The 144,179-nt window shown below is 41.1% G+C and overlaps 3 protein-coding genes and 1 non-coding gene across 8 annotated transcripts; 3 read left to right on the forward strand and 1 right to left on the reverse strand.

The window, feature by feature from the left end:
- The first annotated feature begins 5,767 nt into the window (after nucleotides 1-5,767).
- Nucleotides 5,768-36,118, forward strand: LOC146631853 (tensin-2-like). 3 transcript variants are annotated; one of them, XM_085353154.1, is made up of 27 exons: nucleotides 5,768-6,080; nucleotides 13,839-13,944; nucleotides 14,039-14,076; nucleotides 23,532-23,564; nucleotides 23,666-23,715; nucleotides 23,878-24,061; nucleotides 24,181-24,231; nucleotides 24,404-24,526; nucleotides 24,626-24,690; nucleotides 24,934-25,017; nucleotides 25,137-25,249; nucleotides 25,411-25,471; nucleotides 25,729-25,804; nucleotides 26,249-26,378; nucleotides 28,334-28,399; nucleotides 28,682-28,798; nucleotides 29,476-30,864; nucleotides 30,978-31,128; nucleotides 31,226-32,088; nucleotides 32,225-32,356; nucleotides 33,618-33,710; nucleotides 33,901-33,978; nucleotides 34,091-34,168; nucleotides 34,260-34,428; nucleotides 34,591-34,659; nucleotides 34,931-34,960; nucleotides 35,149-36,118. In XM_085353154.1, exons 1-27 carry the CDS (start codon nucleotides 5,958-5,960, stop codon nucleotides 35,291-35,293), a joined length of 4,617 nt encoding a protein of 1,538 aa, XP_085209280.1. In that variant the 5' UTR covers nucleotides 5,768-5,957; the 3' UTR covers nucleotides 35,294-36,118. The 3 variants fall into 3 exon arrangements, with proteins under 3 accessions (XP_085209280.1, XP_085209281.1, XP_085209282.1); XM_085353155.1 differs by lacking the exon at nucleotides 34,931-34,960; XM_085353156.1 differs by lacking the exons at nucleotides 5,768-6,080; nucleotides 13,839-13,944; nucleotides 14,039-14,076 and adding an exon at nucleotides 16,211-16,299.
- Nucleotides 36,119-36,662: 544 nt separating this feature from the next.
- trnaq-uug (transfer RNA glutamine (anticodon UUG)) lies at nucleotides 36,663-36,734 on the reverse strand. Its single transcript has one exon. It is a non-coding gene; the product is annotated as a tRNA-Gln (tRNA).
- A 5,554-nt stretch (nucleotides 36,735-42,288) lies between these two features.
- LOC146631855 (vitamin D3 receptor B) lies at nucleotides 42,289-74,996 on the forward strand. 2 transcript variants are annotated; one of them, XM_085353158.1, is made up of 10 exons: nucleotides 42,289-42,783; nucleotides 43,073-43,146; nucleotides 58,774-58,921; nucleotides 62,812-62,942; nucleotides 64,422-64,618; nucleotides 64,843-64,942; nucleotides 65,613-65,793; nucleotides 68,226-68,377; nucleotides 68,748-68,864; nucleotides 69,181-74,996. In XM_085353158.1, exons 3-10 carry the CDS (start codon nucleotides 58,776-58,778, stop codon nucleotides 69,432-69,434), a joined length of 1,278 nt encoding a protein of 425 aa, XP_085209284.1. In that variant the 5' UTR covers nucleotides 42,289-42,783; nucleotides 43,073-43,146; nucleotides 58,774-58,775; the 3' UTR covers nucleotides 69,435-74,996. The 2 variants fall into 2 exon arrangements, with proteins under 2 accessions (XP_085209284.1, XP_085209285.1); XM_085353159.1 differs by lacking the exons at nucleotides 42,289-42,783; nucleotides 43,073-43,146 and adding an exon at nucleotides 44,163-44,271.
- A 22,886-nt stretch (nucleotides 74,997-97,882) lies between these two features.
- On the forward strand, nucleotides 97,883-140,822 carry LOC146631856 (histone deacetylase 7-like). 2 transcript variants are annotated; one of them, XM_085353160.1, is made up of 25 exons: nucleotides 97,883-98,054; nucleotides 117,717-117,901; nucleotides 118,485-118,572; nucleotides 119,017-119,131; nucleotides 119,260-119,330; nucleotides 120,235-120,348; nucleotides 120,559-120,656; nucleotides 121,106-121,204; nucleotides 121,671-121,824; nucleotides 123,092-123,318; nucleotides 123,526-123,732; nucleotides 124,248-124,446; nucleotides 124,594-124,727; nucleotides 124,818-124,938; nucleotides 125,038-125,087; nucleotides 127,646-127,753; nucleotides 127,960-128,015; nucleotides 129,131-129,218; nucleotides 130,070-130,189; nucleotides 132,599-132,696; nucleotides 135,515-135,633; nucleotides 136,772-136,905; nucleotides 136,999-137,083; nucleotides 138,501-138,648; nucleotides 138,746-140,822. In XM_085353160.1, the coding sequence occupies exons 1-25, from the start codon at nucleotides 98,036-98,038 to the stop codon at nucleotides 138,762-138,764; spliced, it is 2,856 nt and encodes a 951-aa protein (XP_085209286.1). In that variant the 5' UTR covers nucleotides 97,883-98,035; the 3' UTR covers nucleotides 138,765-140,822. The 2 variants fall into 2 exon arrangements, with proteins under 2 accessions (XP_085209286.1, XP_085209287.1); XM_085353161.1 differs by lacking the exon at nucleotides 97,883-98,054 and adding an exon at nucleotides 108,107-108,563.
- The last annotated feature ends 3,357 nt before the right edge of the window (nucleotides 140,823-144,179 follow it).

Raw genomic sequence — 144,179 nt, forward strand, 5'->3', positions numbered from 1 at the left:
TGTGCATGAACACACTCCACATTACTTCAATCATTATAAAGCCTAGATAAGAAAGAATTACAGAGAAAAAATCCCGAGTTCGAATCGGGATGTCCTCCCTGTGACTGTGGGTTCTCTCCAGGTACTCCGGCTTTCTCCCACAGTCCCAAGAGATGCTTATCAGATTAAACAGTGATTCTAAATTGGCCATAGATGTGAACATTTGTGTAAAAGCCATGTGACCGATCAACAGCCTATTCAGGGTGTACATCCCACCCCCCACCAATAACAGCTGGGATAGGCTTACAGCATTGGACAGTATGATTTCAGTGTTTTACATTTGAAAACTATAAGGAGAAGCGTCATTATCCTCTTTAAAGGTCATCCATGGATTCAGGTTTCACATACAAAATGCGACTTTTAAAATATTAAACATTGATTTCAATCAATAATCATTCACATTTATAAAGCGCTTAATAGTGCACCAGCTGCAACATGAGATTAATGCTTAAGCGTGCATCCTTCAGAGCAAGGGTCTCAAACTATATAGATGTGAAGAAATATGATGCAATTTGGCCCTTGAAGTTAGTTCTTTTGTTTGTTGTTGAAGGCAATTTTAAAATAAATTGTTTAAAAAGCAAAAAAATGATTTAATATGAGGGCAATATGAGCAGAGAGCACAAACATGTTGAGGGATTGTCTGTGTTAGTTCAGTGAGATAGTTACTTGTAAAGAAAACATTTTTCACTAGCAGTCAAAAACTAATGTGTGCACTTAGTCTGCATTTTTATTTAGATACGAACAAAATGATAGCAGAAGTGCCGCCACATGTCTGGCCAGAAAGAGAGGACTAATGTGTCTATTTGGTAGCTCAATGAAAGGCTTCAGTTAGTTAAGAGTGAGGAAAAAAACTGCCTTCACGTTTGTAGTTGTGTCCTGTTGTACAATATTTGTAATTTTAAAGAAACAAACAAAACTCTACATTTTCAGAAATATTTGCGGGTGTTTTCTTGTTTGTTTGTTTTGTACTACTTGAACACTAAAGTGGCCCTCCACTGAAATGAGAGTGCAGTTAATTTAAGTTTGAGACCCCTGATTTAGATCAAACACTTTTTGTAATAGTGTTATTTTAATTGTCTCTCAGCCATAAAAGGCTGATGGGGTATTGTCGCCACCCCACCGGGACATCCAAATTTGTGAATGTGACAACTTCAGAACAAGGCGACGTAGGATTTTGAAACTTATACAATATGTGCGTCTACTAAAGATCTCTGTCGAGTTTGAATATCAGTGTCCTCGACCTCAAGGTCAAAGGTCACGTTTTCTGAAAATCTTGTGAACACATCAAGAAAGATACCATAGGTGCATCAACTGGGAGAGTGAGGGGTAGCATATTATTTATATGAACTGCAGTGCTGTTCCTTTTACTTGGGTAAAGATCTGAGTGCCCTTTCATTGTGGTACTCTGTTTCAGTGAAAACAGTTTTAACATGAGGATTGGGGAAAACAGTGTTTTTTACAATAACCTGTCCTGTTGAGCAGTTTTAGCGAGCAGAATCATGGTCTGAGTGCTTTGTTGTGCTGAGATGGGGAAGACAGAATATCAACCAAAAGTTAAAATGTTTTAAATTTATTTACATGTCACTGAGTGAAATATATGTGAGTGAAATTTAAATGACCATCAGACACCCTTGATCTGGAGCTCTGTGCAAGATCTTAGCTCATGGAGCTAATGGTGGATCAGTCCAAAACTTGGAACTTGATCTGAAGGCAGATGGAACCACAGTCACATCTGGTAAAACTCTACATCGTAATCAGTGTTGGGACTAACGCGTTAACTACGTTATTATTGTGGTAACGAGCACGGTAACTAGTTATTATGCCGAAACCGGGAACGCGTTACTCGTTACTGGGATTTAGATAGGCTCGTTATTCGTTACTTCGTGTGGTGGCTATCGCGGAGCTTCCACAGATTCAGTAACATTAGCAAGTGGTGGATGCCAGCAGGTGGATGAAGGAAAAGGGAGGCAAGGGGAGAGACCCGAAGCGGCCGCTGGTCCGAGAGTGTCAGGTGAACTGAACTTCAGGTAAGAAGTTATAACCTGCAGTCCATCTGGGTCAGATATGAACCAAGTTTAGGTGGAGTTTATTTTCGTTATGCTGACTTTTTCGTACTGCGTGCTAGCTAGCATGACGGAGTTTCTATAGGGTTGATCTGATATCCTCGTGTTGGTGTTGTTCCCAGATCATCATACTAAATGTTGTTGCAGGATCAACATTGCATGTGACCAATCAGAATGTTGTGACGTCATACTTTTGCGACTTCGGGAAAAACCGGCTTAAAACAAAAAACTGTACTTAAGCTGCGTGAAACCGCCTCTGTCCGCCGATCAACGGACCCTGACCCTAACCGTAACCCTTTAATAAACAGTAAGCAGAATTAATATTGTCCTTGCAACATTGGAATTTCATAAATGCACGAATGGCTTGGCGCGCAAAGGAATAACGTCACAACAATGTGATTGGTCACTTTCAATGTTGAACCTGGAACAACATTTTCATGATGGTCTGGGAACAACACCAACACGAGGATATCAGATCATCCGTTTCTATACAGCTGGGTGGGTGCTATGTTACTGATGTTGAACTTTATTTTGTTCATAAGGTTAATTATTAGAGTTGCCAACCGTCCCGTAAAAAACGGAATCGTCTGGTATTCAGAGAAAATATCATGCGTTTCGTATTGAGGTGAAAAGGAACACAGTTTATGTTTCAGCTACAATGAAAAAGACACAAAGCTGGAGTTATTCTGTGTTTACGCTGCACAGCTGCCTCTTCTTCTCTCATCCTCTCACCCTCCCTCTCCTGTTTCTACTTCAATCATGAAACCGATCAATGATCAGCTGATCGGCTTTTCTCTCTTGTTTATTTATCGCCCACTTTGCGCCAGAAAGAGGAAACCAGCAGATGTCGCGCTAAACAACAGCAGCACGTTTAAGCTTGATCAGCTGTTGTTAGAATTTATTTAATATTAGTTTCTAGTATCAGCTGATGTTGGCTGGAGCCACAGCTGTAAACCTGCTGGTCATGATATCGGTTTGGTTATGTGATGAGAGGGAAACATGAAGATGAAACCAGGAGATGTCCTTACTGAATCATCAGAGCTGTGATGAAGAAACAGGTTTACCTTTTAGGTGACATGAATGAGTTGAAGGGAAGTTATGAACTGTTTCTGAGAGACAAATAACACCAGGATCCTTTTCTAAGTAGCTGACAGCTGGTAACTGTGCAGGGGCGGGTCTAGCAAAGTGTTGCCAGGGGTCCATGTAGGGCATTAAAAGGGAAAGGGGGGCACAAAGAAATACTTTCTTATTCTCTAAAATGTCTCACTTTTAAAAAAATAATTATCTGAGTCTTACAACAAACAATTGATAGATTGATGCATATATACCATCAGAACAGTGTACATCACTGTCACAACAGCGTTTGTTTTCATTCAAAGGCTTTATGATTTTTCCTATAATGGTGGGCCGGTCTCTAGTCAAAATGCCCGGGACGATTTTTTGTCCCAGTCCAGCCCTGTATGCAGCTCATCTTCAGTCTGGTGTTACCTACATCTTCCTATTCAGAAGGCAGAATTTCCGAGTTCTGAGTACAATCGAAAGCACCACGACTGCAGTTTTTGTGTTGGATGTAAAAAGCAGGCTAGGATAGAATCAGGCGTGGGATTTCTCTCGTGGAAATGTGCACATTATTTTTTCCTTTCTATTGGTAGGTGGCACAGTGCACTTGTGGCAAGTAAGCAAGCTAGAAGACCGGCAAAGTTATGGAAGAAACACATTAACAAGAGAATTCTGAGTAAAACCAAAGTTACTTTCCCTAGTAACTAGTTACTCTGAAAGTAACGATTAACTTGAAGTAACTGAGTTACTTTTGATAGAAGTAACTAGTAATGTAACTAAGTTACTAATTTAAAGTAACTTACCCAACACTGATTGTAATAGACTGAAATCGTGGTACGGTCCCCCTTCTCAAGAAGGCAGTTGTACAGGTTCATCTTAAGTTTGCTAATGAGCATCTAAATCATTCAGGAAAGATTTGGGAGAAAGCAAAATGTGTAAAATCCTCCTTCCTTCAGTCAGAACACTGAAGATGGCATCAAAGGAGTGGCTAAAGAGGAAGCACATTAAGGTCATGGAGTGGCCTAGCCAGTCTCCAGACTTCAGTTCGATAGAAAATCTGTGGCAGAAACTGAAGCTTCGAGCTGCCAAGTTTCTGTAAAGAGGACTGGACCAAAATCCCTCCTGAGATGTGTGCAAACCTGGTGACCAACTACAAGAAAGATCACACCAACAAGGATTTCTCCACCAAGTACTAAATGATCAAATACTTATTTCACTCGTTGACATGCATCTATTTATAACTTTTGTGTAATGTGTTTTTTTCTGGGTTATTGGTTGATATTCAGTATCTCCCTTTTAACATGAAACTACCATAGAAGTCAAAGCATGTTCATTTCTTTGAAAGCGAGCAAACTTACAAATAGGTCAAGTAGGCGATCAAATACTTGTATCCCCCACTGTATCCACACATAACCAGCCCCCACACCTGTCGCCATGACAGTTAAGAGGATGGCACACACAGGAGGGTCCTCCATACCCTTTTCCACTTCACACCACAAAATGACAGAGGTTCATGTCCACACGTTAAGTTTTCAAAGAAAGCTGCCTTGATTTTATCTGAATTTATAGCATACAGCTTTTAATCTCTCACTATCACTGATTTCTTCTCACTGCTGCTGTAGATGCTGATGATTTGATGCCCAATTTAGCTCCCGGCCACAGATTTGTCTCACATTTAAACCAAAGACTGCTTTGTACAGCCTAACCAAGCCCTAAAAATGTGGCTTTAAAAAGAGTTTATTGTTGAAGCTTTTCCCCTCCCAACTGCAAAACCCCCCAGATTGAAGCAGTATTTTGTCTGGGGAGCCCAGTTTGAGGATTACAGTTGTGTGTGTGTGTGTAACAGAAAGAGAGAGCTGTAGTCTGAAGGAATGAACACAGATCTAAAATTTAAGCACAGAATGTGTCATTGTTTTAATTTCAGTGGAGAGAGAGAGCTGCATCCAAGTGAGGAAATAAAGCGAGGTCGGTGATGATGTCATTTGTCCTGTCAAACAAGGAGGTGAAGCTGATTACGTTTTAGGCTACATAAACGTCCATGGGACACGCCGAGATAGAAGACTTTTTCTCGAAACAATGCGGAGAGGGAGAAGAGTGATCAGTGCTATCAAGCCAGCAGTTAAGTTCTCATGAGCAAAGCCACAGAGACCAGAAGGATGACATGTGTGAAAGAGGTTCAAACTAATCACTCTCCCATGAGGAAGAGGAGCGTGAGAGGAGCTGCAGTAAAGCCAAAGCACAAGGGAAGGGTTTGACATCAACAAGCCAAAACAGCTGCCCCCTTCTCCCGCACAGCAAGGGAGGGAGAGAGAGAGAGACAGGGAAGACTGGAGGGTCTGTAAGTGTAGAGCACAAGACATTTGAGGGTCTGTAAGCTGGAGAGAAGGAGTTATTAGCAAGTGGAAACGGTGGAGGGGGGCGGGAGGGAAGAGAGAGGCGGTGAGTGTATGCTTGTATGTTTTCAGAGTGAAGATAGTCAGAGAGCAAGGGGCGCAGGGGGAGTGTAAGGGGATGTGGGTTGAAGGGTAGGTTCTTGGTGACAGGGAGAAAGAGCGGTTGTAAGAAGAGAAGTCAGGGGGTGGAAAGTTATCTGGGGTGGGTTTCGAGGCAGGGTAAGCCGTCAGAGGCGAAGAACAGAGGTGTGAGGAGTCGCTGAGAAGGACGGAGGAACATGCTGGAGAACAAGAAGAGAGAAAACATGAAGTGCTGAAAGGGGTGGAAGAGAAGAGGAAATCACTCGCGAGGAGCTGAGGAAATTTAAAGATTAGAGGTGCAAGAGGCGTGTTTGCTGCAAGAATGGGGTGCATTCACAGTACGAGCACTGTGGGGATACAAAAGCACGCACATGACACAGAAACTGGAGGAATCCCTGTGAAGGCAGACCCTGAGGTACCTCCTGAAATCCTTCAGCTTGCTGAGGTAAGTGAGTAACCATCAACACGCTGGTTGTGCACAGTTCCATCCTCAAACGTGTGCAGTTTGAAGATAAACACAAAGTAAAATCACAGGTCATTAGAGATCAGCTGTTAAAGTCAGTTTGAAACACTCTAGCTCTCACTTTACATCCACAGCACCCGCTCGATCTGCTTTGCCATTTGACTCAGCAGCAGAGGCTGAACTTATACACTCATCACATGCTTGATAACAACCAAAGGAATCCAAAGAATTGCCACTGTGTTTCCAAATTAGACGAGGCCTGGACTCCAGAGCTGCTCTGTCTCTCTTATGAAATATTCCAGCAGCACATCATAAACAGAAGTGTGCATACCGAAGGGATCAAAGTGTTTGGCATGTTCCTTTTAGACCTCTCTCAGAAGCTTGTGAGCTAAGAAAGCTAATAAACTGTAAACTAAAACCACAGTCATCAACAGTGAACCAAGAAAAAAGGGGGGTATGCAGAGCAGCGGAAGGGAGGATTCATGCGATCGCTGTTAAATGATGTTCCTCGGGTATCAAAGGTTCAGGAGGAAGTGGTATAAGTTACTGTCTGGTTTTGACCCACCGCCTGCCTGTCTGCAGCCTCTATTTAGGAACATCTATGGATTTAGGTGCAAGCTACACTTCCACATGCATGAAGCCTCCTGGTATGCGCACTGGAATATGTGTGTTCTCACATGTTAGAGTAAATCATATTGTGGCATGCTCTGTGTCAGTGTTAGAAGAGAGCAAAAGAACAAAAAAGGTAAATAGGAAATGAAAAAAGTTGTGCATCTTTAATAAAACACACAGTGAAATGAAGCTGAAAGCTCAGACATCTGTGTGACGAGTGTGTAGTTTCTCTCTGATATTGGAGATATTGCTGGAACAAAAACATTAGATCATTTGCGGCTTCATATCCCTTGCTTGTGTTTTCCTGTGTGTGTGTGTGTGTGTGTGTGTGTGTGTGTGTGTGTGTGTGTGTGTGTGTGTGTGTGTGTGTGTGTGTGTCAGAGCATGCCAAATTATGATGACATAGTCCCAGCTGAATGGGCGGACTCGTATGAAGTGGAGAAGAATGAACTGTGTGAATCTGTACATGCAACCAACAGTGCAGGAGTTTGGGGTTTTTTTGGTTTTGGTGGGGTGGGGGGGGGAAGAGTTTTTTCCTCTCTTTCACACAAATGAAAATCTGAACTAATTCTTGTTCCTATTTTGAGCATTTTCATAGCTTTTAGAGGCGACAGCCCCCTACTCCTGCAGGTTATAAATACCCAGCCAGAACTTGAGCACACTCCTGGCTCGCCACCTGCTCCCGTCCCTTCCTGGGCAGATTGTATGTCTGTGTGTGAGTGCGTGTGAGAGTTTTGTGACTCCTGGTCTCCAGCATGTCATCACTTGTGAGGTGCCGCTGAAAAAAGAAATGAGGCATTTAGTGCCAAGGAGGTGCGCGTGCGTGTGTCACTGTACTCTGTATTTATTTACAGTGTGCGTGCGTGCGTGCGTGCGTGCATGCATGCAGGCGTGTGTGCGTATGTGGTTGCAGCTGTATATTTTTGCCAATGTGAGGCAGTGGTACAGTGTATATTTCAGATAACTAAAGCTTTGTATTGAGGCACATGACAGAAAACTCTCACGACACAAAGCGGCATTACAGCTTCATTTTAAAAAGCCAGGGTAAAAAAAACAAAGCCCTAATAAATGCAGTTCAGTCCCTTTCTTCATCCACACGTTAGATGTGGAAGTCCTTCGGGCTCTTTGGTCAGTGGAGATGCCTGGAGAATGACACAGACTTTGGCTGCGAAAAACAAATGGGGTGGGGTTCTAATGCTGCAATGCAATACTGCAACACTGCTGATAGCCACAGGAGCCTCTGGAGACTGAATGTCCGTGCAAACAGAGATCCTTCTTACTGGTATCACTGCATATAAAGGGGGTTGGGCATAATCTAACAAACACCTGTGCAGCACAGCGTAGCATATATTCAGTCCTAGTGTTGAAAAAACTCAGTAAAATTCATTAGAAAGCTCAAATTATTCAAACTTTTAAAGCATTCAAAGCATTTAGCAAATCGTGCCAAAAAGTTTGTGTTTACTGTCTGAGTCAAATTAAAATGACAAAGCATTTGTCAGCATCACCTCAGCTTTGAACTGTACTGCTTTTATGACAAATGCCTCGACAGTTGTTTGTGCAGTTCCAGTTTAAACTAAACTTTGGCTTTCTTGTTGTGCTCCAGTTATTTGACAGCGTTGTCCTTCTTGTCGCCCTGATCTTTTGAGCGTGGTGTTAAAAATGCTTTCCCGATGGTGTAATTTTCTGTCCCTCTGTATGGAACAAAATCCTTTTGTATAGTTATATTCAGAAACACTCTGAACCAGACCCATAGTGATGGGCTGCTTGAACAAAATCCAAACAATGTGCAGCAAGAGTTAAGCAGAAGCGAGCTTTGCCATCATGGGAAAAATTTAAAGATCGAATGACTTTTAGACGAGCAAACAACAACGACGGTGTTGTTGTAACAACTGAACTTCAAAGTTGAAAAGACATGTTCAGTTCACATGAAAATGTTGTTTTTAGTACAAGTTTAAATCCGTACATTTCAGTTTCATGATGATAGCATCTCTCCAAAGCTGTTTAACTTGGCTCACCTTACTTAATGTTGTTAAGTAAGCTGGAATAGGTGGAAAGGACTGTTCTTTATCCTGAGTTAATTGACAGATAACTACCACTAAATGTGCTCTCTGCTCACATACCAAAAGTACTTTATAAAGGTTATTATTTAACTAGACTGTTCCCTAAGATTCTGATTAAAATGTCAGATGAATAATGAATGGCTTAAAACGTGTGTGTCAGCTGATTGAGGGATCATTCAGATATTTTAGGAATCGGTGTCTCAGGAAAGCCGTGAGGACCCCACACACCCATGCCCTCACCTCTGTGAACTACTGCCATCTGTCGCACCCACACAACCAGGCTGAACAATAGCTTCCCCCCAGAGCTGTGGCTGCTCGGAACCAGGCCAAGAACGAATAAAGACTGGAAATATCCTTCCAATGTAACACACTGTATTGCTGATCCATCAACTATTTAATTTCACACTAGATGTTGTGGCACATGCCACTTTACTCATCCTGCTGAACTGGTGCACAGTATTATTGTGCTACCGTGTAGTTATTGGATACTTTTATAGCTTTAACTTAATCTTCTAAACTTTTGTAAGAGCTTCAAACCAAATTTCACTGCACTGCATAATATAAGTACAGCAGTAACAAGAATGTGTTCGCTGGAACAAAAGCAGTACATCCAAACTAATTACATCACCATGATGAAAAAAAATATACAGCTGTCTATGCTTTTCAAATAAGTTTAACAGTGAAAACGTCCTCAGTTGGAAAATGTGCTGCACTGCCACAGTGTGTCCACTGGGTAGCAGCCTTGACCCATTCTGATATTTCAGGTTCAACTTTCTGACTTACTGGCAACAACAGATGGAAAGTGCCACGGTTATAGCGTGGAACTGATATGCTGCTTTAATGCCATATCTCTATAATAAAAATGTAAAAAGCTACATTTGAGTGATTTTTCTTCAGTGGCAAAGATTTGCAACATTAAAAATCTTTGTCATTTATTTGACCCGCGGCAAAAACAAAGGAAAAATTGATGCAGTGTTTGTTAGTCACGTGCCATCTAACTGTGACTTCATTGCAAGTGTTGTTTACTTCACTGCTATTAGAGTTTGTACTGTCCCCATATGTCATACAAAATAATTCCAAGGTATGTATTACACATATTACATTGCTTTTATGCCGCTGAATGATTTTTGTCTTTATCCTTTCCTGTAATTTATTTCCATAATTATTCAGTTTGCTTTACGTTGAGTGATGATTGCAGCTTTTTTTGCAGTGTCGTAGCCGAGGGAACATTTCTGCAGGCGATCTCAGACCTGTGAAGTGACACATGCATTTGTGTGTACCGCATCTCTTTGGATTGCATTAGTCCAATTGATTCAATCTCCAATATTCACGGGTTACATAAGAACATTCAGAGTGTAAACGGCTGAGATGAGATGATGGTGATCCTCTCCCCTCATATGCCCTCAGCCCTCCCCCCCATATACTCCACACTACCACACACACAGACCCAGATGCATCACATTCACTGGATGTTACCGTTTATATGAGCACGTGTCGATAGTCAGATGACTCGGTACTCTGTTCTTTTGTTTATGAGATCAATGCGTACAGCATGATGGTAACGCGGTCCATCAGAGGCAACAGCCAAATTCATCTCAGAGGGCTTGGTGGCTAGATGGGTTACAAATATTAGGCAGCCTGAGAAAATGAGTGCAACAGTGATTTCATTATGGAAATCCTTTCTTTGGTGGATCTGTGTTAATCTACACTCCATACTGTATGAACAGTATGACTGGACAAAGTCAGTGGTTAGTTCTGGGGCCTCACAGCAAGAGGATCCTAGACTCAAGGACGGTTTGTTTGGAGTTTGCATGTTCTCGCAGTGTCGTATGGGATTCCTCTTGCAGTCCAAAGACATGCTTGGGGATTAGGTTGATTGAGGGATGACCCCCACAAAACCTGTATTGCATAAGTGGAAGAAAATTGACCACTGGATTTGAGATTCTAGCAACTTTTTTTTCTATAGTCATATATGCCCACTCTAATCCACCTACCCACCATCAAATAGCATGCTTAGCTCCCTCTGCTCACATTCATACTGTCAAGCAGGCAAGTAAAACTTTAGCACCTTTCAAAAGAAATATCACAAACTGCTTCACAACAAAAATGCTAAAACGTCAAAACAAAAGGTTACCCAATTAATGAGTTTTAATCAATAATCAATTTTTATCGATCAATTTTAGCTGCCTTTTAGAAGAGATCACTGGGTCCACAGCTCTCAGGCTCTCTCAGAAGGGTCAAGTTGTATGTTTGGAGGCCACAGTAGCCAATGCCCCTTCAGTTCTCAGCCTTGTATCCTGCACAGCCAGCAGGCCCAGCTTGCATGACCTCGGGGACAGGTTGGGCATGTATGGATGTAAAAGTTCACTGATGTATGCTGGTTTGTGTCAATGCAGAGCTCTAAAAGTCTAATCCACAATCATATAGTGGACCCAAAAGTTAATGGGGAGCCAGTGTAACTGAATTAGTAACAGTGTGACATGTGAGTACTTAAAAGACTTAGACAGAAGCCTCTGAACAACCTGCAGACGCTCCAAAGAAGCTTCCTTCAGACTAGTGAACAAAGTGAATTAATTACAATAATCGAGACGTGATAAAGGCATAAAAAACAATTATAACAGTAATATTCTAACCACCTCTTGGATGTAATCCCATGTTTAGCGAACAAACAGGAGAAGCCTTCGTCTAACGCTTAGTAAGACAGCAAATAAGTGTATTTTCAAGAAAAAAGTATTATTCTAAAGCTCCTGATTATTAACCGTGAGGTCATTTAAAATGAGATTAAAATAAATTGCAGTGCTTTAATTTGAGACTTAAACATTATTGCTTGGTAAACCTTTATTTTCAACTGAAATTGGATTCGAAACACTTGAGTTCAGTAAGCAAGTAAACGTCAAATTAAAGAGCATTTGGAATTTTTAATGAAGCAAGTCAGAAACTTTGCAGCTGTTATATGGTGTGCTGCAAAGCGCGGTGTCTGCAAATCAGCTGCGTTTACGTTCGCATTATAAGCAGCCGCACAAAAGCTGAAGGTGAGGCCGCATAAAACATTCAGTTGACATTTCTTGTCATTAAGGATTTAAACGGTGTACACTCCACTTGAGAGGCAAGGCTCCTTTATAAAACATTCCAGTTTAGCAACACTCACCGTTTAAGGCGGTGAGGGAAGCGAGGCCAGTCAATAATCATTTGTGAGAGGGACCAAACCGGCGTTCAACTTCCCGAGTTAAAGTCAAACCAAGGCGTCCAAAAAAATGTCTCAGCTGAGATGTGTTTATTTTAATTAGATACAGGCATTTAACATGAAGGGAAATTTCAGCATGTAGTGGTACTATGGGATGTTTGTTGTCCTCCACCTCTCCTACACATACCGCACTCTCACACCATCTCCTTCCTGATGTTTCCAGGCCCCTCCTCATCCTCTGCTCTAGGAAAAAAGTAATGGTTTAATTTGCTTCACATGCCGTCAAAAGGTTTTGCTTTGGGAGGGCGTTGCCATAACTCTGTATAAACATTGTCCCGCTTCTCGCTGGGACAGTTGAGTATGAGTTTATAAAAAGAAAAATCCATGGATTATGAGTCAGGGAGGTGAAATTATTAGAGTGCATATCTTCACCACAGCTGTGTGTGGATGTGCCTTAAAGACATTCAAATTAATCGTTGCTTTCAAATGATCATTTTTTTTATTAGTGCTTACATGAAGAATAATGCAGCCAATCATCATTCCCACCATATTAAGCAAAATAATGTTTGTTTGTTTTCTGAGAGAGAGTGAACAGTCATACTAAGCCTGTTTATGTCAGATTTACTGTACCTTTGGCTTTGCGTAAAGAAGCTCAAACCCTGGGTTTACACAGCTGCCAGGACTGCCCAGTGTGGTACCACCTTGAAATGTTGACAGGAAACTGAGCCTGTCTTCAAAGAGGAGAAGCCCCAGCTACTTAAGCCAGACTAACAGGGAGACTAAATGTAAGTTAAATATTAGTCTTTTGTTTAGCTGAAAAAGATTTATCTTCAAAGTCAGTATGTATGCAGGCAACACAGTTCTTTGAGATGATGACAATGCATGTGTGTATTCATAATATTGGTCATAAATTAGTCAGGGAAATGGCCAATAGGAAAAAAGGTTAACCTGACAATGACGCTAGAGGTCAAACCAGGGGAACATGAGGATTCAGTTTTTAGTTGGTGAAAAGTTGGAGTAGAGGAGTTTACGGGACATCTCAGTGTTTTTGGTACTTTTTCCATGTTCCTGAACTGCCGGGGGAGGCCACTGCTTTTGGGAATTCCATCACCAAAAGAGGAGTAAGGCAGACTTTGGATACACTTGGGGATACGATGTGTAAAAGTAACATGCACAGGAATGCGAGAACCCATGTGAATGTTTTACTAGCAGGACTTTAATGTGACAATCATTGTTATTTGCTTCACCTGACAGTTGTGAAGTTGTGGTTGATGAGTATGGAGACACAGAGAAGCTTAAAACAGTGACCACGGTAAAATAATAAAAAGATTAAAACACGTTTATCCCCTGACAGAATCTGTTAGGTTCAATTCGTCTTGCCTGTGACCATACTGCACAGTCGACTGGGAACAGCAGCATGTAAAGCTTTTCATTTTTCAGTCTTAGCCCCCAGACTGAGACAGAATAAGGACAAGTTAAAAGACAAGACAACAGGATGCCTTCAAAGACAACATGATACGACAGCTGATATTAGTGGAGGAAGCTGAACGTACAGCAGGTAGGACACCAGTGCTCATGCTCGTGTATCACTAAACCAGCGCATATCTGTACTGACAGCAGCCACGCAGGGGATAGTGAACATCTAGTGCTTCAGATGGAAGAATGCTAAACTCAAATTGAGAAACTTGGTAAACCTAAGCAGGCCCACAATCTACTATTCATGTTATCACGAGGGGATCGATGGTTTCAAGCTGCTTTCATGCACACAGTTACCGCCTCACTAAATGAATGATTTCCACTGAGGAGGAGCCTTTATTTCGTCCTTTGTAACATTTCTATGTCTCGTGTGTGGTGATCAGATTTGATTGTCCTGTGTATCCGCAGCTCTCCAAGTCAGGGAACCATGCCTTCACACTGAAAACACTAAAGAGGAGACGAATGTGTGATGTGTGCAAGCACAACATTGACACCCCTGCGGCTTTCTGCAAGGGTGAGTCCACATCTCAGGGTGGTAGCAGATCTAGATGCAGGTCAGAGCAGCTCGCTGACTCTCGGAGTAAATTATTGCTTCTTTTTGCTTACAGAGTGCAAGGTTACAGTTCACAAGACATGTGAAGCCAAGGTAAGCTATACATTTTCTACCTGCATACCTTACCTCCTCCTGCCCAGAGCAAACTGTGCACCTTTTTCAAAGGTTTGTCAGGTACCGACGTTAATGTGATGTTAGTCTTAAGTGGAATAAGCCATGTGCATTGACCTAGATGTCTGGTTAAAGAAGGCCTGCCTCCAGAACTGCACTCATCCATGCAGTAACATGGATGAGAGGGTGAGCTCTCAAGCACCCGGAAAGTCTCCGTTGTTTTTCAAAGTGACTCTTAATAAAGTCTGTGGCTTTAGAGGTCATATATGATACATCATTACTCATCATTAGCACTGTGAAAATAGCTCTCGGGGTGATCAATTAGGGGCAACAGGGATCTGTGAGCTGTCAGTGGTCTGAATGCACAGTGAGGGATCAGTGAGGAGGAGCCTAGACGAGAAGTCTCAGGGGATAATGCACGTTGCAAACAAATGCCGTCTGTGTGTCCGTCTACAGATAAGTTGCTGTTTGTTATAAGAAAGCCAAATACGATTCTCAACTGGAAAACTGGAAGGCCCTTGTTTGCAAGCAGTCACTTTGTAGTGCTCTCTGAACAAACGCACTCACAAAGCTCAGTGAAGCTAGTGCTCACAGCTTCAAACCACATGCTCTGCCGTAAGACAATCTGCATTTGTCTGTTGGTGATTAGAAAGGAAATTGCCCAGTAAACACTTTAAGCTCAGCTGAGCTTCACCACAGCGGCATATGTGCATTAGTAAGTCCTGGTTTTAAAAAAGCTGCTTATACACTTTGAGTAAGATGTCCCGACCTTTGCTTATAGAGTCCCCCAAAGAGTGGCCTGTTTCATTTAAACTGTGTGAGAGAAGCACTCTCTCCATCCACAGCTCATGTCAAGCCATTGGCAGCAGCAGCTTCTACTCTCATGTGACCCCACTCACATCACCTCAGTGTCACACGCCACTGAGTGAGTTCATGACCTTGCTGGAGCGGGACTGTTTTGTCTCACTCAGTATCCAGCAGCACAAGTCGTATACATGCACTCAAAAGCAGCACACCTGCCCTCTCTCAGCGCCACACAGAAGGACCTGTCATATATATTTCTCTGCTCTTCTCTTCACCAAGGTAACTCGCACACTCTAATGGTGTATGACACGCCTCTACCAGCTGTTGTGACTTAGTTGCGCGTATTAAAAGAGGATTATTATTTTTGTCATATGCATCCACCCTCCACCGGTCACCGGGGCAACAGCCAAAAACAATTCTCGGAGGCTGCAGGAGAGCGGGTGCCACGGTGAGTGGATATCGTCACGCAGGATGATGATCAGTCTGGATAGGAGAAGTCTGAGCGGGTAAATATAGAAAATAACGCGAGTGCCGCAGATGCCTGCGAGTGAGTGATCACAGGGGACGCAAATAAGTGAGAGGCAGCTGGGGAGGCAGTTTTTGTCTGTGTGAGAGTGCGTGTGATCAGTCCCATTTGGGGCTATTCATAAATAAAAAGGAACACTGGGTCAAGGCTTCAGACTGGTGTGCTTCATATACCAATACCCCCCCACCCCTCGTAGGTTTCTGCTGTTTGTCTTCTTGCTATAGAACATGTCATAGCACCACCTTCTTTTTCACTTCTTTCATTTCTTGCGTCTCACTGTCATCATCTCTTCTAACCTTTAATCTCTGTTAGATTGCTCCTTTTTCTGATGTTTTGCCGTCACAGTTAAAGCATCTCCCACCTTCTCTGTGTCATTTTTTTCTTATCTCCTTTTCAAATGTTTGATCCTTTCATCAGTGTGATACGGCAGTCACCACTACAGTTATAGTATGTTTTTTCCCCCCTATTTTTTATCCTTTGCGCATCGTCTTGTCTTTTCCCATCTCATCAAGTGTATGTCCCCGCTGCTATTTGTCCTCCTGCCTCTTGTCATCACTCTCCCTCGGGGCACCGGAGAGGTCACTGTACATCAGCACCCACTGTCTGCATGTGGCGTATTGATGTACGCGTGCGAGGGGAAGTGCTTGCATGGCTGATGTGCGTCGCTGCCTTCTGTGCATAAGGCACAGGCAAATCGGGAGGGGAAACGCTATGTTGCATGTGCTGCTGGCACTCTGCAAGTGTATGCAAGAGAGGGAGGGGGGGGGCAAACTTAGTTGGTGAAGGAGAGTGAGCCGAGAGGGAGGTAGTGTATGACACTCTACACACAACGCTGCTCAGAGGCAGAGGGAAAGACTGAAGCTGCTTGTTGTGAGGTAAAAACACGCTCCGCTCTATATTGACTGACTACAGCTTTTTGCTTTAGTTCGCCTTCAGCTGCAGCATCAGTTTCAGCTTGTCTAGGTTTTTATTTTCTACCGAGTAACAGCCTTACCATCTTTCTACGGTGTTAGCTCAAACTGTGCGGCATGTGATTGTGCATATTATTCCATTAAAGCCGTAGCCAGAGAGCTCTTGCTTTGCCCAGAAAGAGGATTTTGTTTACTGTGATTAAGGAAAGTGCAGAAATTTAAGCAGAGATTCCTGCTGTGACCTACAAAAATACGCTGATTTTAATTATTTAAACTGGAGAATGGATTCATAAGACTTACTTTTTCATGAGACAGTCGAGCAGGTTAGTAGTTTATGGGAACTGGGCCTAATCTGTGTTTCATTCGTTTATATATAATACATTTTGTGCAAGACTTGTTAAGGGTTTGATTGGATGTATTTGTGTGCATGTGTCTGCTACTGTGTCTGTGTATTTTTATTTGCTTGTACTTTATTACTTTTAACTGTATCAATATTAATCCTGTAGATATGATGATGCAGGTTCCAGATTACCGTCTACTGCCTCAGTGCTGTGCTGTTTGTTATTGTGTGTATGCAAAGTCACCATTTAGGACCAAAGGACACCAGAGACAAAGGGACCCAGTCACCTGTCCTGACACCATCTGATGGATCCTAATGTCATGCAGTGAAATACAGATGGTTTTACACTGTCTGCTCATGCACACCAGCTGTTCTCCTAATGTTTTGTGCTGATATATGAAGTGACATAGGGTCATGAGTTTGAAATGATGTGAATTCAGATCAGTTTGCAAATGCTCAACAGATTATAGGCTGGATTTCCTTTTTTTCTTCTTCTTCGAGCAGATGCTGATTATTAGTCTAGTTCTTGACCAGCTGTCCTGGTTTTCTGAGTCTCTTCTCCTTTCCGTTGTCTTAAGCCGCCCACTTTCTCCTGCACGTCTCACAGCTGGGGCACAAGGTAGACGAGAAGTCAACAGATGTTTAAAGTGGATGCCGTTTATTACAAAATCCCAACAGATTGTTTATCTTTGTAACTCGATTAGGGTGGTGGCTTATCACTGTCACTGTGCTGCTGCTGCTTTTTATAACCATGATGTACTTGTCCACAAATAATTATCAAGGTTAATTTAATTTTACTGCTTTACTCACCTTAGCAACAATAAAGCATCGGCGGGCACAAGGGTGCACACAGATGCACGCTCAAAGCGTTTATATTTTTTAATTTCCTGAGAGGCTAAGCCACACCGTAATGCTTTGTTTAATATTCCAGGAATTATACAGCTCCCATTTTCTTAACAGGGTCATAACAATGTTTTAAAAAAAATGGTGTCTGCTTAGATGATGTCACTGTATTGCGCAGGGGATGCAGATAGAAAGTTTTGATTCAGTTGCTGCTATTTTTCCAGTTGCTGAATGTCAAAAGGCATGCGGTGACAATGGGACCAGCTCCAAATGTATGTTAGTTATGAGGCAGCCACGTGACACATTCCTCAAAATCGACTGCCAGATCTCTTGAAAAAGAGACTTTGTGGGATGATTGACAGACAAATAGACAAAATGAGCCTGTAAGTGTTCTGGGGGACATTTAGTCTAAAATAAGGAGCTCTATTAAAATAGCTCTGAGAAATCTCTCTGCTCTGTGTCAGTGGTCAGGAGGCATGTTCAGCTGTTGACATCTCTCTCCTGGCCAGCGGTCAGTCTCTTTTACTGTCCCTGTTTGCCTCTCCTCTTTCCTCTTCCTGTCTTCCTTTTTTCCTATGTCTACTTTGTGTTCCCTCGACATTTGGTTTTTCACTTTGAGCCCTTATTGCTTTATCCCATGGGTCAGTTTTGTTAGTTAGTTGGTGCTGTGCTTTTGATGCGCGTGATGCTTATCGAGGTGCTCTTTGTCATTTGACGTTGTTTATTCAGGAGGAGTGCATGCCTGCATTTCATGGCAGGGATGATTGTGGTCATCCTGCCCCACGGCTTTTTAAGTAGTGAGGCAGAGAGGGGGGATTAGAAGGGGGCGACAGACTCCAGGAGGTAGGAAATAGAGAAACGAGGGATCAAAGATGACAGGAGGATGAAAGGCAGACTGCTAACAAGACGAGAAAGAGGGCGTGTTGCGCTTTCAGGTAAAGCCTCATGAATCTCTCCAGCCGCTAAAAATAAAAGCCCACAGATTTTATTTTAGCTTTCAGCAACTTTGGGCATGAGTGACTTTTTTGTGAGAGTACAGAACATGGAATAAACCTGGTAATTTAGATTTTTCCACTTTCTGGTTTGAAGGCTTACTCACTTCTCCCTCTCTGGGGCGTGATGTCAGCTCTGAGTTGACTGTCAGATTGAAGCTCGTTCCCTCTACATGGCACGCTGACGCCTGTGTCTCAGACACTCACATTTATCTTCTGCCTTCCCTGCTGTGACAGATCTCTCTGTGTTGGATTTCCTCTCCCAGGAATAATTCAGGATGTGGCAGTGGTCAGATCAGATTCATATTCCAGCTGCAGTTGCTGTGCTGTGGATGGGATTAAAAGGAGGGAAAGTTTAATCAGAATCAGAAAGGGTTTTATTGCCAAATGTTGAGCAGGTTTACAACATTAGGAAATTGCTGCGGTACTTAGTGCAAAACATACTGTCAGATAACGCTTAAATAAACATAAAAATAAGAATTTTTGGTGCTAAGTAGATAGATATATACATGAGTGCAGGTGGGGATCAGTGCAAACATGGAATGATGCAGTGAACACAGCGTAGGGTCATGTGTTAGTGGTGGGAACAGTCATACAGTTATTGTTCATGTGTCCAACAGCAGAGGGGAAGAAACTGTTCTTATGGCGAGAGGTTCTGGTGCGAATGGACCGGAGCCTCCTGCCTGAGGGGAGCAGGTCAAACAGACTGTGTCCAGGGTGAGAAGGGTCAGCTGTGATCCGAGCTGCACGCCGCAGTGTCCTGGAGGTGTACAGGTCCTGCAGAGATGGGAGGCTGCAGCCAATCACCTTCTCAGCAGAGCGCACAACACGCTGCAGTCTCTGTTTGTCCCTGATAGTGGCTCCAGCGTACCACACGGTGATGGAGGAGGTGAGGATGGACTCGATGATTGCAGTGTAGAATTGCATCATCGTCCGTGTTGGCAGGTTGAATTTCTTCAGCTGCCTCAGGAAGTACATCCTCTGCTGGGCTTTCTTAATGACGGAGGTGATGGTGGGCTCCCACTTCAGGTCCTGGGTGATGGTGGTACCCAGGAAGCGGAATGAGTCCACAGAGGTGATGGGGGTGTCAGTCAGGATGATGGGGGGGAGTGGGGCTGTGTGCTTCCTGAAGTCCACAATAATCTCCACTGTCTTCTGGGCATTCAGCACCAGGTTGTTGTGGCTGCACCAGGACACCAGACGTTCAACCTCCCTCCTGTAGGCAGACTCATCCCCGTCCGAGATGAGTCCAGTAACGGTGGTGTCATCTGCAAACCAGCTTGACAGACTGGTGGGTGGAGGTGCAGCAGTTGGTGTACAGGGAGAAGAGCAGAGGAGAAAGAACACAGCCCTGAGGGGAGCCGGTGCTGATGGTCCGGGAGTCCGAGACATTCTTTCCCAGCCTCACATGCTGCTTCCTGTCCGTCAGGAAGTCAGTGATCCACCGGCAGATGGGATCAGGCACATTCATCTGGAAAGAGTGTGGATCTAAACAGTGATTAAAAGTCAGGGATTTATTTATTTATTTATTGTTAAGCTACACTGTGAAAGAAAACATTAAAGAGCTTTTCAAAGATAATTTTGGGGGGGGGAAATATTTGCTTTCTTGCCAAGAGTTATCACACGTCTGTCTGTTTGAGATGGATTCAGACTGGAAGCAGACAGCAGGAGCTAGATTTTCGCCGATTTTGGTGATTCCTCATTTTTACTCTTTCTTGTGAGACAGCTATCAGCTGTAGCGTCCTATTTTATATGCACACGAGAGTGGCATCGATATTGGCATCTAGCTGCCAGCAAGGAAGCAAACATCTCAAAAAGGCCAGCTTTTTGTTATCAATTGCTTGCTTTGCTCAGCACTACCATTTTTTTTTACCAAGATAAACCAAAGAAACTAAATGGATGGATGTTTCTCATTGACAAAAAAAAAAGACGTTTCACCTGATAAATCGATCGGCTAATGAGTTCAGTAACAGTCGTCGAGTCCCCTGAAGCGGGGGGTGGTGTAGGGGGGTCGCGTGCTGTCACTGGCACCTCAGTAATTGCTGACTGATCAACGAGACAAACTGAACCAGATGGCTCCTTTCCCAGTGGCTCCAGCTTACAGTCCACATGCATTAATGAAGACCCTGAGGCTGGCAGAGCTACCAAAGACACGTGTATGCTCTGCGTGTAATTTGTGTGTGCGTTACGTGTGAACCTAGGCCGAGCAGCGCTGACATCCTGTTGCAAATTGCTTCCTGTTGACTCTGATGTCTTTCTCCTGCTGTATTTCTATGTTCTATGCCTCTGGGTTCAAACCCTGGTCTTCTTTGTGTGCGTGTGTGCATGTTCATGTTTATACATGGGTACACATGCATGTGTTATGTCTGTCTCCCACTGTTCCTTCCAGGAACTGACTACTTTATCCAGTAACAACCTTTATTAAACCTGTTAAGAAAAGAGTTATCCCCTGTGGCTGAATCTCTGCATTCTTTCATTTCCTATTATAAGTTTTATAACTACTTTATGGACTCAGTGACTCTAAAGCGTCCCACGTTTATGCTGAATAAATAAGTGTTGTTATGCTGGTTGTCTGTCTTTATATAGGAGGTACACGATGTTACATAACACGACCTTCTTATAATTTCAGCAGGAGCTAATTTATGAAGCAGCAATTGTGCCCTTTCCCATTCACTCCCCTTTTTACTCATTCCTCCCTAGGTTGCATGCTCATTTACGTCCCCCTTTTTTCCAGTCACACAGGCCTAAACCTTCTGCGTGTAATACTTGTCACCACTGCAACGTTGCTTGTAATCTGCTTTTTGTGTATTGGAAAATGTGCACTGTGAAATTTGAAAGTTTTATTTTGGGTAGAAATCTCAGTTCGACTGTCCTCTTGCCAAAAACACTAAACTAATCCAATTTTCCTGGTTTCAAAGCTCTTTTAAAGTGACTTAAAATAAATTGTGTTCTACTTCTCAGAAAACTCACTGACAATAGTGTAGCAGTAGGAATAAGTCAGACTGGCACCTCTCCTCGCCAACAAGATACAACGCTCAGACGATCTGCTGCTGATCTCTAGTTTTTGATACCATAGACACCTTCAGAGAACTTCAGTGGCTTAATATGTCCTTTGTTATTTGTAGCATGCAAAGAGCCAACAACATATGAGTGGTGGTCATAATGTTTTGGCGCGCCAGTGTGTAATATAGTCTCTTTCTGAGAAGCTGAATAGCAATCGTGATGCAGCTGCTTCAGCTCTTAATTTGGTGATCGACACATCACAGTGCTGCATTTTACATAACATTGATTGTGTCTATTTAAAACCAAGCTGAGCTAACACACACAGCTAAAAGGATACAGTCACTGAACATGAAAACAACAAACGCATTAGTGAGCCTGAAGAGACAGGCTAATGCTAACTAAGCCATCTATTACTAAGTACTCAATAAGAAACACAGCTTGTACTAGTGGCTTACTTTGACAGATGCTGTGCATAAAGACATAGAACCTTTTAGTAAAGGATGAGGTTTTTCTTACAAGAAAATTTCTGTTTTTGTGTACTTAGTTTGATCTATCATGAAGAGCAGGCTCTGGTTGCATGCAGGAATAAAATTTGCACGGAGAGATGGATTGCATAGCTTAAATGCAACCCTGAAACCTTTGCCTATCCAAAAATAATCTGCATAAAAATAATCTGCATTCATAAACACACTGATTCCTTGTTGGAAAAAGAAATTTGTCTGCTGGCTACAACGCAGGCCATGGAAATAAAAGTTTCCCAGATGCTAACCAGTCAACTGGTCATGGGGTCTGCAGACTGATTTTGATAATGACCAGATGCTTGGACAGCAGATGGTTACTAAAGACAGTGTTCAAAGCAGCCACAGTCTTAATGTATTGTTATGTCACCACAGAGCTAGTGAATGTAATCCTGCATGGTCACAGATTTTCCTGTTTTCCTTTCACTGTGGTTCACTGTGACTGGCATTTGACTAGTTAACCTGTTGCTTGAGGCCTGTCAGCACTTGCCAACACAGCCACAGAGGGCGGCTCAATCTCGTGGGAAAGTTCAAAGGTTGAAACCTGACATGGTGTCACCTGTCAAAGCGCACTACTGGGGCCCTTAGTTGCACTGGATTGCTGAATGTTTTTCGTTTTTATCCATGCGTTTCTTTCCATTTTTCTTTACCCTCTTACTTTCTATCATTTCAGCCGCATTAAACATTTTTACATTTTACGAGAACCTCCAGATGAGTCCGAAAAGTATCAAATAATCCAGAACAGAGGAAGCTACAGGAACCTGTTAAAGTTTACTGTCATAGCAGTGGCTGTCTTCTGTTCAAATGACCTCGGCTTCCCTCTGTCTCTCTCCATCTGTATACGTGTGTTTGTAGTTTTGGCAACTTACCTTTGGCTCATCACTACAAGAACTGGATGCCACATGTTGAGTCCCCCTCAAGTCTATCTATCAGTGTTTCTTTCTAAAGAGGCCAAAAGAATGAAAAAGTGAAATCAATCATTTTTATTGAGCACTTCTTAATAGCCTGAGCTGCTTATTCAGCTGCCTGGTCAGCACAATAAACACCATTTAGCAATGACTGAGAATTGAAAGAACACTCTTTGGCCTCAGGCTTTTTGTTGTTTTTGTTTTTTTACAATTGTTTACACACATGTACACATGAGCAGCTGTTGAAGTTTGTTTCTAAACATCTACGCTTGTGCGCACCACTGAGTGTATAGATCATTCTACGTGTGTCATCCATCACTAGTCCATCATAAGGAACAGCTGCATCTGTTGACCGACAGCTTCTTCCTGAAACCAGCTGCTCTGAGACGGAGGAGAGCGAGAGTGAATTTTACTATCCTCTTCATCAGCTCTCCTCATTCCACAGCGTTCCATCTCCTCATCTGTACTGCTGGAGCTGCACCAAAAGCATTAAACCAAACACATGACTTGGCATGAGCTGCTTCCTCCCAATGTATATGTGTGGGTCTGTTAAAGCTGCAAAGAAACAACCACGTGCTTTCTTTCCTTTCAGGTGACTCCCAGCTGCACCTCAACACCAGAAGTGGTAGGCTCTGGAGGGGGGGGGGATCACATGTTTTTTGTCACAGAGAAATTTTTATGATGATGTGAGTGCAGCACCGAGATCTTTTTCTGCTTGTCTCGCAGCACACTTCCACTAAATCAACTTCGCAGAAAAAGAGAGGCTCCATACCAAGGTACCGCAAAGCCTGATCAAAAACACAAACACATTCAAACCAAAGAAAAAAGGCATTTTTGTGCATTTATAACAGACAGACACAGACAACAGCAAAATCTACAGTGAGGACATTAATTATTGCTCTGCCTGAACTAAAAGAATGGATTTTCACAATGTCCAGAAGTAAAAGCGTGGAACAGGTGATGGAGCACGTGATGGAGCGCCACTACGACTTTGACCTCACCTACATCACAGAGAGGATCATCTCAGTCTTCTTCCTGCCAGACCTGGAGGAGCAGCAGTACCGCAGAAACCTACAGGAAGTGGCCTCCATGCTGAAATCCAAGCACCAAGATAAGTTTCTGGTCAGTGTGAAAGACTGAAACAATAAGAAACATAAAATTCAAAACAGGCATAACAATGTTTAATATTAGATTCAAGCAATGGAGTTTTGGATTTGTAAATTTCTTCTGCCTTCCCCCAGCTTCTAAATTTATCAGAGAAGAGACATGACATCACCAGACTCTACCCAAAGGTACAGGCACTCACATCTGACACATAACTCAGGCTACTAAGACATCACCGAAGTGCATGAGCAATGTATGTGATATACTGTAGGTACATTTATATGTATATTTAGGGTTAATGAAAATACTTTACAAAGCATAAAACCACTAGTATTTGAAATATCTTCCTCTGCGATGCAGGTGCAGGACTACGCCTGGCCCGATCTTCATGCTCCACCCCTGGACAGGATCTGTGCTGTTTGTAAGGCCATGGAGACGTGGCTAACTTCTGATCCAAACAATGTAGTGGTCCTCCACTGCAAAGTCAGTGTAGTCTGAATACTCATCTGATTCCTTTGCGCTTAAAAAGTTATAACACCAGTAAAACTGATTTGATAATCCCTTTGATTTTTGTTTTGACAGGGGAACAAAGGAAAAACAGGGGTCATTGTGGCAGCCTATATGCACTACAGCAAGATATCAGCGGGGTAATCTGCATTTTGATTATTAGTCTGCTCTTAGCCTCAATATGCCAGCATATGTAAGGATCTACTGTTTGCACAAATGAGCCCTTATGTCCAAAAAAGCCACTAAAACAATCTTTGTGGATTTGTTTAAATCTGTAGATAAAGCCACCAACAGATTTCATGACTTCCTCTTAGCATACACCTCATCAACATCAAGCTCAAGAAATAATGAATGAACTAATACACTTCTGCCCGTGTTCACAGAGCCGACCAGGCCCTCACCACATTGGCCATGAGGAAGTTCTGTGAAGATAAAGTCTCCTCTTCCCTGCAGTCCTCTCAGAAGAGGTGTCAATCCCCTGCATATCATCCATTTCCTCCGCCCACCATTAATCTTTTCTTGTTGTGTTGCAGTTATCACCTCAGTCACTGTGTCATCACACCATTTCTTCACCTATCTTTGACAGATACATCTACTACTTTGGTGGTTTGTTGTCAGGTACCATCAAAATGAACAGCAATCCCTTGTTCCTGCACCAAATCCTCATTCCTTCACTACCAAACTTCCAGGCAGGAGGAGGTCAGTTTTATAGGCTGCACTTTTTTTTAAATGGTAATTTTCAGTGTGAAAGTGGGAACAGTCAGTGTTTTACAATGTTGGGGGGGGGGGGGGGCAACAAAGCCTCTGTCTGCAAATTCTTACCCTTTTTATTATCCCTAAACTTATTTCTGTATTTGCAGGTTTTTATCCTTTCCTGAAAATCTACCAGTCTCTTCAACTGGTGTATACCTCAGGAGTCTAGTAAGTAACTGGTCAGTGTGTGTGTGTTTTCAGCTCACCTCCTGCGGGCAGACATCTTTCCTTCCCTCAGTCTCTTTCACACATGTTGACTCTGTCTGTGTTTAGGTGGAGCTGGGACTCTGCTTATGTTAAAGTTTATGCTGTTTGCCAGTGTTTACCCAACTGTGGCATGTTTTGACTTGTTTTATGTATTTTAAGATGGACTGTCCATTTTTTCTACTCTGTGTGCGTGTACCTGTGTGTGTGTGTGTGTCTAGTGATCCACAAAGCTCCAGGGCAAGAAAGCTGTGCGTGACTATGGAGCCAGCACTACTATTGAAGGGGGACATTATGGTGAGAAATAGCACATGATTAACTGTATGTCAGTAATTTACAACCTTTCTTTGATTTCTATCCTCTCCGTATCCACAAATACATACAGTACATCACTGCAATAACTACAACACTACTGCGTGTTGTTTTTTTTAAGATAAATCCTGTAGTCAGGATTTTATCCACGCTTAACAAAACGGCTACACAAAACACTTTTTGCCCTCCTGACTCTGATGCACTTTTGTAACCTTACTTTTGAACAGTGCTTGATTATTTTTAAACCACTTAAGAGTTAAATCTTCCCGAGACTGCATGATCATTTTCTCCCATCAAGAGGATAAAAATAAGTCCTTAGCAGCCCAGGAATAAAAGAAGGCATTTTATTTATCTCAGTGTAAGGGGCTGCTATCAATATCTTGAGACTATCGTTGTACACTGCTTTTCTATATGCATCTTTGTCCATAGGTAAAGTGCTACCACTGGCGGAGACGAGCAACAGAAAGAGAGGTGGTCTTTAGAGTCCAGTTCCACACCTGTACTGTTCATGGAGCCCAGCTGTGGTTTGGCAAGAGTGAACTCGACCAAGCCTGCATAGGTATAAAATTACAAGTCCAAAGTTTGTCAGTTGTTTGGAGGAGCATGGAATGGCAAGAAAAAAATGCCAGCTTGAAGCAATGACAGAGTCAGACAATTGGGCATAGAAACTGATGCTGGTAACTACAGTCATTTGTTTCAGACAACGTCACTTTTTCTGTAACTCACTTTAAGCATTTGTTTTGCAGACATAACAGCAATGTAGAGGTATGTCATCATTCCTTATGTCTACACTGCTCAAAAATGAAAAGAACAGTGTTTTTAATCAAAGTATAGCATTAAGTCAGTTAAACTTCTGGAGTATTGATTTGGCCAGTTACATTTCTGGAGACTGGCAGTTACTCTAAGAGAACTGGACAGGGCTGTAGAAGGTGGTTAGCACATCAGCAGGACCAGTATCTGCTCCTTTCTGCAAAGAGAAACAGGATGAGCACTGGTGTGAATCTCTCTGACCAAACAATCAGAAACAGACTTCATGAGGGTGGCCTGAGGCCCTGACGTCCTCTAGTGGCCCTGTGCTCACTGCCTGGCACCTTGGAGCTTCACTGGCATTTGAGATGATGGGAGCAGGTTTACTCTGAGCCCATGAGACAGATGTGAAAAAGCCCAGATAAGCCATGGAGAACTTTATGCTGGCTGTAACATTGTTCAAAATGGCCAGTTTGATGGTGGGTCAGTGATGGTCTGGGGAGGCATATCCATCAAGGGACTAACACACCTCTCCAGGTTAGGCAACAGCAACCTGACTGCCATTATGTATCGGGATGTTATCCTTAGACCCACTATCAGACCCTAAGCTGGTGCGCTGGGTCCTGGGTTCCTCCAGGTGCACGACAATGCCCAGCTTCATACAAACTACTGACTACAATTTTGACTTGCTGCAACGAAATTTCTACAAATTGGACTAGCCTGCTGCATCATAATTTTTTTCACTTTGATTTTTGAGGTGTCTTTGACATGGTGATAATTTTCTTCCCATCCAACGATGTGGCATCCTTTCTTTCACATTACCCAGTCATATCAGGACAGATATCCAGCATGATTTTTTTCCCTGTTGAGATCTGATTTATTTTCAAAGTGTTTCTCGACTTTTTTGAGCAATCACAAGCTTTTTATGTCACTCTTAATTGAATTTTCTTTTAAAACTGGAGCATTAGCCAAACTTTTTCTTCTGTAACTGTTAGTAAAGCTCATAACATAATTACTGTTGAAATGACTTGTGCTCTTTGAAATGTGCACATATAAAGACATTAGCTACAATGGTTCTGAAAAGGAGCATTTACTGTCTGTAACTCTATTCCTGTAATTATGTGCATAGCACCCCCAGCAGGCTTACTTGATGTTTACTTGCTGTGTGTGGTTGTAAAACTTTAGTCTGTGTCATTGTTGCCGCCCTTTGCGATCCCTTGGCTCCACCCCATCTTCAAGGGGAGTTAGTACTGTTAGTACTCTAAATAACTGCAGCATGGTTGTTTAGACTCTGCCTCACAGCATAAAATATTACAAAAAGGAAACTTTCTGCTGCATAATTCTGCTGCAAACTTGAAATTGTTTACATGACTGTATTATTCAAGACCCACTTATTCCTCAGACCATTGTTTTGTTTGTCTTCAGAGACAAATAGCAAAGGAGAGCGTCAGCTTAGATGAAACAGAAATGGTTTAACGTGGTTCACTAAGCAGCAGTCTAAGGACAGTACCTCTAAGTGCTACATGCTGACTCATGCATAAAATATACAACTAATATTAAATCCACACTTATGTATGAAACTAAAAAACAAGCTAATTTTAGATAGACTTCTATGATGTGCCGTGCTCTGTTTCCTTTTTTGGCCTATTTATTTCCATTATGCTGAGAGTAAAAGCAAGTATCTTTATTTATTTACTTTGTTTTGGTGTCTCTCTGTAGTTACGGTCTGGATATTTTAGTCACTCCTTTATGTTTGCCTTTCTGTAGATGACAGGTTCCCCCCTGATGCTACAGTGGAGTTTATCTTCGCTAATGGACCAGAAAAAATAAAAGGTAAATATCACTGTTACCTGCATATCTTTGAATCATTTCATGCATTCCTCGCACCCAGTCTCTTCTTTCTCATTTTAAATTAAGTTCAACACTTCATGGTTCTATTCTACGGCATGAAACTCCTTGATTTTAGCTTCTGCTATACCAGCAGGCTTAATACAATAGCTATATAAAGTAAAAACAATACACATACAGGACACCACTCATAAATACTAATAAAATCTAATATATTAGTAATGAGCTATGTGTAAATATGTTTCAAATAAAAACTTTGTGTTTGAGGTCAAGAATACCACCAGAATGACACCTCCATCAAAGTGGAATATAACACCTCGGATCCTGTTGTCAGATGGGACTCCTATGAGAATTTCAATCTGCATCATGAAGACAGCATGGAAAGTAAGAAATGCTTTACATATACATCTAAGATCTACAGCCATGGTCAAATTCTGTTAAGTCTTCTGTTTTATTTAATAAAAAATCATCTAGTCCTTACCAGGGCTTAAAATGAGATAAATACAACCTCAGATCAACTGCAGACGCAGTCCAATGAAACACTAAGTACACTCCATGATTCAGTAGCTTGTAGAACCACAATTAGCAGTGATAATATGCAGTAATCATCTTTGGTATGACTTTATCAGTCTGTCACATAGTTGTGGGGGAATTTTGACTCACTCTTTTTTACAGCATTTCTTCAGTTCATTGACGTTTGCAGACATTCATTTATGCACAACTCTCTTAAGTTCTCATCACAGCATTTCAACTGGATTGAGGTTTGGACTAATTTTCCCCTTAATTTCTCTAGAAACAGTAATATACTTATTTTTTGACACACTGTTTCTTCATTTTAGCTCAATATTAGTCGGATAAATAATGACCCAGTGTAGTATGTCATATTCTGTAGTTCATCTGAGGTTGTAGTTACCTATTTTTTAGACCTGCTAATGACTGGATTCTTTTTCTTGAGTCCTGAAAGAAACATTAGAATAGAAAGAAGGTGAGCTTTCTTCATATTTTGACTATGGGCTTTAGATAAAGAAGGAGGAATCAGATTTCCATCTTGTTTTTATTAGATATCTTTCATACAAGGGGACCGCTGGATGGAAGCTTATACGCCCAAGTGAGGAAGCGACGTGGACCAGGAGCAACTGCCTCACCAGCATCAACCAATGGCTGCCTCACTACCAGCCCAACAGTGAAGACTCAAACTTCCACCCAATCCAAGACTCTCACCTACACCTCAAATTCCAGCTACTCCTCAGTCCCCTCTGATCACCTGGCTGACACCGCTCTATCCATTAATGAAAGAGATAATATTGACTATCCATTGAGGAGAAGCAATAGGGAAGACGAAACAAAAGAGAAGACAAGAGGAAAAGAAAGGGACAGAGAAACAGCTATATTAGATGATACAGACCCATTGGGTCCTGGAGGGCTGAGACGAGAGCACTTGTGTTGCGGACAAGCAAGTATAAAGTGTGGTGACATGGGGTTGGAGAGGGACAGAGAGCCCTGTCTTCCCAACAGTCACTGTCTTGGACGTTGCAAAAGCATTAAAAATCATCCAAAAAGTCAAACTCTGCCAGTTTTACCATCCAAATCAGTGTCCCCTCATCCTCATTCAGCTCATATGGAGCTATGTCATCGCCACAGTGTCCATCCTCTACCAGAGTTGCCATGGGAACGTTCAACTCCACCTCTACCTCTACCTTTTGTCCATAGGCCATGTTACCCTTATTCCACTCGCGATCATGCACACCCACACAGCCACACCCTGCCAGCCTCAAATAGACTCTGCACTGGGGAAGAGTGTCACCTTCTTCATTATTCCAGCCACATCCCAGCGTCTCATCTATCCAACCAGCCGCAGCCATCAAGCCCTTACAGAGAGATGTTCTTTGGCTCTCCTGCACAGTCCTCTGGTTGTCCCTGGCAAGACTGCTCCTGCAGACGTGAACATCACTCAGCCTCACTTAAAACAATACACTCAGCTTACCCAGACCAATCAGAAACAATACACTGGTCTCAAGGAACAGGTGTACCTCCACAATGGGAAACTGAAAATCCATGGGACATAGCAAGAGAGGCAGAATTTTGGCAGTGCAAATCCAATACGCCTGTATTTCATCTCTACCAACCCTCTCTGGACCGAGGTCCAAATCTAGAGCACCCTAGATTTGTTGTTGCACCTCACCAGAACTACCCAATCCCCCAGTCACTAATAGATATACGGGATGGAGCCAGCAGTGGATACCACACGCCCTTACAGCCACGCCACTCCTGTCCCTGCTCACCTTATGAGTCATCTCCAGCTGAAAGCCATGAGAGTCGAGGTTATGCCTCAGGATATCACTCTGGATCAGCCTCCCCTCTACCTGCTAATAGCCCATCACCTGCAAAAGGAAAGCTGCCCGAAACCCCACTGGGATCCAGAGACCAAATGCACAATGAGCATCGCAAAGGTAGAGGAAAGGACTAAGTGGATGGGTTAACATGCTTTTTTCCCCTTCTTTTATCATCATCACTCTCTTATGTTATACTTTCATCTCATATATTTTAATCTCTCTTATCAAAGTCGAAAAGGCCAAGACAGACACAGAAGATGAGATATCCCAACATTCAGAAACTAAGTCTGATTCTAATGGACAATCAAGCACCCCTGGACCAGACTCTGACCATGACTACACACTGATTGGTAGCAGCAGCCCCACACACACAGAAGACAGGTGAGTGAAACTTTGCTTTCTGACATCTCACAATTCTGGAAAATACAGCTACATATAAAGATATGAAGAAAATTATCATATGTGGTCTTTTCATTAGTGTAAATGTCGACAGTCCTTCTCAAAGCCAAGACACATCAACACCTCAAGAGTCCAGCGCAAGTAACAAAAATGTGAAACCAACAGAAACACAAACTCAAGGTTCAATCATACCTGTCAACCCCGTGCAAACATCAGGTGAGTCTTCTGAAAGTAGCAGTCCTGATGGTAAGCTTGGAGCAGTCAAGGTAACGGGACATGCACATGGATCTAACACATCACATGCTTCAAGCTATGCAACTGTCATTATCACCCCAGTTCAAGTGCAACTCAATGGTTCTGCCCTCCCTAATGATAGCCCATCAGACAGCAGCAGAGGTGTATCCATAAATCCAGCAACTAGTTTAAGTTCTAGCCCTTCCACCACTTTCCCAAATTCTCCTATTGGTTCCCCGGAGCTACAGTCTTCTCCTCTGCGCTCCTCATCTGCTACAGACACAGCAGGACAAAGCTTGACTCCAGACAGAAACAGCTCAGCTGACACCAAACCGCCTTCACCTGTTCCCGATGGATACCATACACCAGACTTTCCCTCAGCATCCTATTACTACTCATTACTAAATGTCCCCCATGTTCCATACACTGGGTACACTGCAGTCACTATCCCCACCATCCAGCCACCGCTCCCAGAGAAGAAACGCTTTTCCACAACAGCAGGATCCCTAAATGGACACAACTCTCTAATTCGGGCTTCCTCAGCTCCTTCCCCCACACATCATGTTACTTTCTCCCCTGCTGTTGGAGAGCAGAGGAGGGGGTCTGCACAGCACAGCTGCCGGGAGGAGCCAGACATCAGGGTCAATGCTAAGTTTGTCCAGGACAGCTCCAAGTACTGGTACAAACCAGGCATCACCAGAGACCAAGGTGAGAGCTTTAATGAAACATGAATTGGTAGTATCAGGAACACTTAATACATCAGGATGGTTCGTATTTAACTCGTATTATGGTCAGTGTGTCTGTTTTGGGCCATTACATCATAGCTCTAATGTTTCTACCATAGCCATAGCTGTGTTGAAGGACAAGGAGCCAGGAAGTTTCCTCATCAGAGATAGCAATTCCTTCCAGGGTGCCTATGGCCTGGCCCTCAAGGTGGCTACCCCTCCTCCTAATGCCAACTTCTCTTGGAGCAAAGGTATCTATCATAAGTTTAGCTTGTTTATAATGCCTCAGTCACACAGGCTTAGAGACTGATCGGCGACCCCCAGGCAACCTCTCACTTGTGAACCGGTGTATTGCCCAACAATTTGACAAGCAGTTCCTGGAGGTTGCTGGCTGCTGCTGGGTGAAATTCGTTGCTGCAGCTAAAACCTCTTTGTTAGCAGCAATCTGCTAGTAACCAAGGCAATAACTGCAAACAATAATGTTTGCTGCACACAGTAGTTTGCATGGAAGGTATCAAATTGTCTGCAATCACTCACTGACTACTCGACAAGAGACAGTAAAACTTGAATGAGTGCAACACAAACTGGAAACAGAGAACCTCTGCATTCAAAGTAAAATTGTGCCTTACCACTGCAACCCATACATTTCAGAAAGCACAATGTTTACTCTGAAGGCTGACAGTTTATGTGTCTGATTTGCATATGGCTCGCAGCAAGCAGTTGGCAAGTGTTTCCATACATTTCAGCGTCTTCCATGCAAACTACAGATGTCCGGATGTTTTCAGTACAGCACTGTACACCTCTGTGCCTCAATTCCTCCAGCCACCAACTTGGCAACTTGTTAGTGAATACACGTTTTTCCCTAGAGGCCAATGGTTGCCAAGGGCTCAATTACTGTTCTCTAGGGCACAACTTGTCACTGTAGTATTCTCCTGAACAATACGTGTCGCCACTGAGACAAAACCTCCAAATCAGAGGAAGTCAAAACCAGTGTTGCAATGTCTCCTTTTGTATTATGAGTGAATCTATGATTTTCTGCACTGATATATAGTTAAACTGTTGGTAATAAATAAATAAATCAGATCCTGGGTGAAGTTACAAAAGTTGAGAGGTGCATAATCAGCCGAAATGACCACTTGCGCCAAAGAATGTATGGCACTTTTGCTATGCAGTGTTGTTTGTGAGGTTGAAAATGGCTGGTATAAAGGGCCCATAAAGCATGCAAACTGGAACACAGAAAGAAATAAAGAAATAAAATGGACATTTACCAAAGCATCTAAAGACACACTGATGGCTGCATTTTGAAAAACGCCAAATAAATTATTTTGTGATGGTGATACAGTGTGTTAATGTATTAAAATGGTTCATGGTGAACATAATAAATATAATATGGTCAGAATAAAAGATATCAGCTACATTATGCTGTATTTTCGTTTATGTTTATAGAAGATTTTTGGCAGCAAAACAAGCCCTTTTTCATCCTTCCTTCCTTTTCAATCTCCTGTCTCCCAGGGGATCCTCTGGAACAGCTGGTGAGACACTTCCTGATCGAGTCTGGGCCGCGAGGAGTGAAGATCAAGGGCTGTCAGAATGAGTCCTACTTTGGTTAGTTACACTGTAGATGCAAATGCTGCCATTTATTTCACATTTTCAGTGTTGTGTGAGAAACTTAGCATTTTAATCTACATACAGTTTTTGAATATTTACTATATTCCAAGCCTCAATTTTCTGTGTTTTAATCCCTTCTAATCTGTCACATTTGCAATCTTCTTACCTTTTTTTTTTTTTGTCTCAGGAAGTTTATCCGCCTTGGTGTACCAGCATTCAATTACTCCCATCTCTTTGCCATGTCCTCTTCACATCCCAGAAAAAGGTATTAATTGTTTAATTAGATTTCAACTAAATCTATTATGCGAGAACAGTTAAATGCTCTTCTATGAATAGGAGGCATTTTACAGCCTTAAATGAAATTCATCATGTTTCAGATCTGGTTGGGGAGCTTCAGGAAATGCAGAGTGCAACAAATACCAGCACTGCAGCTGAGCTCCTCAAACAAGGAGCAGGTACTTCTCAAGCTCCATATTTTCACAATGTTGACCTGTAAGAATAATATTAATAATAATAATAATCTTTGTCATTTCCCTAATGAACCAGCGTGCAACGTCCTCTACCTGAACTCTGTGGAAACAGAGTCGTTAACTGGGCCCGAAGCAGTTTCTAAGGCAACGAAGTTCACTTTGTCTCTGAATCCACGCCCAGTGGCAACCATGGTCCACTTCAAAGTGTCCTCTCAGGGTATCACACTAACCGACAGCAAGAGAAGGTACTTATGAATCACTACAATGTTACATATTAGGAAGAGCGTCAGTTTCACTTAATGAGTATTATTTGTAAATTTTGTGGTATTTGTTATTGTATTAAACAATCATAGGAAGTATTAAGTCTTTCTTTCATGCCAGACTTAATGTTATGTATGTTTACACAGGCTATTTTTTAGGAGACACTACCCAATCAACAGTATCACCTTTAGCAGTCTTGATCCTCATGATCAGAGGTGGGTCGTTAAAACTAAAACCAGTTTTATCCATGTTAATAAAAAACTACCCTTGTTTCTATGTCACTGTTGATTATCTTTAGTAAAGGTGGGAACAGACGTGTGTTTGTCGCTGCTGTAATGACTTATATTTTTCTAATATAAGTTCTCTTTGTGAGTTGCATATTCGCTTTTTTATGTGAGAAATGGATGTATATTGCTACTCTTTTCCCTAGTAAAACAGTCTCTGTGTCCTTGTCACTTTGTCTCTATTTGTGTACCCGTGCTTCAGGTGGACTAATTCTGATAGCACGTCAAGCAAGTAAGTGCTTGTGTGGCAGTGTTTTTCCCTTATCAGTGACAATACCAGCTGGCACTATGTGCTTCTTTGCATGGCAATTGATCACCATTGGATTTGCTACTCGCTTTTCAAAAGAAAATTGACTTTCCCTCAGTGTTAAATGGGGTTTGCTTTTTCTTTTGACCTCTTGTGTCTGCCCTCTGGTGCAGGATGTTTGGCTTTGTGGCGAGACGGACAGGCACTGCTACAGAGAATGTGTGTCACCTGTTTGCAGAGATGGACCCCGAGCAACCAGCTGTAGCAATCGTCAACTTTATCAACAAAGTCATGCTGGGACCACAGCTACGGAGATGAGAAAAACTGAGAATTTTTGGGGGGAAAAAAACCTCTCTGAACTGTTAGGGATCTGGGGAAGACATTAAAATGGTTTTTGACATATTTTCTCATGAAGTGTGTGTATATACCATTTTTGTTTGTGTTTATACAATTTGCATCACTGTGCTTGGCTGTATGACTGTTTTTATAAGAGAATCTAATTCTGACAAATCACTGCTCTGTAGGTCAAAGTATTATTTAGAGGAATAGCCAGTGATTGACCGAAACTTGGTGATATTTGCTGAATAAGACTGAAAAAGAGATTTAATTGGTTTTGTGTTTGTATCTTTTATTTTTATTATTGTTGTTAAAATCATTTATGTTATCATTTTTCAAACTGTTCACATGATGAACAAACTTTTGAAACTGCATGAGCAAGCATCCATGTTATTTTCCTAACATTTTCCATACATCAGTATCAAAAGCTGAAGAAAAAGGGCTCAGAATGTGGCAGGAAGTAAGAGTCATGTGTTCAAGGGTAAACTGGTATAGTTGCACTTATGAAACACTGGAAAGAGTAAAGCAAGTAGATTCATGAAAGTGTGTATTCTGATGATCTAAGGCAAAGGTGTGGCTGCAGTTTAACTCACTCATTACATATAAATGTGAAACATTATCAGTTTTGTCCTCACAGCATGAATACTAATAAAGGTCTAACTACAATAGAGCATTATGTTAACCAGAATTTAAAATGCAGACTATCTAGCAAAAAATTTTGTAATGTAAAATATAATCTTAAAATAGATTTTAACAAACATGCAGTAAGTTAAGAGGTCATAAGCATTACATGAATATGAACAACTTTTCTTATGTTGGTAATGTCATAATAAAAGCGCATAGAGAAGTTTTTAGTTAATAATCACTTCATGAGTGAACTGTTTCACTTAAAACCAAAGACTATTGTGATATTTTGAACTGTTGTTTTTTCTTTTTTGAAATACATTTTTCATTTTGCTATTTGTGTTTTTTCTGTACACTGAAACAGTATCGAGGTGACTTCAGCACAATTATTATTTGTCATATTGGATTTTTATGTACAAGAAGTAATATATTTTAGGTGTCTGAGGTGGTGAAAAGAATGATGTATGTCATATCTGACAAGAACATTAAAGCAAGTGTTCTGAAACCAAGTAGTGTCTTCATAATTAAAGTTATAAGTTAGGCACATCTTGAGACAATTTCAGTTTAAAGGATCATCTTCTCTGTGTTACTTACAAAGAACAGGTGATAGCTTAGTTGTGACGTTCTAATTGCAAACATCTGGCTGCCGGTTTGATTTGGTACATCTCAGCCTTTGAACGCATAATTTAGGTACGACAGGAATCACAACGCATCGATTAAAAGGACGAGGTCCCACCGAGATTTGAACTCGGATCGCTGGATTCAAAGTCCAGAGTGCTAACCATTACACCATGGGACCGGTTACGTTAGCGCTGCGCACATACGGCTTCAAGTACACGTATATATGTTTCATCATACTCTCTCCCAATGTCAGCACTGGTAATAATTACGCTAACCTGTCGTTTAGGATTAAACACATTAGTTCTCCGGTTATATCTTGCCTAACGTTGGGCTTTTCGCTGCAACTATCTGGTGTTCGGACACTGCTGGATACACACATATATACGTATATATAAAGCTAACCAAGCTAACAATCATAGCTTCAGAGGCTTGACCGTGTCGGAATAAGAAACAAAAGCTAATTCGTTATATTCGAAGCATCAATGTAAAGATGCAAACTGTCCACCACGTCTGCCTAACCGACATGTTTGATAAAATCAATACAATCCTGTATCGTACGGGATAATCACTTTAGAATCTAGCTAGCTACTCGTTATCCGATACGACTTGACAAAATAAAAGCGTCGTTTTCAAAATAAAGTTTCCCCAATTTCATTAGCGCCAAGTGTGGATTCAGTTAAATTTATAAACTAATATACCGTGAAGCTTTATGAATGTGAAAAGCGAGGCTTTATTTCTAACCAATAGCATTATAGGTGAGAAATATTACATACATTTGAAATTATTAATCCAAGAAAATAAGTCGCAAGCCATTAACTCAAATCGACACTAGAAGCGCCATGGACATAGTGTACTGAGGTAAGGGTTTGTGTAATGAACATAACGACACAGTAACTACATCAGGTGTTCCAGGGTACTTAATAACCGCACACCTATGTATTTTTCAAGCCCAGTTGTTTAGCAGGTTCTCTGTCCAATATTCAAATTTTAAATCACCTGAAAGGGTTGAGAGCCATAAGTTGCTTATGCTTGTGTATTTTCCCCCCGTTCGTTTCTTTGAAACAACAAAAGGCTTCTTTGTCACGATTGCTGGAATAAGCTCAACTACTGCATAAAAATGCATTTTTCTGGCAGGCACGCAGGGATTTATGGCTGAATAGCTCTATGCTGCTCTGAAGCAATGTAACCCTGTGGGCTTTAGTACTGTTGCTTTGTTATATCACAAGGACCCACGTGTGACGAGTAGACATGTCCTTCCTGATTCTTCCAGAAGAGGGAACTAGAGGAACTTTAATAAGCAACTGGATCTCCACATTGCTGCTCCTGGCGAGGTTCTGAAGGGAAAACAGTACAAGTCCAGGATTTCTCTTTAAGATTTTTTGTGAATAAAAACATGCTTGGTCTCGCCGCACCCTAGTCAAGAAGCGGATCATGTAACAACTCACGTAACTGTCTTCAATGTGTGTTTGCGTGTGCGTGGCTTATAAAGTCCAGGAACAGCTTCCATGTCCTAACGCCCAACCACGAGTAATTATTTAAAAAAATACATTTATAAAATACATTTTTAAAAAATGAAGCTGAAAAAGGAATTTATAAAGTCAGAGAGTGAATGCAGACTAAAGATCACTAAAGTCTAAGTCACATATAATAAGAACTGCATTTGTTTTGTTGACTTCAACAGACCATACAAACAAAGGTACATTAAAATTAGTATATAGTAGTACAGGTACTGAAGGTGGAATGGGCAAAGGCGATATTCAGTTATTAATTTACCAGACTGATGGTTATACTGTTCTGAACCTGCTAGCTCTGCAAATTAAATTCTAGCAGCGATTTTAAATTATAAAAAAAAAAAAAACAGAAGAAGAAGAAGAAGAAAGCAAAGTTGAGAACTGGGTTGCTTTTGGTCCTGCCTGACTTTATTGCTCTCCTTCACGCACCTCCTGTGGTAAATGTCCTAGAGGGATGGCCATTTATTGCTGCTGAAAAACAGTGCTGTTTACATCACCTGCTGTATAGTTTTACAGTTCAGCATGGCGCAGCCCGGACACCATGCAGTGATGCAGCTGCTGCAGTTACTCTCATTCAAGCAGATTCAAAGGTTCTAAAGATGTTCAGAGCCATGTTGAATTTGATGTTTACATTACCCAGTAATACTGAGCCAAAGGAATCGAAAAGTGCTGACTCCACGTCACACATATTGATCATGTTGTTTCCTCCTTGTCCTTGCTGCTTCCTGAATCCCAGCATCATGCCTTTCATCTTCCCCTGTCACCGGGGCTCTTCTTTCCTGGCAATGGCCGCATTTACTTCCACTCTCATCACTTGAAACCATATCACAAGAAATATGTGGATGGATTTACATCTCTACATAAAAATGTATTTTTTTCATAACATGACTATATTTTTATCCAAAACTGTCAGATTTATGTTTTTGATTTCTGCATCCAGATATGTGTTTTGTGGTTTTCTTTTTCTCAAAAACTGGACTGTTGCTTAGGTGCAGAAATATTTAGACTTTTTTCTTCGTCAGTGAGAACTGTGGCGGCTGTTGTGTCATTCTCAGACCGATAAACATGAGGCTCTGCCACAGATATGTGTGATCACTGAGAACTGCCGTAGGTGTTAGCATGCACTGCTGAGAACAACAGTGGAGGAAGTGCCCATTTTCACCACCAGTAGCCTGCCTGTCACCAAGTATAGGATTCACTTGCACATAATGGTGCTCAGACACGGTCCCCTGTGGATGAGGGGAATATTATGAATGCTTTGTTGTAATCAACTATCTTCTCACTTACAGTTTGTTGCTTTTCTCTCTGAGAGACAGTGCATTGTGGGGTTAAAGTGCTGGCACCCTTAGCTGAGCTGCTGCTTGTCTAAAGTGCCGACCGTCTACACTGCCTGGGGGAAGTGAGCCCATGAGGGCTCTGACCAGCAGCCCGAGGCATGCGATGATGACAGATGTAAGTGGAACAGGGTGGCAGTGCCTCAAGCAGGATATCCTGAGTTTCATAGGCATAACATGGATGCATGCTGCATTGCACAGCAGGACATCTACTAGCTGATCAACACATGATTTCACAATCTAGCTCCAAAAGCTCTCAGGTACTTTACATGATCTGGTGGACCCAAGGCCACTCTTGATCACTCTGGATAATTGAGTACTGTTAGATATACTATTTCTTCTTCTTCTCAAAAGACATGTAGAATGTGTTTGTTTGGGCAGACACATTTGGCATTGCTGGGCTTTCCTTGGAGGCTCTGCAATTGCTGTCAGACCTCTGAGCCTGTCCCTCAGACGTCCTCTGTAATTTATTAATTTTCCACTTTCAGTGCATCAGCACTATTTTGCACAATAGATTTGCAGTTGCTTGTAAAGTTTGTCACGTCAGCAAATTATTTTACTTGTGGCTATAATAAAAATATCATAATGCATTATAATATACAAAGTGCACATAAAGCCCCATTGCAGTTTGGCTGTGTGATCAGCTGGTGTCCTGGCATAATAGCCAAAAGTGAAATCGAGCTGTCCTTAGAGCATATTTCAGTTTAAGCTCTGTTACTATGAAAGTTATTTATGTGTCTGCACTAGTGCCACGAAAACTATTCCCATAGTTTTAGTGGGTCAGTGTTTCTGATTTATTATTTCCACTCTCCTGGTTTCCAAACAGCAAGCCAGCTCACGGAGAAGGGCCGGAGCATTTGAGGACACAAAATGGCTGGGCCAGGATACATGTCTGACATGGGTGCTGTGGAGCCAAATAAACCCCTTGCAGCAGAATGGCTTGATCTAGTGCTGGTGCCAGACTTGGAAATAGCCCAAGCCACAGGACAAGGATCAACTCTCCATGAGCATTAACCTAACACCCACACACTTTACTACCAGTTACTGCACATGAATCAACACCTAATAAGCTTATGACACATATCTAAGGTGCTGGCGGGCTCTGGATATGCTAGTTCTGCGGTGCAGATAGAAAACCTGGCATAAAAACATCTGTAGTCGACAATGAACTCTGCACATACCTTTGGGTTTTATGGTTCAAGTCAAATTATTTAGTGGTCTGTGGCTAATCCTTGCCAAACAGGGGGTACCAAATGTAAAAACCCTCAGACAAGGAATGGACCAGAATATTTAGGGAATGTTTGTTGCAAAAAAAATCTTGCTGTTTTAGAGCCAAAGCTATACTCGCAGGGGATTTAGAAAACAGAACAGCAGTGCACAATATACTGTGGCTCAAGCACTGTTAGATCAATGCAGAGATAATTGGAAGGCTTGTGAGGCAGCAAAGTACGTGATACAATCTGATGAACAGAGGTGGCTATGCAACATGTCCATGTACTTTGTAAGATAGGCCTATATATGTGTGTGTGTGTGTGTGTGTGTGTGTGTGTGTGTGTGTGTGTGTGTGTGTGTGTGTGTGTGTGTGTGTGTGTGTGCCTGTATTATCATTTCAAGGTAGCACAAACAAGTAATATATAAAATGGTAAAGCTCATGCACAATATATTCTAAAGCGGTATTATTTTTTACAGTAAAACACAGGCCTTGTAAAGCGGCAAAAATTACACTTTACGACTTGAACAGGAGCTTACAAAGTATCATATTCAAAGCTGCACTGACATCGACATTCTTTTTGTAATTGGCACAGATCTACCGCTTGTTTTTACAATTAGTTGGAAAAGGATACTTGGGACCGGATAGGCCGCCTCTCTTTTTCCCTCTCCCCTCCACATCTAAGACCTTTATGGTGTTTACATTACAGACACACCTCTGACCTTCACTCAGGCCCCCCACTGCTGGCCCTAATACCACACACACCACCACCATTTTAACTACATCCCAGAGATTATTTACGCACAAAGCCGGTTTCCGAAGAAACGTCACTCAAATTACGACAAAATAAACAAATGAATACAAAATAAATAAATGCACTAGAGCACAAGATACTGACCGTATTTTGCTTGTGAAAGCGTGTAGTGGAGGTGTGTAATCGTCTAGGGGTTTTTTGGGTTGGGTTTTTTTTTAGCACACTCGGCCACCGCTGGTGTATTGTAAATGTATGGCAACATCGCCATGCAGCGACGCTGCGTCTCCAGCCTACCAGTGTACTGCAGAGTAGACACACCCCTCCGATACGCACGCCTCATTGCACACATCTGCGAAGTGTCAAAAAATTCGCGGGGTTAAATTCATAAAATAAAAGATTTAGAGCCAGATTGAACTCTTGTTATTGTTTCAGATGTGTGTTATTGTTTGCGATGCTGTTGTGGCAATATTTACGTTTTTAATCAATATTGTTCATATTGCACGTAGCTGCAAACAAAGACATTCCTGTGTAGGTGAAAAAAACACGGCCCGGGAGAGGCAATTTCCACCTATTGGGACGACATACCGTGTCTAATGTTAAGCACGGTAATCCCCACACCGGGTCTCCGTTGAATCAGAGATCACAGACAAACGGTGTCGCTTTAAACCTCACGCGGTCAAAGTTGTTTACCTCTTCGTTACCTTTGACGTCACGACACACCCCTGTTTGAGGGGGACGGAACTCCGAGTTATTGGCACCGGAGCCCACCGAACAGATTAGAGCTTGAGAGACGCGTGGCCAACCACAACGGAGGAGACAAATCAAGCCCAAGCGTGATTGGTTGCCGTAGGGGCTGGGGGGGGAAATCCCTCTTTCCAGTAGAGGTCCTAGGGAGGGGGCGGTGCATAACAAAAAAAGAAAAAAAGTAATGGACATCTATTTGGGTCCTGAAGAAGGAGGGATAGCCTAAATCTCGTCGGAGTATCGTCGCTGTTATTGCGTTATTATCATTTTGGCACGTGCATTTGTCTGTTGAGTGATACCCAGTTGCGTGTTAACCGTTTCCCCCGCAGCTCGTTCGTTGCGCTCGGCTGCAGAACGGTTAATGGGCTGGCTGAACTTGGTGCCGCGTTTTAGGGTTAAAGCAGCCAAGCTAGCCACGCTAACGTTAGCTACTACCGCGGCTGCTGTGAGAGCCAACGTCTGGAAGGGCGTACGAGTTTAACGTTTTCTCCCCGAAGTCTCCACACGTTTCTGAGTTTAGTGCCGCGCGCTCGTCTTCTCTTTCTAAGCTAACCTGCCTCTCGTCAACATGGAGGGGACATACTTTGCAAGAGCATGAAGACGACGACTACGACGAACGACGACTAAAGAGGATTAAAAACAACTCGGTCTTGATGGGGAAAAGTTGAGCTGAGGTATGAAACTCGCACACACAGGAGGAATGTTAAGGTCGAGAGTTGAGTTGTTGTGATTTCAGTCGCTCGAGACTTTAGAAGAAACTGATTTAGCGCAGTTTCACTCTGTGGCTCTATCACGGTGTTTGTTCCCGCACTCAACGCTATATGATTACCCCTGAGTATGTACGTTGCTGTTGAAAATAGTTCAGCGTTACATAAACAAGAGTAACTGCAGGTCAGGTACTGTTGGAAAAGGCCCACTCAGTGACTTGCGTCTTGCACTTTTTTTTGCTTTTCTGTTAAACAGGATTAAGAACTTGGGATAAATTGAAGAAGGGTTTCACGTCTTACCTATTGTGCAAGGACATGCTAAAGCGTCAGGTGAGACCTTTCTTTCTCTTTTGTTTTTTAAATCATACTTTGCAATGTGCAATAGTACGGTATATTGGTACACTAAGAAATTATGCAACTTTGTTCATACGCAAAATTTCCCATAGTGTCTAGATGTTTTTTTTTTTAACATGGACCCGAGTGATTATAAGTTAATTACCCCATGACAAGTTAAATAAATTTTCAGTGAAAGCGTCAGTAGTTTTTAAATTTTGGAAAGTTACCTAAATCAGTCACAGTCCCAAAACTAAGGTGTGTTTATATGCAAAAGTGAATATCAGGGTTACTTAAAATTTATTGTTATATGTCCCCATAAAAACTTTTACAGAGTGAAAATATTAATATTAAATTGCTGCTTTCTTATTCACCTTTAATAACAAACTGATATCAGCTGACATTTTATTGGCTCAATAAGAACATGATAAGATACTGAGAAGCTGCAGTGACTTGATGTACTTGGTGTACAATTCAGCTTTCCTGTCACATAGCTTACAGCTATAGTGTTCCTGTGCTACTACTGTTATGTGAGCATGGGAGCAGAATCCCTTTCACTGTAACACAACACATACTGCTTTCTGCTTGGCTGGAATTATTTATACTACTACACCTTAAGCACTCACATTAATAGTAATGGGGAATGGAGCCATTTAAGAATAATGACACCATTAATTAACACAAGCCTCCTGTCTCTTTCAAGTCTGAAATTTTAACAACCTTCTGCTCACAGGTTGCCTACCACTGTTCTTCATTTAACTAACTTATGGGTCCAGGTAAAACTAATAGCAAGGGGTATATATACTGCTTATTTTCCCAGTGGGCTCACATTTATCCATTTTTGATGAAAAAATGGGAGATACACACTTGTTCACTTTATTACATACATATAGCTGTAAATTCTATTCCAGGCCAATACACCAGCTCTTAGACATTTACAAAATTTCAGTTTTTGTAAATTTTGTCTAAGGTGATGATTCTACTTTATTATGTTTATTATGATGCCAGGTCTCTCTTGGAAATGGGGCAGGGATAGCTCAGTAGGTAAAGTGGTCGCCCCATGATCGGAAGGTCGGCGGTTCGAATCCACTTAACGGCTACCCTGAGGTACCCCTGAGCAAGGTACCGTCCCTACACACTGCTCCCCGGGCGCCTGCTTAGTGGGCTGCCCACTGCTTCACTGAGTGAATGGGTCAAATGCAGAGAAAAACAAGTAATTTCCCCATGGGGATCAATAAAGTATCCATTATTATTATTATTATTATTATTATTATTAAATGAGTTTTTAATCTCAGTGAAAATTTAACCTGGATAAATAAAGGACTAATAAAATAATTATAGAAATCAGAGTGGATTTTATTTCCACAAAATGTATGACTTCAATAGTAAACCTAAAATAGAAACTGTCCGCCTTTTGATGTCAACAGAAACTCAGAAGGTTGTAAAATTAGTGTTTTTGGATTAGACTGGATTTCTATTGAGTCTCTAATAAAGCAGCCTGTTAATGTATCAGCGTACACAACTCGCATTGTGAAATAAATGGTCTGTCTCTTTCCAGTGTCTTAACTAACATATTATTAATGATGTTCTGAATTCAAACAACTTGGAAATTTACTCAAGAACCGATATTATTTGGGTCAGGGCCTGAACTCAACCTAAATCAAGACAAACTAGGCTCGGTGACGTAAATCCTTTTTGTTGTAGGACTGAGCACAGACGGTTCGCGGGAAGCTACGAAAAGGGCCTGGTTTGTGTCATTATTTACAGTAACAGGTAGCAGGTTGTTTATGGAGGGGTATGCTGTGGTGATAGCACAACCCATTAGGTCTCCTACACACTGAAATACCCCAGCCCCCTCCTCTTTTTCATGACTAGGGTAATTGGTTGCTTCCTCTTACATGTGACCCTATAGAAAGAGAGAAGCTGCTGTGCTTTGCTGTGAAGACCCACTTATACGTACCTCTGCACATGCACGCTTTTTGACACTTATGTTCTGTTGCCTGTAAGACTAATGAAGTGTTAAGTTCTCACTAATGTCTTTGGGTCCTCTTTTACATCTTGTGGTTGATGCTTTCTAGGCCAGAAGCATCACACAGGTAACATGATGTATATGGAGCGCATCATGCTGAAATGAATTATTCCTGGAAAGCAAACTGTGTCATTGTTTTTAACTGGGGCAGTTTGCGTGTAGTGATTTGTTTGTTTGTTTGTTTTTTCTCTGTTTATTTTAGTATATAAATAGGTAAAGTACAAAATTTTAATGGCATTGTACATTTCTTCACCTTTCAAAATCTGACTTCTTTATAGAAATACAAACAGTGAATTCTTTAAGTTTATGTCTTTTAATAGGACTATTTCCTGAATGAGAGAGAGCAGTTTATGGTGGTTATATAACCTGACATGTCGGCTAAGTGTTTTTGCATCCACCTCACCCACATGTCTGTAGTGTGTCCGGTTCTGTCCAGTTGGATTTTCTGCGTGTGTGACTCCGTGTGCTAGAGAATGTGCATTTTTCTGTCAAATTCAACATAGACATAAACAAGACTTTTGGTGTGTGTTTGAGTGGGCCTCTCCTTGCCTCGTCTCTTTCCCCTCCAGAGTCCAGCAAGGGGCCCAGCATAAGGGGGGCAGCCTGCCGTCACTGCAGCTCTCTCTCTCTCTCTCTCTCTCTCTCTCTCTCTCTCTCTCTCTCTCTCTCTCTCTCGTTACTGGCCAGCAGAGGGGCCTGGGTGTTGGGGGAGCGTGAGGTGGGGAGGGGGTTACAGAGACCATAGGGCTGGACACGGGACATGGGACCCCCCACCCTTTCCAACCCCAGTTTAGCCCATCCTGTGTGGGGCACAGGTCACCTTGTCATGTGCTATTACTGCAGCTGTAACATGCTCCCTGCGATTGTAGGAAAAGAGCATGAGATAGTCCCATGGAGGCTGCAGGAGGAAGAATGAGAGAGAGGCAAAGTGAATAGACAGGACTGGACCAGTCTGCTCAGCCGGTTGTTTAGCTGCATTACAGACTCTGGTTGTCTGCTTTGTTGTTGTTGTTAGGTCTACGTTGTCCGTTTTCTTTTTCTTTTTTTTCTTTTTTTTTTTGGGGGGGGGGGGTTCTATTGTTTTCTCTACACAGTTTCCTGCATTTATTTATTCATTATTTTTCCTAACTTAAGAGTTTTTAACATATATATAATCACAATCTGAGATTATATATCACTAATCTCAGATTGTGTTATTTTCAGACCCACCTTCCTTGTTCCTTCAGTTTCCTTTTTTCATTGTGTGTGTCCCCCCCCCCCCCCCCCCCCCAAAATGGTATTGTTGGCTTCACTCTATATACCTTTCTAAGCATGAGTCACAAGGCTGTGTATTTCCATTGTAGAACAGTCCTCTGTAGCCAGGGTCATTCCAGATCCAGTTTGTTTGATGTGTTAAGTACTCGTAGTGACCCAGCCTGAAGTATGCAGTAAAACTCATCGCCTATATTTTCTCCCTTTTCTCTCTAACTCCCTCAAAAACTCATCTTTGTCCCCCAACCCCCCCCCCCCCCCCCTTCGTTGGTTTCTCTTTAACTGTATGTTTTTTTTCCCTTTAAGAAAAACTTTTGGCAGAAGAGAACAATTTCAGATTCATTTGTGGGATTGCGTCATGTGATGTAGATGGAGCATGCACATTGGACTGTGGTGCAGGTCCTCCTCTAGTTTACACCCTCACACGCTCCATAGCAATCTCTCTCTTTCTTCCAGTACTGTTATAGGTCTGGATGTGATTCTGACTCTGACTCTTATGTGTTGGGATGTGGTCTGTAAGTTCATTGCTGACATTCTTGGGACGTGATGCCAGAGATTTTTATTTCCCGCTTTCCCCTCTCTCTTCTGTATATCTGGGTGCACTTAAAATGATCCCTTCTTGAAAACGCTGTCTGGGTCCTCCCTGTTACTTGCTTTGTTATATCCTGCCCTGTCCTCAATCACGGTTCATTTCAGCGTCCAGGCTCTAATGGCATCACTTAATTAGGTTTGTTAGATGGTGGGCATGGGTTGAGGGTGTGTTTTATAATCACTTGATATTGACTGAGATGAAAGTTAATCTAACATCTGGGCTGTGTTCCAAATCTTTTTCGCAGCTGAAGTGTTATTTATTTTTCTTCTGTAAGTAACAAGGGCACCTGACAATGAAAACCAATGACCACTCTCCTGTTTGGTAATCACATACTTGTGATGCAGCTGGAAATTCAATGGCAAGAAGAACAGAGGGAAAAAAGTTATCTTATGAGTGATTTTGGACTCTTGCCATGGTCCACATTGGCACTTATCCCTGTATGAATATTTCACAGCAGCTCACACTCCCTGTAGATCCAGTAAGTGTAGCAGAAACACACAGTTACAGATACCTAGAATCACACAGGGGTACACAAAGTGGTGCATTACTATATTAATAATCCTTCATGTTTATTGTGTTACTGCATGTCATATACTAGCTCTTAAGATGTCTGCTCTCTGTGTTCCTCAGATTAACACGATCTGTATTCAAGACATCATATTTGCATTGATTGACATCAAATGTCAACCTGTTAGAAGGTGTAGTTATAGAGGTGGTCATTTGGGACACAAGGATGTGTGTGGTGCAAACACTTTGCACTAATAAATGTGATGTGGTTGTTGCCATTTTCTGAAGAAATTATGCAGACTTTGGTGGGATATTCCTCCAAGTCCTCAGAGTTAAAATCCTGCCAGGTGTTCATTAATTAACATTTAATTAAATGATTTTCATGTGTTAAGGCAAATAAGGATACTCTGTTTTATTGCAAGATGTGATAAATTTTTTAAAATTAATTTATTTTATTTTTTTCGGGCACATTAATGCTAATTCAGACCAGACCACTCACAGTTCTAGACCATTTATCTTAAGAATTGATGAGCTGCTCAACTGCGAAGCATTAAGCATTTCGCAGACAATGCTGGTCTAACCTGGGACCAGTTATAGCATCAGTCTCTGGATTAGGGCTGTTCAATATAACGATATATATCGGATGACGATATAAAAACATCTATCGTTTCATTTTACGCTATCGTTTGTTTCGTGGTGTCGCAAAATAAACTGTTTACGGCAATATTTTTTCATCGTTTTGATGGTCACTGTAGTGGCTATATTAATTTCTTAAAGTTCTCGCTTTCTCTTATATTTAATATAACCACACTACAGACGGACAAGCGCCTGTTTTTATGGGTTGTCGTTAGCAACAACGATGGTAAAACCATCGCGTGTCCGCTTGTTTATTTTCCACATAAACCTTTCACAATAAAGCTCAAGATCCTGTTGAGAATTTTCAAAAAAAAAGGAATCCCTTGAAAAAGTATGCAGAGTATTGACGGATGAGAAGCAAAAAAAGAGCCGTCAGGTGCTAAAAAATAAACCTTAGACTCAAACGTTAGAACAGGCTTTTCCCCGCAGCACGCTGTGTAATAAATACTCACAAAGAAAACGGCAGCCGTTACAACCTATGTCTAAAAATGTGTAGTTTCATGCATCGGTTAAAACACTCGACTCCAGGTACAAGACGCCCAGCTGGAAACACTTCACCTACCCGAGATTCACAGAATTTACAGAAAAGATTCAATTTTTTGTGATTTATATCGTTATCGGACGATAGATGTTTTATATTGGGATATGGGATTTTGGTCATATCGCACAGCCCTACTCTGGATTATGAGAAACATGTGTGTCATTTCAGCCATAACGTGAATAAATCAAAGGAGGAAAAGATGAGTCATTGCTCCACTGCATGTTAAGTAGCACTTGTTCTCCCTCAGCTGGTCTTTTGGGTTAAAAGACAGGGAACCTCCCTAGCCTCTCATCCAAAATTGGGGTAATGTCTTTATTTTGCAGCTTTCACCACCCAGTTAAAATGACATGCTAGAGTCAGTTTGTGGTACTGCGCATAATTACTGCGGCCCTCTTCTCTTGCTCATCCTCCACTGCCACTGTATGTCTGACCTCCGAGCTCCAGTCTTTCAGTACATTTTGCTTTTGCCTTTTTTTGTAATTTCATTTCATTTCAAGCAATTATTTCTAAAATGAGAGTTATTCAGTTGTGGAGAGAACAGTGCCAATGGTGCAAAAGAAGCTGCTTATAAGCTTTATAATCAATTTGTTTCTCGGTTTCTATCTCTGTATTAAGGAATTGATTAAAAGTTTTTGTTTTTCATATTTTGAATATTATTGGCTGTTGGATTGTTAGCAAAGACGTGAGGCCCTTGGGATATATATTTTTATGAATTTCTAGGACGTTTAATGATGAAGCAACATATAGTCAGATATATCAGTTAATAGCTGCCCTAGTTATCCTAACCGATCAGTAGAGAAACTTAGTCATCGGTGTGTGTATGCATACAACAACAGATACTAGCCAAATGAGCTCCTTGATTTTAAAATGAGAGTGAAGCAGGACCAGCAGAAATAAATCATACTCTAAATGTGATTCCAACACGAATAGCAAATTGCTTTTTCCCCCCTGATCCTTCTCAAGATGAGGGCCTGTCAAAGATGAGACATGTATTTATATTTAGCCAGTAGTTGAAGTGGCTTATGACTGTGTGTATTTTTAGTCAGCCTTTTAAATGACAAAAACAGGCTGTTTGCGTTGATCGCCGTCTTTGGGACAGTGCTGTGTGCCCGCTCCTCATAGTATTTATTTCTTCCTCATTTCCAAAACAGCAAGCAGGGTACAGTGGGCCATTGTGAGACACAGAGTCACATTGACAAAGAGGTCACCCCTCCTCTACTTGCTGTATATGTCTTTATCTCTTATTGCTCCAATACCCCCACATCTCCTTTCACTCTCTGGCCTGCTTCTCGTCTGCATCCTTCTTGTCCTACGAAACTCACTGCTCGCTTCTGTGGGATGGCATTTCCTCTTTATGAGTGCAAACAGCCATTCACAGGGAAATAGATGGGAACTCATCTAAATGATCCTTGTAGTTAGGTGTAACTGAAACATAAAGAAAGGGAAAAGATTTGTATCCTGTGATGTTCCCAACACCAAGATTAAACGAAGATTATGGAATCCAGCGGAAATTGTGCAACAACAAAACCGTTTGATGTTACACTGTTAAACCCATATTTTTGTACTTATGACTAAGTAGTGGTTTAGCAAAGGGCAAAGCTATGAATTTGTGCATGTACACTGCAACTATTGCTTTGGAGACAGACCACATTCAATAAACAACCCAGGCAGCATAAGAGATTCAAAGTATTTTAAATAAACCAGTGGAGGTGTCTAGATGAGCATGTCAGACTATAGTTTTCTTTTTCTTTTAGCTGAGGTAAACTTATCCCTGTTTGTACTAGTCATACGGCTGAGATGGGTGACCTTAATTGCCATCAGTACCACATAATTTCGCACAGAATATGTACAGCCTTCTGTGTCATTTACTGACTGTCCTTGTTTTACCTCCTCGTGTTCTTTTTATATTTAGAGCTTTTGCCACAAATATACAATACATTTCAAATTCATAGTAACTCCCTCTTTCTCAAGCCCTGCTTCATTTGATTTGCCAAGATGGCAGTCCTGATGCAAATCATAACATGAAATTATGTTGTCTTGTGCTTATTCTATGCACAATTGCTTAGCCTGTTCTTTAAAAGGGAGCGAATTGTAAGTAAACTTGTAGGAGGATAAAAGCAGCCTTAAAATTAAGATAAAATTAATCTATTTTTTTCCCCCTTAACATTTCTCCTTCTTTTCTGCCCTGGAAATTAAAAGAAAAGGATGAACATCAACTGCACCAGATCAAAAAAGAATAAAAATGGCTTCTATAAGATGGTAAACTGTGATGGAGGATGTAGCCAGCATGACATCACCCACTGGTTTGTGGACTCTAATGTTGAAGCCTAAGGCTGAGCACTGTGGCTCTTGCCTTGTGTTTTGAAACCAGACATCACAAGCAAGGGGATGATGTTGGGGTTTTTTGTTGTTGTTTGTTACATTTTTTTTTTTGTCTTTTTTCAGGCTAAATAGGACCATAATTTATAAAATGAAAAACAGCTTGTGTTCAGTAAAATTTGAAACAAATGATTATAACTATACACTCATTAGTATCATAAATCAAATGAGCATTTGGGTAATTTTTCTCAGATCTCTATTCAGTTGGCACTTTTGAAATGGCTTCATTGGCTTCATTGGCTGTGTCCATCGTTTATATACAGTAGGATAGTTTTTTTCCTTCTTCCTGCTAAGATAACAGCAGAGGCAACACGGTGATGTTTTTGAATAACTCGTGCAGCCATGTCATGGTTGATTAGATGCACCTTGTATGGAAAAAAGGTAAAAGCATTGCTAGACCGCCCCCGTCTCCAAAAGCACAACACTCTGCTCTGTGCATAATAACAGTGAAACAAGTAACACATTGACTTTCAGTTTATTCTAGTTCTTATGAACCCTTCGTCTATTGCAAGATATTCCCACCTAGTAACAAAAACAAGTATGCTAGAAAACACGAAGTTAAAATATAAGGATTTGAAAAATCTGACTTGGTTCTTTTGCAGTGCAAACTGGGCCTTGAATCCATTGTCAACTGCACACCTGTAAAGTTGTGTATCTGCACCTTTCAAGGCTGTGATAGTATTGCTTTGAAAAAAAATTGTCCTCCAGAAGATGGACTTTGACGTGATCATTTTGCCATGATGACAAACAGACTTATTCTGAAGGGGAAAACAATACCATCTACGCTGTTGCAGCACGTAATTGTGAAAACCTACATCACCTACACTGCAAGGTGAATGGTCAGATAAAAAACTTTTAAACTTTACTGTTTAACACTTGAGAGTTTTAGTGTAAATATATCAGAAATGCTTGGTGTAATGACTGTTTGGTAGGAACAGATTCGATTACTCAGGCATTTGTCAGTAGCAGCAGCTACACAAAAAAGTCAGTATATTACATACCGTAATTGTTGGGCTATAAGCTGCTACTTTTTGCACAAGCTTTGAACCCTGCGGCTTTTAGTCAGGTGCGGCTTTTCTATGGATTGTCCATGATTTTTGTGATATCGTAAGAGGATTTGTTTTGTTTGTTCCGCTGGTGTATGGCACTACGTTGCCTGGCGGAAGGGCATGTGATCAGACACACAGTATCGGGGTTCAAGAGTGGTATGTTGGTCACATGTCCGTCCGCCAGGCAACGTAGTGCCGTACGAAGTAGCGCGAAAAACAAACTTCAAAGTAGCGCTACGCGTTCAGTGGGAGGCGTGGATGATGAGCGGCGATAAACTTACGAAAAGCAAGTTATGCCCAACTCCACCAGTGGATTCTGACAGCGTGGAAAAGTGTGAAAACATCCACGATCACCAACGGATTTCGAAGGGCTGGACTGCTGCATGATGGAGAGGAGGACACCGCCACGGCCCTTCTGAGGGTGTTCAACTCTGACACTGACAACGAGGATTTCTTTGGTTTTGAAAGTGACAACGAAGGAGAGAAGCGGAGAGTGGATGACGAAGCCACCCTGAGCCTGTTCGTTTCCGACACTGGAGAAGAGGACTTTGGTGGTTTTAGTGCGCAGGAAGAAGAGAAAGATGGTGGTGAATGACTGACTTTTCTTCTTGTTAAAGCCGTGTCACTGCACCTGAGCCTAAAAGGTAGGCCGAATCTATTTTTCTGGTGTGCTGTAGGTTATTGTTATGTACTACATTTGTTACTCATTTATGAAGCACAGTACATGTTTCGCACTTGTAATTACCGGTACTTGTACATATACCTAAAAAGTTATGCAAATATTTACCCATAACTTGTTTTTCAAAATATTAATAAAAGTGTGTCGTTTGTGTCTCCAAACAGCCATCTCTTTCCTGACAATTCGCTTTGTGCATATTCTCTTACATATGATAAGTCAACATTGAAACACCTGCGGCTTTTAGTCAGGTGCAGCTAATGTATGTACAAAACAGGATTTTCCCCTGATTTTAGCTTGTGCGGCTAATATTCGGGTGCGCTTTGTAGTCCAGAAAATACGGTATGTAATTTTGAATTTGTTGTTTAGGGTATGAGGTCTGATAGCATTAATAGTTTTTCTCATATGTTATGGGAAAATGATTTAATATACTTTAATATAATTTAATTGAGGTTAATAAGGCTAGTACATACATGATACTCTGCACCAGGGCCCATTAAAGTCATCAAAAAGTAACCTGGAGATTTTTTGTTGTTGTTGTCAACTACACACAACTTTAACACCAAGATTTTCTTTGGGTTACTGCAGCCCAATGACAGTTTGAACTAATGCAGCGTCTTTATATTCTTCAATTATGAGGAAAATGTGATATTTGGACTGTTGCTGAAAATAACTTGAAACCATCTTGCAGTGGTTCAAATGATTTTTCCTTCATAAACTTGAATCAGCTAGTGCAGATGCTCACTTATTTGCTGTTCAGAAAAGCATTTATTCTAATAATGCTACAATAAGATCATATCAGGAGATTTAAGTAATTCAGAAATTTATACGGTCTAATCTAGAAAACCACACATCGATCCTGCAGCTGTGGGATGACCTGCTTAATGAAGAAGAAAGAAATCTGCAGTGTCTGAAAGTGCATTTTAAGAGTTGTGTGCGATTTAGCAATAATGGGATAGAGTAGGAGGAGCTGAGCTCCTGCACAGCTCTCAGCTCCACTGAGCTGCTGCCTGGTTTAACCCTACCTTTGAGTTAAATTACCATAGATTGTTTTGTTTTGTATAAATCTGTTACACTCACTGTTTGGTAAGATATAATGTGTCAGGAAACAAAGATGGGTGCACATCAACCCATTTTTCGTTTATCAATACCTAGCAGACAATTTTATTTTCAGTTGTTTCAGCGAGAAGATCCCATTACTTACTGCCGTGTGGGGGAAATTACAGTTCAATTTAAAGTTCAATCATTCGTTTTATTATGAAAATAATATTTTGCGTTGAGGCAAAGAAGAAAATCTGAGTCAGCAAAAATCGGTATCAGCAGTTTATAACTCCAAGAAAAAAAAAAAATCACTTAAGAAAACTGAAATCACTTTCTCTTTTGTTATATTTTATTGGCTTGAAATCTATCACAGGTTCTCCAGTAGTCATTTGGGAGTTGCTCCAAAATCAAGTCAGTCTCTGTAGACTACCATCATAAAATGAAAAAAGACAAAAACAGTGTGATAACAGGCTGCTAGGGAATCGGTTTTAGATGGCTGATTTCCACCGTCATAACAACGGTAGTGTGGTCGTTTTGACTAATAAGTGTCCCGACTAGAGCAGTGTGATATGACCAAAAATATTTATCATGATATACATTTGAAAATTTGCGATAACGATATAACTGACGATATAACTGACACTAGACAAAATACTTTACAACTCCACAACTTTATTAGTGCAAAAAACCCCATCAATGTATTTTCACTTAAACAAGCAGCTGTTTTTTTTTTATGTATATTATGTATATTATTTTATGTATATTAAAGTCATATAAAAATTTAACAGTGCAAATGCAAATTCCTTGCTGACAGTTTAACCAAAAGGCATTTCCAGTGGAAACTGGCCGACATATCCTCAGCATAACCATGTATAATATCCACAAAACTTAAAAAGAGGTATTACACACACAACACGGTAATATTATGTTGAAGCACAGTACGTATCACTCCACGAGGCGCCTGCCTAATATAGCCGTAATGCTCCAACAATCCATCAAGCGGTGCGGGTTCGTAGCTTAGCAAAGTCGCACTAAAACACTTGACAGATATTCGAGCACCATGTACCACATAAAATCGTTTCGAGGTCAGTAAACACAACCAGAATTCATACATAAGGCACATGGGATTATGAGGGGCACTGTCAATTTTCAGAAAAATTAAAGGATTGATTTTAAGTGTGCCATATTTTCCAAACAACACGGTAATAACGACGGCCTGCTAGCATGCGCTACCAAAAATAGTGCTTTGTTGTGTATCTGACGGATGAAAGCTAAACCAGTTCCACACCACTGAAGTTGCAGCATTTTTACAAACCAATTATGGTTCATCTGTTTCATTTAACGATCCACTATCGCTCTTCTCATTCTGCGTCGCCGACATGTGCGTATGTAAACAAAGGCACTGCGCATGCGCGTTTTACCCATATTCTGTCGCAATATGTCATTTTCCTATCGTTGCCCAAAATTACACTGGTATTACCGTGAACGGTATGATATAGCCCAGCCCTAGTCCTGACACATGCAACGTTCTTCCCTTCTCTAGATAAAGTTGCTGAACTGTACCTCACAACCATGTTTGTGCTGTTGCTACCTTTTGGAGCATTAATAATGGACTTAGGTACCACATTTTATGTCTTGCTGTGTATACATATAATGTAGGACAAGCACATTCTAGCCTTTGTATTATTCTTCTACTTGGGACTAGAAGAATGAAGTATGCCTGTGCATTTCACCTGTTCAGTTTGTGGGTACAACTTGCTAAACGAGTTAGCACTTCGTTCTGATGTTTAAATATTGTAATTTCTGGCTCTCAAGAATATTGAGGAAACCAAAAGGTTAACTTTACAGCCTTTCACAAAAAAATGGTTAATGTCATTGTACAGAGTTATATCTTGCAATGTCCATAATGTCTTCTTTTACCCTTTGCCTCAACTCTGTAAGCAAATCAGTGTTATACTTTATACCACTGTAACACACAGTGTAGTATACTATTTTGCATGATTACCACAGTGACAGATTTGATTGATGGCAAGCGGCATACACACAATATGTATATCATTCAAGAGTGAGACGTTCAGTAGAAGCCCGAAGCTACAAAACTTGCCGCCTGGCTTTGCGTGCCCAATACTGGAATGACTACAGATCTGGTCTAATAACCTGATGCATTATTTAGAGCTCTCTCAATTCTACTGTGCATTTAGTGTAATGGCCTGTCAAGCCTGAATGCAATCACAGAAGGCTGACTTCAGTGATCATTTGATGATATAGTGAAGCAAATGGGCATTTTGGTTCACAGTGAGTAATGAGTGTGAATGTGTACTGGGAGTAGTTTTCCTGTGTTCAGTAGAACTTGTTTTATGTTTTGTGTGTGTGTTTTTGTTTTTTCTGTAAAGGTCTTTTCTCATTTATACTGGTCATAATTGTGTAATATTACATGACAGCACTCACAGCTTTGTGGTTCTTATACTAGACCCGTGAAAAGGATTATTATAAATTTTAATCAGCCATAGCATTGCTTTTTTCTGCTGAATCATGGAGTATTCTTGGTTTTTGATAATGTATCACGTTTCCAAATACCAGCAGGACTTCTAAAGGCTTTTTTTTTTTATGACTGTATGTGAGAAAGATCAGCACCACGAGACCCCCCCAGGGACATTGCATTGCCTGGATGTGATTTCTTTGTTTAGGAGTTAGTCCTTCCATCTACTGGCACTGCAAAACTACCAGAGGATATAACTTTTATAACACATACCTATGAGAATTTTAGGGGCAAAGATTGCAACAACATAAGGTTAACCCAGGTGGTATATGCATCTGTGGATTTGTTTGGTTTGCTTTGGAAACAGCCTCTTCAAATGTGTTTTGGGTCATTCTGGTGTTTGCAAACAAAATCCGGAATCCTGGCCAGCAAGGGTAATGCTCATTATTTTGGATACATGGAGCCCCAGTGCTTGAAATGTAAAACCTATGTTCATTTATATTTTCATCATCTGGATATCAAGCATAGCCATGTAATAAATAACCTGGGGGCACTGTCACATAGACATGAATTTTGTTAATGTTTGGTCATATGATTGATGATTAGCGCAGCTTTATAGGCCAACAGTCTCTGAAGGACCTTTGAGACAACTTGTGTACTTTGCACTCAGAAAGAAAGGGATGTGAGAAAGGGGAGGTGGGAAAAGAAACACAAGCTATGCACTGAGACGACAGAGAACAACAAGAGTTTAGGCACACCCTGCCTAGTCTGTCACTATAGACTAGTTGGAATAACAAAACAGGGTCGCCACAGTATTCGTAGAAGCTTTTTCACAGCCAGTATTGTGTGATGGTAAATACTCTCCAGCTTTCACACAAAACTACTCCATTTTAGTCTAGGTATAACTATTTTCTTATGTAGGATGCGAAACATTGCTCAGTTTTCTTTATATCACCTCGCTGGGGCTCACTGTTTCAGAAGCGAGGCTGAAAAGTCTGAAAAGTTGTCTGTTGTCTGCCTGTGGTCTGTTGTTTATCAGACGTTTGTGTGACCATCTGCTGAATTGGCTAAACAAATATTTGTTGACAAGTCTTACTGTACCATAGCACATATTCCTGGTTAAGGCATGTGGTCTCTGTTGAAGCTACTGTAGACACTTGATGCATGCAAAGAACAAGGGCAATGACTAGACCCTCTGTTTTATTCTGCTTTTGACCTTTTGTTGTAATGAAGACTAAACGTCCTTAATGAAATTGGACCAGGAGTTAGACCTTCATTTAACAAAACACCATTAATATTCACAGTTGAACTAACAGAAAAGCAACAAAAGTCGCTGAGACTTTTGGGCTGAATATTGTTTCTTAATTACCTGTGAATGATGAAGGACTCCGTCAAACTTTTTTATTATTCAGGTATGTCAGTGGCTGTTTTTCTTTTCTTTTCTTTAGGGTTTTTTTTTTGTTTGTTTGTTTTTTTAAGGAAGAGGGTTACTGGTTTACTTACCCTCCCTTTCCTTCACACACTTTAATCATTTTATCTCACTTTAACTGTAGAGTGCACGCAAAAAAAGAAATAAGAAAGAAGCTTTGTGAAAAAGACAGTCATCGGTTGTTCATGAGGATTCTAGCCTTGTGGTGACATGTAGTTTTTTCTTCTCCTCAGAGTCAAATTACAGAGATTCAGCATTTTGAAGTTTAACAAGTTTTTTTTGTTGGTTTTTTTATATTCAATTCATATGTCTTCATTTTTTCTCCTTGGACAAAAACATAGAATTAATTTTCCCTGCAGAGAGTAGGATGAGGTGTTGCAGTCCTAAAAAAAAAAGGGCCAAAGATTAAATTTAAAAAAACAAAGTGTTTCACTTTTTACAATCAAATAATTGAGAGACAATTAAAAATCTGACAGTGGAACTTTATTTTTATTATCTGTGTTCTCAAATATGTAGTGTTGTGCGTCAGTGTAAAAAAATTAAATTAAATTATTAAGTAATATAAACATAATCAAATATCAAATCAAATATAATCAAAGTTTATCTATGCACATAAATGATGGAATTTAAAGCCATGCAGAAATTACAAGTTGAAAGCAATGCAAGAATTAAAGAATAAAAGTGCACAAAATGTAAAAGCAGATTCTGTATCTGAAATTCAACAGTCCCTTTAAACTGCTACATCTTTAGCTGACTTTTGAAGAAATTCACTCATTGGGCAGATCTTACAGATCCAGGTAGAGAATTCAACAGATCAGGTGCCTCAGCCTGAATAGCTGCACCACCCCGGGTCCTTAGCTGGTTGTTGGGCAAGCGTGTCGATTTTTCTTTTCTTTCTTTTCTTTTTTTTCTTGTGTGTGTGTGTGTGTTAATTGTTGCATACAGTTTCTACAGTGTTGTTTACTGTGTCTTTTTGTTTCCCCTTTTCCTCCTTTGATTTCATCTCTCTTTTTAGTGATGGAGCCCACGGTTGTGAGTACGTCCACTGTGGCCGTTGATGAGTTCGATAGGAATGTGCCACGAATCTGTGGTGTTTGTGGCGACAAAGCCACTGGCTTCCACTTCAACGCCATGACCTGTGAGGGCTGCAAGGGCTTTTTCAGGTACAAAAATTGATGGTTTTAATTTTCGCCTGTGCAGATATAACGTTTGTGTGGCCAGCAGAAAAAAAAAGCTCAAAATGATTGGAAAATATTGCATAAGTTACTGACACATGTACACACAAGTTGCATATATAATGGCTACTCAGATGCTTATATTATGATATATACAGTGGGGCAAAAAAGTATTTAGTCAGCCACCGATTGTGCAAGTTCCCCCACCTAAAATGATGACAGAGGTCAGTAATTTGCACCAGAGGTACACTTCAACTGTGAGAGACAGAATGTGAAAAAAAAATCCATGAATCCACATGGTAGGATTTGTAAAGAATTTATTCGTAAATCAGGGTGGAAAATAAGTATTTGGTCAATAACAAAAATACAACTCAATACTTTGTAACATAACCTTTGTTGGCAATAACAGAGGTCAAACGTTTACTATAGGTCTTTACCAGGTTTGCACACACAGTAGCTGGTATTTTGGCCCATTCCTCCATGCAGATCTCGAGAGCAGGGATGTTTTGGGGCTGTCGCCGAGCAACACGGACTTTCAACTCCCGCCACAGATTTTCTATGGGGTTGAGGTCTGGAGACTGGCTAGGCCACTCCAGGACTTTCAAATGCTTCTTACGGAGCCACTCCTTTGTTGCCCGGGCGGTGTGTTTTGGATCATTGTCATGTTGGAAGACCCAGCCTCGTTTCATCTTCAAAGTTCTCACTGATGGAAGGAGGTTTTGGCTCAAAATCTCACGATACATGGCCCCATTCAATCTGTCCTTAACACGGATCAGTCGTCCTGTCCCCTTGGCAGAAAAACAGCCCCATAGCATGATGTTTCCACCCCCATGCTTCACAGTAGGTATGGTGTTCTTGGGATGCAACTCAGTATTCTTCTTCCTCCAAACACGACGAGTTGAGTTTATACCAAAAAGTTCTACTTTGGTTTCATCTGACCACATGACATTCTCCCAATCCTCTGCTGTATCATCCATGTGCTCTCTGGCAAACTTCAGACGGGCCTGGACATGCACTGGCTTCAGCAGCGGAACACGTCTGGCACTGCGGGATTTGATTCCCTGCCGTTGTAGTGTGTTACTGATGGTGACCTTTGTTACTTTGGTCCCAGCTCTCTGCAGGTCATTCACCAGGTCCCCCCGTGTGGTTCTGGGATCTTTGCTCACCGTTCTCATGATCATTTTGACCCCACGGGATGAGATCTTGCGTGGAGCCCCAGATCGAGGGAGATTATCAGTGGTCTTGTATGTCTTCCATTTTCTGATGATTGCTCCCACAGTTGATTTTTTCACACCAAGCTGCTTGCCTATTGTAGATTCACTCTTCCCAGTCTGGTGCAGGTCTACAATACTTTTCCTGGTGTCCTTCGAAAGCTCTTTGGTCTTGGCCATGGCGGAGTTTGGAGTCTGACTGTTTGAGGCTGTGGACAGGTGTCTTTTATACAGATGATGAGTTCAAACAGGTTCCATTCATACAGGTAACGAGTGGGGGACAGAAAAGCTTCTTACAGAAGACGTTACAGGTCTGTGAGAGCCAGAGATTTTCCTTGTTTGAGGTGACCAAATACTTATTTTCCACCCTAATTTACGAATAAATTCTTTACAAATCCTACCATGTGAATTCATGGATTTTTTTTCACATCCTGTCTCTCACAGTTGAAGTGTACCTCTGGTGCAAATTACTGACCTCTGTCATCATTTTAAGTGGGGGAACTTGCACAATCGGTGGCTGACTAAATACTTTTTTGCCCCACTGTATGTATTATGATATAAAGTATAGTCGCTGCCCACAGCTTCTCACACACACACACACCAGCTGACAGCATTCGTGTCCACACTAATGCTCGGCAGCAGGCCGAGAATACAAACGAGCCCATTCCTGTATTTAATGTCTTGGCTACTCCTTGCTCATTGATACAGACATGAGTTTCCAATTTCTCCAAAGACGAAACTGGAGCAAGTCATGATTTTGTGCCAGGCTTGTGTGTGTGTGTGTGTGTGTGTGTGTGTGTGTGTGTGTGTGTGTGTGTGTGTGTGTTTGATGTGTCCGTGCAGTTCCGCCTGTTTCTCTCAGCAGTGTTGATATATATAACGGGAGGGGAGGGGGAAAAAAAGACGGATGTTTAATAATCTCCTTCCTCGGCTCGCTGATGGCCCTTGTTTGAACTTTCACGAAGCACGTGTTTTTGCTCACATCTGTGTATACATTTTCATACATAAATGTCCATTACCGAGTAAATCATTGTGCCTTGCATCACCGTTTGTCAGGACACATTTTTGTCCCATAGATTGCCTTTGACTTACTTTTAGTCAGTCTCAGACTTGAAGGTCAAAAATATTTATGTGGGTCTGGTGGCCTAGATAAAGTATGTTGAGCAAGCAATAGTCAGTTTATGTTGTTGATTTTCTAAGAAGTCAGTAATAAAAAGCACGTGAGGCTACCAGGTGGAGGAGGTCGTTGACGGTGTGTAACTAGACACAGTATATACAGAACTTTTACTTTTACTTTTAATTCAGAAATAAAATATAAAATGTTTAATATAAAATCTAAAATTTCTTGCACTCATTTATACACTAAATGGCCATTTTATTAGGCATGCCTATAAAATCTAATGCAGTCAAGTGCAACAACTCTGCCATCCAGAGGTTATATTAGATTTTCTCGACAGGGTCATAAAAATTGTAAGGATTTTTTTTCTTAAATGACCTGTACAGTAGCATTACAGCTGATAATAACTAATAACGAGAAAGAGTATGGATTTGTGAAGCCTTGGAGAAAAAAGATGAACAGAAATACTAACTGCAGTTACTTTCTATGTTAATGTCCCAAAAAGCTATTTATTTATTTATCTATCTGCAGTTAAAGCAGAGACGCTTAAACACCACAGTCAATATGTCTTAATAGGCAGATATGAAGTATGTGGACTGAGGTGATTGCTCAAGAATAATCAATGTATCGAGGCAGGCATTCATTTTTTCCCCATTTGATGTTTTTTTTGTTTGTTTGTTTGTTGTTAATTAATTGTTATGTTATTCTAAAAGCTTAATACTTCTTCTGTTATCAAGTTGAAAACTGATATTCCCAGCACCCTTTGATTATAATCCGAGGAACCTTTCTCTCAGGGAAATGATAAGAAGTCAACAAAGATCTTTGAATTTGCAGATTCTCACTTGACTGACAGGAAATCGTATTGCACGTGCCCCCTCTGCACTAAAGAGTAGCAGCACCTGTGACCCCCGTAGTGGTCATGGGTATATTCCGCCATGTATGTTTAATATTATGTTGTGAAAGAAACAGACCACCGATGCTGTTCTTAACAGTGTTGTAAATCATTTATTGTTTCAGTAGCCCCAGCATCAGTGTTCTAACCTGGCAAAATGACAGATGTCAGTTTTTTCCCAACATCCAGTTACCACAACCTGTGCTGCTGTAATTTATTTATGAAGCTTCTCCATTTTGTTTTTGTTGGAGATGATTCTGCTGTCTTCTAGTGTTATTATTCAGGTCATTACATTTAATCAATCTGCCCTTCCACCTTCTTAAATACAGCTGTTTTTAAATTGCACAAAGACGGTAACCTGTTTAGTCAGCATTTTTATTATTCGGTATCTTTTATTTATTTATGTAAAAGACGGGGGGAAAGTACAGAATTTCTTGATGTCTTGTAATTCTCTCAAAAATAATTTGTCAAAAGGTTTCCACATTGCCTTAGCAGTTGAATTCAGCCAAACACTTTTAAGGTTCTTCTTCTCTTTCTCTTTAAAAATAAATAAATAAATGTTGTATTAATTTAATTCTTTGATTTTTATTTTTGTGCGCTAACAGACTTCATTATGTTTGTATTTTAATATACTGTGTAATGTGTACAATATATTTAGGCGCAGTATGAAGCGCAAGGCCACCTTCACATGTCCCTTTAACGGCAGTTGCACCATCACCAAGGACAACAGGCGCCACTGCCAGGCATGCCGCCTCAAACGGTGTGTGGACATTGGCATGATGAAAGAGTGTAAGTATGACAGGTCACCCATTTGTCTTCAGTTACTGGCCCAACCCGCATATGTAGGTGGATTCAATTTGGGTTCAGATTGCAGTTCTAATAAACCAGGTTATTAATTATTGAAGTCAAATCATTTCTATTTAAATGGCACATAAAACAAAAAAACAACAAAAGTTGACCTAAAATGCTTTCCAATTGAGCTATTAACATTTTAAAAAGATACATAGAAAGCATAAAAGCCACAAAAAGAAACAAAATAATTAAGATTAAAAGCATAAATTACAATAATTATATAAATAAATAAATAAATAAATAAAACTTCTCTTATTAAAAAACAATCAGTTTTTTTCTTCTTTCTTGAAATAACTGCATAGCACATGGGCTTGAAAATGAAGCCACAAGCCTTTGTTCCCTGGATGCCGGACCTCACACCAATCCAGGATATAATGTTGGAATCCCGGACCGCCCAAGACCGACTTCCTACTTTGAAAAATGTACACATTGTGTACAGATTTGTGTGTTAGATACATTAAAGCATTCTTGTTTCTTTTTATTGAATTCACAGTAAAATGTACACATGTGGTGTTTGCTACCATGGGGGCTTGCTGTCCTGCTTGTAACCATTATGTAATGTTTGGTCTGAGGTCAAGTATCTCTGGGTCTTTGCTCCTTTAGTGTTTACATATTTCATTTGAACTAACAGTTCCTCCTCACATTGTGTACAGTAAGTATACTCCATGTGAAGTTTAAACACCTAATGTACCGTCTAGCCAGGGTTCTTCTTTCCACACACTGCTGTTTGTTTTTATAGTCTGTAAATAGCAGATATGTGTTTTCTTCTCTTCTGCTAATATCCGGATATTGTCCAAGTCTCTCCCTGCCAACCAAATGTCCCACTCCCTCCTCCAATAAAAAAAAAAAAGTTTCTTGTAGCGGCAACAACACTTCACTTTATTGCATGTGAACAGGAGCCAGTGTCGTTGCTGTTGCTGTTAAAAGTGAAAAAACAAAACAAAACCAGCAGCATGTTGTTGAGAGCCAGTTCTCTCTCTGCCTCTCTCTCTGTTTCTGTGAGCTAATTCAGTGGCTTGAACAACAAGGAGCGGACAGAACAAAGACAATGCATTCAGTTGTTCAGTGCAGCAGGGGTCTCCATATGGACCCATCCCCAGCCTTTCTCTTCCTCCAGAGAACAACAGACACCCTTTACCCAGCACAACATTGACATAGCTGTCAACACAATGTAGCACACAAATCCAGACTGAAAAGCTTTAAAAGTGGTGTACCTTAGAACTTCTGTTACTATAACTTTTTATACATTTCTTCATTTTTCCCAGTTTAACCCCAGATATTTCCTATTCTTTCTTTGCATTAATGTTGTCTTTGTATATGTGTATGAGCTTAACTGTCATGCAAAGAATTTATTTGTGCACTTTTCTTCTCTTTTGCTGACAATTCTCACACTTTCTCTCGATCTTCCCTATCCAGTCATTCTGACAGATGAGGAAGTGCAGAGGAAGAAGGACCTGATTCAGCGGAGGAAGGATGAGGAGGCACAGCGCGAAGCGGAGAAAGAGGCACGGCGACCCAGACTCACCGAAGAACAGAGTCAGATCATTGCCACGCTGGTGGAGGCTCACCATAAAACATATGACGACTCCTATTCTGACTTCGGCCGATTTAGGGTTTGTGTCTTCATCAAATTAACATCATCCAGTCAAACATAGTTCACCTTATTTTACCATAATGGTTTTAAATTGATTATTGATTAATGAAACCCTAACCCAGTTTACATAAAAGTTTGGATTATTTTACAGCAGAAAAATAGCGTACTTTTAGATCAAATGCTTGTCTATTTTTTAATTTTTGCTGCGTGAAACCTTTACATGTGCCCTTTTCTCCTGTCTAGCCCCCTGTGCGTGAGGGCCCAGTGACACGAAGCGCTAGCAGAGCTGCCTCTCTCCACTCCCTGTCTGATGCCTCCTCTGATTCTTTCAGTCACTCTCCAGGTAAAATTCACATTCTGTGAAGACTTCGCTGGCAATCAAGTGAAAGCAGTGTCTTTCCAAAAACGAGAAAAAGGCTACAATTATAAGATATTAAAGCAGAAATTACTAATGGCTTGCAGTCAGAAAACACCCTTTTCCCCCCTCTTTCTGGTAGACATGTTTTGGGAAAATTACTAAGAGTGAACACCTGACTTGGAAAAGGATTTCATTTTCCAGTTCAGTTATTTTCACGTTAACTTATATAATCTGCTTTACTGGGAATTCAGTGGAAATCGTGTGAATTACCTGCACTCCTCAGACACCTGGCTTCTCAGTTCATTACTGCATATGTCAGTAATGGTGTGAGCACAGCAAGGGTCATGTGCCTTAGCACCGGCACACAGCAGAGACGGATAGCTCAAAACAACCACAGCAAGCTCTGAAGCTTCCTATGTTCTCGGAGTTGCACTCAGAGGATATTCAGCGCACTTCCTGTTAGCTTAAAGTCGTAAAGCTTCACCAACAAGCCCTCTCTGTTTTCACAACTGCTTTATCTCTGAGTGCATATTCACACTGAAATGGTGTGAAATTGTTGCATGCCGTCATGTGACCACTTTACTCTTCTTGCTTCATGTTTGATCTCTTTCTTTTCCCCCCCCTCTCTCTGCTCTCTGTGTTATGATCACTGCAGAGTCAGTTGACACCAAAATGACTTTCAACAACCTGCTGATGATGTACCAGGATCAGGGCAGCAGTCCTGACTCCAGTGAAGAAGAAGGCTCCAGCTTTTCTATGCTGCCCCATCTGGCTGACCTGGTCTCCTATAGTATTCAGAAGGTCATCGGCTTTGCCAAGATGATTCCCGGTTTCAGGTACATGCGTGCACTCTGACTGATGTCAGTCAAAAGAATCAAGAGTGTTTTCTGATTAACCTGACTCCAAGGCCTTTAGTGCAGCCAAAAAATGTTCTTAGTAATTATAAAACGATGTTAAAATGTCAAGAAAGGCTAATTAAATTAGAATAATTACTAAATAACATTACAATAATTGACATCTGACCAATTTTGTTTTTAGGTTGCTGATTTTTTTTTTCATTTATTCATCTGTGTGTCTCATGGCAGACAGTAAAGTCACTGACAGGAAGAAAAGAGATTTTAAAATGTTCTTGATTTTTTTTTAGCAGTTTGGTATCCTTCACATTCCAAACTGTATGTGAAGCAGTTTCGTCACATACCAAACAATAACAATAATAATATTTATATTTATAACGAGGTGCAATAATAATTAATGTGCAATAATAACAGTGTGCAATACACATACACTTATTCTTCTTTTTTATACTAAGTTAATATACTGTGTTGTGTGTTTGTTGCGTTGTGATGTGTCATATTGTGTCGTGTTGTGTTATATGTAGTGCCGACGTAGGACAGTTTTCCAATTTCATTGTACTACTGTACTATGCATGACTGTGCAATGACAATAAAGAGTTATCTTATCTATCTTATCTTAGGTGTGCGTCCGTGTGTGTGGCTCTCATTAGAATAGTAAAGCATATGCAGCTCTAGAAAAATCTAATCCTTTATTTGAGCCATTTGTATGTATTAATGCTATTTCTTAAATTTGTAAACTCAGTAACGTATTGTATTATTTAAATAGTTTAGTCTGTTACTGTCTTCGAGGAACTGTAACCCACATAATTTCCTTAGGGATTAATATATATTCTGATTCTGATTGCTTAAATGTGCTTTTGCGATCTCTCTTTACGTATTCTTTATTTGCTTGTCTCAGTGACACTTTACCTAAATTGGTGTTGAGGACTTTGTACTTGTTTTTTTTCTGCCTGATTTGTTGTTGTGGCATAGTGATGGCTTTGGGCCAAAGGCCATAGATTACACAGATTGCGTACTGTACTCTGTCTGCTTACTTGAGTAAACGAAATCCAGTTTCACAAAAACAATTTTAAAAGAATTTTATTACAGTGGAAATGATTTTCTTATGACTATGAGTGAAACCTCTTTGAGGAGTAGCAAGCACAGTATCGAGGACAAGCCTATATCTAAGCTTATCAGTTTCTTTTATCTATGCTGGCATGTTTTTTTTTCTGGCAGTTCTCATTGCAAAACAGTAATGTCAAACACATAGCAGAGGAGCTTTTACACAGCTGAGTCACATGCAGGCAGGCAGGCATATTTTCTTTTCTACTCTTTTCTACTTGTTTGGACTAAGATAGTAAAACGGTTGTTGAACCTGAAAACCTGTGTAGGTGTGCTATTATGATCAGGAATCAGTAAGGGAGTCATTATAGAGTCAGATCTATGAGCAATCTTCATTTTCATGTACATTTTAAAACAATTATTTTCATGTTTCCATAACTACGGATTTTCAGTCATGATATCAGCATAGAGTTAATGAATAGTTATTTATTTATAAAATAATTAACAAAACCAAAACAGATGATTTGTGAGATGCACACAAAGTTAACAGATTGTGATAGTTTGGGGTTGTTGTTTTTTTTGGTGGTTTCTACAGTAATCTGTACAGGATCAGAGGGACCTTTTAATAAAGACACATATCACTAAGTCATGTCTTACTCCATTGACACAGATTGAACTAGTTGCCTTCTACAAGGGTACTACTTCAAAACTATACAGAAAAATATTTGGAGAGGGATAGAACAGCAAAATGGCAATCTGTCTTTAATGGGGCAGCCATTTGAACCTTGAAAGGTGCTTTACTGATTACTGAAGTTCACACATGGGTGCCAAACATTTTCAAGAATGTGCTAGACTGTGCAACAAAAAGGAAACCAAAATTGAAAAGGCAAATTTCACTTCACTTTTTTTAAATTAGTAAAAGTCTGAGCTAATAAAACTGCTAAATTTGCCAACTTATCTACCTATATACTATATATGTTACCTATGGATGCTGCCCCCTTCTGCAGTCCTGTAAATAGCAAATGTATTTTCATGATTTCTTCAGTCCCTAGTGCAGAATAGATAAATAACTTATTGATTATACCATCCTTAGTATTAATTCCTGGATCTCCTTTCATACCAGGTTATGTTGGGCACCTCCAGGAAAAACTGATTTATCTTATTTTATTTTTTTCTTTCTAAACACATAGAATAAATTACATGTCTACAAAAACAAATTTAGAATGGCTGACCAGGGTCCCACCTTCCACACTTGAAACTCTCTCCTTGTGTTTACGTTGACAAATCCACAGTGTTTCGTGGGGTCAAGGCTGAAACGAGTCAGGGCCCGTATTTCCTGGAAGTTGTCATTCCTCTGTTTCCTTCTGTAGAGAGCTGACTGCAGAGGACCAGATTGCTCTGCTCAAGTCCAGTGCCATTGAGGTGATCATGCTGCGTTCAAATCAAAGCTTCAACCTGGAAGACATGTCCTGGAGCTGTGGTGGACCTGACTTTAAATATCAGATCAGTGACGTCACCAAAGGTCAGTCCAAACATCAGTCTAAATGCTGCCATGTTTACTGCTGTAAGGACAAAAGAAAGACAGTGTTGAGATCTGCCTACTGGTGTTTTATGAATTTTAGTTGGGGTTTTCTTTGTTATATATAATTGTGTGTCTTCTCATTTGCATGCAAAATTTAGCTTTGCTGTTTCTTATTAGTCTGTACAACGAGCCTAATTCAACTTTGGTAATTAGGCAATTGTGCGAGCCAGAAATTGCCGGGTTTTAGTGTAAACAAAGCTGAGAATGAAAATGAAGTCTTAACAAGAATTGGTTATATTTCTTTGATCGCCTATTTTCACTGAAATGAGTTGTAGGTTACACATTTTAATGGCATGGTTCTCTTCTGCAGCGGGACACACTCTGGAGCTGTTGGAGCCGCTGGTAAAGTTCCAGGTGGGACTGAAGAAGCTCAACCTGCAAGAGGAGGAGCACGTGCTGCTGATGGCCATCTGTCTGCTTTCTCCAGGTAGTGTAGGTGTGGAGAAAGGACTGTAGAAGGAATGATTTGAGTATAGAGGTGTATCCTTCTTGCAACAGAAAATATTTGAAACATTGTTGCCAACTTTGCTATTATTTGTGCATATGTCCACTTGATTATATAAAAGTGACAAGCAGCACAAAGCTTTTAAACGAATTATGACTGGATCCTCTGCTTGTTCTTCAGTATGCTAGTTCACAATAAACACAAATGATATAATCCTTTCTGACAGTTAGATTTCAAAAGCTATTTTCTGTTCCCTAACATCAAACCACTGAGTCTCTTCCCCCCTCCCTCATTGCAGACCGCCCAGGTGTGCAGGATCATGCACGGATCGAAGCCCTGCAAGACCGACTGTCGGAGACTCTGCAAGCCTACATCAGGCTTCACCACCCGGGAGGGAGGCTGCTCTACGCCAAGATGATCCAAAAGCTGGCCGACCTGCGAAGTCTTAACGAGGAGCACTCCAAACAGTACCGCTCACTGTCCTTTCAGCCGGAGCACAACATGCAGCTCACTCCACTGGTGCTGGAGGTGTTTGGCAGTGAAGTCTCCTAGAAGCAATCTCCGAACCTCAGTTGGTCGGGGAGGAAGCTGGCGGCAAGACCCCAGTAGGTAGAGAAAAACAGAGAGAGGGGAGCTGAGAATGTCCTGGTTGGACTAGATGCAGGTGTGGTGTATGAAGCAAATGAAAAAGAGAAAGTAAATTGTGTGTGTGCGTGTCTGCGTGTCTGCGCACGTGAGTGCGAGTGCGACTGCATGTGTGTGTGGATTCCCATATAAAGAAGTCTGTCTTGGTGTAGAGGCCAAGATTGTGCAGGAGAGCAAGCAGATATGAAGAGATAGAGTAAACAAGGGAATTTCAGATAGTACAAATTAAACTATACATATGACTTCTGGCTATATACAGTGTTTTTGTCTGTATTTAAATCAACAAACAGCTGCTTCAAATGCCTGGACATTACCTGTGTGTACCTGTGGTGCACACACCAACACAACAAGCATACTCAGTTATTCATTTAGCCATTCAGTTGAGCTACCTCTTGGTTTTACTGGGGTTGTTTTTATATTTACATCACCAATGTGAAACTTTTACTCAGAACAATTTAGATACAGTACGCATTACATTTCAGTTTACCAGTGCAAACGCAGTGCCTGCACATTACTTTGAATTTTTTGATGATTTTCAGAAATCATGTATTTTTATGTGTTTGTTTGTTTTGGGGGTTTTTGTTTTTTAATCTGCTTCTCTCCAAGGCAGCATATGTATATGACTTTGTGTACAAATCAAACACATGCCTTTCACCTTTCACCAAAGGTATGGTCAACTACTTTCTCAAAAAGCTTCCAGTACCTAAAAATAACCTTGCTGCTCCTTGGCTTGCTTCACTCATGCAGCCGCTCGGCAAGTTGTCTGACTAGCCTCACAGCCTATGAAGGAAAATGTTATATTATTATAGGTTTATACAGCAGAGTACAGAGCTTAGACTGTAATTTAGTGAGGTTCTGATAGGACCTTAGGGTGCCTGGTTTTGAGGTGAGAATTAGCCACTAAATGTATTAGCTACTTTTACACTGCTAACTGTCAATCAAACCAAGCCAACCTTATGGCTTGTTGCTCTCTTTTGAAATTGTTTTCATTATTCTCCTCTCTTGTTTAATTGTTGTTATTTTTTCCCATGTAAATAGAGAATTGCTATCAAATGTATCCTAAGCACTGTTATACCACCTTTTACTCAAGCCTATGTATTGATATACAGTATCTATGTTATCACAGATTTTAAAGGGCTAAAATGCCAAATCTAACTGGAATAGTAAATTGATGGCAAAGCAAAGGGCCTGCCTTGTTAATATATAGCTGCATAGCATACTCAGAATTGGCATAGCTACGGATATAATTGCAATAGATATTTTTGTTGTTGTTTTTTATATGTCACTTCACCTTAAAAACAATTCCATGAATTGTTCCTCCTCAGTATACAGTGAGCTCAGTGGATGGAGAGCTTGGGAAGCTGTTTCAGACCTCCACAGATATCACACCCCTTTCGTTTCTGACTGGGAAGCGGATTTTCTAGAATGTCCAGGGGCCTGGTTGTGGTGGTGTTGCTGCGCACGTCCTCCACCCGGGCCCTCCTGTTTGATGATGTATGCTGCGTGGCCCTCTAGTGGCTGCATTGTGTAAATACCAGGTATATATAAATAATGTCTGCCGCTGTACATAGGGCTACATAGATTCTTTTGTTTTGTTTTTCCTCAAAAATATATATGCAAACACAACTGACTTTTTGTTTCTGATCCATAAGCACCATGTTCTCCAACACTATGCTCTTTGTTTTGTCTTTGATCTTTGTTTTTCTTGTCTTTGTTCCTTTTTGGGGGGGTATTTAGGAATGGCTTAAACAGGGAACTGCTTGTATATTTGACACACTCAAACGATTCTTTGTTTAGTGGTTGACTGATGTGAATATCCAAGGTTCATTCTCAGAAAAAAAAGGACAACCTAAACAAACCGTGCTGCTCTCAAATATAAGCCATGTAGATTACTAAGCTAGCTATACACCTGGTACATTACAGTACATCAAAATGATGACTCCAGAACCTTGGACATTCTCATTGTGCCATCTGCTGAATTCATATGCTATTTATCTGTGGCTTTTGGAAAATGAACTTGTATATGATAAGAACTTGTATGCCTTCTCTCTGCTGTCCGTCATCTTTGGCTTATGCTTCATCAGACAGCATTTAATGGCTTATAAACCAAACTGCCAAGAGACTTTAAATGCTTCAGTTTACAGGCCAGTAATATATGGCTTGCTGCATGTGGGATTATGGTAAAATTATACAAGACAACATATCTTTTACATCAAGACAATTCCCTAAAGTAAAGTCGATTTCCTGCCAAGTGCTCATGATTTCACTAGAGGCAGTGTTGCTTAAAGGAAGTCATTTGAAGAATTAAATATAAAAGTTTATATTTTCTTTTTCTTTGTCCTGTATTTGCTGTGTGACAAAAGAAATCTTTTAAAGAGTTCCTGCGATTGACCGTCCGGTCCACATTTGTCACACACAGATTTTCCTTCATCTCAGTAGACCAGGGTTACTCTGTGAGGAAGATGGCGAGTTTTTCTCACAACTGCTTTGTGAGAAGTTGTGACAGGTGTCGCTTTGATCTGTTTTTAAACTGTTTTTAAACAGTTTAAAGTCCATTCAACATCACTGTGGCTTTATTCCAACTCTCTGCAGTCACTGTGAAACGCCACAAGCTGACAGCTGGGGCTCGACGCTTAGATAATCCGCATATCACAAACCGTTTGATCGCTTTTTTCAGTGTTCCTGTAGTCACATAATAGGCTTGATTTATTTTGTATTATCATTTAATTTTGCCCTCTTCCTAGAAATCATCGAGATATATATAATATAATATACTAACAGAAAAATCCGCACGCCCCACAAATTACCCTGCTGTGATTGATCTTTAAGGAGTTGAAGCTCGAGTGTCGTTAGGCAGTACCATTTGTATGTATAGTATGTCAGTTTGATGAGGGGTGTGATGTGCTTGGTTACTGAATACTGACTTTTGACTTCTTTTATTTTTTGGAAAAGTCTCCATGTTGATTTTATTTCGAAATACATACTCCTGTATGTAGATATGGCTTTGAAATTGTTCTGTTTCCTTTTTTTGAGATAGAGGTTGCAGTGTTGACTTGTGTATGTTTAAATACAGTAGGAGGTTTGATGAATATGTAAGTGCCACAGGGAGAGTTCCCTCCACACACGAACAGGGTAAAAAGAGGAGTTGAGTTTGGGGGTTTGAAAACCGAACAGGAAAACTCTTGTGGATGTATAAAACGAGCAGTTAGTATTTGTGTAGTGATAGAGTTTCTGTCATAAAAAGAATCCCCCCCCCCCCCCCTTTTTTTTTTTTTTTTTAAACGAACCGAATGTCTTATTGCTGATTTTTTTTTTTTTCTTTTCTCTTTCCCAACACGGTATACAGCTCATAAATAAAGTTAAATTTGATTGTGGTTCATTCCCAGAGATTCCTGTTTGGTTTCATCGTGATAGGCTGCTCAGAATCAGTTTTGGGTTTTTTAACTCTACATTGTAGTTGTTCTAATACTGGAACTTGTAATCTATACATCAGTGGAAATCCGACCTCAAAATAGATGGAGCCATCTTTGTTGAGATATCCGTAAGAACTGTGACGTAACACAGTAACAATGCCTGCAATATACAGCTCATGGTACACTATCACCAGCAAGCTTTACAGTTATCATATTCGTAGATGTTGTAGGAGGTGTTTTGTGTGTGCGTGCGTGTGGGCGTGCATGCGTGTGTAACTGTTGCCATTACAAATCCTGTCTGAAAACATGTATGAAAGCCTTCACAGAGGACTGTTGGCCATCTCCCGTGCAAATGATTTTAAGTCTTTATTTTGTATTCTTTCTGCGCCTCCCTTTAGGACAGGGATTGTAATGGAATCAACATAATGTAGTTCTTACAAAAAAGAGGAGTGTCCGCAATGGATGTATTATTATTATTATTAACCTTTATTTAACCAGGAAAAGTCCCATTGAGATTAAAAACCTCTTTTGCAAGGGAGTCCTGGCCAAGAGGCGACAACACGTTGAAATTACAAAGTTACATACATATTATAAATAACAATTACATTTTAAAAACATTTTTCTCTGGCTCTCTCAATCTGGACTTAAAAGCATTTAATGAAATAAGATCTGCTATCTTCCAGTCTTTTTGCATCATGTTCCATGTGAAAGGGGCAGCATAAGTAAAAGCCCTCTTTCCCAGTTCAGTTCTGGCAAATGGAACATTGAGCAATAAAAGATCGCTTGAACGCAGGCTGTAAGAAACAGTACTTCTCCGTGTGAGCAGATCGCAAATGTAGGTGGGCATTTGTCCAAGCAGGGCCTTATAAATAAAGATGCACCAGTGAGCAAACCTCCTGGAGGACAACGAAGGCCATCCCACTCGAGCGTACAGATCACAACAATGGGTCAAGGCCCTACAGTTTGTAATAAACCGTAAGGAGGCATGATAAACTGAGTCAATCTTATGAAGTACACCATAATCTACCTAAAAAGAAAACCTACCTCTTTTAGCTCAGATTTTGCTTTAGCATTAAGCATTTGCCTTTTACTTTTATAATATTTGTATTCATGTTGGTATTTATTGCTGTCTAATGAGTCATACTTCAATGATTACCTCAGAGATATCTCACAGATTTGGGAGAGTCCAGCTAAAGAATTCATTCTTTTTTTTTCTGTTTGGTCTTTCTTCTCAGACTTGGCAAAGGCATTTTTGTTTTTTTACGCACAAAAATACCGGGAGTGTTTTTTAAAAATAGTGCCTGCACTCTTACCATCGGGGATCTGGCTAGGATGAGGCTGCATTCCATTCCATTCAGACCCGAGTATCATATTTAAGGAGCAACTGCTCACTTTTGGTGATTTCAAACCAACTTTTCTTTTCTCTCTAATTCTCGCTGTCTCTCTTTATTCCTTCTTTTTATTTGCTTTCATGTCAAACTGCTTCAGGTGTACACTGAATAAAATTAGAGAGTTTTTATTGATCAGTCAATACTGAGGAACGCTGTGGTCACATCAACTTTGAGCTGTGTGCCATAACATGACCCTTTTCATGCAGGAGAGGGTGTTAACAAAGCTGGCTTCAGATGTTCCCCGGCTTAATTTGAGCAGGAAGGTTGTCCAAGTGTGCGATTGGCTTCTTAATTGGTACTCTGGCAGCCACGTGTATTGATGATTAATTTATTTTTATTTTTAAAAAAATAAGGAATCAGTTTGAATTTGGTATTGAATCCTTTCCCTGCATTGTGAACCCAAATCCATGCCATGTTGAATTTCAATGCCTGAACCAACGAAAGCACTTAATATAATGTTTGTAACACATGTATACTGATCAAGCTACTAGCCATAAACTGCCTCTGTAGGTCAGCATCATATGGCTCCAATTATCAAAGTCACCTAAATTCTAATGTAATTGCAATTTATCTTTTGTCTCAGATCTTCTTTTTCTATTATAAATTGGTGTTTATGTAATGTTATTTTTGTCTGATGTTTTGCAAATCAAAAATAAAAGGTTGTACATAGCAGTAGGTCTCTGTGTGATTAGTTTTTAATGTCTTAACAGTTTATTTATTTGGTAGCTTTTGATTAAAGTTTCCTTTTTCTTTTCTTTCAGGTGCCATTAAAAAAAAATAATGTTATAGGAAATTAATTTCTATAATTTAAACGGCGCTCAGAGCTAATTGAGGAAATTCATTATGAAATGATGCTTTGTCCATGTAGACCCGTGGTGATGCACTTTAAACTTGTTTTATTTTGTCGTAACGAAGTAAGAGAAAGGGTTCAGCTCTCACTAGACCTGCATGTGTGCAGCTATTACTACTTATTCAAACTAAAATTATGTTATTTGTTATCTGTAATGTATAAATGCATTTCATATAAAAGTAAACCCTCCTTGCGGTATGAGGTTTTATCTATCAGGATATAATAAAAGTCTTAAAACCCGGGAAATACAGCCTTAGATGAACTACAACATGACTTAATACCCAGCTTCATTATTTTATTAACAAAAAAATCATCCAAAATGTAGAAGCAGTGAGTGAAAATGTAAGTATAGACTTGCTGGTTCCTTGAAAATGAAAGGGGTAAGTAGCAGCCAAGTGCTGATCAATCAAACTTGATTGATGATCAGCAAGTATGAACACATAGCTTTGACTGACCAAAGTTTTGACAGTTTGCTGGTCTGGAGCAATCCATCTGATTGTGTTAAAGTCAAGAAGGAAAAACATGATCCTGATGCTGCACATTGATCTGGGAAGAGTTTTAAGGCCATTTCGAAACAAAGTCCATCATTCTGCAATAAGAAAGATTATTCACAAGCCCAAAACACTCAAGACAGTCGCCAGTTTTTCCCAGGACTGGACATCCCAGTTAATTCACCCCAAGATCAGAGGTCACACTTATGGGACAATGTTCTTTGGACAGATGAGACCAAAGTAAATATATGATGTGTTTGGTTTGCTGCAAACACCTCATACCAACCGTAAAGCACGGTGGACGAGGGATGATGACTTGGGCTTGTTTTGCAGCCATGCGACCCTGGGACCATGCAGTCATGAAACCGACCGCGGACTCTTCTGTATAACAAAGTATTCTAGAGTCCATTGTGAGGCCATCTGTCCAACAGCTAAAGCTTTTCCCAAAATGACTACAGCAGAATGGCTGTAGATGTGCTGCAGTGTCCCAGTCAAAGTCCAGACCTGAACAGTGAACTCAATGAACTGAAGAAAAAGTGTGAAGAAGAGTGGACTAAAATTGCTCCACAAGTATGTGAGAGACTGAAAAAGTCATACAGTTATAGTGGTTCTACAACCCATTATATCAACTTAGTTTCTCACACAGCTTCTGCTTCTTTGTTTTTGTTCAGTAATTAACAGCACAGTGTAATATATCATGTACTGTTCATCTGAGTATGTATTGCCATTCGCAGGCTATTGACTCCCCGTGTCCTGCTGAAGTAACAAAATTAGCAGCTTTCCAAACAAAAGTTGTTTTGTTGTTGTTGTTGTTTTTAATAATTCTCTCTTTTTCTAACAGTGTTGAACTGTCAGCATTGCTGTTTAGTTATGGTTGGCTATACAAAAGGAAGTGAACTGTTTCCCCCCCTTATTAACCTTCCTGCTGGAAAATGGGGTCTTTGATGAGTCACACACAGAAATCTTCTGGCACCTGCACAAATGGACCACAGTTCCCTTTCAATACTATTGTTACCACTTTAATAATGTTACACTGTTGCATACAGAACGCTTCACAGTAAGATTAATCACAAGAATGAACTAACAGGAGAACCAAAGTATTTATATGTAGATTTTCCTGCACATTGTTCCAAATCACAGCTAGTGAATTAAGTGTGAACAAAGATACATTATATTAATATTCAATATAGTAACATACACTCACTGGTCACTTTATTAGGCACACCTGTTCAACTGCTCGTTAACTGAAATATCTAATCGGCCACACGTGTTTAGGAACATGGACATGATTGAGATCACTTGCTGAAGTTCAAACCGAGCATCTAAACGGAGACGAAACTTGATTTAAGTGATTTTGAATGTGTCCGGTTTATTGGAGCCAGCCATTTTTCTCTTCATGTCCTTGCAGATAAAGATTTCGACGTTGGTATCTCACTTAGCCACCAGAGGGCAGTGTCTCTCATCACATTTACCTGCATGCAGTCAATGGCCTAATGACCTCTCTGATTTACTGCTGAGGTCAGCCTGAGACAACTAAGATCATTTGGGTCACGCTGGACTGCCTCACAGCAAAACTGTGGTGTGTTTGGGGAAGCGCAGCAGCCTAGATTAACACACACAGTGGGCCTTTATCAACATAGATGTGACATATGTACAATATGTCGGAAGAGATTTGAGCTCACCTCAGCTCATATCTCCCCGGCTGGACATGTATGGAGAGAGATTGCAGGAGTGGCGAGGTGCAGGCGGAACAAATAAAAGGTTATCAGAGAAATCCAGTCATTGCGCGACAGTTAATTGTCAGCTCTGGTACGAAGCAGGGGCACTTCTTTTGCCTGCTGATAAGGTTCGCGCTCGTGCGGTCTGTTGAGCCGTTGTGTCTGTGCACGAGGTTAGATGAAGGAAAGCGAGGCTCTGGTTGCAGCGACGGCCCTTAGGTGAGGCCTTTCTGGCTGCGTTATACAATGAAGGAACCAGAAGAATCTACATCCTGCACTTTTCCACATGTAGGCCTTACTAATGAGCAGCAGTTTATTGCAACAGTTTGGGCACACTAAATGGTTATGAGGTGCAGGTCAAACTCAATTCATGATACTTAAAACCTCCATTCAGTCAGCGCTGATTTGCATCTCATGCGCATCACTTCCTTTAGATTCTGGATCACTGCTGAGGAAATCACTTCATTTCTATTCTTTAAGGCTGCGCTAATCAGTAGCTTTTATTTCTTTGTTTCTTTGTATGTTAATGGTAAAAATGGAATCAGACACCAAAAATCACAAGTGAACAAACCATCTGAGGTCAAAGTCCACACCAATGATCTTTGGCAACCCTAACTCTGCATTTAAGGAAGAAATGAGAGGACTTTTATAATAGATCACCACATTGATACCATAGGGTAGGGTTGGTGCTCATCAGGGCTAAACAAAACTTAAACAACATTTAACTGATGTTAAGGTGAATGGTTAATGGACTGATTCTTGTACACCGCTGTTCTATCCAACTTGAGCGCTCATTGCTTTACACAGCATGTCTCAATTACCCATTAATACAAGCACTCTTTCTGTTTCTATCTGACATGCACATACTCAAAGTCCACATGTGGAGCAACTCAGGCTTCAGTATCTTGCCCACTGATATTTTCACATGCAGACTAAGGCAGCCAGGAATCAAACCACCAACATCCCAATTTGTAGATCACCTGCTCCACCTGCTGCTTCGGGCCTCACTGCTCTCATCAGCATGGTTTCGAGAGACAGCACTGTACCCTCTTAGCCCAACAGACAGGAGCTGTTAGAGACTGATAATATGGAGCTGAAGAAGGTATCTGCCGAAACACAAAACAGAGCTAAAACGAGAGTGAAAATTTGACTTCTGTTCACAAAGAGGGTATAAATTCAGCTCTAAGTGAGCAGTAATGGTGCCAGATGTGTCGTTAATCAGCTGTTTGCTAACACGGTTTCAGCACCAATGGGGTGATAATACATCAGCCCTCTGATTACAGTTTGTTTGTGTTTTGTTTTGTTTTTTTCTCCCATCATCCCATCTGAAATCTGCCAATTTTTAGAACATTTGCTGCTCGCCACTTTACATAAAACTTTTATGGTAGAAAATTTGAGCATTTATAATGATCTTTGTGAAATTTTAGCTTCATATATCAAATACTTTTCAAGATATGGTGTGTTGAAAAGTGGTCCATTGACCCACTTTCAAGCCATTTTTTTCACAGCAGTGTTTGAATAGGAATATCTCAAAAACGATTAAAGATAAAAGCCTCAAATTTCCTTTCTTACCATCAAAATTAAGCAGAATCTGCAATTTAGAACAGATACACGGTAAAATGTTATGTACTGGTTAGTTAAAATGTGAAAAATAAAGTCCAGCACTCCTGCAAAGTCTCCTATTTGAACTGACACTAATTTAAAAAAACTTGTAAAACACAACTAGTGAAGAATGGTAGATACACCAAGAACAGTTTTTAACATAAAACTTCTGAAATAAAGAAAATCCTATTTTCATTCAACTTTCATGCAGGATTGAGCAAAAATGACAAGTTGTACTGAAATAAGACAAAAGAGTGCAGTTTCCAGATAACTCGCCAAATAATTTTGTTAAATATGTGTGTATTTTTTTTATTTTCAAGACCTGGATCACACCATCTCAAATCATAACGTTTTGTAAAATATTTTCTGGTAAACCATCTCCGATTTGCCAAAAAATTTCAAAGCTTTTATCTTTAATTGTTTTTAAAATATTCATGTTCAAACACTGCCTCAGACTCGCCCTAAAAGTGGGCGGATGGACCATTTTCAAAATATATGTATATATATCTTGAAATATTTTTGCTATATCAAGCTAAAATTTCAAATGCATTTCTATGCAAATCAGAGATGGTCGAACAGAAGGCTTGGTTGATTTTAGATGGAATGACCTTAATCAAACACCATAAAGCCCAATAAAAAGGACTTTATACTCAATGTGACGAAGATACAAGGAAAAATAATAATATCAAAGTTCAAAATTCTCCACTTTTAGCTGTCTCAGTGTCCGGGGTCACACTAGGACAGTTTCTTGGAACGGCGGTCGGTGACTTCGTTAGGTTCTTCGGGTGAGGCAGATGCTACTCGTGGGTACCAGATAACAGCTATACACACGCACATACAGAGCTGAGTGGCGTCAGTGTACACGTACTTTAAGGTAGTCCTCAAAGACTATTTATTTTTGTTTGTTGGGGTATATTAATACTTGACGGGTGGTGCCCTGATCAGCGCCTGATACTACAACTCGAAGCAGCACATGTGCACACTGATAGTGCATTTTTGTGCGCCCAGCTTGGGGTATGACTGTTCGGTTGCCACACAGCCGCCTGCAGGGGGATGTCAGTTGTGACTTTCCAGTAATAACAAGGGCGTGTTGTTTTCTGTGTGTGTGTGTGTATCTGTGTGTGTGTGAGTGAAGGAGCGAGAGAGAGCAACAGAGAGTTTTATTGCTAACTAAACAGACAGTCGTGATAAGAGGGCAAAGCAAAGGAAAAAAATCATGCAGTCGAATCAGTAATGTGAAGCTCATGCAATGCATTGACTCTGCCTCTGTGTGACCCTGCGGGTCAAAAGAGAAGGCCTTTTATTCCTCTCTTCTACAAATTCTGTGCCCACTTATCCCAGACTGGATGTTATTGCCCTTTATGCAAGTCATCCAAATATCATTAGGGCTAAACCCACCATGTGGTTTGGTTCAGAATGTGAGGAACGCATGGATGTCCCTCTGCTCTCAGGCCCAACATGGGGCGGCATAACTGTCTGTGTTCTCACAGAACCGAAGGTGGAGACGCAGAGAAAATACAGTACGTGCAGAACATCAATAAACCTTTGGGATGTAGCACTCACCAGACTGAAGTGGGTCTTTCCCCCCACACTTCAGCATGCAGTCATTTAGTCTAAATGCTGTTGGTTATCATTGCTAAGGTTGGCGATCGCAATTGTGTAAAGACTGAGGCAAGGAAAAAACATGTTACTGATACTGAGAGGTTTTTTTAAAAGAAATCTGTGGCACGAAGAATATGTTCTTCTTCCCAACGCATTTATTTTTCATCCTCTACCTCCTCTGAGTTTGGCATTGTTCCAAAGAGGAAAGAAAAACATCTTGGCTTTCTTTTTCTTCTTTTTTCCTTTTTTTTGCAGTTTTTTTGCCCTCCTCACTTTCCAAGTAAAAAGGAAGAGGGCAGAGCTGAAAGATGCTGTATGTGTGTGTGTGTGTGTGTGTGTGTGTGTGTGTGTGTGTGTGTGTGTGTGTGTGTGTGTGTGTGTAAGGAAGTGTTCTCCTTGGAAAATAATGGCAGCAAAATCACATTAATGGCCAAACATTTCCTCCATTTTTTCCCCGTGCCCTATATTTATAGTCTCTCTGTCTCACACACACACGCACACACACAGTTTGCATACCACTGTGTTTATTCACTTTTTAGCCACTTCAGTCATGTGGTCTCCATAACAGCCTTGATTTTATTATGTATGGAGTCTTGGTGGAAAGTTGGAAGAAGTGCTGATTTATTACGTTCCTGTGCTGGAGACGGGCGTGTCCAGAGGAATTCTGTTTTCATGTTGTCCGTACATCTGTACATACATCCCTGAGCATTTAGGTCATTCTGTTGAGTGAATTTCTTAATATTGCACAACCTTTTACTTGGGAGCTGTGATCCGCTTATTAGATTTTGCTGGTTGTGTTTCAGGGTGAACTACAGTATGAGCTTGTTTTTGGCCCAACCTTTACTCAAGAATTCAAACACTAGGTATGATATAAACTGTCTAATAGGGTATAATATAGACTCACCAAACAGTTTACTGGGTATACCTGTTTGGCTCCTCTTTAATGCAAATATCTAATCAGCCAATCACATAGCAGCAACTCTGTGGATTTAGGCATGTAGACACAGTCAAGATGACCTGCTGAAGTTCAAATCGAGCATCAGAATTTAGAAGAAAAGTGATTTAAGTGACTCTGAACATGCCATCATTGTTGGTGCCAGACAGGCTGGTCTGATTATTTAGGAAACAGTTGATCTAATGGGATCATTTTCAATAAATTCACTTCTAGGGAAAAGAGGAAAAAATATAGTGAGTCAGATGATGTCAGAGGTCCAAGTAGAATAGCCAGACTGCTTCAGACTGATAACTGTGGTTATTTGAGTTCAACAGGAACTCAAATAATTACTTAACCCTCCTGTCGCGTTCACCCCACCCCTTACTTTAGTGCTCCCGGTCAAAATTGACTGGTCTGTTTTAACAGCTCTTAAATTAGCATAACAAACATTTTTCACCACCAAATTCAGTTCAGTGGTCATTCAGTGGGCCGTTCAGTAGGTCGCTCAGTGGGTCTTTTATTTGGTCCTTCAGTGGGTCGTACAGAAGAGGATTTCTGAAGTGCAGATGAGCTACAGCAGCAGAAGACCGCACCAGGCACTAAGAACACAGAGCTGAAGCTACAGTTCACATGGGCTAGTTAAAATCGAATAGAAGATTCAAAAAATGTTTCCTGGTCTGATGAGCCTCTACTTCTGTTGCAACATTTGGATGGCAGGGTCAGAATTTGGCATAAACAACATGGTTCCATCATGCCTTGTATTAACGTTCCAGCCTGCAGTGGTAGTTAACGGTGTGGCCGATACTTGGCCTTCTTTAAACTCCACAGCCTATCTGAGTCATGTTACTGACCATGCCCATCCCTTTATGACCACAGTGTGTCCATCATCTGATGGCTTCTTCCAGCAGGACAAAACACTGTGTCCCACAGCTCAAACCATCTCAAACTGGTTTCTTGAACATGGCAGTGAGTTCACATTACGAACAATGCAACACTCACAGGATGTGGTGGAACAGAAGACTGGCATCATGAACGTGGGGCTGAAAGATCTGTAGCTACTGGGTGATGCTGTCAGTATGGCTGACATGACAGCCTATAAGTGAATGCAATTCTGTATGTGAAAGGGGGTCCAAAGTATATGTACTAGCAAGGTGGGTGAACCTAAAAGTATTAGCCAGTGAGTGTGTATTTACACATTTGGTGCAGACAGCTTGTTGGATCCCAACGAGCTGTTTTTAAAGATGTGATCTAACGACTCTGATATGCTGCTCTTTTAAGGTGAAAAGTCATTTTTCGTTGCAATTCCAAGTCATGTGTGGGGTTTTTTTAGCTCATATCCTAAAACTGCATGCTGCTTTACGAATGAAAGGTCACCGGTTTCATTTTCCAGAAGAACTGGGGAAAATCGTCAGTGAAAGTGAGCATGCCACTCTTAGTGAGACTTTGAGAAAAAAAAAAAAGTAAAACTTCAACTGCTGCGGAGTCAGACTGATGCATTCAAGATCCGTGCTAAAGTACGAGCTTTTACTGTAAAGAAACATCAGAAGAAATAACAGTTTGAAAACAGATCTACCCAAATTAGTCCTGCATGAGTGAAAAATAAACTCTGAGCTTATGGTGACACTGAGAGGTTTCAACTGACTTTTCTCACAATTGCGAAAATATATGAATAAAACCACATGATTTTTGATTATTTTCTCAGCAGAGCCTTCTGCTGTTTGTTGTTTGCTGTCACTTCAGGTAAGCTCGTGGCTGAAAATAATCCCAGTAGTAACAGGATGAGTGGTTGCCTGGTCTGAAAACAAGAACAGGTCTAGCATCAACCTGATGTTCAGAAAAAAAAGAATGAAAGTTTTCAGTGCCGAGTTGTGAAACTGAGAACAGACTTCATGTTTAAGTTCCCAAGAACTGATTCAGATTGCAGCAAATTCTCCGATTCACACGGCTTCTTGGTCAGATGCACATAAACATAGAGTAAGTGTTGTGAGCTTTAAATTGGCTTACTGGAAAAGCCCTACATCTCAACTGTTCAGGCATCACCCCGAGTATGTCGACAAGGATTAATCACTTTGTTCACTTTAGTTTTTTATGTGTGATGCATGGAAAACCAATAGGTATGCCATACGTGTTGTAAAGCCCTTGACGTGTTGGCGAGTGCCAGTACTGGCTCCATTTCTGTACAGACCTTACATTGAACTTTGAGCTTTTTCTCTTTTGACACAAGAGGATCAATCAGTCCAACATAGAAATGCAAGAAAGTGAAGTGGCCGCTTGAGGCCGATTCCAAAAACACTTCACTTTACAGCAGAAATGAGCGTATTTAAGCAGTGTTTTGATCTCTGTAGCTAATTTCCCAGCTCAGATCAGCTGTGTGCAGGGTAACCAGATCACAACCAACTAACTGTTTGTTTGGGACAAAGTGGGACACGTCAACAACGCTGAGAGTCTGAAGATTTCATATCTAACTTAAAAATTTGGGATTAACAGGCCAAACACATCATGTTTACAACTCTCTTGCCAAGTAAAAGAAAGCTAAAGTTTGTTTCTGTGGTCTTATGCGATAGTCTTTCAGGTTTCAGTTCAGTTTGATTCATGCCATTTTTTGGACCATATTTGATATTTTTATCCAGTTATGACACATATTCGGTGTCACTTCACATCGTATTTCCTTCCTGTGCGAAACCAACAAACTAATTAGCAAAAAAAGCCAAAAACTATGATTTCTCACAATGTGCTCCAGCTTCATATTCTTTGTGGTAGTTTCCATCATATTCAACAAAATCTGAAATGTTTGCGACTTTTTGGTGACTTGTAACTTTCCCTAATGAGTATTGCATTAGACAATGTAACCCTCTTCTTTTGATTATAATAACAAAAGTCTCCCCTTTATAGACAGTGGGTACAACGATGGAGTCGTGTGTGCCTATCCTGCAGTCCTAAGTCTGGGACATTGTCTCAAGATGTGGAACAAGGAATAAAAATGCCTTACAGACCCACATGAAGAGGGGCAGCCTAACTATGTATGGTTATGACTAACAGATGAATCTAGCGCTGCATTTTGGGTAGACCTAAGGGGGTCTGTACTCACTGACTTCTTGAACAGGCTGGCGCTGACTGCCCGTGAGAAGCATTTTCTTAAGTTTTGTTTTCAATTATCAAAATAAATAAAATAAAAATAAATTTGACAACTGTGTTTCTAAAAAAAAGGGCAAAAGTCAACTTTTATCATCCTAGGCAAACTGCCCATTTCACTACAGCTAATACCTGTCAAGCAGTATATCTGATAGAAAACCTCATTTGTTATAAGACATATATCATCAGTAACAAATAGATGTCGGATATCTCTCATTTTACTTTATGCTTTCACAGTTTGTATTTGTAACACTGCATCAGTTGCATGATGCGCAGACTGTGGTGTAACAGGTTAGAGTGAGGATAAAGTCGCTTAACTACAGTTTATTTAGAAAATGAATTTCAATAAAGAAGACGACGGGAGTTGAAAATTTCTGCCCATTTTGGCTTTCTCCTTGAAAGCACGAGCGGCTTCCACTGAGAGGAAGGAATGAATCTTTGCACCACAGTGCGCCGCTCTCTCTCTCTCTCTGTTAACTTCAGACAAGAAGCTCGCTCGGCAGTTTCTTTCCTTCCCTGATCTATATGACAGCAATCATTCGGATAAGACTGTATTTATTTATTTATTTAATCACACTCTCGATCTCAACCTGCCCCTAAAATAACAATGACAGATCGGGTACCGTTTTTTAAAATTTGTACAGGTGCATGTACACACTTGTAATGAATAGAAGAGGTAGGAGTAAAAACATTAACTTCTGTGCTTACAAAGTCCAGCCAAAATTATTCTGGCCTGTCCAAAATCAGCCTAGGATGAATGCCAAAGCATTTGGCTGTAGCCTTACCTCTGCTGACCAAATCACTGAACTTGACCTCTTGATTGCGTTTGTGCTACAATATGGATTTGCTATGGGTTTAATTATACTTTAATTATACTAATAAACCATCCACAAAGTCTGTGCTGCAAATTTTGAGTACTTTATTAATATTTCCTATTTCCTATTGGAAGCACCTGCTAACCAAGCTGTCTAGGGTTACCAAATTACTAAGGTGAAAAAAGCAAACAAGGTGGCAACAGCCAAAATGTTACAAGATCGAGGTTTCAGATTGGGTTTCCCTGGAAAAACAACCCATAGATCAATTTCCTGTTTTTTTTTCCTGACAAAAACAACTCCACCACATGCTGTAGCCTCTGCCAGGCTTTCACCACACACACTTTTCTGTTCGATTCAATTTTTTTTATATAGCACCAAATCAGTTGCTTCAGATGATCACCTACGAGTCAGGTTTTGGCAGAAATGGGAAGGAAAAACTCCCTTTTACAAGAAGAAACCAGACCCGAGGAGGGAGACAGGACTAAAGACACGCTGTAGAAGAGAGCCACAGATGATTAATAACTGATGATTAAATGAAGGGTGGCGTATAAATACATAGAGAGTGAAAAAGGTGAGTAAAGGAGAAACACTCAGCCTAAGCCTATTGCAGGCAGTGTAGCCCTATCGTAGCATAACCATGGAGAGCCAAGGGAGGAATCAGGGTCACCTGATGCAGATCTACCTGCATGCTTTATCAAAAAGGAAAGTTTTAAGCCTCTTAAAAGTAGGCAGGGTGTCTGTCTCCCAAATCCAAACTGGTAGCTGGAGAAATACCGTCTCTCTTTCTAGTCCCTGTCAGTACTCTTGCTGGAGCATTTTAGGACAACCTGATGATAATGAATTCAAGTTCAAGTAATAGATGTGTGAATTATTTTTTAAACATCACTCTGAGACAGGATGTTTCTGATCTTAGAGATACTGCACAAGTGAAGGAAAGCAGTCCTAAATGTATTTGATTAATATACGCATTGAAGGACATATTCTGGTTGTTAGAAATTGGTCTTGGATAGTTCAATCTTAGTTTCATCAGACAGATGAGGAATTTGCCTCCGATGCTCTGAGCTCTTTAGTGAGGAATATCTGGCCACTCTGTCATCCCAGCTTGCTTGATGGGTGGAGGCAGACATGGTTCTTCTGTGTGCGCCAATCTCCATCAGAGGTTCTTGGCTACCTGTCTGACCAAAGCCGCTTGTCAGTGAGTATTTTGTTTTGGGAAAGCTCAGAAAATATTTAAGAACTTTTACATTTAAGTGTCACAGCGGGGTGCGCCGATGTGTGCGGAAACAGGACCCAAAAGCAGATGATGACGAGGAATAGTAATGATTAACAGAAAAGTGAACCTTTATTGCGATGACGGCAGGAAATGAACCAAGAGACCAAAGCAAACAGGCAAAACACTAAGAAACAAAACACTGAACTGACAAAACACTAAGAAACAAAACACTAAAGGTACTAAGACCAAAAACTATAACTATGACCGAGGTGGAAAAATAAACAGGCTATGACTATGACTCTGGTGAGAATAAACAGACGAACTGACAATGGCATGAAGAAAACAAAAGGCTTAAATACAGACATGAGGTGATCAGGGGAAGTGGCGACACATGAGGAAACAGCTGACTGACATGAATCTAATGACAGGACCAGGAGGAGTGAAACTAAATACAATGACCAAAGAACACATGACACTGTCAGAATAAAACAGGAAACACTAAAACTAGACATGACAATACAAACTTAACATACCAAATATGTGATGAATAATGCAAGAACTCAAACAGAAAACCCAGGAGCAATAACTGCCTAAACTAAAGGCAAATAGGAAATAACACAAAACTAACAACATCTCAAAAAATAAGAACAATACAAAGAAAACTCAAAGTGCTGGGTCGGAGACCCAGCCTGTGACATTAAGACCAATATCAGCTACTTTGCTCCTAGGCAGATATTTTCTTGTATGCTCCACCACATCAGTACCTTCAGAAAACCCTGTTTCACAGCTTGGTTCTCACTTTCAAAACCATCACCTATGACACAGGTATGCATTTCTTTCACATGTGTAGTAAATGTTATGAGGGCACAGGCCCCAGTCAGGCTATAGTATCATCTCAAGAAGCCTTTGTAGGAATAGGACGTCTAAGAGCTTTGTTGTCATGACAGAATTATCTTATTGGGATATTTCATTATTTTAGTTTTTAAAATAATTTTTCCAAACAGTTTGAAAACCTATTTTTGTCATTTCTGATTAAACGTATGACTTGATGATTTAGAAAAACGAGTCAAATACATTTTAAGGTCAACAGGGAGCATAGGAAAACTTAAAAAGGTGTGAAAACATTCTCCACTTGCGCGGGCGCAACATATAAAAGTTTAAACACTTGTAGAGAAAGTTAGCCACCTGACTACTGCTCAATACACGAATGTGTGTGTATACGAACGTGGTTTTAAATGTCATTGTGTGGTGCTCCAGTTCAATGTCTTTGTGGTTTCCTGAACATTTAACATCTCAGGCTTTGCTGAGATCACACACATAGGCAGCACATGAAACACTGCCAATTAGATGAGGCACGTTAGATGAGCAGGTTTGCGGATAAACCAAAATGCAAGTTTCATATTAAACTTTGCGACTAATTGTGCAATAGTGTGCGTGCACGCAGGACTTTCTGCAGTCGTACAGCAAAAGCATGACGCTTGTGTACACATGTGTTTTACGCATTTATGAGTTGGCTGCGTCATTAGAGTGTAGGAATATCACGATGGTTATATTGTGTAATAGGTGCTCATCTTCAGTCAGACAAAGTTTGTGTGTGTGTGTGTGTGTGTGTGTGTGTGTGTGTGTGTGTGTGTGAAGCGAGCAGCTCTTTAGCTCGAAGATGTGCCTTCACGCCTCTGCAGCGGGGCATTTTCTCAGTAAAAACCACAGACTTTCTGATCACAGCTGGAGGCAGGGGGACACCTGTTGTCCCCTCATCAGCCCTGTGGTCACCCTGCCCTACATACAGCAAGAGGCAGACAAAAAACATGTCTAACACAGCAGACAAAACTCTATAATACAGATAAGATCTGATTAGAAAGGTTCACATCAGGGATATGAGCTGCACTGCAGGTGCAGCAAATACTGACGCCACAGGCTTCATGTATTCAAATGTTTGCAGCACATAAAGATTTTGTACTTGTTTTTTTTTTGTTGTTTTTTTGCACGTGAACACAAAAACAAAGTCAAAACTATTAGATCTAGAGCCTCTGCAGGCCTCTCCTCTTCACTATCATCTGAAGTGTCTCAAGCACAAGCGCACAGTGATATTTTTATTTCAAGTTTTGATTGGGTGGACAGAGTATGAACATTAGCATGAACATCCATATGAAGAACCCGATAAGTTTACTCACCTATTTTGTTTGCTTTAGTGTCCATTTACTGCTGAGGTCAAGATCACTTGTCTGAAATGGCCAGACGCTAATGGCTAACTTAATTTGCAGTGTGTGTGGTGTTTCACGTGTGTCCCATATGGTGTAGCGGGCTGGGCTTGTTTCGACTTATAGGGGTGGGTTTTCGGGCAGCTGTGGTGCAGGTGGTTTGAGTCCCCTGGCTCCTGCTGTCCACATGTTGAAGTGCACGTAACCCCAAATTCCCTCAGATGTGTCCGCTGGTGTGGACCTGTGTGTCAGTGGGTGCATGTGGCAGAGTGGAAAAATGCTATAATTAAGACCAGTTCGTCTTAAAGCTTTTACTCATGTCTGAAAAAGGTGTGAACGAGATTGGTAAGTGGAATGGAATAAGATGGAATAAAACCATCTACGAATAATTCTGACTCTATCAGATCCCATCTGAATACTCTCAAATCAATTAATCTGCATGTGAATATGCAGAATCTGTACCAAAAAGGACGGGATTTTTGGTATCTCTTTGTCTGATTGTAGTTTAAATCCAATTCACAAGTCGTCTTTGAGGTGGCTTTGGTTGCATGTAGGTAAACTGATCATTTAGCTTAGTGAGTTACACAGTCACCTAACAAGGAAAAGATTCCCAGGTTGATCACAAGAAGATTCACTAATCCCTTTGGGGTCCTTTCAAGAAAGACACTGGCCATGAAAACACTTTTATGGCCCTTTGTGAATCGAAGAAGAAGCCAAATTAGTTTTCATCGGCCCGTTTAAATCTATTTACAGCAGAGGGTAGACCCCATTCTTGAAGCCACTTTTTGTTTAAGATGCACAATAAAGTTCATGAACATAAAAAATAAAGCTGATTTAACGTTCCAAAGTCCTACAACCACTTATCGCAATTACGGCGATGAAGAACTGGGATTATGTCCGAGTCTTATCACCTAGAACGTTCACACGATAAACTTAATTAATGGAACAAAGATCTGGAACGTGAGATCTCTGCAGAGGACCGGAAATCAGCAAGTGTTGGAGTTCATACTCAGACGGTGAATGCATGCCTCAGATCGCCACGCCATTATTAGTAATGCGAACAACTGTATGTAACTTCTGCCAAGGGAAATTGTTCACTAATTGCACAGATGTTAAAAGAACAACATTTTAGGTGCAGAAACATATAAAAAAACTTATCAGAGCAGATTATTTAACAGCTATTTCTACTTGATCACAACTAGAATTAAAAAAGAAGTTCAGTCTTTTAAGAAAAAGAAACTTAAACATTTGTGAATTGGTTATGATTTGTCATATAATGAAAAAGAGCATTTGTGTATTTTTTTTTTTTACTTCAAAATGAACACACAGTTGAATAAAAAGACTTGACTGACTTTGCGCATGACAGCCACTGTGCTGTGGTGGCAAGCGACACAGTTGCAGACAAGTATTAAGGTTACGAGACATGCAGAACAAGTACAGGTGGCCAGTGTGCATTTTGTGTTTGTTTGCGTGTATGTGTGTATATTGTGGTGACAGTGGGAGCTGCATTTCCGCCGGTGCGCAGGTGCATTGTGACATATAGCCCCGGCACAACCTTGATCTCACACACACACTTTCAGATGGTGCGATAGGTGTCATCTCCAACCACTGCGATGGTGGTATTTTCAGTAGAGATACGGGGAGGAGGGGATTTCACAAGAAGAGAAGCCTCAGAGGTAAAAAAGCTCTCTAAACGAAGTGTGCACATGTGATCCAGGTGTGCGTCGTCAGTAGGTGTCAATTTTTCCGGAACGGCACAAAGAAAAGAAATGAAAACGGAGGCTGATTGATCTCCCAAACTGACTGAAATACTCGCACGTTCCTCTGCATGCATGAATGCTTGTATCTGCGACACATGCGCTGCTGCTGCGGTCTTCTGGCTATATCTCATTATGTTTGTGGTTTTTTTCTTGCTATTTTCTCCCCCCTCCACTCACCGTGTGCACACTGAGTAAAATGTAGCTTGTCGTCTGAAAAATGGGAGTGCCACAGTAAACCACATGCAGATGCTTTCTAGCATTAAAAAAGACAAAACATAACGTACAGATGTATATCTTGGCCACATCTGCCTCCAAAATAAATGGCGATGGTGCATAAAAATACCAATTTATGTGAATGGGCGCATAGCAAATGAACAGAACAGTGCCAAAACTGGAGCCCAGAGACAAAATTAAATGGCCAGTACCCTCTTAGTCATGGTGACTTCATGTTTTTTTCCACTGCCTCCCACCTCCTCCCACACAAGGGAATCTGCAGTTTGTTGTCCTTGTTCATTCAGCCCCTTTCAGCCATTCAAGTTCCCAAGGCTGTTTCATTACAGAGAGCCCACTTAATAGGAGGCACATCCACACAACTGTGGATCAGTTCTGCAACAGCTGAGTAAAACATCTGCTGGGATTCCAGCCAGGACGGACTGGAGTTGATTTAGACCGACGTTTGACATAAACCGATAAATCTGTTCATTCCACTTCCAGAAAAAGTCCACCCTCTCCACATACTGTTACTCTCAGAAAGCCCCCCCACCTCCCGCCCCGTTTTTTTCATCATCTCTTCTGCGGCCGTACCTCCACCAGCCTTCTATGAATCAACCCCCCCCCACACACACACACACCCTCCTGCTCTATACAGCTGTTCCTTTGCCTCATGTTGCACATTCTTTCATTCTTCGGGGCTCAGGCTGTCAGGGACCCATTACAGCCCTTCCTGCTGGGTGTTTGTGTGTGAAAGAGAAAAAGGCGATGTAACAATTTGAGAGGAATCTAGAGGCTGAAAGACAGTACAGCTGCAAGCAGTACACAAACACGCACACACACCTCCAGCTGTTTGTCTCTCACCAATTACTGTGGTCCCTGCTTGTCCTGTCCCCTCAAGTGCTTCCCCCAGTCCCATGAGCACCTTCCCACTCTTGCTATTTTTAGCTTTAGAGACGAAGCGAGACTGGGGCCCCTTCACGGCCTAATTACAGCATCCATCACGCAACTGCCGTGCTTTACCTCCCCCTCCTTTGCTTCCCATGCTCAGAACTTACCCTCGCTGTCCTCTTCATCTTTTGGGCACAGGTTCAGGTAATATACTTGGGAATGCTAAACAAAGGAAAAGCGCAACACAAAAACAGGCACCGAACCGACAAACAACAAAGCAATTAGCTGGTGTTTGGTCTGGCTGGAACAACCGTGACCTTTCAGGAAACTCCCCCTTCCTGTTAGAGACGGGTTGACTCGCCGCTCAGGCTGTTTGAAAGCTGAGAAGCACAACAGCCAGCATTCTTGGAAATACGTGAGCATGTTTGACACAGTTGGTTGATGCCTTTTTTTTCTCTCTCAAGTAGTCGGCACAACCTACATGCTAACCTTTGTGGTCTAGGCAGGAATGGCATTGTTTAATTTACTTGTTGTTTTTGGTAATGAGCCTCGATACTTTTCTCAAACCAACCAAGCATCAGAAAAAATCTGAACGCTGTGAGATTTCTAATCTTGTTTGCTTAGAGGATGAGTCTGTATTCAGTCATTTTCCAGCCAATCAGCCAGAAAATATCACAAATGTTGATGCAGATCAGATCGCTGTCTGTAAATAAAAAGTTCAGTGATTTTCCCATAAAAAAGACAGATTTAGTCTGACAGCTTTTCCTTTGTAATGTGTTGCACCAGTTCCAGCTGCTGCTACACTGTGATTGCTCTCTCTAGTCCAGTGTGCATATTTAAGATGCACACTGGCTCTCTTCCACTGCAGGAAGAGCCAACACTAATCGTGAGTATTGTCTCCAGTGCTTAAACTGTTCAAAAAATGTTATGAACATTCAGTGCCACAATTCAGTTGGGGCCTTCTGTAGTTCGAGAAAACACCTGACAAAGTTGGAGAAGCTATTTCTTTAGACGTTCATCACAACCTTTACACCGACCTTTACAGTTTAGACAGCAACATCAGTGTCAAATCTTAATATAATCCTCCCGACTCCCCATTTAGTTGGTACTTAAGTTGTTACTAAACAAATCTAATCCAGGAACAGTGTCACCAAGTACTTGGTTGAATAGTTATGTTTCTGTAAAATCTGTCTTGACAAAATCATAGAAGAATCCCAGAGATTACTTTTGTTGTTGCACTACATACAGCAAATCAGATGGAATTTAGCTGAACTGAATTGAAACTTGTTAAACTACATGCTTACACTGTATCCTCTGAATGATGGGTAATATATTCACTCATACTGTAACACTCACGCACGTCTCTCCGTCCTCGCTAGCTCGTTTTCAGTTGGTTCAGAACAAAAACTAGCTAAAGCTACCACATCATCTCTATCATCCCTATTCTTTCCAAGCTCCTTAGATCCATGTTCTTGCTGAGCTTCACTGGCTTCCAGTGAAATTCAGAATTAATTTTAATAATATATAAAGCCCTACATACCCAGCCTCCTGTGTATACAGCAGACTTGCTGAGACGTTATAAATCCTCAGGGCCAGATCATCTGATCAGGGTCTCTTAACTTTTTCACACTCTTATTGTGAAATCTGAGGTTATCATGCTTTTTTTGGTTGCAGGTCCTAAACAGCCTTCCTCAGCCTATACAGTCGACTGAAAAGCAAACAGAAAGTGAATTTCCCTCCCTGAGCCTGGTTCTGCCGGATGCTCCTTCCTGTGAAAAGGGAGTTTTTTCTTCCCACTGTCACCAAATGCTTGTTTACAGGGGATCGTCTCGTTCTCTCTATTACAGTAGCGTCCTAACCATAAAATATGAAGTGCCCTGAGTTGACTGTTGTTGTGATTTGGCGAAAACTAAACATTAAAGTTATACAAACACTACATAAAATATCTTTGCTGCCATAACTACTCAGATTATCCAATGTGTCTTAATCCAAAGATGAATATAGTCTCCGATGTTTAGTCAGACCGTTAAATTATTAAATATTTTCAGCTTTTAGGCAAACGCTAGTTAACATTAATGGGGGAAAATAGTTGTGTCAACAATGTTTATGTTTTCTTTGATAAAGGATAAACTTTCTGAGGCGAGTGAAGACGTTTTGAAACCCTGCTGCAAATGCCATGCGGTGCAGTCATAATGTAGACAGAGTTAAAACGGATAACGTGGAAAAGCGCAGGCCAGTCACAGGGTGATAAGACGAATCCAGTATTTTCCTCTTATGTGATCTGCCTCAACTGCACTGGCAGATAAAGTCGCCCCCCTCCCTTTCCTTCTGCTCCTCCACACACTGATCTTCAGGGACTTTTAACAGCCAGCGTGGACCTCATGTTTCCAGATATTGCAGATCCCATTGTATTACTCAAGGACTCCCAACCTGCTTCTTATCAGCCTTGACGTCTATTTTTTCTTCTTTTCCTTTTCTGTAATCCAAAAGGAACAGGTCGGCTATTTGTATCAACTCAACCACAAGTGCCCAACTTCCATCTGAGAGGGTTGTGTTTCTGCAGTGCACATATGAACACATAAACAGTGCACCGCTCTAATGGGAATGAAAGTTCTGGTAAACTTAAAAGGTCTTAAAATGTTGGAATAGACACAAGTATTCATCCACTGTAGTTTTTCTTACAAAAAAAGCATGCACAACCTGAAATGTGTTGCCTTTTTCTTTTCTGTTTGCTTTTTTGCATAGATTTAAAGTTTGCACATCATAACGTTTGTTTGAGGAGAAACTGAAACCAGAGGGAAAGCCAGCCTCAGAATGTCTCTCGCTTGACATGAGGACAGAAGGTCATAACCCCCAAACATGAGTTTCCTTTGGTCACTGTGTTTTCCCAAAGGATAAAGTTACATTTGAACCAGTAAGCTAATCCATAGCTGCTAGCGGCAAACCGGAGCGAGCCAGACCACACAACAGTTCAGGTCAGAAGACTTGTTGACCTTTTAACTGCATTTCTCTCCCTCAGACAGAAGAAATCACAGAGAGTGCACCGCCTAAAATCAACACAGGTTAATGTGAGTTGGCTTAGTTGCAGTGCACTGTCTGCTACTGTCTGTGGCATAGTTAAGGTTTGTGGAAGGCTAGATAGTAAGTGAAACTATACATTTGTAGCAGACTCACTTTTACATTTCTATAAAAATGTAATGGGATCATGAAACTGGCGACAGTTTAAAATTAAGAGAAAATTATTAGGCCTCCTATGTAATTGAAATGTTTTGTGTACATTTTCCCTTCTGTTTTTAACAGAGCAAGAAATTTTCAACACAGCATTTCTAAACGTTCGTTTTCTTTAGAAAACATAAATTTTTTCTATTTGCACGCAATTGCAGAATTTTTTTCACTAAAAAACACCCCAAATTTCCAGAGTCATTATAATTAGCAAGCAGACCTTTTTATTGAGCCACAGCACAAACCACCGCGGTGAAATGACATGCTTTAACTTTGTAATGCTCAAAGCTTGTGAAATCAAGTTAAACCTGAGGGTTATCTTGCCGTTTACACACTGTATAAAAACTTCAGCAAGAGTTTGGCCTCGCACAGAAAGCATCGTGCCAAAACATAAAATCCATTTAGACTTGATAAAAAAGGTTGTTGATGTTCACAAAGCAAGAGATGGACGTATAAAGTTATAACAATGTTTCCAAGTGTCAAGATCTGTATTGAAAACTATCATCAAGAAATGAACAGAGCCACACAGTACAGAACAAGACTGGTAGACAGTACAGAACAAGACTGGTAGAAGTAAGAAGCAAAACATTTAAAAGACTTTGGAAAAAATAAAATAGTGAGAGATGTGAGAGATGTGTCTACAGACCCCAGAACAACTGCAGAGGACCCACCTTAAAACCAGACTCAAGTCTGCCAAGGACAACCCAGAGAAAGATTATCCATACTGGAAGTGCATCCTTTGGTCAGAAGAGTTGGAACTAGAGCTCTTTGGCCAGAGAGACGCTTCTTCACTAAACATACCTCACTGCACTCTATCAATTTTAATATACGCCACACTGTATACTTGTACACATGTGCACTTATTTATACGACTGCTATATCCTTCTGGGATTCATAAAGTTTCTCTGATTCTGATTCTTATGTTTGAAGAAAGAAGGGAGCAACGTACAACCCAAAGAACACTGTCCCCACAGTGAAACGCAGTGGTGGGAGTGTTACGCTTCAGTGTGTCTCGAACTGGGAATCTTGTCAAGATGGAAGAAATTATGAAGACAGAAGGTTATGTGAAGATTTTTAAAGGAAACCTCAAGCAGTCACCACCAAAACTGGGTCTGGGTCACCGTTTTGCCTTCTGTCACGACAACAACCCAAAATTATCGTCGTTCCTGGTGAAGAACATTACTGGCTGACCTGCACAAAGCCCTGTCTTTAATCCCATTGAAAATCTATAGGGTGAACTGAAGACCAAGCTCCAGGCCTGAAGACCAACAAAGCTGGAGGAGCTGGAGAGAGTCGCCAAAGAAGGATGGACCTGGCTTGGTCAGGAGTCATGAGCGAAACTACGATAAACGACTGCAGGCTGTCATCCAACAAAAAGGCTACATAGTTGACTATTAGCACTGGGGGCTAATAATTTTGACTAGTTTTCGGTTTTTGTGAAATAATTTAATTTCTGTGTGCAAAGTAAAATAATGTAAGTATCCAAAATAAAACTAGAATCTTTGGAAACGCTTTACATTTCACAGGGGAGCAGTTTTATGTTTCACAAGATTTTTGTGGTTATATGTGTTGGAGAATCCTGTGTATCCACATTATTTAAACCAAGACTACATGGGAATTATAGGCTCAAGCTATGAATATGCTAAATGCATGCACTCATCCCGTAGCCTTTGTTGCAAGTGTAGCTATGAAACATAGGTTTGGCTTTTTTACGCTCTCTGACGTTGCAGTGCTATATGAATGAATCAAGTGATCTCAGCGATGACAAATCAGACAAAACCACATTCACTAACGTGTCTTTTCCGCTTGTATTTCTGGGGAAATGCATATTTACTCAAATTACAGCGCCCATATAAATTTATATCATATGTACTTCCAGCCTGTATTACACGGATTCAGTTACTTAAATGAATGTGAAAGCATTAAATGTTTTAAGCGAGCTCGTGAGTATATTTGTGGCAACACTGAAACTGCTCTCCACATACACAGACCTCGTGGATGCTTTTTTTCCCCCCTTGATAATTTTACTCAGACTGAAATGCAATTGCTGGTTTGAAATGTGTTGCCTTACGTAAGTAATCACACTGAATGCTCCACTTGTGTTTAAACGCCGAAGTAGGAGCTTGACTGGGTCACTGCAGTAGAAAAAAAAAATCTCAAATACAAAAGTCATGTGCCTTTGATAAGCATCCCAAGTCAACTGATCCCTTTGAGGAACTGGTAAAAACGTGTTGTTTTGCAAATTTCTAACAAGATCCGCTCTGAAGCATCAAAGTTCTGTGGATGACCTAAAATCATTTGCAATCTTAAAAAAAAAACCTAAAAAACATCCAAACTAGTGTAAATTGTACTATGCCATCGAATACAAAAAAGTCTGAGACTCTCCGAGTGATAATCGTGCTGTTATTCCTTCGGTGTTTGCTTCACTTTGAGAGATAAGCACCACTGTAATGTTTAAAAGTAAAAATCATTAAAGTTTCACGCTTGTCGCAGTTTTCTTATTTCATTCTTGTGTACTTTGTGCATCCAAAAGCAACACTTCCTGCTATTGTCTGTCAGACGCAAGTGACTACACAATCTGTCGCTCTCTCTTTCTTTTTGTCTGCACGCGTGCACACACACACACAATGTCCACAAACCCCATCCCCTCCCTCCTCTCTGGAGCTTCTGGTGCAAGGGGAGCCCTGCCAAATAAGTTAGTTTGTGTGTGTGTGCGTGTGTGTGTGTGTGATAGGGCAGAGCAACTGTGTCTTCTCTGAAACAGAGAATTAAGGGTAGCGACTTCGAAAGAGTGAGAGAGAAAAAGAAAAAAAAACTACAGCGAGATAGTTCAGCTCACATGAGAGGAAGTGCAAGACACAGAAAAGTCAGAGGGAGCTGCTTGTGTCAAGCAGTTGACTGTGACTCGCGTTGTGAGCGCACGGTTGGGCTCCGGCGCTGCAGCACCACCACTCCCCTGTCAGAGCAGGAGCTATCTTCTCCCTGAGCTTTCCACTCCGTCCCACCACTGCCTCCTGTGACTGACTGGACTCGCTGTGGGAGCACAGAAGGACCACTCGCTGAATGTCAGCGCAGAAAGCCGGTGAGCTTTTGCACATTTTCTATTTTCTATCTATCTGTGAAGGAATAATTAACAGCTGTGTTTAAAAAAAAAAAAAAAAGAGTCTTCTTCAGGGACTGAACGTAAATGTATCACCAGGAAAGTATGTCAGCCTTTCATGAACTTAGGAGTGGATTTTTAGTTAAACTTGCAGATGTGGACGTGGTTTTTTTTGGTCCAGTTGTTGGAGAGTGGTTTTAAGTGCTAAGAGTTTTGGTTTGGCTGTGAGTTTTGAGAAGATTGAGTTTGTTCTTAATTTATTACACACACTGTAATGTATGCAAACACTTTAAGATCATACATGTGTATCAAATGCCCGGGAAGGACACTGCGGTTGGGTAACAAGGCTAAATGATTTCTTACTCCATTTGATTTGTTTTTTTCTGGCTTTATTTGTTTGGTTTTGGACGTGCTGTTTCTCAGGATTGGGAAGGGGAGAAAATTGGAAACAGAGCAGGCACCCTGGAGACTTAGTGTGTCCACGAAAAGTATAAGAGCGCCTGAAACAAGTAGACAGAAAACAACAGTCCCTCACTGCGATGAACTGCTGGAGGAGACAGAGCGATAGAGAAGAGACGGCGAAAAGGTGGAAAGAGATTTGTTTGACAGTGAGAGTTGACTGGCGGCACAGCAACCAAGGATATCACGAGTAAAGGAACATTGAAAATGTGTTGACATGACAAATCTTGCTTTAACATGGCATGCTTTTTTTTGGGGGGGGGGGGGGGGCTCATTTGTAGAACGCAGGTAAAGATAGGGGGGCGCACTGTACAGCAGGTTTAGCTTTTCACCACCTCTTCCTTGTTTTCGTGCACTGTGACTCTACATACAGTAAATCTTCCTGCATAAGATGAAACGCTGGCTTCGGCCTTTGGCTCCTCTCTCGCTCAAAGCACTAAACTTTGGCTCTATTTTTACTCCCATGTGCTGCTACACATTTAGAGACTCCGCTACGTGTTTTTTTAGGACTATAAATCAGACTTTAATTGCTCTGCTGTCTTTAAAGTAATGGGGGACATGACGGCTCTTTACATAGTTTTGTTTGGCTGAATTAAAAGAGAAATTTAAAACTTCTAAATTGAGGATTTATAGCAACATGTGGAAGTTCATGGACAAAATGATTAATTAATAATAATGGATATTTGTGGCCATTTTTAAAGTGTATTGGAACGTGACAACCTATTTGATTTGATTGGAGAAGAACAAAGTGCAAAATGTGAAATCAAATTTGAGAAGACAAACAAGTAGATGAACTTGGTAGTTTGTGTTTCTGGTGCTGTGATAAATCATCAGAGTTCTGGTTTGTTTGGTTTGTAAAGGTCGGGGGGCAACAAGTTAAGAGGCCACGGTCTTCTAAAAGTGGCCTTCTGGGACGTCACTCTCCCTCTCGGTTTCAGACTTTGTGTCTGAGGCCAAAGGAAGGACTGCTAAAAATGTTTCATTTTGACATCTGCGATATTAGTCTTGCGGTCTGCTGTGGCTTTCTCTAAAGGTTTCACCTGAGGTCATTGTTTATTTTTGGAAATCTCCACCAATAATTTTTGTTTTCTGATCAAACCCACAACACATCATTTGTTTTTGTGGATTTGCACCAGCCCATTACATTTTCCGAGCTGATGATTGAGAGTACCATAACTTGGCTTTACGGCAGGCCAGAAGTGCAGCAAATCAGAGCGGCTTTCATCAGGCCGGCTCTGGTCTAAAGAGGGTTCTTCATGACAGGAGAGGCTGCAAACTGGAGTGAAGTGAGCACTATAAAGCAATGAGGAAGGACGTGTAGAGAGCCTCTAGTGAGTGTCCTTTTGTAAGCTCAGGTCGTCTTCTCAGGCTGTTGTTTGTTTTGATTAATAAAAACAAATGACCCAGTCATTAATATTTATACTACTATCTTGTGGAAGTGTACTTTTAATGTAAGAGCCTGATCTGTGGCGGTGTTGAGCTGAACTGGAGGAAGTAGTTTCATTTAAGAGCTTCAAAAATTTCAAGACTAGATCCAAAAAGCCCTCATAGCAGGAAAGATTATATATCTTAAGGGTTTTGCTTTCCTCTCTGTTTAAATTTTTATGTAGGCAACAGCATGGGTTATAAGCAGGAGGATTTTCAGAAATGCACTGTGGCCGCTGCGAGCACAGTTCCACATCTTAAGACCTTTCTTTCAAGAGCAGCAAAGTTTACAGAACCTTCAGTAAAATCACCACCTCGTGGGTTTGTGCAGCCTGATATGCAAAATGCGTTAAAAGCCACATTGAACACATTGTCAGAGGTTTATACACTGCTCCAAACTTTGAAATGTTTTTCACACGCGCTCGCAGAGGAGTGTGAAGGCGTCACAAAGCGACACTTTCCAGTGTCACAGACAGTTTCCCAAGAAACCAGGCGAGCGATGAGCGCCATCGCTCCCCTCTGTGGCTTTCCTGCGCTTTGCTGTCGGGAATGGAAAGGCTTTAGAGGCTGCACCCGCCGCTGCGAGCGGCCTCCAGCAGCCTCCCTTGGTTCAAAGTTACCACACAGCTGCTAGCTCAAGCTTAGCGAGGCCCACCTGAACACGTGCTATGGTTTATGACACAAGTTTGAAAACCACAATTTTACATTGAATACACGATTTTTGTCTTTTTCATTTTTACTGGCTTTCATTTAACTCGGTTTTGCAAACCACATTAACAGCTTAAAGCACCATTAATTATGCTAAATTGATCTTTTTAGCCACTTTGAGGAAACAAAGCAAGCTATAAACACAACACTAATATATCACACTTTACACTGTGGGCCATAAACAGTCCACTTTGATTTTAAGTGGGCCAGACCAGTGAAACTCCTTCTGTCTAAACTAAAATTTAGTCTATCAGATTTCTTAATACAAGAAAAATAAGTACAATTTGGACAGTATGTCAAATTTTGGGGCTTAAATTGTGAGACATAAATGTGTAAAATTAACATCACATTTCTGTAGCAGATAGTGAAAAAATAGGAGGTTTTCTGTCATTTAATTGTTTATCTATCTATTTTCCAGTGGGCCAGCCTGGAGTCTTTGCCAGACCGATTCTAGCCCCCGGGCCTTATGTTTGGCACCGCCCTGTAAAGTGTTGAAGCATCTTCATTGGCTAACTTTTATCTATCTGATGCTCCTGCATTTGTACTTAACAGTAGATCATGTTAGCTTTTATGATAACATACAGCTGCACATGAAAAAGAGGCTAATGAGAGTTAACGTTAATCTAAACAGGAAAGTGGTGCAAAACCAAAACAATGAGCCTAAAGACTGCAGAGGTTGGAAGTGAGCACCTCATTTGAGGTGGCACACAGCAAATATCCAATCCTGTGCTGCTTGAGCGCATCCTGTTTACCATCCCCTCATGCACGCTTTCTGTCAGTTTACTGCGTCTGCTAAAGTCTTTTTGTGGGAAAACTGGAATAACTGGCACAGTAGTGAGAAAAAAAAGGAGCAAACATAAAAAATAAACATATCAGAATGAAAGAGAAAACTGGATAAGTAAAACAGACTGCACATAGCGCCACCTGCGTGCATGTTTCCCTTCATGTCGAAGCACGTTTCTGTCTGCACAGATGTGTCTCTAAGGTAGGATGACAAAAAAACAATCATTTATTGTTGTTTATGGATCCTCTGCTTCCATCCATTTTCAGGAAATCTGTCCGACTGATAACTCCACACATTCCAATCCCAATCCCAATAATGTACTGAGGTATTTCCGTGCCTGACCCCTCCAATATCATGCACATTATCCGCATCCTGTGGTCAGTATCAGACAAAGAAGTTACACTTGCACGGTGAGCAACAACAAATTGCCACTGGGCGTCTGTTTTTGGTAAATGAGACCTGCCATTTTTTTCACCCTTTAATCACTTTTCACTCTTCCTATCTTTTCCTTTTTCCGTTCTTTCTGGCAATCTGCCCTGCAACTGCTGCTCCCTCCATCACCGTATTGCCTGACTGCATTCCTCTCATTCCTACCGGCTTCCTGTGACTGAATGAGGAGCGAGCCCCACCGGCCACAAACCTCCACCTTGAAGTCCTTCCCATGTATCCCGTGTGCCATTTCACTCTATCGCTCCCTACCAGTGTTTTCCGTTTTAATATCCTTTTGGAAATTTGGGGGAAAATTGAGCCCCGATACCTCGCTGACATTAGGATATTTTTACTGGAGGGTCTAGTCAGACCCCACTGTCCAGAATCCAAAAGGTTTGCATGGTGAAATCTAAATACTCAGTGCTACCAGCAGCCAGAGTGCTCGTTGACTGCAAAGGCAATAAAGTGATGCTGCGAGGGTGGAAAGTAAGAAGAGAGAGCTCTACTGACATCTGTAGACAATGTATTAACATAAATATTAAAAAATAAAATCATTACCAACCGTATTAGGCTGCAAATTCCAGCTGACAGTGATCACTGCCAGCTGAAAGAAGCCTGTTTTTGCCCTCCTTAATATGAATAATGATGTTTTAATAACAGCTCATGGAATGATTTAATAAATCCAAAATAAGCTAATTTATTGGCAAATGTAATTTTAGTAGCAACCGTTTCCAAATGACCTCTATATCTGTAAATAGGAGAAGCTCTGTCTGAAGCATGTGCTGTTCAAACTCGAATCAAATTCAATTTGCTCGAACGCATCTCAAATGATTCAGGCCACAGTCAGCCCCATGACTCTGGGATGGACTGGTAAAACCTGCCAAGAGTACAAGGAAAAGCACAAAGTGCTGTTGATAGGAGGTTTTTTTTTTAATTCTCAGGCCACAATTTTCCCTTTAGGTACATAATTTAACAACCTCAAATCTACTGACTCCATCATAGGACCAGTCTGAGTCACATGAAATGGAAAAAAAATAGAACTGACCTAGTTCGCTGACAGTTATCAGTTGTTGTCTCTGTGATTAGTTTATGTTAGGTTTTCCAGTTATGCTGACTTAATCTGGATGAGCATGGATGCAAAAGAACGTGTGAGTATTTTTAGCGATAAACTCGCATATTGCTGTCCAGGAGAGGAGAGAAAGAGACATAACGGCAGATATTTCAAGAAAATTCTCGATAGTATTTTTTATGATATAGAGAAAAAACTTGCTGAACAATGTTTTATTGATGCTTACAGCTCAGGGACAGCAGCATTTATGGGTGAATGTAAATAAATAAACTATCAAAATGGGAATCTACTGAGAATTTCCCTGGAAATTTTAAGGAGAGTAAGAACATGGCTTTTTAGTTTAATCACTAAAGATACTTAACTTTATAAAGCTTAGCCTACACAATACTGTCGCATGACAAAACTGAAGAATATTTTCTACCTGGGATGTTGTGTCCCGGGTCGAGCTCTTTTAACCAGTTGCTTAAACACGGCAGTAATTTCCATCCACCATTTGCTCGTCCTGTATGGAGTGCAACTATCGAGTGCAGCTAGCGATGCTCGGCTGACTCATTTGTGTACTTTTTGGGTCACACATCACCAGCTGCTAGTACAGTACTAGGCAAACGTCTTTAGTCATCCCTCATTTCTTTATATTCTGAAAGGAACATTGGAGATAAGTGCAGTGATTCATTGAAACATGAGCAATCATACATGGAAATACAGCAAAAAGGCAAACACAGAGTTTGTACAATTGTAATGCGCTTGAAAGTCGGTTTTTCAATAAGCCACCTTTGGTCTTCCACACTGTCTCCACTCTAGTGGACAAGACTTCTTATAATTTCTTTAAGTACTCTTCAGGAATAGTTCTCCAGGCTCCTTCAAGGACATTCAAAGCTCTTATTTGGATGATTGCTGCCTTTCGTTCCGTTAGACTTGTTGCCACTGATTTTCAGTTCTGTTCTCTTGTAATTTAGCATACCTCAGCCTTTACTCCCTGTTTCTTATCTGTAAGAATGGCTTACTGAAAGCTTCTGGTAAGACTTCAATGAACAGCAAATGCATCAAGTGAAGGGCCAGGTGCATATCTCAAGTCTTTGCTGGATTTTTATTTTTAACTCTTTTTGTTTTACCTTCACTTTAAGGACACACTGCACAACATGCTGAGATGAGTTTTCAGCTAATAGTTCTTTGGGAATCACTTTGTTGGTGCAAAATTATTATTTTATGCCTGTTAAACTGTTGTCTTTGGCATTTTTCATCGATTCAGCTAAAGAAATTGGTACAGATTGTATATTTTTCCAACAGGCTGCTAGTAACAAATGCCTAAAAACACAATTTAAAACTGGTTCTTTGATAAGTTGTCTGCAATGCGTAGAAACAACACTGGTTCATCTCTTGTGAAAGGTGCCTTTTTATGCCTGAATGGCTCAGTGTTAAGCGGCTTAAGAAAAAAAAAAAAAAACATTCACCTGAAAATGATCAGGACTGGATTGAAAATGAGTGGAAAAATCCGCCAATGTCCAAAGAAAAATTCTGAAAGACCTTTGAAAGCCTGGAGAACTATTGCTCAAGACTCACTTTAAAAAATTAAATAAAACTTTGGCTCCTTGGAAACAAAAGAAAAACATTTGAGGGGTGACATATGGTATTGACTTTTTCATGGCTTCACAGCTTGGTGTGTGTTTAGCAGGAGTAATTTTCTTGCATATTTTTCAGAGTCCAGTGCATTGTTCAACTAGCTCCTTTTTTAGGTACTAAATCATCATCGGAGGCTTGGCTCTTGCTGTCAGAGATACCTGGGCTTGTCCCATTGTTGTGAGGACCGTGGAGCACAAATGCATGGTGTTGCTGTAGCAACAATATCACAGTCTATTACTTTTATATTATACAATGTGATATATCTACTGTCCAGTGAGGTTCACATGGTGGTCAGATGACAAATTAAAAAGTAAAATTAGCAGTTAGCAGTTAGCTAAACACAGACTTTCATGGCTTCCAGGTCATTTGTGTGGTCAGATTTACATGTGAGATAACATAAAACTGCTCCAGATGTGCACGATGTATTTGCTATAAAACTGACACATTCAAAATAACTGTTTAACTATTTGCACAATATGATCATTAATAAGGCAAAAACAACATTTCACCTGCATTGTCGTCCTGCAGCAAATCAGCAACTGCTGTGTCTACATAACTGCACATCAAACACAGAGAGTAATTCATCTTTATAGATGTATTGTGAAAGTCGTTAAGGATCGTGTTAATCAACGTTACGGTAGTTTCACTTTACTCATTGTTAAATTATGCTGTTGCTGTGGGGATGTGTAGCGTGGCTTTTGTTATGTCACCAGTGGTGACTCATCCTATTGTATTTCAGTCAACTGTTACCTACTGCGATACCTGCATTCTTCTGTTTTTGGAAGTGGAACTTAGTAACAATGCATGCGTGTATTTTTTATTTTTTATTTTTCATTTTTAGCCTGATGACTGTAGCTACAAGTCTTTTTGACTGATGACATGTCACGGTAAGAAAAGCACGGGTGTCATTATTAAAATCAGTCACTGCAGTGTTCACGCTGTCAGACTCTCATGTCTCGCACACAAAAATGTAAGTAATTCCTTTGCTTTTCCTGCCATGACATCTTATATCTTAAATACAAGTTATATATTTTTTGGTGGTTGGAGGGGGGAGCTATGAAAAACAAAGTTCACTCTGACATTTAGAGAATACTGAAGTCTGCTTAGCCTACAATAGAATAGAGACCAATTCTACCATTTCCACAGTTTCAGAACAAGATTGTCTACTTTGGCTTAACTAGCTTTCACTCAGTGTACAGTAGATACACTCGTTGACCGGTTTATTAGGTACACATGTTTAAATGCTCATTAACACAAATGTCTAATCAGCCATTTGAATGTGAAGTGGTTGCTGGTGCCAGACAGGCTTTTCTGAGTATTTCAGAAACTGCTGATCTATTCCACACCATCTCTAGGGTTTACAGGGAACAATCAACAAAAATAAAAATAGAGAAAAACCATCCAGTTAGTCTTTGACTGAAAATGCCTCGATGATGTCAGAAGTCAAAGGAAAAGTACCACAATGTAACTGAAATAACCAGAAGCAGAAGACCACACAGGGTGCCACGCCTGAAAGCTAAGAACAGGAAACTGTGTTTACACTTCAAATGGGCTCACTAAAAGTGAACAAAAATAGAACATTAGAAAAATATCGTGACTTTCGATTTCTGTTGTGTTAATCTGATGGTAGGGTCAGAATTTGTTGCAAACAGCATGAATGCATGGATCCATCGTGCCATGTGTTAATGGTTGCGGCTGCTGTTGGTGGCATAACGATGTGTAGAGGATATTATCTTGGCAACTGGCAACAGCCTATCAGAGTATTGCTGCTGACCAGGTCAGTCCCTTTATGACTGCAGTGTAGCCATCTTCTGATGGCTGCCTCCTGCCCCGTGTCACAAACTTCAAATCATCTCAAACTGGTTTCTTGGATATGGCAATGAGTTCACTGGCCTCCACACTCAGCAGACCTCAATCCAACAGAGCACCTTTGGGATGTGGAGATTGCGTCACGGTTAGGGTTGCCAATCGTCCCGTATTTCGAAACAAAAGTACACGTCCCGTATTGAGCTAATAAGGGACGCACTTTGTCCCGTAATACAGTGAGAATCAAAAGTAGTCTATAAATGTTAATGGAATTAACACTTTGTTTGAAAGCATAATTCCCAGCCCCTCTCCTGCTTTGTGACCAATGAGCTGACAGCACACTTATGACAATTCGAGTATGACAATTCAGATTATCTCATTGGTCGAGGAAAGGTCGCTTGCGGAGAAAATACCGGAAGACAACAGATGACCACAACAAGAAGCATGGTCAACAGGGGAACAAACGCCGACTCTGCGGTGCAAGTCTCGGATGACAGTACACCTAAAGCTGGGCAGACACTGTGCGATTTTTTCAGTCACGTTATTCAGCTCCTGCTCAAACTGCACGATTGACTCACAGGGGTTAGACGTTCATAGGTCACGATGCAGGTCTCACACTATACGGCCCGATGCTCTGATGCGACCTGAGTGCTCACACTGTGCCTCCATAAAATGAAGGTTATAACAGAAAATCTGTCGCTCGCTCTCTCTGTCTTTCACTCACACAGACACACCACTACCATCAACTTTGCTAAATTGCTAATGAAAAACATTGATCAGGCAGCTGTGATTAAGCAGCAGTGTAAATCCAACTATTTTCACGGTTGTTGTGGTCGTGATAATTTTGTGATGCCACATCGAAAAGGCTCGGATGAGCTTTCCAAAGTTCTACAAGTTGTGCCTCCATCGCTTGTGTCCAGATCACACGCTGCACTGCCGTGCTGCGCCGTCTTTTTCACCAACGTTTACGTTTGCGCGTGAGCAGTGTGAGCGCCTGTGGTGACACCCTCACGAGCGATTGATGATCGGGAGCTGGTCGTGAGGTGTTAATCACTTCTCGTTACCCCACGTATACTACACGACGCACAATGAAGGCCAAAATCGGTCCGATCACTCAAAAATCGGCTCAAAATGGGCCAAAAATCGCACAGTGTGAGCCCAGCATTAGAGCAGCAATGTTTGTTCCCCTCAGAGAAAGGGAAGAATGGGAAAAGGAAAACACCTGGCTGGAAAACGTTAATATGGGCATGTGCAGTGAATATCAGCGCTATGTGGCCAGAAGTGTGATAATATAATTTATTTTGTGTAATAAACAACTGCAAGGATAGATGATTACAACAAATTGATGACTAATACATAAAAGTAATACATAGATGAATAATGATGATGAGTTATGATGCGTAATCAGTGACGCTGTCACGTCAGTACGGACCAGGGAAAGTTTCCAAAACCTTGCTGAATGTGTACCAAGAAGAATTAAGGAAGTCCTGAAGGTAAAACAGGGTCCAACTCAGTACTAGCAACGTGTACACAGTGAGTGTTTCTTACTTGTAGCACAACAGTTTGCAATATAGCATAAAGTACAGGAACAACAAAGTGATTCAAACTGATTATAAATCTATGATGAAACGGTCTGTGGATATATTGGTACGTTTTTTCACATTTATGCCAGACGTAGAGCAGAAGACACACACACAGACACACACACATATCCGCATCTCCCTTACCCCGCGGAGTTCAGCAGATGGAGCCCGCACACCAGCAGCACACACGCGGATGAAAGTGAGACTTCAAGCTGGTTTTATCAGCAGTTTCAACACCGACAGACGAACTCGGTGAGGAGGAGACAGATAAATAGAAAGCAGTGCGTGCACACTCGCTTTCTCTTACATAAGTTGATTACCGAGACATTTCGGAGCGCGGAGGTGATGTTATACTGTACGTACGGACGTACGGCTTAGACAGCGGCGCGCGCTCACGGCTGGAGCTGTCGCTTTTGATATTTTTACCTCGCGCAGTCAGATAACTGTCACAATAACGGAGGAAAAACCCCGGCGAAGATGACGAGGATAGGCTGTTGGACTGTGCTTACGTTCGCCCGACTTGGTGTAGCTGCCTCGTAACGGGATTTTTACTCCCACCTGCCTTTGAAAGTTTCAAATACGTCGCTTTTGAACTTCACCTCCAAAAGGTAGGCGGTGTTTACTTTCTTAAAGTGTTCTGCAAAAGTAGCTAGAAAACGTGGTAAATGTTCTAATTACTTTAAAAAAAAAAAAAACCCACTGTCACTTTATTACTTTCTTGTGCCGAACTACTTACTGTGTCCACACTGTTGTATTGTGAAAATGTGAATTCAATTTCAGCTCCTCTGTTTAAAAAAAACAAAACAAAAAACACTGCAACAAAAAATTTTTGACTTCAGTCCAAAATCTGCAGGTGTAAATCCTAACATGACCGTGATGGTTATACACTTCAAAAATCGCTGGTGTACAACTGTTTAAAAACTGCTTAAATTACTATCATTATTATTTTAAATAAAGTGAGTTTCCATGTCTCGAGATCATGACCCTGCTATGGAAGTATTTAACAAAGAACTGAATGTGTAACAAAAGGTGGCCCGGTAATCTAATCTGGCAGACAACATGACTATTTTAGGGCATTATTGTGAGTGTAGAATTTCCTGTTGGATCTATATCTGCCCATAGCTGACAAACTCCACTGCTCATTCACTACTAGGAAACAAATGTTTGGTTGTATGATGGACTGTGGGCTGATGTGCTTTAATATGAGAGAAGTCGTGGAATAAGAAAACAGTTCAATCCCACCCAAGCCCCTTCAATCCAGGGAAAATAAAAGCACACCCACATATACACACCCACAGCAGCCATGCTGGTGTAATGGTGTCATGTGTCCAGGTTTGCTCCCTCTCTCACCACGGGATGAGGTCATAGCCTTTAGTGCTGTTACAGAGATACAGTTACATTAGTTTAATGTGGGCCGTGCCAGAGGAATCGACACCACCTACACCCCGCGGCCCCTTTCTGTTGCCTTTTAGATTTCTCTGCTCGCATCTATGTCCCTTTGTGTTTACAAAAGTGTATCCCTGAATAAAGACTTTGATCATATTGTATTTACCAGGCCTTGCTGTTAGCTTATCACCTTACCTAAACTATTCCCTTTGGCCCACAGGCTGTGGCAGCACATGGGTTAGTCACTATGACTAGGCCTTCTATGGCAGAGAGAACAAAAAGAAAAGATGATTCACGCTTACAATGCTGATGTAGAAATTGTGTTACTGTCTGCCTATGGTAAACCGAGGCCTTTCTCACACAACTTAACTTTAGCTTTTTCTCACACAGCAAACATGAACTGACAGTGACACTTTGGTCTAAGTAGCCTATCTGTGGTGGGGGCTGAAATCAGTCAGTGTTGTTTTGTTTGGTTTTGCAGCATGAAGCCCAGTTTCACTTTGCATTGGGGGTCATAGAAATAAATGGTGGTTTAAAACATACTAAATCACTGTATTTATTTATTTAACCTAGCGATTAACCAGTTGGTTTGGCTCATCTTATAGGGGACGCTAGTCGTCATAGACTTGATTCCCACAAACCCAGTGGGACATACAGTATAACAGGAACCATTGGTCTTAATGAAAGCCTGGTTTGAAGAGCCCAAGATCATGTGTTTGATTATCAAAGTAGATGTGGATACATTTTCTCTTGAATTCCTAATTGGTTCATTCATGTTGAGATGATGCGATAGAGATCTATCACACAGAACAAAGGAACTGTTGTTTTCCAGTTGTTTCTTTTCGTGAATTATACGCACTGGATAGATTATCATGGTAGTCGCCAGTTTATTTTCATTGTCAACCAGCAAATAATTTATGGTCTAAATGGGAGCTGTAGTATTGATTTTATCGAGCAGAGATCATAAACTGACCATGTAAATGTTTTATTTTCGCTTTGCATGCTGCATTGATGACTAAGTTGACCAGTTAGGGATCTTCCACCACCAGCATTATTCACGTCTTTCCAGTATATTTCGTCAGTGGTTTAAAAACAGTTGAGCAAACACTGATAGAGAACCTTTTTCTGACCCCTCTTGATTGGAAATAAACTCATACATTTATAGTAAGAGGCACAACAAAGACATATTTAGTGATAGGGTCATCATCCAGTATCCATTTTGGGTGTCTCTTTGTCCTTTGTAGGGTAGTTATGGAGGAGAATATTAACCTTTTCCCAGGACAGATAACCTTTAAAAGTCCCGAGTGTTTTCCCTGTGTGAGCTCTGACAATAGGGACAGTGTTCTGGGCTGGCCAGAGCCCCAGATCACATTTCCTGTTCCTGATTTAAAATCAGCTCAGCTGACTACTGATACACTCTGCTCCTCAAAAAAAACCAGTAACAGGACCATCACCCTGTTGTTTATCATGTGAACTCGTGTTTTTGTTTGTGAGAGAGAACGGGCATAAAATGAAGCGTAATAGGGAAATCAAAGTTCAATCAAAGAGCAGCAGCAAAAAGCTAGATTGTACCAGAAGACAGTAAGCTTATTCTTACTAACTGCAGGGTGTATTTGAAACAAAGAAGCCCTTCAGTGTACATAGTCTTCTTATTAGTGTGCAATAACAGTCAGCGATACATAGTATACCACAGACACACGAGCGAATTAGAGTAGGAAGTCAATATGAGAACCTGTTTTCTCAGTCAAATCAGCCTTATGCCAGGTGCTGGCTTTTACAGGAAAAAAAAAGATGTTTGCCTATATTTCTGCATGTGTGGGCGTGTAAAGGCCACGATCCGTCACATAACATCTGGTAATATCTGGATTACAGAGTAGGATGAATGTCTGTGGGTGGAGATGGGTTGTGCAGACTATTGATCTGAATCAGACTATGCTCAGATGATCAGTCACTGAAGTACTTTCTTTTGAAGTACGTAAAGCAAGTCAGTCGGTGCTCCCATCAGGTCAAACAGTGGTTCATGCCTTCATTTGCATGATTAAGGGCAGAGTTATGTAAACATGTGTGTAGACATGTGTGTGCCAACACCTTTCAGAGCTTTAAAGCCTCATTAGGACTGAGTGAGAGGTACATTGTGCATGTGCGCATTTGTGTGTGTCCCGTGTGTGTCCTCAGGCAAATTTCGGACTCATCCCAGCCAAAAGTTATCTCTTTTTTCCCCCTCTTCCAAAAAACAATGACCTCTTGGAGGTCTTGGAAGAGAAATAATGAAACCATTTCAACAATTGTCTGTCTGTGAGACGTCGAGTTGGAGAATCACACTATGGGAGTTAAATCCTCCCATTTGCAGCGAACTGCTGACCCCTCACCTTTTCCACCCCAGTTCAGCAACACATCATCACTAAGAAAAGTCTTATGTTATGGTGGAGTGTTGAAGGAACAGTCGCCAAAGCAGCACTGATGGCCATGACAGAAAGACGCGCTCACATATTTGCATCTGCTTTGTGTCCTGTTGAAGTTAAGTTAAGTTTGCCAGGGTTTAAAGAGCAAACCAAATCACAGTAAGAGGAGTTAAGCCTGTTCAGTTTCTCAATCAGTAGCTATGCCTTAGGGGTGCTTAAAAAGTGAGCACGGGCTGTTTTAAATATCTGTGTCGAGCCGCACAGCATGACAACGCTTGACAACCACACAACAATGGCATTAATCCCACCCATGATGCCAAATGGCTAATCGTCACTCCTTCTGCTGTACTACTGATTCCAGATGTTTCCACCAACTCAGTTTTGTGGGCATGTTTGAATAATTACACACATCTCATTATGAAACATATGCCAAAGACATACAGACATACATTGCAGATATTTCAACATGTTTTCCTTGGATTGAGTTATTGAATGTATAGTTGTATGGTTCCAGTTTCCTACATTTTTCATCATTTTCTATCATAGTAGGACTGAATACCCTCATCTTTGGGATTTAATTTAAATTAACTGCTGTAGCTTCTTGGAAATCTCAATGTTGACATGACAGCTAACAAAAACCAAACAACTGATCAACTAATCTAGAAATACACACAACAGCAAATTTATTTACTGCAAGCAAACTTCATTCACTAATAAATACCAATTATTGAACTTAAATCACAATAAGAGATACCTGAACTTATTTCTGTCCTATAAGACATCTATTTATTTCATATTTTGGCGTTTGTCTTGCAAAAGCTGCCAACTGTTCATACAATGAACCAATATTTTCAATCTGCTGATAATGTTTGGGCATTTACTCAGAAATCACATTAAATCTATCAATAGGACTGATATAATTCAAATTAGGTTGAAGCTACTGACAGCAGGGATGCGTATTCTGGACTTTATAAATTTGTGCCGTCCAAACTTTTCTCCCCCTACATGAACTTAAAGTTTTATCAGTTATCACAGAGTTCAAGTGGGAAAACTGCACGTGGTGGGTATAATTGATAGCTGATGAAAAATAGCAGTAGCCAGAAAGAAGCATCAACATTGTGCTTAGAAATCATCACCTGTGTATTTTGACTTTTGTTGCCATGATGCCAGGTCTCTCATGGAAATGAGATTTTTAATTTCAATGAGATTTTTTTTACCTGGATAAATAAAGGACTAATAAAATCTAGTCCGAACATTCACAATAAAATCAAAGATAAAACTAACCACAGAGATTTGTGGGTTCTGCCTTTAGCATTGAGTCGATGTTCCATGCGACAACGTCCACAGCTAATACTGTGATCACAGTTTCGCCTATCTCTAAAGGGAAAATTCTTGATATTGCCCAAGACATATGCTCATGTGACAAATCATCTTTCGGCCTAACTGAGATCCAGACGCACGAACGCCACAGATACACAGAAACATTTGTGGGCAGATGAGAATGCTATTAATACACACATAAGCACACACAGCCTCTCTCACACACACATGACACACACTCATTAAAGCAAGTGGTGCGATGCTATTAATATGTGGAGAAACCGGCACTGTCCTCAATCACATGCACTTGCTTGATTACACACAATAACACAAGTGTTAAATGACAGGTGACACTAAAAATAAACTGGCACGGTTACATATGCTGAAACTTGCTCAGAGAGCCACAGTGTTCCTTCAGCAGAAACAAATGGGCACTATTAATACACTTAATACACCAACACAAGCACTATTAGCCGTGTATGCACCCTCAACTGTCACACAAGCAGACTCTTCTTATGCAAACACAAAGACCTGCTGTGTACACTCAAAAGAAACAACTGCAAGCTATTAATATCTTAGGGTGCATAGGATGGACAAACACACACACACACACACACACACACACAATGAACACATAAGGAGATTGATACTCCAGCTGCTCGGAAGTGGGGGACAGAATGTGTGCAGCAGCTGTGGATTCCTATGAACGTAAGGAAGAGGAAGGGAGACAGTGGAGGGTGGAGGGATAGGTGGCAGGAGTGGGGGCTGCTAAAGGTGTCCCGCTTGGTGGAGAAGATGTCATTTTCTTTCCATTATGAGTGCACAGGCTGGCATATTTGAGGCTTCGGTGTATTCATATATATATTTTTGTTTATTTTATTCCTTTCGATGTATTTTTCCTCTGAACTTCTGCTCTTTCTGCTTTGTTGCTCTTCTAACGAAGCATAAACCTCACGCCTGCTGCTAGTGTTTATGTATATAGTAACAGTAACTAGCACTTAACATGATGTGTAACATCCAGGCTTAACTCCATCCAATACCACTGTGGAGTTCAGGCTAAACCAGCAATAAACAAAGCACATTTTAGCCACAGCGTGAATATAAATACTACTGAGCGATATCTGTAGCTCTCTTGAGCTGCAAAGAAGCCATTCAACCAAAATAGCAGTTTCTGCTTGCCTAAATGAACCAAGAGGATGTTATGGTGAAGACTAACTTTAGAAACAGGAAGTCACTGTTTCTTTGTGAGTGTGTGCCTGTGTGTGTGCGCGAGCGTGTGCTCCAGTAAATTGTATGCGTGTGTGCAGGTGCGCGTGTGTGTGTGTCAGTGCATCAGCATGTTGCTGCAGTAGGGCCCACAGAAAGAGGATGGTGGTTGTGAAACGAATATGCTATTACAGAAACCAGAAGTTTGTCCCCTGTCTATTTTTAGCAGCACAACGCTGAAAAGAGAGACAGCGAAGCAAGCACACAGATCTTATCGGCATGCACTTCTCTTTATTATAAAGTGCTCCAGATTTTTGTCTTGTAATTATGCAGCTCTTGCATTGTTTTAGGATGAGAAATAAAACATTGCGACAAATGACGATGGCTAAAAACACCTTTATTCTTGCTTTTGTCATGCCAAAACAAGTGTGTGCTGTGTATGTCTCCTCTTTTAGGCTCTGTTGGTAATATGATAGAAAGCAACCACGAGTTGCTGGAACCCTTCAGGGTCAGCATAGAAGAAACCTTAACTGTTTAGGTAACTCTTTAAATGTACATTGCGGTTACTGGGGTGTTTTTTTTTTTTCGTCGAGTCAGATAATGAGTCACGCTGTAACGCTGCCTAAAGGAACAGCTTCAGTGTCAGTACAAAAAAACCCCACATTTGTTTGGAAATTTGGCTTTTTTAAGTTGTAAATGTTGTAAATATAATATAAATAACATTGGGGTGATGTTGAAAGTGAGTTGAAGCCAGAGATGTATGGCTGTTGCGAAATGAAAAATGTGCCACAGGTGTTTGTTTTCTGTTTAGAAGAGAGATTGGCTTCCTGATCATTTCCTCTTTCTCAGGGGAGCTCACTCGTTTGATGAGCATGTGTGTGTATGTGTGTGCGCGCGCGCATGTGAGCGTGGGTGTGTGTACGTGTGTGCAAGTTTGTCTGAGTCTCCACCACCACCGCCGGCCCGCTCCTCCAGTGATTGTCTGATTTCCTTTGAAAACACACAGCCATTCTTCTTGTAATACATACTGTGCTGCAGCTACTGGTACTTCCTGTTGCACCTTTTGCTTTATTATTACAGTAGAAGCTTAAGAAAATAAGCCCCTTGAATTTTAACAGTGTTGCATAATGTTCTATTGCAAAAGGTATGAACCAGATGACAGTGGAGGGAGGCCCAGATATTTCTGATTGTCAGAGATGAAGTTTTGTCTGATGTGTCACAGATTACTTGAGTTAACTTGCAAGGTAGGATTCCAGTAAGGCACGGACGAGAAGCCTGTAAAAATGCAGGCTTCTTTTTTTTTTCCTAGAGACCTTTTTGTCCCATCTTTATCTCTACTGCTGTCGTGGGTTTTAGCCGTGACACAAAAGCTCATCTGTGCATTACAATACAGCAAATATTAAAACCCAAGGCTGTCCCTGTGAACAGAAAGTGTTATAGTGAGCTCAGAGTTCTGCTATCAAGCAGGGTAACAGAACTGAAACCATTTGGTTTAAACTGTAAAGTACTATATTGAACTTACTGAATATTAATTCCCACCCTGTATTTGTTTGTTTGTTTTTTCCTTTATGTGTTAATGAGCCACATAGCCTGCAGTCATAAGAGTGTGGGAGTGTTTCTTTCTTCAGAGGAATTCTGTCAACTCAAAATACTTTTCACACACATGATTATTTTCTTCTGAGTCAGGATTGCTGTGAGGAATGACAGCCAAACCACATTGTCTGGGCTGTCTGCAGATGTAGGGCTGTGGCTGAGAATGGAGGCCAGTTGAGAAGAACTGTGTAGCCTGTAGTTTTGTTTTGGGCTGGTTGGAGCTAATAACTGCAGCTGCTGTGGATTCTAATAGCCTAATTTCAACACACGCTGGAGGTTAAGACAGAGAAATCAGTGTTTCTGAATCTTTTAGGGTGCGTTATCAGTGTAGTAGATTTCATTGTGTGATCCTATTTGTTAAATTGACAACTCCTATAACAACTGAATAGCTGCAGTGAAAGAAGATCTTCTCACATTTTGTGACATGAGAGAAATTTGCTACTCCCTCTACTGTGCTTTCCACAAAAGTTACTCTAATTTAACACAATATACCAGTAAAGAAAGAAGGGAAAAAAATGTCCACTTACAGGACTTATGTGAGTAATATTGTGTAATATTTTAGGTTACAGTCATTCAGACATACGGGTTCAGTAAATTTCCTCATTCTTACATCCCTCCCATTGCTCTTTACCCTGGAGGGAGCAAGGTGTCTCCTTCCATACTGTATCTCTCTATGCTTTTGTATCAGTACCGAAACATTCCTCATCACGTTCATTGGTTTCATGTGTCAGTTGTATTGAAACGTAAGAACAGTATGAAGTTACCTGAGGCCATGCATTGTGAACGCTTTTGTTTGTAATCGCAAAATGTGAGACAAACTTCAGCTTGGTGCTTTCTCACTTGTAGCTATAATTAGCCTCCATGTGTGTTTTATCTTTTCCAGGTCATACCATCAGGCCCACATTGGGCCATGCATGCTATGGCTAAATGATTTGTGGCGAAAGTAAAATAAGACATGATATTTATGTTTTCGGTGGCCTTAAGAGTGCATAAATTGATCAAAACATTTTTGCGCCGCCCCCCACCGCACACACACACCTTTAAAAAGACATCTGTTTTTCATTAGGACACCGAGACCCGATTCAGATGTCTCGCTCGTGCTAATTTAGGCTTTTATTTCTTTCGCTTTTAGCAAAACCTGAAAGGGTGACGACAGATTCATGTGCCTGATCCAAACGACTTAACCGCACAACGTTAAAGGCAAGGCAAGGCAAGGCAAGTTTATTTGTATAGCACAATTCAACAACAAGGTGATTCAAAGTGCTTTACAGAGACATTAGAAACAAGAACAGATAAAAAGCATGATTTAAAATTGATTAAAACAAGCAAATAAACTAACTAACTAATTAACAAACAAACAAACAAACAAACAAACAAACAAAACAGTATATAAAATCAAAACAGATAAAATCAGAACAGTAGATAAAATCAGTAGTTAAATGTAAGATACAACTTCCCACCCTGTTTCTTTCACTTCTTTTATGCATCTCCAACGCCAGCATATACAAGAATCTTTCATTTTTGTGCTTTCTGAATGTAATGTCCTCGGTATAAACCGGGAGGAGACACAAATTTGGAGCCATCCGCTGTTGCAAACCCCTTGTGCTTAAGGGAGCAGACAGAAGAAGCTTTAGTTTTGGATAATGAGCAGTTTACTTGAAGTGGGAAAACTTGAATGTGGTGATGATCTCTCTATGACAGGCAAAACTCAGAACAAGTGATGCAGATGAAGCAAGAAATGTTAAAGAGAAGCCTTCTGATTTTTCATCTGCTACCTACATAACAGTATCTATTTGCACAGTCAGCAACATAATATGTTTCTCTCTCTCTCTGCCTCTCTTTCTCCATCTTTAGTGGATGTGATCATCAGTAAGCAGGTTTCTTTGCCCGTTAATGGGAATCCACCCATGGACCTAAGTGTGACCCGCAGGTTGTTACATCCAGGCCCAGATTCGGCCATGCTGGCCCCCCGCCCTCCTTTCTTCATGGGATCCCTCACCGCTCAACATTGTGCCCAATTCTCCCAGCAGCACTTGCAGGTGAGGTCAAACTCAGATGTCAGTTCTCACCTAGTTGAGCTGGACAGTGACATAATGAAGCTTCAGCATGAATTGGACATAGCATGGATCAGTGCACTGGCTGAAATCAGCCAGTTTAAAACGTTACATTGAAAGTTTCTGTTTCTTCAAAATTCAGTGCATGGAAACAGAGACCAAATACCCTCATGACATTTTGCCCCTGTTCCAAAATTGCTACATCTGGCATTTATTTATCTGACTATAAGATAATGACCGCCTGCCACATCAGCCACAGAAAAAAGCAGCTGCTTTCACCGCAGACCTTTAACCAGGTACTGTGCAGGACTCCTCAGAAATGAGTAAGAAGCAGATTTAGGTTACTATAAACAAACCATTTTCTCGGCATTTAATTTGTTATTGACACTTGTCACAGATTAACTGACTGATGCAACACTTCAGTATCCTGTTTTTTTTCTTCTATTTTTGTAAGCTATCTTATTCGAGATGTGTGTATTTATGTGCTTGTCAGAGACTGACAGTTGCAGCTTTTGTCCTTTGCTTGTGTAGATTTTAAAAATGCATTTCTCTGTGTTTTTTCCGTCAGTATAACATCGAACAAAGGCAAAGAGAGATGAGTGAGGAGAAAAGAGAAGAGCTACATCAGCTGATTCAAAAGAGTAAAAACGAGCAGAGTGAGTCCTGTGTTTTCTGTTTTCTCCACACTGTCATGTGTTTTCATCAGTTCTTTAAGCGACCATAAGGTGGTTTACATGCTCTTCTTCTGAGTCATAGCACACTGTATGTTTTACTGAAAAAGAGGGGGATTTCCAGCAGTACTGTGAGGTATTCTCAGATTCCAGGGAAATTTGCACTCATATCAAACCAAAGTCAAACAAACAAGCTTGTTTTAGGAAAGCGTTTTTATTTTTACAATGTAGAGGAAATGAAGAGTGCAAAGAGGATCTTGGCTCTTACTTCTGAATTTTCTTGACTGCTTCATGGGAAGTTGTAATAGAAAACGGTTGTAATTAGACTATTTAAATACTAAATCACTATTATTTCTTATTGTCATCCACACTCTTGGACATATATCTACCTGCCCTTTGTCTGTGTATGATCTTTTTCTTTCTTGACAGGTGCTATAGCCAGTCCCCTGGTAAAGCAGAAACTTCGGGAACACATAATTATGAAGAGCCAGCCAACCCATGATAGAGTGACTCCCAACCACAGCAGTCCTGCCCCAGGATTCGGGTGAGAGACATCAATGATTTTTCATTGATACAAACACAAAACAAATGCAAACACAGCACACGCTCAGCAAAAACTTTATTGTGGTTACTTAAAATTGACACAGTCTGTTGTTTTGTTTTGGTCACAAGGCTCCGGGTTCCTGATATGTCCCCGAAGCCTCAGCCTACACCCTGTGACCAGCGCGCCTTGAGAAGAACAGGTGAGACTCCTGCGGCTGTAGCCGTGTCCGAGATTGTGGTTCTCACCCTGAGGTTAAATTTGTAGAGGTCATGTGATTTTAAATTTTAAGTCTGCTAGACTGAAATCACCTGCAATTCTAACACTTAATGTTTAAACAACCTGTCTTCATTGTCACTGACCTGTCCAAATAATGGAAAAAGTGAGGGAGAAAAGGCGTGTCCTTTGCATTGAGATGAGAGAAACTCATTTTTACATCAGCCCTGCAGCGTCAAAGAGAGGTTGAACAGCCATAAATAAAACAAACAAAAAAAAAACAATAGATACAGTGAGACACAAAGACCTGAGCGGTTATATAACTTGGTAAGGTATGTGTAAAATGAACTGCGTGAGAGTCCAGAGCAGTTCTCCATCACTGTGTGAATGAGAGCGAGCGTGGTCACGCCTTCCTCTACATTTCTCTGAGTACACGTACCATTATTTATTTGCGTTACCCTAGAACCATCAGCGCGCACACACACACACACCCTCCAGTGCTCTTGTTGGCTCTGTGACAACACAAATTTTTCTTTTATCCACTTTGAGTCAGCCACTGATTGATTACTTTATTCAGGTTTATTGGAGACTGACCAATGTATACAATGGACGTTTTGATTCTCTTGTCCAGGGCTGAGGTATTTGTTTTGTGGGGTTATGGTACAGAAATTGAGCACGTCATTATAGTGTGTGCATTGTTGAGTCGGTGCTTTCCTGCCAGTGTAGCCGATGTATAAAGCAATGATATAGTAATGTGAGTTTGAGAACTACAAATACCTTTCTTTACTCTTGATGAGAGCTTATGTGCCCATTTCTTCACGTGTATGTGTGTGCGTGTGTGTGTGTGTGTGTGTGTGTGTGTGTGTGTGTGTGTGTGTGTGTGTGTGCAGTGTCTGAGCCCACACTGAAGTGGAAGTTAAAGAAACTCATCACCACAAGGCCAAACCCGCTGCAGCGAAAGATCAGTGCCCCTCCTGCAGTCAAGCACAGGACCGAAACTCTGGGTAAACTATTTACATTCACTTGGATCTCTGTCAGAGTTTTATTCTTCGGCTCTGTTAGCCGTTTCTTGTTAAAGTTTCTTTGATCTCGCCTTTCTAACCTTCCAGAAGCGCTCACCATCAGATTTCAGCACAGCTTGATCAATTTTCCATTATGGCGTAAGCAACTGATACTGATGGGCCTCATAGGTTTCTTTCCATTCTGTCGTGCAGAGTCTTCCCAGAGTGGCAGCAGCAATCCAGCATCAGGGTGCAGCTCTCCAAATGACAGCCTCCATTCAGATAATGGGTCCTTACCACTGGCTCATGAGGTAAGCCCTTTTGTATATATATAAGTACATATAGCAGGTTTTCTTGTCCTCCTTAGCATATAATGAATGCACAGTGAATCCTCAGTGAACTATTTAACCATACACAAGGTTCTCTTAAACTTTTCATTATGCATTAATTTAAACAGTACATCCAACTTCTCTCTGTTCTGAGAAGTAGAAAAATATACACTTGAAGTACTGAAATGCTTAATTCTGATCTTTTCGGTCCTCCATCTATAGCCGAATAGCCGATGTCAAAATAAATTTGTGCAGTTTTCTTTTCACTATGTTGAACATATTTATCCTTGACTTGATAGTTTTGATAGTACTGTATATATAGTACTGTATTTAACACTTTTACTACAATCAGGTTCAGGTTTAGATAAGTAGATATATTTAGAGATCAATAATATGTTAAAAATGTAACGAAAATAACCTTCCTCATTCAGTCACAGAGGCTGTTGCTGAAGGATGGTAATTTAGCTCGATTCACCGTGCCTTCCAATCCCCCTGGGATCCCCAACATCACTGCTGGACTTCCTGCACAGGTGAGCAGTGCTAGGATTTCCTCCAGAATCATTGCATACAATATTGAGGTTGTGCTGCTCCTGTTCCTGAAACTAGCACCACTTTAAAGGACACAGCTTGCATAGATAAACATTCATACTGTTGATCTATTTGTATTCAAGTGCGATATCGTTTCTGAAATAGTGCCTGCACACATGAACACTTATAGAAACTTGTGGTTTCACTTCCTTCTTGAACTGTGTGCGACTTCTATATTTTGTGAGTCTCTCTTGGTAATTTACCACCTTTTTGACTACAATAACACAGTTCAGCAGTCCATCTATGCACTGTGACAGGCTGTCAAACCCCTAAACTATCCATTAATACTTAGCTTTTCTCATTTTTAGACTACCATAAGAGGGAAATTAAATTAAATTAAATTACTAGTGATTGCTTTAGAATTTCCTGTCATCTCCTCTCGTCTTTCATTCTCTTCTCTTTCCCTAGGCTGACTTGCGAGAAGCAAGGCCATTGGCAGTATCTGGTCTCCATCAGGTTTACTTGCCTCTGGAAGAAAGCAGTCCAGCTCTTTCTCAGCGGCTACAGCCTGTGTTCATACTGGATCCACACACCAGGCTTCTGCGCCCCCAGCTTGTCTCTCGTGAGTTGTATTCCTGTTATTCCTCAATGTGCATATTGAACACACTTCCTTTGCATTGCTTACTCAATGGCAAGTCAGTGGGATGGTTGTTCACAGAGTTTATGTTTGTTTTATTTATATAATGTAAGTAAATGTATGTACATATGAATTCTAGATACAATACAACAGCAGTGCATTTTACTTTTTTGAAAAATAGCAGTCAGTAAAAATATGAAATAATGACGACGTAACACATGAATGAGTCCAGTTAAGCCTGAATATGGTGAACTTGGAAACAGAGATGAGTGGAATTTAACAAAACAACCACAGTATGACATTTGCTAAATATATATATATATATTGATTGATTGTGTTATTAAAACTGGAAAGTGGGGGCTCTATAAAGAACTACATAACAGTCTGCACTTCACACTTTTTCACATTGTTTATAGTCAAACTCTTTATTAATTAATTAATTTCAACCTCTGACAGGATCTTTTGCTCTAAGCACAGAGATTTAATTACCTCTTTCCATAGTTTTTCTTTTATCCATGATTTCTGAACTGAGCCCAACAAATAAGCATTTCCTTTTCTTCTATTCCTGTAGTGAATCTCTCAGTTTCACCCTGTGAGAAATTGTGCTTCTTCTTTACTGTTATCTTAACCCAAGATTTGTTTTGTTTTTTGTTTTTAAAAAGAGCTATTGCATATGCTAATGCTGAAATAAGGCACCGACTCCGTTCATTCATGACTGATAATGGAAGAGGAAGTCGGGCTCAAAGAATGAGATATATAAAGTAGGGTAGTGTAGGCGCACAGCTCTAAAAATCTGAGTAAAAGAATATAAATAAATGTCTGCCATTCTAAGTACACATAGCTTTAGTTATGAATGGACGCTGACTTGCATCAGATCCATCCTGACTCGCTCTACTGATGCTAAAACAAGTTCAAATGACTGCATTTAAAAAGGTGTGTTTGTGAGAGGTCTCTAAGACTCTATCGAGAGAAGATCGATACCTTGTCTGTGTTGTGCTGTGTTTTTTGTTGCATCATTTTTCAAAATGGCACGAGGGCGCTCTCTGCTGTAAGTGCTGCTCTACATGCAAGCAATGCATGGCTCTCAATATTTTTCTTTTTGAGTGTTTTTAATATGAAATACAGCTGTGGAATATTTCATCCTTCTACAGTTGAGTCCAATAACAATAATCGATTTAGTTTGGATTTTTTTTTTCCTGCATTCTTGTTTTTCACCTTTTCTAAAACATTACGTTTCTTCTCTTCTCCACAGTTCCTGGTTTGAGCACCATCTCTCTGCAGCAGCACCCTCACCTGTCTACTCTGTCCAGAAGAGAAGGTCACAAACCTTTGGAACGAACACGTTCAGAACCGCCACCCTACAGCCACTCACAGTTATCTCTGCAAACCAGCCATCACCCGCACATCCAGCACTCGCTGAACCAGCAGTACCACAGGAGCGGGGTGGAGAGATTCAAGCAGAATTCACACCTGAGCAAGGTGAAAGGAGGCTCATTTCTTAAGAAGTATAATCTAGTACTAACAGATTGACTAATGACCTGCACCTGCTTGGATTTCCTTTTTCATGATCAGTCTTACTGAAATATGTCTTAAAGAGAGTCCTTATTTTAAGAATTGAAAACTGTAAAAGTTCTAGCTTACGTGAGCTGGGAAAAAAAGATAGATAATAGGCTTCCTCTGACACAGATCCCATCAGAGGACATGGACCTAGAGGAGACTGGATCGGGATCAGGTTCAGGGACAGGTTCTGTGTGCGGCTCAGAGCCCGGATCAATTTGTGAGGATGACTATCGGCGGAGACAGAGCAACGCCAGCACAGACTCTGTGTACGACACAGAGTCTACTACCTCCTCCCGGGAGAGCTTGATCGAGCCCTCCTACTCTTACAATCAGGTAAAAGTCACTCTTACATGTGCACACATAGAAATTATTCTTATTTTTTTATTGCCTACTGGCGCATGAATCAGTGAATCTCTTCTAATGACCTTAATCAGTAACATATCTTATCATGAGTGCCCCTTTCTGGTCCACTAATGATTGAGTATTAGTTAGCAGGTTAGCAGACAGTATTATGATTACCATTATCTTGCATCCGTAACATAAATGAATTCTTTCGAATGGAGCGTCTTTTTGCCATCAGGAGGCACTGTTACCTTGCTAATACAAGCAGAAGACTTTGATTTACAGTATCACTTCAGCATTCTTGGAAGAGCTCACTTTTCTTTATCAACAGTCTGTTTTAGAGAAGGAGAAATAAACACACCAAATAATAAGTCTCTTATTTGAGTTTAGCATATTGTGTATGTGACAGGTTTCCTGCAGGGAGTCTTTACTATGTGCAGCTGCTGATAAATCCTTACATATTCTTGTCTATTGTCTGTTCTTTTTTTCACCCACTGTTCTTGCAGAGGCAGGTGATCCTTAGACCAAGTCTGCAGATAGATCCGCTGGGTGTGCCATCCTTAATTTGGCCTCACCAGCCTGTCAGTCGGTCCCGGTCCTCCCCCGCCTCCACCTCCCTGCCTCCTGCTTCACATCAACCCACCACCATACCTTCCATGTCATTATCCAACCCTGCTACAGACACCCAGCTGCGCTTCACCACAGGTGAGTGACAGTTGATCAGCAACATTAAAAGAAGCATTCCAACTACCTGATGATGTAATTTGATTACAAGATATGACGATGGTATTACAACATTATTGAAGAGGGACAATATGGTCAAATGATGTGTTTCCATGTGTGTGCATTAAGGTTTAGCATATGATGGTCAGATGCAGAAGCACCAGTGTATTTGTGGGGACAACAGCCGTCACGCTGAGCATGCAGGAAGGATCCAGAGCATCTGGTCTAGACTGCATGAAAGGGGCCTAAGGAGTCAGTGTGAGGTATGGTGCACACACATTATCCTACAGATGCATACCCCATGACCATAGCATGCAGTCTAAATGTATATATCTGTATACTTCTATTTCTAGCGCATCCGCAGTAGAAAAGCAACCCTAGAAGAGCTGCAGTCAGTCCATTCAGAAAAACACGTACTTTTATTTGGCACCAACCCGCTCAACCGCCTCAAGCTGGACAGCCGCAAACTCGCTGGTAAGATCAATAACAAACGTGAAGAACACAATGACTATAGCGCAATTGTAATAGTAATAATGATAACAATATGTTCGTGTTATACATTATCCTCTGCAGGAATCCTGTCTCAACATGTTTTTTTGATGTTACCATGTGGAGGGGTTGGGGTAGGTGTTACACACACACACCTAAGCACACAAATTAAACAAGTCATTTTGGAATCTTTTCACTTATCTAATTGCAATGCTGAGCAACAAAAGCTGCATGGGAGGTTATGCCTCATTACACAGTTAAGCTAAGAAGACTACAAATTGCAATTGCTATTGTTTTTGGTTACTTTAAAATCTAAATTATATAAATGTAGGACATTGCATACATCGTTATTGCTCATGGCATATTCATCTACAATAGAGATGTGAGAAAAAGGAAAAGGAGAAGGAAAAAGATAACATAAAGACTGCATAAAAAGACTTCCAAGTGGCTGGATGTGGGGGAAACAGAGTATCAGGATAGAGAAAAGTCAAATTTAAGAGAAAAACAATGGTAGGAGAGCAGATCAGATTAAATGGAACAATGCACTATGGGAAAAGGAACAAAGCGGAGAATGACATGGGAACATTGATTATAATGCTATAAGAACTGTTGTTAGGAGAGGAGAAGACGAAAAGCTGAAGGGGGCTGGGTGTCAGTTGATAAGAGAACTGATCTGCCTGGATTTCCGGCCCTTGGCTACTCTGGTAAAGAGGGGTGATTGGAACAAGATGGCAAAGTCTGTGATAAAAGAAATTCCTCTGATTTCATTGTTCCCCAGCAGTATCAGAATCAGAATCAGAATCAGAATACTTTATTGATCCCTGGGGGAAATTATTTTTTGTTACAGTGCTCCATTTTAAACCAACATTAAGACAAGACAGACAATACACTAACTAAGAATAGTACAATATATACATATATATACATACATACATACATAAGTCACTCATAAATAAATAGTTGGAAAAGAAACATGTGTAGTTGTAGCAGCAAACAGTGTGTTAAGTGGATGCGTTGTACAGGGAGATGGCCACAGGCAGGAATGATTTCCTGTGTCGTTCAGTGGTGCTTTTCGGTAATCTCAGTCTCTCACTGAACGTGCTCCTGTGACTGACCAGCATGTCATGGAGTGGGTGGGAGGTGTTATCCAACATTGTCTTTATCTTGGACAGCATCCGCCTCTCCGACACCACCTTGAGGGAGTCCAGCTCCATCCCCACAACATTGCTGGCCTTACGGATTAGTTTATTAAGTCTGTTGGCATCTGCGACCCTCAGCCTGCTCCCCCAGCATGCAACAGCATAGAGGATCGCACTGGCCACAACAGACTCATAGAAAATCCTCAGCATTTTCTGGCAGATGTTGAAGGACCTCAGTCGCCTCAAAAAATAGAGACGACTCTGGCCCTTCCTGTAAAGTGCTGTGGTGTTTTTAGCCCAGTCCAGTTTATTGTCAATGTGTACTCCAAGGTATTTATAGTCCTCCACAATGTCAACACTGACCCCCTGGATTGAAACAGGGGTCAAGTGTTTCCTGGTCTTCCTGAAGTCCACGATCAGTTCCTTGGTCTTTGCCACGTTGAGCTGCAGATGATTCTGCTCACACCACGTGACAAAGGAGTCGACCACAGCCCGGTACTCTGTCTCATCATCCCTGCTGATGCATCCAACCACCGCAGAGTCATCAGAAAACTTCTGAAGATGGCATGTCTCTGTGCAGTGGCTGAAGTCTGTGGTGTAGAGGGTGAAGAGGAAGGGGGAGAGGACAGTCCCCTGTGGTGCCCCTGTGTTGCTGATCACCTTGTCAGACACACACTGTGGGAGACGTACATATTGTGGTCTTCCTGTCAGGTAATCAACAATCCAGGACACCAGAGAAGCATCCACCTGCATCGCTGCTAACTTATCACCCAGGAGGGTCGGCCTGATGGTGTTGAAAGCACTGGAAAAGTCAAAAAACATGACCCTCACAGTGCTCGCCGGCTGGTCCAGATGGGTGTAGACACGATTGAGCAGGTAGATGATGGCGTCCTCAGTTCCGAGACGAGGCTGATAAGCGAACTGAAGGGGATCCAGGTGTGGTCTTACTATGGGTCGCAGCTGGTCCAGGATGAGCCTTTCCAGGGTCTTCATGATGTGGGAGGTCAATGCCACGGGCCTGTAATCCTGGGGGCCACTGGGACGTGGCGTCTTTGGTACAGGGACGAGGCATGATGTCTTCCACATCACCGGGACCCTCTGCAGACTCAGACTCAGCATAAACAGTTTATGAAAGACTCCACACAGCTGGGGGGCACAGGTCTTGAGGACAAGGGGACTCACTCCGTCTGGTCCAGCAGACTTGCCTGAGTGAAGTCTCCTCATTTGCATCTCAACCTGGTATTGAGTGAAGGTGATGGGTGGGGGAGGGGTGTCAGGAATCTCACAGGAGGCATTCCTGACATCATTCCTAGCATCATGCCACCAATAAATGACTTCTGACAAACAAGTACCATAGAAATTTTTTTTTAACTTAGAGCAGAAACAACAAAGAAAGAGTCGATGTACAAAGAAAAGTCTCTAAACAATGGTTGGCATAATGCACACAGAAGTTTAAGCTTATTTTTAGCAGATGAGCAAAATCTAATAACAGATTAAAATCTGTAGCTGACTTTTAAACTGACTGCAAGCATCTCTCCTCGTTTTTCTGTCAGGTGGATATTGATACAGTCTGGAATGAACATCACACATCAGCAGCCTCCCGCATTGCTGCAGGATGTGTCACAGACCTGGCACTGAAGGTGGCACAAAGAGAGCTGAAGGTGTGTCTTTATAACCAAATACCTCGATGCCATGGGCTTTGTCAAGAATTTCAAAACTGCAGTCTATCACCATAATGTGCTGCAAACCTTGGCAAAGCACCCACTATTGGTTATAACGACATAAAGACGTGAACCTTTTTCACGTGTGGAGATCTGGCGTTATAAAAGCAGCAAAGTGTTGAAGGTTTTTCTGCCCTTTTTTACAGAATGGCTTTGCAGTTGTGAGGCCCCCTGGACACCATGCAACCCATTCCTCCCCTCTGTAAGTACAGCAGTGTACATGCACACACCACACACACACACACGGACACATACCAGGAGCCAGCAGGCCTGCAAAGTGTTTCAAAGGATTTATTGCAAACCAGCTATACTTCTGAGCAAGAGAGAGAGACAGAGTGCCCGGCTCTCTCTACCTTAATGTATGTGTGTCTGAGTCTGTGCTGTGTGTTACCTGCTCGACGCCCGAGGCAAACTTCCTCCTCCACTCAGTTTCTTTTAAGCTTTCAAGGCACAAAGCAAAGCACCTCAGAAGAGCAGTGTACATGTGCGTGCACAGTAAATGTGGGTCTTTGTGTGGATGTGCATACTTGCGTGCATGAATTTGTGTCAGTCTTTGATTAGAGGCATTAGCCAAGTAACCACATTCAGCTGGGACTCTATGCGTGTGTGTCTGTATCTGTGTGTGTGCTCAGCATTGCTTGTCACTGGTTATTTATGGGATGATAATGACTTTTCTTGATGAGCAAAGTTTAGACAGCTTATAATATATACCGTTCACAGAGACAGTCACACTTTACGACCCATGCTGACACTGCCACTTCCAACATTCCTCCATTGTTTTTCCTACATCAACACTTTTTTTTTGCATACCTTTATAGCAGATAGTGAGTGTTTAGGGATCGGCTGCACCGAGTTGTGAGTTCATTTCTCTAAAATGATCTCACACGTCCTGCCCGCTGCTCTCGCTGCACTATCATTTGGAATGAGGAGTGGGTTGTTTTTTGTTTTTTTTTTTTGATAACCTTGGTTGTCTATTTGTCAGAGAATTTGTGGGTTCTGCATTTCTCAAGAGTGTGAGATTTTCTACTCAGCATAACGTTTTTTGTTTGTCAGCAGACGAAACAGCTCGAACTGAAACGTCCTCATTTCTCAAATATTTGCTGTAAACATTAACGTGGCAGGATCATCCCTCTGTGACTTTCAAGCTGGAGTCAGCGCTGTGACTGTCGCAGCCTGGACTAAATAGCCACCATATGATAACTGGAGCCTTTCCTTAGAGGTTCCTAAGGTCCATATGGTGGTTCTGTGATATTAATTTAGTGAAGATGTCGTGATAAAGACATGTGGCTGCCACTCTTCCTGTCTGTTTGTCCACAGGGGCTTCTGTTTCTTCAACTCTGTGGCCATCGCTGCCAAGCAGCTCCAGCAGAAACTCAGCGTCAGCAAGATCCTCATTGTGGACTGGGTGAGGACCCACCGCATGACCAGCATCACTGGTCTCCACATGGACAGGAATAAACACACAAAAACACAGATGCAAAGGCACACAAATGTGTTGTAGGTACAAACAAGGTCCCAGATGCAGTAGCACTGCTATTTATCATTTAATTTAATTAGACACTGTTATCTCTGGTAGCCATGTGTGAGCTGAACGCTCTCACACCAGGGTTGAGGTCTTCACTCAAAAAATGTAAAATATTAGACTTTGTCTTAAAGACCAATCTTTTGCATAACACAACAGTTATATATCTTGTCATATAACTGCCAGTTATTTGACAATATAGCTATACCATAACAATGTATGTCCACAAATCCCTTTATTAATAAGAGACATAGGAGGATGTGGACCTGATCGCCGCACATCTCCATCTCCAAGTTATACACTACTTCTGTCCGGTACTCCATAAAAAGACATGAAAGTCTACATTTAATAATTTTTTTATTCCACCCATTATACAGTTCACATCTGCAGATATTGATCCACTATCACATGGTCACCTCTGTTCAGCATGTGTGTATAAGATCTTGCATGCGCTCTGTCATTGTTAGTTACTGCATCAGCACTGACTAATACCTGATTTATTAAATACAATTAAAATGCGTCTCCTGTTGACAGGGAAAAGCATGAATGCTTTACAGATTTTTCTTCCTGCGTTAGGGGTCATATGTTTAACACATGCTTTTGACTTAAAAAAAAATACACTGCTCAATATAAAACATACAAATTGTTTTGAATTTGCCAAGGTTAAAATTCTGTGTGAAATAACAGCGCGAGTCCTTGGCAGCTTCATAACTAATCATATAATCACTCTCCAGGATGTACACCATGGCAACGGCACCCAGGAAGCCTTCTACAGCGACCCAAGTGTGCTGTACATCTCTCTACATCGCTATGACGATGGCAACTTTTTTCCTGGTAGTGGACACCCCAGCGAGGTAAGTACAAAACACTCCTCCACAGCCATGCTGTGCTTTTCTGCTTTTGCTTATAATCCTGGTATCAGTTTTCTGATTGATGACAGTGAACACATTAGCCTAACAAGACCACAGGTTCTTCTTTTTGATTGTGGACATTCATGTGGCTATTTCTCATTACTAACTTGGCTGCCTGAGACAGTTTATAACAATATAATCAAAGACATCGTGAAGACAGATATGCTGGCACAGAAATGTTTGGTAATTATGTGATTCCTTTAGGATATTAGGGATCTCAAACGCTTATGTTTAACATTTACTTGCTAAAACAGGAAGAATTATTGGCCATTCAGTCAAGGAATTATCTGCATAATATAAACTTCCAACTGCAAAATCAGTTTGGTTGTGACTGACTTTTCACGATTGCAGTCTGCACTATAGATCTGTTCTCCAGCAGTGTATGGATGTGAGAGTCAAATATATGACCAGTCAGAGTCAATTACATCACAATTACATTACATTACATTACTAATACAACTGGATTCATGACGCTATAATTTGAGCAACGAAGGTTACGGTTCACTTTTGTTAACTGTCAGTCCGGCATCGTCATGACAACCTATTACGGATAGCCCAGATGGCTTTTGAATTCACCATGTGCTCATCTCATTGTGTTTGTGAGTGGTTTACGTCGAATTTCGAATGTATTTAAGCAACTTCAGGTCTTTGGATGTTGAAGCTTCCCAGCAGGATGTGCACGGTTTTGCATGCCTATGTTTGCATACAGGATATTGAGATGCCTATGAATTCTGCCTGTGGTCTTACCAGAAACCAAGTGTGATGACAGCCCTCAGGCAGATGTACTGACCCGAACCCACGCTGGCATTCATCGCCCGCTCAGTCACTCGCATTCCCTCATATATTCGCCCATCTCCCCCAACAACAATGCGGATAAAATAGTCAGTGTTTTCTCATAAAATCCCACGAGGAGGGGACGCGGCATAAAATGCTTTTTTGGCTTGGATGTGGCTTTGCCTTAAGTGGCCTCTCAACCTCTGGTGAACAGTGCGGTAAACCTCTGGAGTCTCGCTGTCCCCCGTGTAGGTATATAACGCACCATGGGGTAGGGGGTGTGATGTCATAGGCATAACAGAGAGTGCCGAGTACCTCACAGAAACCAGCACAGGCCTAATCCAGTCCAGCAATTCTTGAAACATGAAAGAGAGAAAGAGGACAGAGGGGAGTGCAAGAAACTTGGAGCTATAGAAGGAGTTGCGTGTGTGCGTGTGTGTCCACGAGCACGTGCGAGCGTGCATGCGGGTACATTACCAGTTGGCAGAGGACAGGAGGCCTCATGTGTTTTTCGTTTGCCCTGTGAACATCCCGTCCACTGAGAGAAGAATGGAGACAGACGCTCTGCGATGCTCATCAGCATTCTTTTCTCTTTCAAGCATCCTCTCACACCCATGCACACACACACACGTACGCACACACAAAGAAAATTACCACACATCTTTGCCAAGTGCGTGTCAATCAACCGCCTCAATCTCTCTTCAAACTGACACATTGACTGATGGTGAAAGGCCTAGAGAGCAGCTAAATGGCTGCTAGCAGGACTACAAAGAGAGAGGCAGGAATCCTTAAACCTTCTTTCCAAAGACCCGGGACTCACTTCACTTTCTGCCCCAAAATATTTGAGGTCAAACTGACAGGAGATCCACTCGACTTTGTGTACTCTGCTTGGCAATTTCAAGTACACGCCAAGTCCAATACAGCTTGAAAAAAATCACTCAAATATTTACAACATGTAAAATGAGCAGTATAGCGCAGTATGTCATGTCTTTTCATTTGACATGTCATACACATGAAACTCTCTAAACATCCATATAAAAAAGCACATTATGCAGTCATTTCAATCACATAGCTTTTCAGTACATAAAACAGTATGCAACATGCGGTATGTGACTCTTATTTGTAGTTGTTTTTTTGTCTTTTTTTATATAACATGCAACAGTTGCCAAATGAAAAGTACTTCCCAGTATAGCTGTAAGCCTAAATCTTGGGAACCGTTAACGGGTGTAACTCTGTTGTGGCTCCGGGTGATTTATAAGGCCATTTGACAAATTGTATCAAAATCAAAATGGAGGGACAGGGGTGTTGAATTAACAGCCATCCGTCTTTCATTTAGGAATCATAATCACTCCCTCGTGCTGCCTTAAAGAGATGCAGCCACTTCGCCTCGGTTGCTGCAATGCAAAAGTTTTGCAACAGCGGTGCTGATTTTGTGAACATTTGACACAAATCTGTCAACGTCACACAGTTTCTCAACTTTCGCTGGGACTCATTAACTTTCTCGACATTGACGGACACTCTTTCTCTCTGACACACGCACCCCCCTCTCTCTCCCCCTCTGTGTTTGTCTTCATCCAGGTGGGTGCAGGTCCAGGTGAGGGCTTCAATGTCAATGTAGGATGGACCGGAGGACTAAACCCTCCAATGGGCGATGCTGAATACCTGGCTGCGTTCAGGTAAAGAAGTTCCTATAATACTGTAGTAATGAAGCATTTAAAGGTCTATACTGGTGTTTGAGATACTTGCCAAAATAAAATGAAGGTAGCATAGACCTCAAAACTTGAGATAGGTGTTCACCCCCCTAGAACATTATATTTACGTTTGACTTCTCTTACGGTTAGTGTCACACATTGTGTTGCCAGCAGTGTTTCTCGCTTGTTGCGCTCTCATTCTGGCTTAAAGCTCAGCAAGCAGCACGTAATTGCTTGCCGAATATTCAGTTTTGAATCCAAGGTACACTTATCTCCTCCTTCGTCATGTCAGTGCGCCTATCAACCTTCAGCAGTCAACACAACAGCTGTGCATGCAGCTCAGCTCGCTTATGAAAGCACTTTAGTCATTTAGCATCCTCCACACACATCTCTAATACGCAAGCTGATCACTCCCAGGTAAAGCACATTCTGTTCAAATCACAGTACCACGAATACGCATGTTGACTATGAGCCAGCTGCTACCCAGTGTCAGTACACTTTGTATGGGAAGGGCTAAACAATAATGATTTTTTTATATAACATGTGTAATTACACATTATCGATATCATTTTTGAACTAATTCCAGAGGCCTACGTAGGCGTGTTACCCAGACACACCTTTGGTCTTGCAGCACTTTTCGTTTCATTCAAGCTATTTTTCTTGAATGAATATGCTTTGATTCTGCTCCACACTCTCAAACACACGTAATGAACTCAGAATGTTTCTGTCAGCAACACTGGCTCGCCACCAGACGATTAAGCTCTCTACATGGTGCTGCATGCACCAGACACAGTGGGTGGGCCCCTCGTCAACGGAAAGATGCTAATGAGCTAACCCATTCTGGTAAAATCCATACAGCCAATAGGCATCCTCAGAAACACTAAGTCCAGTGTTTACTGGAGCCCTGGATACTAATTAAGAAACAACTGGTCCTTTCCTGAGCAGCCGTCTGGTTTTGGTATTTTTTATCCAGTTTGGGGAAATGGCAAGCTTTTTCATGTGTAAAACTTCCTTAGTAAACCGCAGTAGAGTACTGTACTGTATTGTGTGTTACACATAAAAGCTAATATCAAATCATAGCTCTGTAGCGCAGCAGTGTCGTGGTGGTCCGTGGCAGTTGGAGGCACATACCGTGTAGCCGTGTCCGGGGCAACCTTTATCATATGTCACCACAGAGAGACCAGAATTCCTCAGTTATAATTGGTTGAAACAAAGAACAACTTATATTAAGTTTGAATCATTTTTCTGTGAACTTTGCCACCATTCTGTGAATTAACCAGTGCGAATAAATGCGTAGCATGCTTTACAGACAAAATTTAATGCATCATGAATTTGTGTTTATGCAATTAAGTCTACCTAACCTCGTGCCAGCTCTGTAATTCAATTTGATTTAGATGACAGGGTGTTCCAGACTCTCTGTGTTTCTGCTCGGGATGGAACAGAAAACTAGCCAGAGTGCGGTTACTGATGATGTGTGTCTCTGTTTTTGGGTGTGTATCGAAGGAATATTGTGGTCGGGAGTGGTGGTGGGACTCTAGTACAATCAAGAGAGAGCTCAGCTGCTTTGAGATTAAGCTTCATGATGCATTTCGTATTTGTGTGGAGGATTACTAAGACGGTCAGAATTTAAGCTCGGCCGAATCACCAGTAGCACACCATGAATCAAACTTGCAGTTTCAAAGGAAGAGCATGCATATGCAGGTATTGCAATGTGTACATAGTGTGTATGTGCATGTAAATACATTTCCTGTGTATTTCCAAGTGGCTACTGACCAATGATGAACTGTGGAGGAGAGGAGAATAGAGCAGAAGAGAGGAGAAGAAGTGGGGGGTACATTGTTAGGGAATCCAAAGGCGGCGTAATTAGGCCCAATGGATCCCAGATGGCTGGCTGTCAGTGACGTGAGAAGAGGGACGAGCTCCTAATAGGAACCAGACGCACACAAACGTCTTTGAACTGCCGCTGAGAGGGGGTGGGGTTGGGGGGTGGTGGGGGAGAGTGAGAAAGAATCAAACGCGGCATGGGCCGTGTGCTCTTGCTAAAAAACTGGCAGCTAGAGACAAGAGGAAGTAAGAAGGAGAGCAAAGAAGCAAGAAAGCTGGGCTCCCATGAGTGGAGTTTACAGTCTGTGGACACCTCAGCCTATTTATGTCAAGGGTCTCCCTTTACCTGTTTGTAACATGCAGAGAAAAACTTTTAATTGTGTCCCACTTGTAGACCCATATCTATATAGATAGATAGATAGCCAAGTAAGGTATGCAGAGCACTCGTTCTTCTTTTTTAACGGCTTCACATTTAAACAGTTGCACACATTCACACCTGGGAGGTGCCCCACCTTCCACGGTTGGCTGCTTACCAAGAGTGGATCAAGAACAGAGATGAAGCACTTGGAGCACTGCCTTTGATAATTTCTCTTTTCATGATTTTCAAATAGGGGAGCTATTTGCAATCACTTACAATTAAGTAAGTGTTTGCAGTTAACAGTCCAGATAAAAGTTGTGAAGTATATGAATGCTCTTTGTGAAATCAGTCACTTCAACTCTTTTTTTTTTTGTTCAAACTCTCTTCATTACAATAATTAATCTGTTACAGCCTGCTCTGATGTTAATTTGATCACACATTATGTTCTACTCACCCCACCCCTCAGTTCTCATTTTCTCTCAAATCATGAACACCTGTTGAAAAAAAAAAATTACTTCTTAAATGTGCTGTCTAATTTCTGCCTGGCCACACTGCTTGATGAATAGAACATAACACGCAGTGTTTGCTTTACGCCATTGCGTTTCCTTTTGTGGTCCTCAGAGCTGTGGTGATGCCCATCGCTCACGAGTTTTCCCCTGATGTCGTCCTCGTGTCAGCTGGCTTTGATGCTGTCGAAGGACATCCATCATCGCTCGGAGGATACAAGGTTACAGCCAAGTGTAAGGTTCACCCAGCCTCTCATTCAGCACACTTCCTGATCAACGTGCTCTTATGAGCCTTATGAGTTATAATAAATATTTGCATGTCCTGCATTTGTTAGATTTCTTATTATTACAGTTACAAAGGTTGGCTATCCTTCACAGACTGTTGTCAAACAGATAAACACTCTTATGCTGTGCAGACTTAGTGCTGATGTCAGATATTATCACTGATGTGTAACGCAGTTTTCAGAGTGCAGCTTTGTAGAGAAGTTAAAGTTTGTTTGTAGAACCTGTTTCTTTATATGAGCCAGTCTTTATGTTTAACTAAAACTCATCACCATAATAGACTGTATATAAAAATGCACATAGGCACTGTGATGTCATTCTTTGGTTTGTTAAGCCCCAATTTGAAGATTTTAGTATTATGGACAGTTCTTTTTTGAGTAGTTTCTCAAGCCAGATCATCTGCTCTGTTAGCAAGCTAAACCTGTAAATAGCCGCTATCCGGTGCTAATATGTGAATCAATTATTAGTAAACTAACTATAACTTGGACCCAGACTTCTTGGGATCTTCTTCAGTTGTTAAAAAGTTGTTAAAATAGTTAAAATGCTCCACATGTAACCACTGTCTACATGTGCAGTCCAGTTAGTGGAGGTGAAGCAGGCAGCTGTTACAGTAGCTGCATCAGTGTACCTGCCACATCTCCAATTATATTAATTTTACACTTCAAAAAATGTAGTTTAACCAGTCCTAAAACAATCTGTAAAACTTTCATATAGATGGAAATGAGCTGTATAGACCAAACCCGTTTTTGTAGCAGGCTGTATACTCATATATATTTATTTCTGCTGCAATTATTTTAATATGAGAGTCTATGGAGATTGACTCGTTTTGCAGGCAGCCTCAAGTGGACATTAGTGGAACTGCAGTTTTCAGTGCTTCAGCATAGGCTTCATTTTTTAGGCTTCAGACCTTTGCAAAATAAGAAATGATGTCACCAGTCAACATGATGTTGTGAAATTATTCTCAGTAATTTGTCAGAGTCCGGTGTGCAAAGTGTGGCTAACTTTCCACAGCACTGATATAATCCCATACAATCAATTTCTGGCTTAACCTTTGTGTATTCGGTTTTGTGCATGCTTTGTTCTCCACCAGGTTTTGGCTTCCTGACCCGTCAACTGATGTCACTGGCCGGCGGTAAGGTGGTCATGGCTCTGGAGGGTGGGCATGACCTCAAAGCTATCTGCGATGCCTCCGAAGCCTGTGTGAGCGCCTTGCTGGGCATGGAGGTTGGATGTGTTTTTGCGCATACAGAACATGTGTCTTTTCACAGATACCTACAGCATGTTTCCCTCTCTAACCTCTGACCACATGTGCCACAGGTGGAGCCTCTGTCCCAGTCGGTGTTGGACCAGAAGCCCTGTGAAAATGCGGTGCTTTCTCTGCAGAAAGTCATCCAGATTCATGGTGAGAATACAACATGCAGCATCAAAAACCATCACCAACATGACACTGAGCAGTCTTGTGAAACTTGTGGAAAATATTGATCTAAAAAAATAATCTTCGTTTCATTAGTTTGAAAGATTTTGTTGCTGTTTTTTTTAACTTCATTCTCCACTGTTTGCCTCAGTTGTCTTTAGTATCTTACTCTCTAAGGTTGGCCATAAGCTATTTGAGTCATAAACACCTTTAAACTGTCAAAAGAAATAGTAAATCAAAAACAAATGTCCATCATTATCTTGTGGAAGTGGAAGAGATGGCTAGCAGTCACTGGATGTGCTCGCTTCCAGAATTGTTTCTCAAGAAAGTTGCTGTAATGGGAAAGTTAGTAATGGTCCTTGGGCTGAAATATGTGCTTTTATTTGAAAATGAGATCAAAGAAAGGGCTTGCTTGCAAAATTAATAATTATACCACTATGTTCACTTCCTTATACATGAAAGGATTTCAAGTCAAGTCAGATTGTTTTAATATTGGCCCAAAAATCACACCGTGCGGCTACAGCATCCTCTCTCCGCGGATAAAAAGAAACACTTTCAAGATGAGCAACAGAGGAGGAAGAGTGAAATTACATCAACGCTGCTAATTCTAATGACTGTAGAGCAATTTAGCATTTTTATTTGAAAGGAATTTCATCAAAATATTTTTCGGCTCCATTAAAAACGTTTTCGTCAAGCTAAAATAAAACATGTCTATTTTTTTCCATCACTAAGTCTTCTCACATCGCCCCTACTGTCCGACCACCTCTCCTCCTTTACACCCCTGTCTCCCCATCTTTCCCTCCAGCCGTCCCACACACAGACAGACAGACACACACACATACGCACACACACAGCCGCCCTGGCTCCAATTATCTTCAAACACTTCTCTGGCACACGACCTTCGCAACATCCCCTTCTGATTGCACACAAATGTTATCCCAACCAAATTAGATTAATTAAAAATATTTGAATAGCCACAAGAATGTTAAGCCCATAATTTAGGCCCGGGGTGAAATATATGTGAGTTGCATTCGCAGCCAGAACACACACGCTCAGAGATGAGCACATTTGCAAACTCTAATTTTTTTTCCTTTCGCTGTGTGACACGGGACTCGAGGCCCTGAGAGAACAGATTGAATTTGAGTTTACATTTGTGAAATTATCAACATGGATATTTAGACCACGGGCTGTTTATGTCACAGTCATTGCTTATATTCAGATCAAACGGCTACAACTAGCGGATCAAACACCGTGCAGTGCTCTTTAATAATGGAGACGCCTTCCCTCAAGGAACAATTCAGGATGAAAACAGCTCTGAAATACCAATGAATGCGGCCATTAATCTTTTCTCTCTCCTGTTTTCCTCCCTCCTCTCCATCTTTTTTCCATTCTTCGCTTCCCGCAGGTGAGTACTGGCAGAGTTTGAAGGATTCGGCCTCCACAGTGGATATGTCCTACTTGCAGGCGCAGAGACGAAGACTGAGACGAGACTCGGACAGCGAGGCTGTCAGCGCCATCGCCTCTCTGTCGATGGGGTCTCTTGCATCTGACAGGTAGGGGCAGCTCTGTGTTTCATATCTTCTGCTTTAGCACTGCCATAATGTTGTACTTTATGCACGTTTAACCCTTATCTTTCTCTTTGTCATCAAGGAAACCGTCTGAGAAATGATGGAGAAAAGGTGATTCTCCCTGAAGAAAGACTCAAGCCTCTACACACTCCACACACACGCACACAAACACGCAAAGCAGCGCTTTGGATCGTCACTGGAAGCAGATGTCACTTCACAAAAACTCCACCTGTATTACTACTGGCTGAATTCTGACCCATCTGATCCAAACACACACACACACACATCGACGACCGGCAATCATCTGGGCCGCGTTCTCACTCTCATCCCTCGCTGCAATGAGAGCTAAAGCTAAAAGAGACACCCAGGTGCAGATTAATGAAGGGTTTTGCAACAACGTGATGTAGCATATACACCTTGAGAGAAAAACACATCTCTGCACATTTGCAGACTGAATTAAAATGACTCCAGCACAACTCTGAGCAAGAGCCCCAAGACTGTTAGAAGGAAGGGTCAAAGGTCGCCTCAGCTTATCGAAGCCACTCAGTTTGAGAAGAAGGAGTCGTCCCCAAAAGTACGTGCGAGTGATGGAGTGCAGACGTATCCCTCGGCCGCGATGTCATTCGTCTGCGTGCGACCGCGATCGAGCGGGTTTTTCTGATCATCCTGCACTGCACGTTTGTTCTCATCATCAGTTCATCTGACCGGAGGAACACTTTTTTTGGGGGGGGATGACATTGTTTTTTAAGAATCATGAGTGAAGCTACAATGAGGTCTGACATACATATTTTTTTTCAGCGTTTTCATCATTTCTTTCTTGGCGTACCCAGGGCGAGCGCGTGTAGCAAGACCTCGGATTGCTGCAGTTATTTGTATCGCTCCTCTGAAGTGCATCTTAAATATGTAGATATGCTGTAGTTAGTGGTGGTAGCATTAGTCACAATGAAGAGCTGATACCTCCAGTCGCTGTGGTATTGATATTCGGGGGAAGGGGGGATAATAAGCCTGTCAGATAAGACAGAATCACCCATGATGCCTCAATGCAGTGTAACCACTCAGTAATGATTGTACAAGTGACAATGCACATCAGTTTTTAACATTTTGGATGAGACTCGCATCCAAACACTCACTCACACAAAGTGCACTTATCTCGCCCTCGGAAACGAGGGTCAGAGCGACTCGGGTCTCAAAATCTGAACTTTGATGTTTCTACCTGTGGATGAGCATTCCTGCTGTATTTGTTACATGTTTTTTTTCTATTATTATTATTTTTTTTTTTTTTTTTAATCTGATCTGTCTTCTGTTCATCCCCTACGTAGCGCCAGTCTATTTACTGTCATCCTCGGAGATGTTACGCTCCCCGGACCAAACAATGGCATGATAGTGGTTTAGTTAGGATGAAGCAATACTGAGATAGTTAAATATCCACACAGTGCAATTGGACACAGGTTAAGTACAACCAAAGCTTATGAGAACAATGTGTTGTCCCTGGACTGGCATGGCCTGAAGAACTTCAAAGACTTTGAAGACTTTGCGAATGTTTCTTTTCTCAATCCAAACAGTCAAAAAGCACCAAAAAAAAAACGCAGGACATTTATATACGCAAATCAATTCGACATGACTCCTATTTATATATTCAGATTCTGTGTCTTTGAAGTGCTCTTTGCATGTCTAACATGATTGTGATGGTGCTAATACAGTATGTCTGATTGTTTGTTTTTTATTTTTAGTTTGTTTGTATTTTACGTTGCACTCTGTATGTAACTCACGGCCTTTCCGACATTTGTTGATGTTACGAAAATGTGAAAAACGAAAGACATCCTGTAGGACATCCTGATGGAGGAGCGTAGCTTTCAGTCGTTGTTTGTTTTTTAAGAACGTTCACGACAGCGACCTGATATATCACGTGTCTTAATCAGTGTAAATGATCTATTTTTTTATTTGAGCCCAAATAATGAACCCTGTGCATACTCGGAGACCAAATTATCAGTCGAAGGATTGTTCTGACCAACCTGTGTAAAGGTAGCCTTAACAAACTGGAATTTTTACTTTAGGTCAAGTCCAGTTTTCTTTATAACTGACTGTCTTGATTTTTTTTTCTGTACAGTGTACATAGCGACATTGGTTTTGTTGTCTTACTTTTGCCTTTTTCTACTATTTTCACCCAAAAAAACCTAATAAAGGTAAATTATGTACATTTTAAGAAAGATCAGTTGTTTCTTTTTTCCTATTTTACTTTTTTTTTCTCTTTGTTTGGTCATTTTCTTTTCCCAGCATTCTCCATTCTCCTTCAAAAATACAATATTGTACTTATGTACAGCCATGAGGAAAAAAATTTATTTCCACAGGATATCACACAAGAGAGATGATCATAAGCAAATTCAAAGCAGTACAAAAGCAACACTTTTAAACCACATGGTTACAAATGAATCTGCTGTGGCTCAAATCACTTTGTCGCCACTTTGGCACATTTTATACGAAAATTTCCGCTGTTTTATTTTTGCGTTTTTTTCAATGAAAATAAGCTTGCAAAGATATTTTAAAGCTGCTGTAATTAAAACAAACAAAGAAAAAAACTACTTAAATGAGATTTTCTTGCAATACAAAATGCAGCTTTCTACTAGAAAAGAGTAAAATGAAAAACAGAGGGGGCTGAACTGGGATCAGTGGTGGTATCAAGACTTTTTCCTTTTTTTTTCCCTTAAAGGCGAGAGCAAAGGATAAGCAGAGTTTAAAGTAATACAGTGTGCGTATACCGATTCACATACACTCTAAAACCCACAAAATACACAGAAAGCGATCCAGTTATTACAAAGTCGAAGATCTGCGCCAAATTCCTCGTGCTCTTCCTCTTCCCTCAAGACGGGGTCTTCAGAGCCAGAGCGATTAGCTTATTAGCATTTTAGCTGTAAACATTCATTGGCTGTGACCGCCCTCTAACCATCACTGTGCCATTATCATTAGTCATCTTAATGTCTGTCTGGCAGTGAGTCATCCACTGTGAAGACTTGGGTGGATCTCGCCGTGGTGGTTATCGCCGTGTAACCGAAGGCACTCGAACCAGCAGCCATTTTGTTTCATTGTCACCGCAGGCCAGCTGTTCGTTGATCTTTGTTTATTTTTTATTTTTTTAAAAAGTTCATTTCAGTTTCATCGTTCAAAGTGTTCAGCTCTTCGTCGGGCCGTCGAGGGATCTTCACCAGAGTTTCGGGAACACTCGGTGAAGGCCGGGCGACGGCACGGAGGCCAGACTTGTCCAGAGAAAGAGAAAGTTTTCTTTTCCTTTTTTTTTTTGTTTTGTTTTTTTGTTTTTTAAAGTGGAGATATTTGTCAAGGCAGGAACCAATTTCTTCGAGTGTAGTGAAGTTTCCATTTGTCAGTTTTCTGCAGGGAGAAGAAACATAAAAGGCAAGTTAGCATTATGGGCATTTTATAGCATTTCACACAAATTAAAGACCGGGTGAATGTGTTGAGGATACAACATGTGAGCGCAGACAAGCAAAAACGGAAAAATCCCCACAGCTCTTCAGCTTCTCCTTTTAACAGGCAAACATTTCATCTGGATCATTTTCAGCTTTCCCTAATTATAGCGTGCCCTTCCGCGATACCACGAGAAGTCTTGCGAGCGGAAGCCGGATGTATGTGTGTGTTAGGGCTAGGGTCACATGACTTTGATCGTACCCCGAAAGCATGCCGCGTGCATATTCCCATCCAAAAGGTGCTTTGTTTTTCAAGTCACAGAGCGTGGGGCCACCTCTTTTGTGCTGGAAAGCCATTAAACACCCTGCCTCACATTTTCATGCCCGGTCAGTATTTAAATGCACACTTTTTTTGTATTTGATTAATTTATGTTCGCTAATTACGTCTCTGGAAAATAGTTTTTATTGGTACACCTGCACTGGATTCAAGCCAACTTTATTTGTTAAAGAAAGCACATGTAAAGGTTTTCGTGTGGGGGTCGGTCCTTATTAATGTTTTTAAATGACTGAACGATTTCTGTTTCGTTATATTGTGTAAGCGTGCAGATTCTGATACACTCTGGGCTTGTGTTATGTGGTTCTTTGCTGCCTACGTGTCAAACCAGAAGACCTTCCTCTATCCCTGCAGCTGTCTGACCAGCACACGTTCGAATGCACGCTCGAGCGCATATGCGTGGAGCAGTCAAATGTACACACACGCACACACACACACAATCCTCCCACCTGCACTCAGCTCTTAGTTTGGATCTCTAAAAATAAAGATGACTCTCAGAAGCCACGACTTCTGGATGAGGCTTTTAAAAACGCAGATGAGCCGCAGAGGACTTTACATCTGGTCCCAGATCAGCCAGCAGCGAAAGCCAGATATTTAATATGTGCAGAAGAGCGTCCAACAGCTGGTCAGTCCAAATTGTAAAACACCACACACACATACGCACACACACATATGTGCACAGATGCAGCAGAGCCAGGGGTTCTGGCACAGGAAAGCAGTGACAGGCATTGTGATTATAGTATAAACAGAGGGGAGAGTCTTGTTTGTTCCAACTCAGACTGAACAATCGCTTCATTCTGAACATCTCACGCTGAGCCAGACACCCGCACATCTTCAAAATCGTGCTCATGAAAATGCACAAAAATGTCTGCGCCGATTCGTGTTCGTGTGTACATGCTGCGGGCTTCCAAATAAAATATAAAATGTTCTTTTACACCAAAAGCAGTGAATTTTATAAACTTTTTGTTTTTTTATTTCTTTGCTTTTTTTTTTGCTTTTGTTGCAATATACTCATCAATTGAACAAATAAATAAATAAACAACTATGTGATTTCTTTGAAAAAATCTGAGGTAGGAAAAAAAGCAGGAACACTATGCAGTCCTCTAGAATATTTTAAAGCCTTAAATGTACGTGTATGGAATTTTGAATTTCTGAATAATGTATGAATTACATATGTACTATCTGTTTATGTATTAACTGTCCGTCTGCTCTCCAACTCTATAAACCATTTTTGTACACTGGTCATTCTTAAAGAAGAGGCACTGATGTTGTTCAACATCTTTAAATAAAGGATGTAACAATTATTCACTGATATCTGATACCACACCATAAACAGCCTTAAACAAGGGAACATTACAAGCACGTCATGTGATGTCAGTTGTTTGGGTTATTTTGTCCAACACCAAGTAAAACAAGTACACATGGCCTCATCAACACACACACAGAGACTGTTTTAGGACCCGTGCACGCATACGTGCACGCTCCGCCTTTGAAGTGTCCTGACCCTTTCTAACCTCAGCTCTTTCCTAAAATTGCATGTTTTGGTCATGCAGGCGCAGGCCTTGAGTTTGCAGCACTTTCTGTGGCGGCCCCTGCAGAGCTGATGATAACAGGCAGAGCAGTCAAAGTGGTAGGTAATAACTACAACGATGCGTTCAAGGACAGTCGTGTCCACGAGCAGGGGCCTTGGCTTTCCGCTGATTGGAGCCCTCCCCAACCCCCCGCTCCACTCCATGATGTCTGGTGAGTTAGCTCAGAGTGGA

This window comes from Diplotaxodon limnothrissa, linkage group LG5 (assembly GCF_057381915.1).
Source record: "Diplotaxodon limnothrissa isolate DT_005_m linkage group LG5, D_limnothrissa_male_GT1.1, whole genome shotgun sequence".
In the NCBI taxonomy this organism is placed as follows: domain Eukaryota; kingdom Metazoa; phylum Chordata; class Actinopteri; order Cichliformes; family Cichlidae; genus Diplotaxodon; species Diplotaxodon limnothrissa.

Coding starts and splice junctions, on each gene's coding strand:
- LOC146631855 (XM_085353158.1), top strand. CDS start 58,776: ATGGAGCCCACGGTTGTGAGTACGTCCACTGTGGCCGTTGATGAGTTC. Junction 62,943..64,421: donor CATTGGCATGATGAAAGAGT/GTAAGTATGACA, acceptor TTCCCTATCCAG/TCATTCTGACAGATGAGGAA. Junction 64,619..64,842: donor CTGACTTCGGCCGATTTAGG/GTTTGTGTCTTC, acceptor TCTCCTGTCTAG/CCCCCTGTGCGTGAGGGCCC.
- LOC146631853 (XM_085353154.1), top strand. CDS start 5,958: ATGGGGTGCATTCACAGTACGAGCACTGTGGGGATACAAAAGCACGCA. Junction 25,250..25,410: donor AAACTTCCAGGCAGGAGGAG/GTCAGTTTTATA, acceptor CTGTATTTGCAG/GTTTTTATCCTTTCCTGAAA. Junction 34,429..34,590: donor CTAACCGACAGCAAGAGAAG/GTACTTATGAAT, acceptor ATGTTTACACAG/GCTATTTTTTAGGAGACACT.
- LOC146631856 (XM_085353160.1), top strand. Junction 123,733..124,247: donor CCTCCTACTCTTACAATCAG/GTAAAAGTCACT, acceptor CTGTTCTTGCAG/AGGCAGGTGATCCTTAGACC. Junction 130,190..132,598: donor GTAGTGGACACCCCAGCGAG/GTAAGTACAAAA, acceptor GTCTTCATCCAG/GTGGGTGCAGGTCCAGGTGA.